Here is a 144,179-nt window from a genome sequence, read left to right as displayed (position 1 = left end):
TCGATAGTGGCGCCAGATTAGAAAACGCTTCTGTGTAGTTCTGGAGTCACATGATCAAACCACAGATCTGGAGTTTCATTTGGAGGACTTGTTTTCAATTTAAGGACTAGTGCCCAGTTTATTTATGTTTGTATCTTTCGGTAGTCTGTCATAGCCTCAAGTGTTTCCACAGCAACGAGTGAGAAACGCTGACGTCTATTTAGCTTTGCAGCGTCATGGCCTCGTAACTTGACCTGATGATGGCGAGCACAACACAGTACGAACCAACTGGATTCAGCTGATATTGAGTGACAAAACACCCAAATATGAACTGCTTTTCACAAAAAGTCTCAAAATCAAGACACACACTGTCGCTCAATAAGCCAGATATCAGGAGGCTCTGTGGCGCAATGGACAGCGCGTTGGACTTCTAGTTAACAAGAGGAGGCATTCAAAGGTTGTGGGTTCGAGTCCCACCAGAGTCGATCTTTACATCCTGCAGAGGAAAGTCTGAACCACACCTTAAAAATACTCACAATAAGTATGACGGTGTGTCACAGTTATCATACATGTTTAAATCACGTACCTGGAGCTTCGTGTGGAGGACTTGTTGGGTTAACATGTTCTCCATAGCTGTGGTAGATTGCGATCTCGTGTTTATGCTGACAATGTCAAAATTTGTTCAGAAAAGCGACGAGGACCTTGTAGTGAATGACTTGTGCAGGCACTCGTCAATAAACGCATGTCTGCACAGTGGTCCAGAGTAGGCCTGGAGGAGGTGGTGGGAAATAGAGGCCATCTCTGCCCAACACAGAGAGTGAGACTAAGATGACTAAGCCTTTGGTTGACATCTATGGTGGCAACTAGCAGAAGGCTGCCCTGAATGTCCTCCAGCTGTACACCAACTGGCCACACACACATGGCGTCTCCATACAGGCATCCAGTCAGTGGCATCATTGCAACATGTGGCCTGATGAACCGCACCACATTAAAGGCCATGTACAATCGAGCCCTGACATAAATGGACCATATGGACGATCTAGAATAAAAGTTGGTGGAGCCACTGGTGTGTCAGATTGAACAGGTTCTGCTCCTTGACATAACCAAAGGCTGCCACAGGACATATTGCCAGAGAACCTGTTCAATGCCACAGCAATCACCAGTCTGTTGGAGAACAGAGCGATGTTGGTGCCGTTTCTCAACCACCCAAATGTTATTGGAATTCTGACAGTGGTCCAGGAAACTATGCACTATTTGAATGCCACATTAAGGGCTAGCTTTGACAGCAACAAAGGGCGGGGGAGATATGATCCATCATGGGAGTCCTTCCAGTGTGAGCTGGCACTGGAGGAATTCTTTAAGGCCACCATCTCTCCCCTGAAGATGCACATGTCACAGTTAGTTTGGGCACTTCGGCCAGCAGCAGCAGCAGTGTGACCAGAAACCAGGCATTTTTGGGTTTGACTCCCCCATAGCTCTGTCACATCTGGTGTGTCTCCTCCACCACTGACAAACTGGACATGAGAGGAGACAAAAAGCCTCTGTATTCAGAGAATCTTCACACTATAAAACATGATGGGACCTTCATCATTCATGATTGGAGTGGAGATGATCAAGAGTCCTGCTGGGGGATGTGTACCGCAGGAGCTCTGACATCCCAATAACAAAGCTGAAACACACCAGCTGTCCTCACTGAGTGGCAGGGCTAATGACCATCAAGTCCTTTATAGACTGTGGTCAAACAGAGTTCTTCTGCGTACCCAAACACATTTGACAGGGCAAAAACCCTTGTCACCAGAGCTGGACTGGACCCCAAACAGTGTATGGAGTCTGGGATGACAGCGTTCCAACTGCGGTGGTTCCCTGCCATCAAGTTCTGGGATGGCAGAACCCCCAAATTCTGGTGGAACAAAACCCCTTACGTTGAGTTGCACCAGAAGTGAGAGTCTCCCTCGCTGATCTCCACAGCAGCAGCAATCAAGGGTGACATATGCACTGAGGTGTGCTATGCACAAAACCTTGACCAGTACAAGGAGCATGGCTTGCCATGGCTCACAAAGTGCATCTTCAGGACACCAGCTCACCTCAAGAGAAACTGACCTGACATTCTTCTCATTTGCCGTCCTCGAACATGGGGACTCTTTGAGGCATTTAAGTCTCTGGGAGAAGAAATGCCACTCAGTCAGGATAAACTGCAAGAACTGCAACTGCAGTGCAGACTCCTGCAGCCAAAGGTGTGGACTTTCCAGATTTGGAGGCTGCATGAAACCATCCAGTTCAAGCTGGTTGTTCCAAACCTGCAGCAACTATGGAACAACCCCCAGCCAAGAAGCCCGAGGAGGAGGAGGAGGAGGAACTACAGCCAGAGGATGTCCAAGCAGTGGACCCTGAGCCACAAGTGGCCAATGTCAAGAGAGTGCAGGTGCAGAATGTACCTGCTGGCCCAACCTGCCATGGTCATCCATGGAAACGTCCTTAGTTCCCCTCATTCCAGACATCACTCACAAGAAGGCTTGCAAAAAATACGTGAATGATTTCTATGCAGAACTGCCTCCAGCCGGGGCACATTCTCGCCAGGATTTTAGACAGCGCCATCCCATTGGTCCGAAGGCCCATTATTCCAAAACTCCAATAGAAAAACTCCCCATTGGATCAAAAGCTCATAGTCCGACAGCCCATTATCCCGAAAACAAAAGCCCAAAGCTCCGAAAATACATACTGTCCCTTGACGTGCAAGGGATCATTTTAACCCAAACCGTGATGTTTCCCTAAACCTAACCAGGTGGGTTTTGTGCCTAAACTTAACCAGACGTTAGGTTAATAAATCGGCAGTTATAAAAAAGTGTAAACTGTGTGATTTAGACAGACGAGCATCATCTGGGAAACATCACGTTTATTCACTTTTATATGGAGCTAAAATTAATACTGAATTATGTTAAATGTTCGCTGAATGAGTTAGTGTCTGTTTATGAGCCGTAAGAATCATAAATGACCTTTTAGAAGGAGTAGATGTTTACCCATGAGCTCAGCTTGGTTATTCAGTATTTAACAATGTTATCGGAAGTTCTTTACTAAAGTCTCTGACCTAGACATGTCTGAGGAAATCTTTTTTTCAGGGTTATATGCATGTAAAAGACTCCATTAATATCTTGCATTAATATAATTAAACTAAAGATTGTGCTGTGAGTAGCTGAGAGCTTTATCTGCATTTTTTTTGTAATTAACAACACTGAAATACGGACTCAATAAACACAAAGAAACAACATCTGAGTTTAAACCTGTAATGTGCAAATGGTTTTATTAAATCAGTTGATGCAGATTGAGGCTGCAGCACGTCTGCACTGCAACGTCTCCTAAATCTGGGTAAATCTGAGTTTGTTAAAGTGTCCATCAAAGTGAAAAAGTCTTTTCTGTGATGTTCTTTCATTTCTCAGATATTTGTTACAGGCTGAATTTGTGCCAGAAATGCATTTTCATGTATTTTTCTTGTACATAAACACCTCTTTCCTCTTCATACACTATGTCTGAGTTGAAATCTGTCTCACAGGGTGTAACTTGTATAAGATTTCCCTCCAATAAAATGTGATGACAGATTTTGAGTTCACCAGCGCCTCCATCATATGAAACGTGAAGCTGTGCTTTCTGACAGGCAGCCAGAGTTTTCATGTATTAAACATCAAACATCCAACTGTTTCCTGTCTGTTTGAACTGCAAGCAAAAAGCTTTTCTTTGTACTAAAAGTTAACTTTTTGACTTACTGAAGTATTGTCCTTTACAGCACTTGTACCTTCTTCCATTAATGCCTTCGTTTCAGAGGTTGAAGAAACATTTTTGTGTACATGTTTTTAGTTTTTAAGAAAAATGTATCCGTCACTTTACCTTTACTTGAATGTCTTTTATTCAAAGAATGGTACTTTCTCACGGAATAAAAAAAAAGTTGCATGAAAAAGCCATCAGTATGGTGGCAAAAAAGGCCCAAAAATAAATAAATGTAAATGTTGCCATAATCATATGAATTAAATTTTCAATTTGTATGCAGTCGTTTGTGTTTTATTTTGATGTTTATGTTTTATTCTATTCTTTATTTCGACATTTATTTCCTTATTTACGTAGCTCTACATGTAATTCTACATTTTCTTTGTTTTTTTTCATACTGATAACTTTTTCATTCATTTTTACTCTGTAATAAATCCTTGTAACAAAAAAACACTCAAGTACTCTACACTCAAAAATGACTGTTACAGTAACAACTGTACATGTAATGAAATGAAGGCATTGTTGGAGTAAAAGTAAAGGTAAAAGTGCTGTAAAAGACACTCTTTCTACATTTAATACGTTTATTTCTACATTTCTGTCAACATGTCTAACTCTGTGATTGGTGTTTCTTGCTGAAATGCACCTTGGGAGTTGTAGTTAACTCATACCCTTCAGTTTTTCTGTCAACAGGCTTGTAGCTTTGACTTTGTAGTAAAGAACCAGATATTTTCTAACACAGTTGTTCATCTTTTGCTCTGCTGATTCAACCAGGAGAGTTTCATGTGGATCCAAACTGTAGAAGAGCTTTAACTCCAGGAGACGGTGAAACATGATCATATGTAATGATTTGTGGCCCTCTGGTGGCTTAAAGGTGAATTGCATGAAGTTGGAACTGATACAGAATACTGTTTTCACTTACAGAATCATATTTATTTCCAAAACAACCATTTGAGGTACAAAAGATTTTAAAATGAATATAATAAATGTTATCAACATGTTCACTATAAGGATTTACAATCAAGAAACTGGCACCTTGTCACAATTCAATAAATTACAATGATCAAATATCCACAAACAAAGCTTTAAATGGAGAATAATGAAATAAATCAACAGTTAATATAGTTCAATAAACATGATTGTAGTTTGAAAAGCAAACAAAACCCTGTAAAAAAATATTCATCATAAAAGAAGAAACTTACTGAAGGAAAATTACTTCAAATACAGAATGATATTATGTCAAATAACGATCAAAACAATCAAAATTAGAAACAGACTATTGATTGATGTTTTAATTGATTGAGTCTAAATCAGTAATGAACAAGTGGTGATATTGAACAGGGCAGGAGTAAAAACACCATGAACACACACACTAGCCGTGTTTCCATTAACCTATTTTTATGCGCATTTTGAAGTATTGCATTAAAAAAGCTTAATGGAAACGCCAAAATTTGAAATAACTTTTCTCAAAAAAGTTTCTCAAAAAAGTTTTTACGCTCACTTGAGGTGGACTTTGGAAATGTTGAAAAGTTTATGAGAGTTTATGGGCAAAATGTGTGATGGAAATGCATTTGTCGAATAAATGTAGTGAACATTTAGGTCACATGACTGATCAGCTGTTTCTGCTCTTGGCGTATTCCAGTGTCTTCAAATAGCATGAAGCATGGCCAGAACTAGCTGACATGAAAGAACAATGACAACTTGCCCAATTGAAACAAATTCCTGAGGACTTCTCTCTGTTTTTCGATATCACTATTTGTTTTGTTTCCTATTGGCGACCTCTACTTCTTCTACTCTGTTTATTTATGCCTATGCCACCACATTCTGATGAAACTATTACTTTTTGCAACATTTCAAAAGTTTCCTTAAAATTCTCTTGTGAATCTGATGGAAACACGGCTACTGTAGTTTATTTTGACTCAATCCCACAGACACCATCCTGCTGCCAGAAATACTAACTAGACTCTAGCAAAGGATTCACCACCACAACAATAACAACAGTCCTAGTCTGCTTCGTTCACCCCGACTCTTCTGTGGCTGGAGAGAAAGAAAGAAAAATACAGGATTATTTGAGGAAACATATAAAACACTGCAACACATCTGAGATTTGGATAACAGAGGGAAGACAGTCATGGATATTATTTGGTTTTATTTATGTTTCTAAGTGCTGAGGCCGGATATCACCCCTTATGTCCACCAGAGTGTCTCACCTCTAGACACAAGAGAGGTATCAATCTGAACATCTAACTCTCCCATAATGTTGAACTATTCCCTTAAAAGCGGTAAAGTACAGACATAAGGTATCTGTTACCACATCAGTCAGAAACAAGCTGCAAACGTCTGTGTGTACCTGCTGAAGAACTGAGTGTTTCTGAAACTTTTCCAGAGGAAACTTGAACCGTAACGGAGATGTTGCAAACCAGAACATGAGCTGCTGTGTGTCTATCAAGTGGTAGTAAATACATTTATGCTTCAATATCCTCCCAAAATATTAGGCTGTGTGCTAAATACAGCTGATATTTTATAAAATCAATTTATTTCATTTGCTTACTGTGATAATTGTGTTGATGCTACATGTGTATGATTTTTTTTTTTACAGTAAATAAAGAAAAACAGTGACTCATATTTGTATCTTGACAAAATAAGAAATGACCTGCAGAGAATAAAACAAAACAATTATTAACAGGCACTAAAGTAGTCTTAACTATTGTATCTACCAAACTGCAGCAGAGAGTATCTCCAAAGTCGTCTGACAGTCAAGTATCCACAGGCTAACAAGCTAACATGCTAACAAACTGTGTCTGACTCTGGTACATGAACAGGATTAGATCAGCATGTACAGGATGTGTTGGGGGCAGCGAGTCTGTACGAGCTGGTATCAGTCTCAGCAGTGGAGTCGAGTCTAATATACTGACTATACGTAATAAACGGTCTCAGTAGTCAAGTCTAGTATACAGGTTTATACATACTGAACAGTCTCAGAAACAGTTACAGCTACTGTATGGTAGCCCGGAGGGGAAAATGTGTCAGTCACCTGCAGGGTCTAACAACAAAACTGTTTCTCACACTTTTCAAGTGAGAATTGAATTTAATGTTGTAATGCTTCCAGTTTGATCACTGGCAGTTAGTTTGGTAACATAAAATAAGCAGAATATGCTGGAGAAGGTGAGGGCTTTTGTTTCGATCACATGTCTGCTAGTACTTCCTGGATACAGTAGGTGCGTTATGTAGCGACCTTTCAACTTTACCTGACAGGATATCAACAGTTGTGGTTGTGTGCAACACAGATGACACCGATGACACAGATGACACAGATGATGACCGCGAAGATGACCGCAATTCCCAGACTAATGAGGAAATCTGAAAGAGAGGAAGAAAGATGAAGATCAGACAGTGTGATCTATGAAAGACAATGAACAGTCAGGACTCTTTCTATTTGAGGGGGAAATTATAAATATCACCTTGTTAGATCAATTGTCATCCTCGTTTCCATCCTTCTTGTATTAACGATGTAATAATGATACTTTACATTGTTTAAATCAAAATCATAATTCATAGTGCTACATGTATTTGAGACTCATTGTATAAAACACTATAATATGATGTGTCCACATACTTTTGGCCTCTAATCTTGACCCTCAGGAATAATGATTTGTAAATTGTATATAAAGAAAGATAAACATGTAAGTGAAGTGTATCAATAGTAAAGATAATACCTGTAATGATTCCAGGAGGAAAAATATGTGCTAAAAATTAACAATGTAACAATACAAGTAAAGATAATGTTCAGTAAATATAATTACTTTTCTTCTCTGTAATGTTAATTATAATTGTAATTTCAGAGTTGATGAGATAGTTATAAAATTAAGACAATGCAGGAAACAAGTTTATTACCTGTAGTCACAGCAGGTCGTCTGGTTGTAGTAGCTGGTTTTAAAAATTAATTATTATTAATTAGCATTGACCAGTTGATGAAATACAAGTAAAGATAATGTTCAGTAATTATAATTACCTGTCTTCTCTGTAATGTTAATTACAATTGTAATTTCAGAGTTGATGAGATAGTTAAAAAATTAAGACAATGGAGGAAACAAGTTTATTACCTGTAGTCACAGCAGGTCGTCTGGTTGTAGTAGCTGGTTTTAAAAATGAATGATATCAATTAGTGTTGTACAGTTGATGAAATACAAGTAAAGATAATGTTCAGCAAATATAATTATGTCTTCTCTGTAATGTTAATTATAATTGTTAATTTCAGAGTTGATGAGATAGTTATAGAATAAAGACAATGTAGGAAACAAGTTTATTACCTGTAGTCACAGCAGGTCGGCTTGTTGTAGTAGCTGATATGATATGATATGATATATATATGTTAAGATATAATACATATTTAACCCTTACGCACTGTTCATATTCTGACTCATAATTAGTCTCTACACCAAACTTCTGAGCCACAAATCTATTTTACATTCATAAATACCTCATCAGTCATCAATAAATATGTGATTAATCCTTAATGAAGTTGTCAGAGAACGGAGTGTTTTCTATTTGCTTATAGAGAAAAAAACATTCACAATCTCACTATATTATGGGCCAGGAGACCATTTTATAGAATTTTTTATAGATTTTTTGAATAAATATGAATCAAATTTGTACATTTGTTTGTAGAAAAATGTGTATCAGCTGCACAAAGATTAATTCATTTGTATATTCTGGTTTGCTTTAGGAAAAGTCAGACGAAAAGAGATGCCTTTAGGATGTTTTACTGCTGTCAAATGTAAATATGGGTCAAATTTGTACATTTGTATATATTGCAACAATTAACACGAATTCTAGAAATTGCAAGAGCTTGCAATTTTGCCAAATTACCACAACTTTTCTGAATGAAATGGCCAATTCAACAGTCCACTTGTGATTTGGACCAATTGTGGCATTTGGTGTCGTAGTAACTGACGTCATCGCAGCGTATTCAGCAAAGAGCAGAAGAAACTAAAAACCAAAACCTTCAAGCCTTTCTGGTTTTCTTGTAGTAAAACCAACAACTCCACAGTGGAGCAGACAGTAAAGATGGACATAATCTGCCTCAAACATAAAAATGGGCACTTTGGAAATGAAATTATATTTTTATGTTGATGGATTTATTTATCAATACATGTGACTCTTCATTGGAAGTAGTTTTAAAAAACTGCATTATTTTCCTTTGCTTGCAATTTTTCCCAATTTTGCAATTTTACCACAAAAACAGCTCATAAAACATAGCAAATTTTTTGATAAAAGCTGCTGCAAAATAAAAAAATTTTTGGCTGCAATAATCACAAAAAAACTCTCGGAGGGATCTTATAGTCACATAATCTTATTTAGCTGACTAGCATTTAATGTTAGCGTTAAGTTGGATCTTACTGTTTTTTTCACACCTTGCCAACATGTTAAAATGCTAATGTTAGCTACAAACATCTGTCTAAAAGACTGGAGATAAAGTTATATTAGCCTATTGATAACTGAACATTTCAACTTGTAGCAGATCTTCCACACAAACAAAGCTATTACCTTCTTAGAGGGATTTAAATTAACCACAAAAGTAGTAGCCTATTTGCTTTTATACTTGGCTGTCAGATAATCAGTAATAATGTTGAGTATTTATAAAAATGCAAAAGTGTCCATTTATGTAAGAAAAAGCTTGAACTGCAAGTACATGATAAATAAATACAGTGAAGTCGCCCCTGAACCGATCTGGTTAAAGTAATACACCAACAAGAATCTATGTGATTATTACTACAAGGTAAAAGTAATAATTTAAGGTGGACTTACCTTTAATGTGACCACAGAGGTTCTCACACTCTTCCTCAGTCTGAAAGATGTTCCCGTTGGACCCGTAGCCGCTGAAGTTAAATCTCTCACAGCTCTGGCTCTTCATGTTGTAGAAGAACATGGAAATGTTTGAGCTGCCTGCTCCATACTGCATGGGCCGATAACAACGAACTGATGCAGGAAAAGGATGGAGGAAATAAATTCATTAGCAGACAGAAAAGGCTCCATGATGGAGTCACACGTAGGGCTGGGTACCGAACTTTGATAATTTTATGGCACTGACCGAATTGCTTCGATACTATTGAATATCGCAAAATGCCTTATTATTCAGTAAGAACTACTCTCCAGAGACTGAAAACGTGATCGCTGTTATTAGTCTTTAGAGCCGTTTCTAAACAAACTAACGTGACCAAACTCTTCATGATGAAGGAACATGTCACCCAGTGCAGCGGTGTGGCTCACTGGCATGTTTCTAAGTTCTCAGATCTATCTGATGATGCTCCACGTGGAAATATTTAAGAGGTTTCTTACACTTTTTATTGCAGAGGGCTTCACACCCTTCCTGGGTTTCAAATGAGTTTCTATTGGACCCACAGCCAGCGTGGAAGCGCTCACACCTGTAACTGGTCCTGTTGTAGAAGAATCTGGGAATCCCCGGTTGGCAGCTGCTACAATTCATGAACTCTGAACAATGAACTGGTGGGAGGAGACATGACATCAATTATTTTCTCATGCCTAATTAACTAAGCAAACATTTCTTTTTTGGCTTACCTTCATTTGCAGATATTTTGCATTAATAAAGTCAGTTTGGGGGGAAATGTAATTGACCATTTGCTGTAATTACTGTTGCTAACCTGTCCAGTTGTCACACAGCACATATACACCACATTAACAGTGGTGAGTTTAGCATCAAAATGTAATTTTACAAACACTGTGTCCTTGATTTTAGACATAACTAAGCAGCTTCATTACTAACTAAAAATTGCTGATTTTACTGAAATGACAACAGTCAGCAGTTAGCTGTGGTTAGCTTGATAATTAAGCTAATATTAGCATCATGTGTTGACTGAAATCACAGTCTCCAGCTCACTTTTAATGCTTCCTGCTGATTTGTTTCACAACAAGATTCTTGGGGTATTAAATTTGCATTTGATGGCTACATATATAATATCATGCTACTGGACTGAGGCTATAGCTAACAGGTCTAACAACAATCATCATCATCAACAGTTAATGTAGATGTAACTTTTACAAAAAAAGAAAGACTTTCAGGGTTAGGACCAATGTGTTTGGTGAATGCAACAATATCTTAGATAACAAGTTTAGCTGGAGTTTAAATTCAGTGAAGGACAGCTGTTAACGTTAGCCTGAACTCTGATAGCATCCAGCCAGGACTGGCTTTCACACAGTGGATGTTCAAGTCCAGGATGAGCCTTTTTTATGTAACCCGTAACCACACAAACTAATGTTGATAACTATCGATGTTCTCCTTGGACTTGGAATTAACACTGGGTTACTACTGTAGACAGTTAGCTCATTAGCTGAACATGCTAGCATCAGCCGCTAACGTTACAGCAGATAAACACTGTTTACAATAGAAACACTGACACACCTGCTTTGACTTGTTATTGTTGGTATGCTACAAATGTTTGGGGAGGGTTTTAGCTAAAGGTCAATTCTGCCCAGAAGACAATTTTTCATCATATCATACAGGATGGTACATACTGAGCTCAGCAGGTGTATTAAGAGGAAGAATAATTTGTGCACAATAATAGTACATAACATAAAACGATATTTAATATCAAAGGTGATAATTTTGTTTAATGGTAAAAATCTGAAGTATATCCACGTATCTCAGACCAGATACATGGTCAATCCGTTTGTATTTATTGCAGTATAGTTTTGATCCATGGATGCACTTTGGGATTTGCTTGTTTGTGATATCTTTGACATCCCTTAAACATGTTAAAATATTGATTGGCATGATGTTCTGTTAAGTTGTGTGCACAATTCAACGAGTGATCAATTTGTAATTTTTAGGCACAAATAAGTTTTTGGTGCTTCAGGAAAAGCAGGAAAGGCAACAAGTACCAGCTGGTTTATAATGTTAATATGTGAATGAAAGCAGCTTTGTACTTACGTGTCTCATCAGCTAGTCTATATGCATCTGTCATGAAATAGTATCTTTGATCTGTGGAATAGAGATATTTAATAGCAGGTAAGTTTAATCTTTGTCAGAAACATTGAAGGAGGATGTTCTCAAGAATTCAGGTCAAAATATATTCAAATATTTCATAGACAGTATTTGAGATAGCTTGCTTAATAATAATAAGAGACTCAAGTTTGACTCTGACAGATGATTTGTTTAGTCAGTTTTTTGGTGCAGCCCTGACCAGAATAAAGCAGAAAATATGAATCCATCCTACCGTCGTCAATGGTGCTCTTGGGGTAAACCCTGATCTCTGTGCTGGGATGTCGGGTGTACCAGTATCTGGTCTGGTTCAGACAGTTGACCAGCAGGCACTGCTTTTTGTCATGGAGTGGTATGACTATCAATGCCATGTGGCAGTTGGGCACTGCATCGCAATCCCTCCAGCACTGCCCCTCATCCTCACTTTCCACCGGAGGCTGGGTCAGGTTGTAGATCCCGGAGATGAGGCACTGTGCTGGCTCAGGGACCTGGGCCTGACCAAGCCAGACCAGGAAACACAGCAGACAGAACAAATGCTTCTGGTTCATGTTTCTTCCAAAACGCTTCACCTCAGAGGAAACCGTAAGCAGTTGTGGCACGTTGATCCTGATGAATTGTACCAGGACAGATAGAAAACACTTACTTTTGAAAGTTACCTGGCCCTACCCACACACCTCTATCAACACACATTCCTGTTACATAACTCCAACCCAGGCAGCCTCAGATGTTAGAGGTGTGGCCACAGAAACATGATTCCATTTCACTACTTTTTCCTGAAGTAGATGAAACGAAACTGAGTTCCCCATACATGAAGTTCCTCAGCCATTAAAACCTATTGGTCATGTTAGATTAATGAATGGCCGTCCAGCCAATCACAGCAATTTGACCAACCCACTAGGCCAGGGAAGTTTAGGTGCGCCCCTTTTCCTACACCTGGGACACAATCTGGCGAAAAGGGATGACAAGCGACGAGGGAGGGGTATTTGTTGGAACATTGGGTGGAATAGGGACCAAAGGCAGAGGGTTGCGGTGCTCATGTCCCACCACTAGGATCTTGATTAAACTCCTGTCGTGTTACATCAGCATTCCCATAAAGGTCGACCAGCTTGTATTTGAATACTCATTCAATGAAAGAAGTTTCCACCACTATGTCTACAGTGGCTTTACATTTAAAAACACACCTTCTCTCTTTCTTCTTTTGTTTTGGCCTAAATAATCCTGGGTCCAGACCTCTAAATCACTGCTCAAATTCTCCTATTTTTAGTGGTTTCAGTAATCTGTAAACATGAAAATTTGCCTTTTTACGGGAGGTCATTAGCTGGACTATTTCTCTGAGGGGTTGCAATTTTTCGACGGAGCCAGGCCAGCTGTTTACACCTGTTTCCAGTCTTCATGCTAAATTACCCAGTTTCTAGCAATGACTTCATACTTAAGGTCAATTCATGCTAATCACATCTGTGTGGCATGACCCCTCTGCGGACATCTGCACACAGCCCAAAATTTGTGACCATGCAGACTATACATGTAGCAAATGTGCCATCTGCATGTGCTAGAAACTTCTCACTTTCACTTCTCAACAAGTTGAAGTGGAAGGGGAAATGTGGCCAAGCAGTGCTCTTATAATTCCTCTTGATGACATCATCCAATTTTGATAACATGCCAGGTGAGTAATGATGCGCCAAATGCTCACTTGCATGCACATCAAAGAATGTGACTGTACCTGTAGTTCAAGTTTTAAGTCTACTAGTGTAAACTGTGAGTTTGATATGTGACGACTGAATAATCAGCAGATATCTGATTTTCTGGAATCGCTGTTGTAAACACTTGTATATTTCTAACACAAATCTTAGAAATATACAATTCCATATGAAACCGATGCGAAGATGTATTATTGTTGCCATGACGATGAAGGTGACCTAACTTTAAGGAAGTAGTAACTTTAACCCACCACTTTTCTCTAACTTTAACTAAGTGATCATTTTAACTCAAACCATCATCTTTCCCTAAACCTAAACAGACCTTAACCACAGCGACGTCACACCATAAAACATCATTATTGTTTAACAGTGATGTGTTTAAAGGTTTTACAAAGCACAGACAGATTATGTCATCCTGCTGATTACTGTCGATAGTGGCGCCAGATTAGAAAACGCTCCTATGCATCGTTCTGGAGTCACATGATCAAACCACAGATCTAGAGTTTTATTTGGAGGACTTGTTTTCAATTTAAGAACTAGTGCCCAGTTTATGTTTGTATCTTTCGGTAGTCTGTCGTAGTCTCAAGCGTTTCCACAGCAACGAGTGAGAAAGGCTGACGTCTATTGAGCTTTGTAGCATCATTGTCTCGCAACTTGATGTGATGATGGTGAGCACAACACAGTACGTACCGACTGGATTCGACCAATATTTAGTATAAAACACCCAAATATGAACTGCTTTACACCAAAAGTCTCAATAAAATCAGGACACACACTGTCGCTCAATACACCAGATACCAGGGGGCTCTGTGGCGCAATGAACAGCGTGTTGGACTTCTAGTTAACAAGAGGAGGCATTCAAATGTTGTGGGATCGAGTCCCACCAGAATTGATCTTTACATCCTGCAGAGGTAAATCTGAACCACACCTTAAAAATACTCACAATTAGTATGACGGTGTGTCACAGTTATGATACATGTTCAAACCACGTATCTGGGGCTTCATTTTTCATTTTTCCCGTACACACTACAACACCAAGCTGGTGTTTCCTCATTTACACACTCACACACTTTGGAAAAGCTGTTTTCAGGGGAGAGAAACACCGTTTAAGTCTGGACGGAGGAATAAAACGGAGAGAAGATGAATTTAGCAGACTTTGTGTGGACATGGTCTTTGCAAGCATGCAAATTAAAAATAGATAAATGTAAATGTTGCCATAACCATATTGAATAAATATTTGATTTGTATGCATTTGTTTGTGTTTCATTTAATGATAAATGTGTTTCCACATTTATTTACTTAGCTCCACATTTAATTCTACATGTATTTTTTTTTTCATACTTTTTCATTCATTTTTACTCTGTAACAAAGTGCAATCCTTGTAATACATAAACACTTAAGTAAAAGTAAAGTGGCAGATTTTTTTGACTTTTACAGTAACAACTGTAAATGTAATTTGTTTCTTCAGCTTCTGAAATGAAGGCATTGATGGAGTAAAAGTAAAGGTAAAGTGCTGTAAAAGACAGTCTTTCTACATTTAATACATGTTTATTTCTACATTTCTGTTAACATGTCTAGCTCTGTGATTGGTGTTTCTTGCTGAAATGCACCTTGGGAGTTGTAGTTAACTCATACCCTTCAGTTTTTCTGTCAACAGGCTTGTAGCTTTGACTTTGTAGCAAAGAACCAGATATTTTCTAACACAGTTGTTCATCTTTTGCTTTGCTGATTCAACCAGGAGAGTTTCATGTGGATCCAAACTATAGAAGAGCTTTAACTTCAGGAGACGGTGAAACATGATCATATGTAATGATTTGTGGCCCTCTGGTGGCTTGAAGGTGAATTGCATGATGTTGGAACTGATACAGAATACTGTTTTCACTTACAGAATCATATTTATTTCCAAAACAACCATTTGAGGTTCAAAATTTTTTAAAATGAATATAATAAATGTTATCAACATGTTCACTATAAGGATTTACAATCAAGAAACTGGCACCTTGTCACAATTCAAAAAATTACAATGATCAAATATCCACAAACAAAGCTTTAAATGGAGAATAATGAAATAAATCAACAGTTAATATAGTTCAATAAACACAACTGTAGTTTGAAAAGCAAACAAAACCCTGTGAAAAAATATTCATCATAAAACAAGAAACTTCCTGAAGGAAATTAACTTAAAATACAGGATCATATTATGTCAAATGACGACCAAAACAATCAAAATTAGAAATAGACTATTGATTGATGTTTTAATTGATAGAGTCTAAATCAGTAACGAACAAGCAGTGATATCGAACAGAGCAGGAGTAAAAACACCATGAACACACATACAAGCCGTGTTTCCACTGAGTAAGTAAAGTATCGCATTAAAAATGCTTAACAGAAACATCAAAATTCGGAAAAACTTCCCCAGTTTCGCAAAAAACGTTTACACTCGCTTGAGGTGGACTTTGGAAATGTCGAAAAAGAGTTTATGCACAAAATGGGTAATGGAAACGCATTTGTTGGATAAATAATGACCTAGCAAACGTTTAACTCACATGACTGATCAGCTGTTTCCGTTCTAGACATCTCCAAATAGCATGAAGCACGGCCAATACTAGCTTACATGAAACAACAATTACAACCTGCCCAATTGAAACAAATTCCTAAAGACATCTCTCCATTTTGTTCTTGTTAAGGCGATATAACTATCATAGACTGTAAAAAAAATATGGACATGGTCACCGTGACGTCACCAATTGGTTTTTGAAGAGCGGTTTTAAAGCTCAAAGAGGCGGGCTGAATGGCTGAAACAAGCCACCTAGCGGCTGGCGGACCTGTCACTCAAAGCAGCCATGTCCTTCATTATGCATAACTTTACAGCTTAATGATATTTAAATGGGTGAGTTATAAAAAAATTCACCCCCCGTACAGTTGTCATGAAAGAGGAAATTAGCTACAGAGACCAAAACCGTTTTTTGTACCAGACTGTAAACATGTTTATTTCTGCTGTAAAGTTGGACATTTTAACATGGAGGTCTATGGGGATTGACTCACTTTTGGAGCCTCAAGTGGCCATTCAAGGAACTGCAGTTTTTGGCACTTCCGCGTTAGCGTCATTTTTCGGCCCCGGAGGTTACCGCTTGCTAACTTTTTGTTTTGTTTTCGGTTGGCGTCCTCTACTTCCTCTACTTTGTTTATTTAAGCCTATACTGGCATCTTCTGATGAAAATCTGCGTTGCACAATATTGGATTCACCACCACCACCAGAACAGTCCTCGTCTGCTTCGATGATCACCCCGACAGACTCTGACTCCGTGGAGGATTCACTATCAAGATCTGATAATTTTCTGTAGCTGGAGAGAAAAAAAGAAAAATACAGGATTATTTGTGTAAACGTGTAGAACACTGCAACACATCTGAGATTTGGATAACAGAGAGAAGACAGTCATGGATTTTATTTGTTTCTATTTATGTTTGTCAGCACTGAGGCCGGATATCACCCCTTATGTCCACCAGAGTGTCTCACCTCTAGACACAAGAGAGGTATCAATCTGAACATCTAACTCTCCCATAATGTTGAACTACTCCCTTAAAAGCGGTAAAGTAAAGACACAGCGTACAGCGTCTTAACAGTAAAGGTATCTGTTACCACATCAGTCAGAAACAAGCTGCAAACGTCTGTGTCTACCTGCTGAAGACATATATAAGTTTCAGAAACACATATGAGTGTTTCTGAAACTTTTCCAAAGGAAACTTGAACCATCATGGAGATGTTAGTCTTAGTACACCTGAGGACAGGCTTCTAAATATATTGAGTATTTCAAGTTTTCTAGTACTGGGTGTTGCACACCTGTTAGGCCACTATAATACAGGACACTCTAACCAGATGTGTATGTATTAAGTGGTAGTAAATACTTTTATACTTCAATATCCTCCTAAATTATTAGGCTGTATGCTAAATTTTAGCATACCAGTTTTTTTTTTTGTTTGTTTTTTTTTTTTTACAGTAAATAAAGAAAAATAGTGACTCATATTTGTATCCTGACAAAATAAGAAATGACCTGCAGAGAATAAAACACTAAAGTAGTCTTAACTGTTGTATCTACCAAACTACCAAAGTTTGGTAACATAAAGGTGAGGGCTTTTGTTTCGATCACATGGCTGCTAATACTTCGTGGATACAGTATGTACCAGTACAGGTCCGTTATGTAGCGACCATTCAACTTTACCTGACAGAAGATGGACGCTTGTGGTTGCATATACAATGGACAGCAGCGATGATGGCGAACACAGACAAGATGACTGGAATAACCACCAGACTAATGAGGAAACCTGAAAGAGAGGAAGACAGAAGAAGATCGGGGGTGTGATTTATGAAAGACAATGAACAGTCAGGGCTCTTTCCATTTTAGAAGGAAATTATAAATATCACCTCGTTAGATCAATTGTCAACTCGTTTCCATGCTTCTTGTATTAATTATGCAACTTTACATCGTTTAAATCAAAATCATAATTTGTAGTGGCTATATGTATTTGAGACTTGTGTGAATCACTATACGTACTATACGCACTATATGCGTGTCCACATACTTTTGGCCTCTAACCTTGACCCTCAGGAATAATGATCTGTAAATTGTATATAAAGAAAGATAAACATGTAAGTTTAGTGTAAAGATAGTAAAGATAATACCTGTAGTGACACTGGTTACAGGAGGACGAATACCTGCTAAAAATGAACAATGTGACAATACAAGTAAAGATAATGTTCAGTAAATATGTAATGTGTAATCTGTAATGTTAATTATAATTGTAATTTCACAGTTCAGGAGATAGTTATAAAATAAAGAGAATGCAGGAAACAAGTTTATTACCTGTAGTCACAGCAGGTCGTCTGGTTGTAGTAGCTGGTTTTAAAAAATTAATTACATCACTTAATTTTGACCGGATGATGAAATGCAAGTAAAAATAATGTTCAGTAAATATAATTACCTGTGTTTTCTGTAGGAACAGCAACTGTAGTATCTGTTAAAGAGTTAAATATGTTCATTTTAATTGTAGACTTTATTAAATAGTTATAAAGATGACGCTAATGCAGGAAACACTTTGGGCCCTATCTTACACCAGGCGTAAAGCTGCAACATAAGTGTCTTTGTTAGTTTAAGACCGACACAGTTGTCATTTTCCCATCCAGCACCCACATTGTTAAAATAGCAAATGCACTTGCGTCCATCAGTGCTCCCATGGGCCTGTTGGTCTAAAAGTAAGGTGTGGTCAGGCGCATTGTTGGTTCATTGCTATGTTGAGGCAGCAGAGAGTGATTGTGCTATTGACCAACAAAAACCTGGTCTGAAGTCAATGGCGCAATGTCTCACAGTTATTTTACGGAGCATTATCAAGTCAGTAATATGAACCTACACAGGCAGGTGCACAACATACACTCTGCTTGTTACACACACCAACATGCAGCAGCGCACAACATGCAAAAGATTACAGATAAAAGGATTACAATGTGAAAGATTGTTATTGTGTATATTAATATATTTTAAAAATGCATGTCATAATGTTGAATCATAATATTTATCAGAATTTACTAATCACAGTAATGACGAATAAAATTGTCTAATTATTTGACCAAATCGTGGCAAAACATGGAGGTATTTAAACAGACGGACAACAAACATCATGACATGAGGAAATAAATGAGATGAAAACAATGATTAAACTAACAAAGGAAATAAATCTGCACAGCTTCTAGCTGCTGCCAGCAGCAGGATCAGAACCTTGGAGAGCTGATCAAGTCCTGATAACTGTGTTAATGATTCTTTACGTGATCTTGAATATTTAACAAATATTCTTTAACATTTTTGAGATTACAGTGATCAGGTTTCCACACTTTCAGCAATTAAAACCCCGCTGATTTAACCTGTTACTCCATGCCTGAACAAAATGATTTTAAAGAAAGCAAAGCTGTAATTAAAAAAATAAAGCTTTTCAAAAACCAAACCAAAATACATTCTCAACCAATTAATGAACAGGATCTTAAACTGGTGGTCTGGGGCCACGGGAGGGTCCAGGAGCAGCAGTGTGCTTGTTATGGATCATGTGCTTTCACTTTGAGCGCGAGCAGATCCGTTTCCTCAGCAGAGAAGTGTCCCTTCTGGCAAATGTGCCATTATAATAGCAATCCGCCAAGGTGCAAGCGCACCTGGCTGTTAAAGTGAATGGGAGATGACACTGTGATTGGTTTATTGCATGTTACACTGAAAACACACCCATGATTAATTAGGAAACCCCTTTGAACCATGCGCCTGGCGCATCGACCATTTTTACACCGTTAGAATGGTAAAAGTGGATTTGGACACACCCTGAATGCACTTGCGCCAGGCACTTCAGACTGTGCACTTTAGATCGTTAAAATAGGGCCCTTTGATTACCTGTATTCACAGCAGGTCGACTCATTGTAACAGCTGGTTTTAATTAAAATTAATGATATCAATTATTAAACAAAGAGGCAAATATCAGCATGTCAGAAATATAAGAAATGTAAATTCATGCCTACACACACACATATATATAAACACATATGAGCAACAATATTAAGGAAAGTTTAGAGTCACATTAGTAAAGTCTGCCAAATCAGTCAATTTGTAAATTGTAAATAAAGAATGGTGAACATGGAAGTGAAGTGTAAAGATAGTAAAGTTAATACCTGCAGTGACACTGGTTACAGGAGGTGAAATACCTGCTAAAAATGTTGAAAAATAAACAAGTAGTATCTGTTAAAGAGTTAATAATGTTAATTGTGATTTCAGAGTTGATGAGATAGTCATAGAATAAAGACAATTTAGGAAACAAGTTTATTACCTTTAGTCACAGCAGGTCGGCTTGTTGTAGTAGCTAGTTTTAAAAGTGAATGATATCAATTAGTATTGTACAGTTGATGAAATACAAGTAAAGATAATGTCCAGTAACACTGATGTGTACATTACAGTATATATTTTAAGATATAATACATATTTAACCCTTACGCACTGTTCATATTCTGACTCATAATTAGTCTCTACACCAAACTTCTGAGCCACAAATCTATTTTACATTCATAAATACCTCATCAGTCATCAATAAATATGTGATTAATCCTTAATGAAGTTGTCAGAGAACGGAGTGTTTTCTATTTGCTTATAGAGAAAAAAACATTCACAATCTCACTATATTATGGGCCAGGAGACCATTTTATAGAATTTTTTATAGATTTTTTGAATAAATATGAATCAAATTTGTACATTTGTTTGTAGAAAAATGTGTATCAGCTGCACAAAGATTAATTCATTTGTATATTCTGGTTTGCTTTAGGAAAAGTCAGACTAAAAGAGATGCCTTTAGGGTGTTTTACTGCTCTCAAATGTAAATATGGGTCAAATTTGTACATTTGTATATATTGCAATAATTAACACAAATTCTAGAAATTGCAAGAGCTTGCAATTTTGCTAAATTACCACAACTTCTCTGCATGAAATGGCCAATTCAACAGTCAACTTGTGATTTGGACCAATTGTGGCATTTGGTGTCGTAGTAACTGACGTCATCGCAGCGTATTCAGCAAAGAGCAGAAGCAACTAAAAACCAAAACCTTCGAGCCTTTCTGGTTTTATTGTAGTAAAACCAACAACTCCACAGTGGAGCAGACAGCAAAGATGGACATAATCTGCCTCAAACATAAAAATGGGCACTTTGGAAATGAAATTATACTTTTATGTTGATGGATTTATTTATCAATACATGTGACTCTTCATTGGAAGTAGTTTTAAAAAATTACATTATTTTCCTTTGCTTGCAATTTTTCCCAATTTTGCAATTTTACCGCAAAAAGAGCTCATAAAACATAGCAAATTTTTGATAAAAGCTGCTGCAAAATAAAGAATTTTTGGCTGCAATAATCACAAAAAATTCCTAGAGGGATCTTATAGTCACATAATCTTATAGCACATTAGCTGACTAGCGTTTAATGTTAGCGTTAAGTTGGATCTTATTGTTTTTTCCACCTTGCTAACCCGTTAAAATGCTAATGTTAGCTACAAACATCTGTCTAAAAGACTGGAGATAAAGTTATATTAGCCCATTGATAACTGAACATTTCACCTTTTGTGTGGCTCTCTTGGATTTTGATTTAACTTATAGCAGATCTTCTACACAAACAAAGCTATTACCTTCTTAGAGGGATTTAAATTAACCACAAAAGTAGTAGCCTATTTGCTTTTATACTTGGCTGTCAGATAATCAGTAATAAATGCAAAAATGTCCATATATGTAAGAAAAAGCTTGAACTGCAAGTACATGATAAATAAATACAGTGAAGTCGCCCCTGAACCGATCTGGTTAAAGTAATACACCAACAAGAATCTATGTGATTATTACTACAAGGTAAAAATAATAATTTAAGGTGGACTTACCTTTAATGTGACCACAGAGGTTCTCACACTCTTCCTCAGTCTGAAAGATGTTCCCGTTGGACCCGTAGCCGCTGAAGTTAAATCTCTCACAGCTCTGGCTCTTCATGTTGTAGAAGAACATGGAAATGTTTGAGCTGCCTGCTCCATACTGCATGGGCCGATAACAACGAACTGATGCAGGAAAAGGATGGAAGAAATAAATTCATTAGCAGACAGAAAGGGCTGCAGTTTCCCTCCATGATGGAGTCACACGTAGGGCTGGGTACCGAACTTTGATACTTTTATGGCACTGACCGAATTGCTTTGATACTATTGAATATTGCAAAATGCCTTGTTATTCGGTACAAAATTTCAATATCTAGCAGGAGCATAGCTGTCCGGAACATCTAAGCTAAGCCCCTCAACATAAACAACAATGACAGAAGCAGCAGCAGCAGCGTCTACAGCAGCTTCATCAGTAACGGGAGGTTGGACCAAAACACATAACCTGCAGATAAGACAAGACAAAGCTGTATTAAGTTATCAAAGATGATGATATTGACTATCGTTTGACATCAAAACAGTGGTGGTGCGGTGTCTGGTGAATGGTTGACATCAGCGTCTTGTCAGGCTCGGCTAACGCTTCTGTGTTGTTATGTTCAGTGTTGTGGTCACAGAGAGACTGCTTGTCAAATGATAGGCAACATCATCATCTTTGATATTTTAAGACAGCTTTGTCTTGTCTTGCCGGCAGGTTACGTGTTTGGTCCAACCTAATGTTCCTGATGGAGCTGCTGTACACGCTGTGAGTTAATAGTTCCACCACAAAACTCCCAAACTGTTTTTGTATCCGGATAGGGCTGGTGATTTTCTTCTTGTCAACAAATCTCATGTTTAGATCCAAACCAACAATGAACTGATCTACTAACAAGTATTGTGTGTGTACCCAAAGCCTGATATATGTTATTGCTCTATAAACTATTAAAAACACGTCAGTGAGCCACACCGCTGCACTGAGTGAAATGTTCCTTCATCATGAAGAGTTTGGTCTTGTTAGTTTGTTTAGAAACGGCTCCAAAGACTAATAACAGCATCACGTTTTCAGTCTCCAGAGAGTAGTTCTGTGTAAGGCAGATGCCACTGAGCATGTGCAGGAACGCAGTTCTGTTCTCAGCTTCACAAGCTTGTTGGTACTTAAGTTCTTTGAGAAATTGACAATGTAGTATAAATTCAAGAGGTTGTGATACTTACACGGAACTACTCTCCAGAGACTGAAAACGTGATGCTGTTATTAGTCTTTAGAGCCATTTACAAACAAACTAATGTGACCAAAGTCTTCATAACGAAGGAACATGTCATCCAGTGATCCAATTATTCCCCCAAAACGTTAACATTGAATTCGACTCTTGTCAAGTTTCAATTGTTTTGAAGTAAAACTTGCACTAAAGTCAGTTAACTGCATGACGCTCAGATCTATCTGATGGTGCTCCACGTGGACATATTTAAGAGGTTTCTTACACTTTTTACTGCAGAGGGCTTCACACCCTTCCTGGGTTTCAAATGAGTTTCTATTGGACCCACAGCCAGCGTGGAAGCGCTCACACCTGTAACTGGTCCTGTTGTAGAAGAATCTGAGAATCCCCGACTGGCAGCTGCTACAATTCATGAACTCTGAACAATGAACTGGTGGGAGGAGACATGACATCAATTATTTTCTCATGCCTAATTAACTAAGCAAACGTTTCTCTTTTGGCTTACCTTCATTTGCAGATATTTTGCATTAATAAAGTCAGTTTGGGGGGAAATGTAATTGACCATTTGCTGTAATTACTGTTGCTAACCTGTCCAGTTGTCACACAGCACATATACACCACATTAACAGTGGTGAGTTTAGCATCAAAATGTAATTTTACAAACACTGTGTCCTTGATTTTAGACATAAGTGAACAAAGGCAGCTTCATTTCTAGCTAACAGCCGATGATTTTACTGAAATGACAACTGCCGTCAGCAGTTAGCTGTAATTAGCTTGGTAATTAAGCTAACATTAGCATCATGTGTTGGCTGAAATTACTGTTTCCAGCCAGTTAGTCCCGGTGCAAACTTGATAAGGTAAACAGTAAGATCAGACTGTTATCTCATTCTAACATGACTTTGTTTGGCTACTTCATTTACATACCTGTTTGTATTTTCAGACAGTAACTTCTACAGGAGAAAAAGAGGGTGAGGACCAATGTGTTTGGTGAACGCAACACTATCTAAGATAACAAGTTTAGCTGGAGTTTAAATTCAGTGAAGGACAGCTGTTAACTTTAGCCTAAATTCTGATAGCATCCAGCCAGGACCGGCTTTCACACAGTGGATGTTGGAGTCCAGAATGGGCCTTTATGTAACCTGTAACCACACAAACTAATGTTGATAACTATCGATGCACTCCTTGGACTTGGAAGTAACACTGGGTTACTACTGTAGGCAGTTAGCTCGTTAGCTGAACATGCTAGCATCAGCTGCTAATGTTACAGAAGATAAACACTGTTTAATCCATTCCTTACACTTTTCCTCTTGTGTTTTTGGGTTTTGGAAGAACTTAAAACAGGACACAACCCACTAAACACTTTGTATACAGTTATCTCTCTTGTACACCACAAATAGAAACACTGACACGCCTGCTGTGACTCGTTATTGTTGGTATGCTACGAATGTTTGGGCAGGGTTAGCTAAAGGTCAGTTCTGCCCAGAAGACGTTTTTTCATCATATCATGCAGGATGGAAAAAATAATTTGTGCACAAGAATAGTAATTAACAGAAAACAATATTTAATATTAAAGGTAATAATTTTATTTAATGGGAAAAATCTGAAGTATATTCACGTACCTCAGACCAGATACATGGTCAATCCAGTCTCAGAAAGCTGTTTGTATTTATAGCAGTATAGTTTTGATCCATGGATGCACTTTGGGATTTGCTTGTTTGTGATATCTTTGACATCCCTTAAACATGTTAAAATATTGATTGACATGATGTTCTGTTAAGTTGTGTGCACAATTCTCAATTTGTACTTTAAGGCACAAATAAGTTTTTGCTCCTTCAGGAAAAGCTGGAAAGGCAACAAGTACCAGCTGGTTTATAATGTTAATATGTGAATGAAAGCAGCTTTGTACTTACGCGTCTCATCAGCTAGTCCATATTCATCTGTCATTAAATAGTATCTTTGGTCTGTGGAACAGAGATATTTAATAGCAGGTAAGTTTCATCTCTGTCAGAAACATTGAAGGAGGATGTTCTCAAGAATTCAGGCCCTGGGTTTTCAAAATATATTATACATAACATATTATATATATTAAATATTTCATAGAAGTCTGTTTGACAGTATTTGAGATAGCTTTTCTTTTTCATTTATTGTTTATTTTTTACAAGGACAATGCACAATTAAAAGTAATTGCACCAGAGTTAGCTAGTAGCTAATTTACATGTGTTGTCCCTGGGCAGGTAGACAAAAAACAACCACAGAACAACAATTACACTACATAAAGCTTCCAGAGTCTCTAATATTCGTGGGTATAGAAGTCATTTGATTTTGCTCTTTCATGTTATTTGAGCTGTTTCTTGGAAAGACTATTAGATTATTAGTTAGCTTGTAGTTCTGTGTTCCGAGGATCCTAGCACAGGAGTGAAGAACACACAAGCGAAACAACCCAGCATAAACCTAAACTGTCTCTGAACAAATGAACCTAGGAACACAGAACTACAAGCTAACCAATAATCTAATAGTTTTTCTGAGAAACAACTCAAATAACATGACAGAGAAAAATCAAATGATCAAAAGGACTGAACAGAAGTGCAACACAGGAAAAAAAAAAAGAACAGAGTCCCAAAAAACAAAAAAGTCAGTTTTTTGGTGCAGCCCTAACCAGAATAAAGCAGAAAAGATGAATCCATCCTACCATCATCAATGGTGCTCTTGGGGTAAACCCTGATCTCTGTGCTGGGATGTCGGGTGTACGAGTATCTGGTCTGGTTCAGACAGTTGACCAGCAGGCACTGCTTTTTGTCACGGAGTGGTATGACTATCAATGCCATGTGGCAGTCGGGTTCTGCATCGCAATCCCTCCAGCACTTCCCCTCATCCTCACCCTCCACCGGAGGCCGGGTCAGGTTGTAGATCCCAGAGACGAGGCACTGTGCTGGCTCAGGGACCTGGGCCTGACCGCACCAGACCAGGAAACACACGGACAGCAGACAGAACCAGAGCTCAAACAAACTCTGCTGGTTCATGTTCCTTCCAAAAATCTTCACCTCAGAGGAAACTGTAAGCAGTTGTGGCACGTTGATCCTTATGAATTGTACCAGGACAGATAGAAAACACTTACTTTTGAAAGTTACCTGGCCCTACCCACACACCTCTATCAGCACACATTCCTGTTACATAACTCCAACCCAGGCAGCCTCAGATATTAGAGGTGTGGCCACAGAAACATGATTCCATCTCACTACTTTTTCCTGAAGTAGATGAAACGAAACTGAGTTCCCCATACATGAAGTTCCTCAGCCATTAAACCTATTGGTCATGTTAGATTAATGAATGGCCGTCCAGCCAATCACAGCAATTTGACCAACCCACTAGGCCAGTGAAGTTTAGGTGCACTCCTTTTCCTACACCTGGGGCACAATCTGGTAATAAGGGATGACGAGCAACGAGGGAAGGGTATTTCCTGGAACATTGGCCGGAAAAGGAACCAAAGGCAGAGGGTTGCGGTGCCCATGTCCCACCCCTAATATTAAACTCCTGCAGTGTTACATCAGCATTCCCATAAAGGTCAACTAGCTTGTATTTGAATACTCATTCAATGAAAGATGTTTCCAACACTATGTCTACAGTGGCTTTACATTTAAAAACACACCTTCTCTCTTTCTTATTTTGTTTTGGCCTAAATAATCCTGGGTCCAGACCTCTAAATCACCTCTCAAATTCTCCTATTTTTAGTGGTTTCAGTAATCTGTAAACATGAAAATTTGCCTTTTTATTGGAGGTCATTTGCTGCATTATTTCTCTGAGCAGCTGCAAATTTTTATGTTCGCACTTCAGTTTTTGTACAGACAAGATATGACGTGTTACTTAGTGAGTTTTAGAGGTTCTTTAGACGGAGCCAGGCCAGCTGTTTACACCTGTTTCCAGTCTTTATGCTAAGTTACCCAGTTGCTAGCAGTAACTTCATATTTAAGGTCAATTCATGCTTTCTGCATCCATGTAGCATGACCCCTCTGCGACGTCTGCGCACAGCCCGAAATTTGTGACAATGCAGACTATATGTGTAGCAAATGTGCCATCTGCATGTGCTAGAAACTTCTCACTTTCACTTCTCAAGAAGTTGATCACTTCTTGAAAAGTGAAAGAGGAAATGTGGCCAAGCAGTGCTCTAATAATTCTTCCTAACTTAATTACATAATCACATTTTGATACTGTGCCAGGTGAGTAATGATGAGCCTAATTCTCACCTGCATGCACATCAAAGAATGTGACTGTACCTGTAGTTCAAGTTTTATGTCTACTAGTGTAAACTGTGAGTTTGATATGTGACGACTGAATAACTCTCTATAAGAAGAAACATCAGGAAAACAGATATCTGACTTTCTGGAATCGCTGTTGTAAACACTGGTGTTACTGACTGAAAGTGAAGCAAATTTTAGAAATTTACAATTCCATATGAAACCAATGCGAAGATGTAAGTGGTGTCGAATGGGTTCAAATTTGCACTTGACTGTGTAAAATGAGGTGAAAGGAAACTTTGCTTCACTTTCAGTCTGAACTCACATTAGTGTTGTTGATTTTGTTCTATTGTATTTTACTTCAGCGACTCTGTGAGTTCATATAAATCAAATACAACTTTAATGTGTTGCAGTTTTAGAAGTAAAAATATGAATTAATATTAAAGACGACCACCTTGTGAAAATTACATCATAAGTAGTGACATCTATTGGTTGGACATTGGTATTGAACACTCACACAGATTCAGGGAGCATTTTTTTCACAACAAAATGAAACTTTTCACATACAGATAATCCTCAGGTAAGTACTAGATGTCCTTATTAGATAATGACACCATTAATACAAAATAATTAGGCATAAATCAAAGAATGAGCACCCCTCAATAAAATTTCTTTAGTTTAAAAAACTCATCAGCACACTCTAAATTTTGTGCTTAGAAAAAAATATTTTTGGTAGAAAATTCACAAGATTCATAAAAAATCCAACACAATTCTGAGTCAGATAGTGCTGAGTTCAGCCTTCTGTGTATCAGCAGTAATCTGCGCAGGTGTTCGGGAGGTTTAGACGTAGGCTTTGGAGCTGCTGTTGTCTGAAGCCGGAGCTGCTCTGTAGATGCTCTGTCCTCGACTGTTTGAGTAGTTGTATGAAAACTGCCTGCAGAGAGAAACTCAGTACAATCAGGTGTCTGACTGTTGTGACAGTTGTTGATCTTTTGTTCTGATGATTCGACCAGAAGAGACCATGTTCAAAAGTTTGGACCCATGAAGACCTCCTGACATAAATGGACCATATGGACGATCAAGAATATAAGATGGTCAAGCCACTGGTGTGTTGGATTGAACAAGTTCTGCTCCTTGACATAACCAGAGGCTGCCACAGGTCATATTGCCAGAGAACCTGTTCAGTGCCACAGCAATCACCAGTCTGTTGGAGAACAGAGCGATGCTGGTGCCCTTCCTCGACCACCTAAATGTTATGGGAATTCTGACAGTGGTCCAGGAAACTACACATTAAGGGCTGGCTTCGACAGCCACAAAGGGCGGGGGAGATATGATCCATCATGAAAGTCCTTCCAGTGTGAGCTGGCACTGGAGGAATTCCTGTAAGGCCACCATCTCTCCCCTGAAGATGCACATGTCACAGTTAGTTTGGGCACTTCGGCCAGCAGCAGCAGCAGTGTGACCAGAAACCAGGCATTTTTGGGTTTGACTCCCCCATAGCTCTGTCACATCTGATGTGTCTCCTCCACCACTGACAAACTGGACATGAGAGGAGACACAAAGCCTCTGTATTCAGAGAATCTTCACACTATAAAACATGATGGGACCTTCATCATCCATGATTGGAGTGGAGATGATCAAGAGTCCTGCTGGGGGATGTGTACCGCAGGAGCTCTGACATCCCAATAACTACGCTGTAACACACCAGCTTTCCTCACTGAGTGATGGGGCTAATGACCATCAAGTCCTTTATAGACTGTGGTCAAACAGAGTTCTTTTGCGTACCCAAACACATTTGATAGGGCAAAAACCCTTGTCACCAGAGCTGGACTGGACCCCAAACAGTGTATGGAGTCTGGGATGACAGAGTTCCAACTGCGGTGGTTCCCTGCCATCAAGTTCTGGGATGGCAGAACCCCCAAATTCTGGTGGAACAAAACCCCTTATGTTGAGTTGCACCAGAAGTGAGAGTCTCCCTCGCTGATCTCCACAGCAGCAGCAATCAAGGGTGACATATGCACTGAGATGTGCTATGCACAAAACCTTGACCAGTATATGGAGCATGGCTTGCCATGGCTCACAAAGTGCATCTTCAGGACACCAGCTCACCTCAAGAGAAACTGACCTGGCATTCTTCTCATTTGCCGTCCTCGAACATGGGGACTCTTTGAGGCATTTAAGTCTCTGGGAGAAGAAATGTCACACAGTCACGATAAACTGCAAGAACTGCAACTGCAGTGCAGACTCCTGCAGCCAAAGGTGTGGACTTTCCAGATTTGGAGGCTGCTTGAAACCATCCAGTTCAAGCTGGTCGTTCCAAACCTGCAGCAAAGACGGAACAACCCCCAGCCAAGAAGCCCGAGGAGGAGGAGGAGGAACTACAGCCAGAGGATGTCCAAGCAGTGGACCCTGAGCCACAAGTGGCCGATGTCAAGAGAGTGCAGGTGCAGAATGTACTTGCTGGCACAAACCTGCCATGGTCATCCATGGAAACGTCCTTAGTTCCCCTCATTCCAGACATCACTCACAGTGCCATTCCATTGGTCTGAAGGCCCATTATTATTTTTTATTTTGTAACTAACAACACTGAAATACGGACTCAATAAACACAAAGAAACCAAACCTGAGCTTAAACCTGTAATGTGCAAATGGTTTTATTAAATCAGTTGATGCAGATTGAGGCTGCAGCACGTCTGCACTGCAACGTCTCCTAAATCTGGGTAAATCTGAGTTTGTTAAAGTGTCCATCAAAGTAAAAAAAGTCTTTTCTGTGATGTTCTTTCATTTCTCAGATATTTGTTACAGGCTGAATTTGTGCCAGAAATGCATTTTCATGTATTTTTCTTGTATATAAACGCCTCTTTCCTCTTCATACACTATGTCAGAGTTGAAATCTGTCTCACAGGGTGTAACTTGTATAAGATTTCCCTCCAATAAAATGTGATGACAGATTTTGAGTTCACCAGCGCCTCCATCATATGAAATGTGAAGCTGTGCTTTCTGACAGAGTTTTCATGTATTAAACATCAAACATCCAACTGTTTCCTGTCTGTTTGAACTGCAAGCAAAAAGCTTTTCTTTGTACTAAAAGTTAACTTTTCGACTTACTGAAGTATTGTCCTTTACAGCACTTGTACCTTCTTCCATTAATGCCTTCATTTCAGAGGTTGAAGAAACATTTTTGGCAATTTTGTGTACATGTTTGTAGTTTTTAAGAAAAATGAACCCGTCACTTTGCTTTTACTTGAATGTTTTTTATTCAAAGAATGGTATTTTCTTACAAAATAAAGAAGTTGCATGAAAAAAGCCATCAGTATGGTGGTCCAAAAGGGACATGGGGGGATATTTACATGTACATTAAATAAATGTAAATGTTGCCACAATCATGTTAAATAAATATTCGATTTGCATGCATTTGTTTGTTTTATGTAATGACAAATTTGTTTCCACATTTGTTTCCCTATTTACTTAGGTCCACGTTTAATTTTACATGTTTTTTTTTTCATACTGGTGACTTTTTCATTATTTTTTCTGCTGCCTTCACCCCGACTCTTCTGTAGCTGGAGAGAAAGAAAGAAAAATACAGGATTATTTGAGTAAACATATAAAACACTGCAACACATCTGTGATTTTGTTTGTTTTTATTTATGTTAGTCAGCGCTGAGGCCAGATATCACCCCTAATGTCCTCTCCCAAAATGTTGAACTGTTCCCTTGAAACCAGTCAAGTAAAGACATAAGGTATAAGGTGTTTCTGAAACTTTTCCAGAGGAAACTTTAACTGTAATGGAGATGTTGCAAACCAGAACATGAGCGGCTGAATCCAGTGGACACGAGGGGTTAATACTGCTAATGCTAAGAGGTTTGAGGTGTCTTAGTACACCTGAGGACGGGCTTCTAAATATATTGAGTATTTTAAGTTTTCTAGTACAGGGTGTTGCACACCTGTTAGGCCACTATAATACAGGACACTCTAACCAGATGTGTATGTATTAAGTGGTAGTAAATACATTTATGCTTCAATATCCTCTCAAATTATTAGGCTGTATGCTAAATTTTAGCATACTAGATTTTTTTTTTTTTTTTACAGTAAATAAAGAAAAACAGTGACTCGTATTTGTATCCTGACAAAATAATAAATGACCTGCAGAGAATAAAACAAAACAATTATTAACAGGCACTAAAGTAGTCTTAACTATTGTATCTACCAAACTGCAGCAGAGAGTATCTCCAAAGTCCTCTGACAGTCAAGTATCCACAGGCTAACAAGCTAACATGCTAAGAAACTGTGTCTGACTCTGGTACATGAACAGGATTAGATCATGTACAGGATGTGTTGGGGGCAGCGAGTCTGTACGAGCTGGTATCAGTCTCAGCAGTGGAGTCGAGTCTAATATACTGACTATACGTAATGAACGGTCTCAGTAGTCAAGTCTAGTATACAGGTTTATACATACTGAACGGTCTCAGAAACAGTTACAGCTACTGTATGGTAGCCCAGAGGGGAAAATGTCAGTCACCTGCAGGGTCTAACAACAAAACAGTTTCACACAGTTCTCAGGTGAGAATTGAATTTAATGTTGTAATGCTTCCAGTTTGATCACTGGCAGTTAGTTTGGTAACATAAAATAAGCAGAATATGCTGGAGAAGGTGAGGGCTTTTGTTTGCGATCACATGGCTGCTAATACTTCCTGGATATGATACATATCAGTACAGGTCCGTTATGTAACGACCTTTCAACTTTACCTGCCAGAAGATGGATGCTTGTGGTTGCAATACATCTGGCAACTGAACACAATAACTGCCAGAATAACCACCACAACAAAGAAGAAACCTGAAAGAGAGGAAGAAGATGAAGATCAGGCAGTGTGATCTATGAAAGACAATGAACAGTCAGGGCTCTTTCCATTTGAGGTGGAAATAATAAATATCACTTTGTTTGATCAATTGTCATCCTCGTTTCCATCCTTCTTGTATTAATGATTTAATAATGATACTTTACATTGTTTAAATCAAAATCATAATTTATAGTGCTGCATGTATGTGAGACTCGTGTGAAACACTATATGTATGATGTATCCACATACTTTTAGCCTCTAACCTTGATCCTCAGGAATAATGATTTTTAAATTGTATATAAAGAAAGATAAAAATTTAAGTGAAGTGTAAAGAGAGTAAAGATCATATCTGTAATTACACTGATTACAGGAGGACGAATACCTGCTAAAAATGAACAATGTTTAATAATATTTTAATATTATATTGTATGTTATTTTAATGAATGCAAATACAAGTAATATTATGTATATTATAATATAATATTAAATAATGTTCAGTAAATATAATTACCGTCCTTGTCTTCAGTTTTCACAGTAGGTTGTCTGGTTGTAGTAGCTGGTTTTAAAAATTAATTATTATTAATTAGCATTGACCAGTTGATGAAATACAAGTAAAGATAATGTTCAGTAAATATAATTACTTTTCTTCTCTGTAACGTTAATTATAATTGTAATTTCAGAGTTGATGAGATAGTTATAAAATGAAGACAATGCAGGAAACACTTTTATTACCTTTAGTCACAGCAGGTCGTCTGGTTGTAGTAGCTGGTTTAAAAAATTAATTATATTACTTAATTTTGACCAGATGATGAAATGCAAGTAATGTTCAGTAAATAAATAATGTTCAGTAAATATAATTACCTGTTTTCTCTGTAGGAACAGCAGCTGTAGTGTCTGTTAAAGAGTTAAAAATGTTAATTTTCATTGTAGAATTAATTAAATAGTTATTCATATAGTTCATTAATAGTTACTCATTGTAGCAGCTGGCTTAAATCAAAATTAATGATTTCAATTATTAAAGAAAGAAGCAAATATCAGCAGGTTATCATATAAAAATGTAAATTCATGCTTACACACACACACACACACACACACACACACATATATATATATATATATATATATATATATATATACAAAGATACTGAGGAAAGTTTAGAGTCACATTAGTAAAGTCTGCCAAATCAATCAATAATGAATACCAAGAAATACAAATTTGTAAATTGTATATAAAGAATGGTGAACATGGAAGTGAAGTGCAAACATAGTAAATATAATACCTGCAGTGATGCTGGTTACAGGAGGTGAAATACCTGCTAAAAAATGTTGAAATATGAAAAATGTTTATTAATCTTTTACAGTTAATGCGAAAACAAGATAAGTAGTATCTGACTGTAGTATCTTTTAAAGAGTTAATAATGTTAATTGTTAATTTCAGAGTTGATGAGATAGTTATAGAATAAAGACAATGTAGGAAACAAGTTTATTACCTGTAGTCACAGCAGGTCGGGTTGTTGTAGTAGCTGGTTTTAAAAGTGAATGATATCAATTAGTATTGTACAGTTGATGAAATACAAGTCAAGATAATGTCCGGTAACATTGATGTGCACGGTATATAAACATAGCACAAAAAGTAAGGAAATTTGTGTTTGGTAGATTATTTCTTTGTTGTAACGATGCTTCTTGGCAATAAATCTTATACCGTTGGAAAACCTGTTTGTTTCCCTTTAAAATGGTGCCGCATTTGTAAGGAACATGCATTTGTGGGATGAGCAGGAGAGCTGAGTATGTGGGTTGTGCCCATGAAAAATATGCCAAACCTTCTCTGCCAATGCCAAACAGCTTATTCTGCCATTGACTCTTTGCTGCGGGATGGCATCCCATTCGTCAACCAGCATTTGTCAGTTTGTGGGGTTTATCAGAGACTACCTCTAGAATTTGGGAGTGGAGAGGATGGAATGGCCTGCCAGCAGTCCTGACCTCAACTCCATTGAACACTTGTGGGATCAGCTTGGGCGTGCTGTTCGAGTGACCAACACAACCACGTTGGCTGACTTGCAACAAATGCTGGTTGAAGAATGGGACGCCATCCCACAGCAGAGTGTGACCAGGCTGGTGACCAGCATGAGGAGGAGGTGCCAGGCTGTTGTGGCTGTGTATGGTTCTTCCACACACTACTGAGGCTCCTGTTTGTTAAATAAATAAATTGTTAAATTGCCAATATGTCTTTTTTCTTCGATCTTCAATCATCCAATCAACCAAACACCAAACAAGAGTCAATGGCAGAATAAGCTGTTTGGCATTGGCAGAGAAGATTTGGCAAATTTTCATGGGCACAACCCACATACTCAGCTCTCCTGCTCATCCCACAAATGCATGTTCCTTACAAATGTGGCTCCATTTAAAAGGGAAATAAAAAGGCTTTCCAACAGTATAAGATTTATTGCCAAGAATCATTGTTACAACAAAGAAATAATCTACCAAACACAAATTTCCTTGCTTTTTGTGCTATGTTTAGCACAAAGCAGAATACATGTTTTAATGGTGATTTTTGAATAAATATGCATCAAATTTGCACATTTGTTTGTAGAAAAATGTGTATCAGCTGCACAAAGATTAAAAAATTCATACATTTGTATATTCTGGTTCACTTTAGGAAAAGTCAGACTAAAAGAAATGCCTTTAGGGTGTTTTTACTGCTTTCAAATGTAAAGATGGGTCAAACTTGTACATTTGTATATATTGCAATAATTAACACAAATTCAAGAAATCCTCACTATTTGCAAGAGCTTGCATTTTTGCTAATTCGCTAAATTAGCTGTTTAATGTTAGCGTTAAGTTGGAGCTTACTGTTTTTTCCACACTTTGCTAACACATTAAAATTCTAATGTTAGATACAAAGGTCTGTTACAAAAGCTGTTACCTTCTCATTCTGAGTAAAAAGGATATCAATTAACTATTAATTAATTAATTAGTTGTTTTTATACTTGGCTGTCAAATAATCAGTAATAATGTTGAGTATTTATAAAAATGCAAAAGTGTCCATTTATGTAAGAAAAAGCTTGAACTGCAAGCATATGATAAATAAATACAAAGAAGTCGCCCCCGAACCGATCTGGTTAAAGTAATACACCAACAAGAATCTATGTGATTATTACTACAAGGTAAAAGTAATAATTTAAGGTGGACTTACCTTTAATGTCACCACAGAGGTTCTCACACTCTTCCTCAGTCTGAAAGATGTTCCCTTTGGACCCGTAGCCGCTGAAGTTAAATCTCTCACAGCTCTGGCTCTTCATGTTGTAGAAGAACATGGAAATGTTTGAGCTGCCTGCTCCATACTGCATGGGCCGATAACAACGAACTGATGCAGGAAAAGGATGGAGGAAATAAATTCATTAGCAGACAGAAAGGGCTGCAGTTTCCCTCCATGATGGAGTCACGCGTAGGGCTGGGTACCGAACTTTGATACTTTTATGGCACTGACTATTGAGTATCAAAAAATGCCTTATTATTCGGTTCCAAATTTCAATATCTAGCAGGAGTGTAGCTGTCCGGAACATCTAAGCTAAGCTTCTCAACATAAACAGCAATGGTGGAGGCGGCAGCAGCGTCTACAGCAGCTTCATCAGTAACGGAAGGTTGGACCAAAACAAGTAATCTGCAGATAAGACAAGACGAAGCTGTATTAAGATATGAAAGATGATGATATTGACTATGATTTGACATCAAAACAGCGGTGGTGCGGTGTCTGGTGAATGGTTGACATCAGCGTCTTGTCAGGCTCGGCTAACGTTAGTTAACATTAACTGTGGACTTCTGTGTTGTTATGTTCAGTGTTGTGGTTACATAGAGACTGCTTGTCAAATGATAGGCGACATCATCATCTTTGATATTTTAAGACAGCTTTGTCTTACCAGCAGGTTACGTGTTTTGGTCCAACCTCCTGTTCCTGATGAAGCTGCTGTACTCGCTGTGATATTCAGATCGACACCCATCTCATGTCTGTGGGTTAATAGTTCTGTAACTCCCAAACTGTTTTTGTATTTTTTTTGTTTCTAAACAAACTAACATGACCAAACTCTTCATGATGAAGGAACATGACACCCAGTGCAGCGATGTGGTTCACTGACATGTTTTTAATAGTTTTTGGACAACAACGGAGGAAGCAGCTATATCAGGCTTTGGATACACACACAATACTTGTTACTGTGTTAGTAGCCAGAATTATCCTTTAAACAAACAACATACAACATGTTAATTATTGAGCTTTAGTTAATTTTGAACTTTGGACCGAGCCAGGCTAGCAGTTTCCCCTCCCCCTAGTCTTTATGCTAAACTAAGCCACTCATGTCCTTACTCCAACTTCGTACTTACGCCACATTCATGTCAAATGGGAGTCACTGTAGTGACCAGTTTCTGACTAGTAATTAACGTTAACAGGAAACTGCAATTTTTCTGAAAGCTCTGATATTTCCGACTACAGATAAAAAATACTGAAGTGTCTGAAAAAGCAAACAGACATGGATGCCTCATGTCAGCCAAAGTCTTTCATGCAAGGTAAATAAACATCAAACTCATCGTCCAATCTCTCCTACTGTCCATACCATTTACATTGACAGAGCATTAACACACAGACAGGAGATGATATTGATCCTCTCATCTCACTCAGAAAAGAAAGACAATTATTTCCCCTAAACGTTAACGTTATCCTTTAATTGAATTCGACTCTTGTCAAGTTTCAATTATTTTGAACTAAAACTCGCACTGAAGTCAGTTAACTGCATGACGCTCAGATCTATCTGATGATGCTCCATGTGGAAATATTTAAGAGGTTTCTTACACTTTTTATTGCAGAGGGCTTCACAACCTTCCTGGGTTTCAAATGAGTTTCTATTGGACCCACAGCCAGCGTGGAAGCGCTCACACCTGTAACTGGTCCTGTTGTAGAAGAATCTGGGAATCCCCGACTGGCAGCTGCTACAATTCATGAACTCTGAACAATGAACTGGTGGGAGGAGACATGACATCAATTATTTTCTCGTGCCTAATTAACTAAGCAAACATTTCTTTTTTGGCTTACATTCATTTGCAGATATGCATTCATATAGTCAGTTTGGGGGGGAAATGTAATTGACCATTTGCTGTAATTACTGTTGCTAACCCTTCCAGTTGTCATACAGCACATATACACCACATTAACAGTGGTGAGTTTAGCATCAAATGTATAGTAATTTTACAAACACTGTGTCCTTGATTTTAGACATAAGTAAACAAAAGCAGCCTCATTTCTAGCTAACAATCGCTGATTTTACTGAAATGACAACAGTCAACAGTTAGCTGTAGTTAGCTTGGTAATTAAGCGAACATTAGCTTCACGTGTTAGCCGTCTCCAGCTCACTGTCAATGTGTCCTGCTGATTTGTTTCACAACAAGAGCTTGGGGTATTAAATTTGCATTTGATGGCTACCTACATAATATCATGCTACAAGACTGAGGCTATAGCTAACAAGTCTAACAACAATCATCATCATCAACAGTTAATGTAGATGTAACTTTTACAGGAGAAAAAGAGGGTGAGGACCAATGTGTTTGGTGAACACAACAATATCTTAGAAAACAAGTTTAGCTGGAGTTTAAATTCAGTGAATGACAGCTGTTAACGTTAGCCTGAACTCTGATAGTATCCAGCCAGGACCGGCTTTCACACAGTGGATGTTCAAGTCCAGAATGAGCCTTTTTTATGTAACCCGTAATCACACAAACTAATGTTGATAACTATCGATGTTCTCCTTGGACTTGGAAGTAACACTGGGTTACTACTGTAGACAGTTAGCTCGTTAGCTGAACATGCTAGCATCAGCTGCTAATGTTACAGAAGATAAACACTGTTTTAATCCATTCCTTACACTTTTTGTTTTTGGAAAAACTTGGACACAATGACAATAAACCCTTTGTATACAGTTATCTCTCTTGTACACCACAAATAAAAACACTGACACACCTGCTGTGACTTGTTATTGTTTGGGGAGGGTTTTAGCTAAAGGTCAATTCTGCCCAGAAGACATTTTTTCATCATTTCATACAGGACGGTACATTCTGAGCTCAGCAGGTGTATTGAGAGAAAAAATAATTTGCGCACAATAATAGTACATAACGTAAAACAATATTTAATATCAAAGGTGATAATTTTGTTTAATGGGAAAAATCTGAAGTATATTCACGTATCTCAGACCAGATTCGTGGTCAATCCAGTCTCAGCAAGCTGTTTGTATTTATAGCAGTATAGTTTTGATCCATGGATGCACTTTGGGATTTGCTTGTTTGTGATATCTTTGACATCCCTTAAACATGTTAAAATATTGATTGACATGATGTTCTGTTAAGTTGTGTGCACAATTCTCAATTTGTACTTTTAGGTACAAATAAGTTTTTGGTCCTTCAGGAAAAGCTGGAAAGGCAACAAGTACCAGCTGGTTTATAATGTTAATATGTGAATGAAAGCAGCTTTGTACTTACGCGTCTCATCAGCTCGTCCATATGCATCTGTCATTAAATAGTATCTTTGATCTGTGGAACAGAGATATTTAATAGCAGGTAAGTTTCATCTCTGTCAGAAACATTGAAGGAGGATGTTCTCAAAAATTCAGGTCCTGAATTTTCAAAATATATTCAAATATTTCATAGAAGTCTGTTTGACAGTATGTGAGATAGCTTCTTTTTTTAAATTATTGTTTATTTTTACAGGGACAATGCACAATTAAAAGTAATTGCACCAGAGTTAGCTAGTAGCTAATTTACATCTGTTGTCCCTAGGCAGTTAGACAAAAAACAACCACAGAACAACAATTACACTACATAAAACAACACAAAACATAAGACGCCATCAGTATACAATAATAAATATAATCAGCATGACAAATACAATAAATACAAGGTAAGGATTGGTGGTGATACTTTTGTGCTAACTTAGCCAAAGCTTGAGGCTGGTTTTAAACCCCTGCAAAGCTTCCAGAGTCTCTAATATCATCCTGAGACCTGGAAGAAAAAAGGCTTTTATATTTTGATGTCTTTTGCATCATTCAAGTAATTGAGACGTAAGAAACATGTCACAAAGATTTCTCATATTTCTCAAAAATATTATTTTTTTATTTTTTATCACATGTCCCTTGTAGGGGACATCAGGTCTCCTTTGAAGCAAAAAATACATTCAAAGCCATCGGTTTGGTATTGGTAAGATCTCATTTGATATCCATTTCTATTACACTCTTTCTCATTTAAAACAATATAAAACCAATATAAATGTGTCTGTGTGCATGCGTGTGTACAAGATAAATAGCCTGTTTTCCCCCCCTTGACCCTGTATTAATGAACTGACTAAACTTCAGAGCCCTAGCTTATTTGTCACTTTTGATCCAAAATGGCCGTTGGGTATCATCATTTTCTCTCTCCTCATCAGCTGATGAGTCCTCCTCTGAGCTTTCAATATCCTGTTCTACTGCCTGGCGACCTTCCTCCTCATCTCCTGACAGCTCAATGTCCGACTCTCCCTCAATGATTGTCATCAGAATCCTTTCTGCCTCACTCAGTGCTCTGTTTCCTTAAATATGCAAAATGGCTGAAGCAAGTCCCAGTCCCCTACAAAGGACATGGACTAAAAAGTGTATTTTAAAAGGCTTAAAATTAACATACACCTCTGAAATCTTAGGAATAATATAGTTAAGGCTTTCATACATAAAAAACAAAAGCATTATCAACAATACAAATGTGATATTTGTATAAATTTGATCATTTACCTCCCTTACAACCATAGAAGGTGCTTGCTGTGATTCCCGCCATTTTTCAGTGGCAGACAATGTGACCTGGTGGCCACACCCCCTTTTGTGTTACATCACTGGAAAGCCCAGGATGTACTCTTCACAGTACATTGGGACTCAAACAGGCTATATGCATGGTATTTAAAATAGGCCTCAGTGCCATGTTCCCCACAGAGGACAAAAATGAATTGCCAGGTCTTAGGAGGATATTCGTGGGTATGGAATTCCACTTCCTCACCACTTTAAACGAGAAAGCAGATTGACCAAAAGTTGTTTTCTGAACTTTGGTACCCAGTCACCCCTAGTTAGATGCTCTAGTCCGACTGGCCAGGCCTGCCCTTGTGTGGAGCACATGAACACAGGAGTGAAGAACACACAAGGGAAACAGAGCAAACCTAAAGCCAGAAAACACCACTCAACAACCCAGCATTAACCTAAACTGTCTCTGAATAAATTAACCTAGGAACACAGAACTACAAGCTAACCAATAATCAAATAGTTTTTCCGAGAAACAACTCAAATTAACGTGAAAGAGCAAAATCAAATGACCAAAAGCGCTGAACAGAAGTGCAACACAGGAAACCAAAAGAACATAAAAACCAAAGAAAGACACACACATGCCTGTGGCTAGCTCTCTAAATAATAAGAGACTAAAGTTTGACTCTGACAGATGATTTGTTAAGTCAGTTTTTTGGTGCAGCCCTGACCAGAATAAAACAGAAAATATGAATCCATCCTACCATCATCAATGGTGCTCTTGGGGTAAACCCTGATCTCTGTGCTGGGATGTCGGGTGTACGAGTATCTGGTCTGGTTCAGACAGTTGACCAGCAGGCACTGCTTTTTGTCACGGAGTGGTATGACTATCAACGCCATGTGGCAGTTGGGCTCTGCAGCGCAATCCCTCCAGCACTGCCCCTCATCCTCACCCTCCACCTTTGGTTGGATCAGGTTGTAGATCCCGGAGACGAGGCACTGTGCTGGCTCAGGGACCTGGGCCTGACCGTGCCAGACCAGGAAACACACGGACAGCAGACAGAACCAGAGCTCAAACAAACGCTGCTGGTCCATGTTTCTTCCAAAACGCTTCACCTCAGAGGAAACTGTAAGCAGTTGTGGCACGTTGATCCTGATGAACTGTACTAGGACAGATAGCATGCACTTACTTTTGAAAGTTACCTGGCCCTATCCACACACCAGAGGTAGATAACACGAAACTGAATATATGAAAACCTGTTGGTCATGTTAGATTAATGAATGGCCATCCAGCCAATCATAGCAATTTGACCAACCCACCAGGCCAGTGAAGTTTAGGTGCGCTCCTTTTCCTACACCTGGGGCAGAATCTGGTGATAAGGGATGACGAGCAACGTGGGAGGGGTATTTCCTGGAACATTGGCTGGAAAAGGAACCAAAGGCAGAGGGTTGCGGTGCCCATGTCCCACCCCTAAGATTAAACTCCTGCAGTGTTACATAAGCATTCCCATAAAGGTCGACCAGCTTGTATTTGACTACTTATTCGATGAAAGATGTTTCCAACACTATGTCTACAGTGGCTTTACATTTAAAAACACACCTTCTCTCTCTCCTATTTTGTTTTGACTTAAATAATCCTGGGTCCAGACCTCTAAATCACCTCTCAAATTCTCCTATTTTTAGTGGTGTCAGTAATCTGTAAACATGAAAATTTGCCTTTTTATGGGAGGTCATTTGCTGGACTATTTCTCTTAGCAGCTGCAAATTTTCGTGTTCGCACTTCAGTTTTTGTACAGACAAGATATGACGTGTTACTTAGTGAGTTTTAGAGGTTCTTTAGACGGAGCCAGGCCAGCTGTTTCCACCTGTTTCCAGTCTTTATGCTAAGTTACTAAGTTGCTAGCAGTAACTTCATACTTAAGGTCAATTCATGCTTTACGCATCCGCATAGGATACACATGTAGCAAATGTGCCATCTGCATGTGCTAGAAACTTCTCACTTTCACCTCTCAACAAGTTGTTCACTTCATGAGAAGTGAAAGAGGAAATGTGGCTAAGCAGTGCTCTTATAATTCCTCTTGATAACATCATCCAATTTTGATACCTTGTCAGGTCAGTAATGATAAGCCAAATGCTCACCTGCATGCACATCAAAGAATGTGACTGTACCTGTAGTTCAAGTTTTATGTCTACTAGTGTAAACTGTGAGTTTGATATGTGACGACTGAATAACTCTCTATAAGAAGAAACATCAGGAAAACAGATATCTGACTTTCTGGAATCGCTGTTGTAAACACTGGTGTTACTGACTGAAAGTGAAGCAAATTTTAGAAATTTACAATTCCATATGAAACCAATGCGAAGATGTAAGTGGTGTCGAATGGGTTCAAATTTGCACTTGACTGTGTAAAATGAGGTGAAAGGAAACTTTGCTTCACTTTCAGTCTGAACTCACATTAGTGTTGTTGATTTTGTTCTATTGTATTTTACTTCAGTGACTCTGTGAGTTCATATAAATCAAATACAACTTTAATTTGTTGCAGTTTTAGAAGTAAAAATATGAATTAATATTAAAGACGACCACCCTGTGAAAATTACATCATAAGTAGTGACATCTACTGGCCGGACATTGGTATTGAACACTCACACAGATTCAGCGAACATTTTATTTACAACAAAATGAAACTCTTCACATACAGATAATCCTCAGGTAAGTACTAGATGTCCTTATTAGATAATGACACCATTAATACAAAATAATTAGGCATAAATCAAAGAATGAGCCCCCCTCATAATGAAATTTCTTTAGTTTAAAAAACTCATCAGCACACTCTAAATTTTGTGTTTTTTAAAAAAATGTTTTTGGTAGAAAATCCATAAGATTCCTAAAAATCCAACACAATTCTGAGTCAGATAGTGCTGAGTTCAGTCTTCTGTGTATCAGCAGTAACTTGTGCAGGTGTTCAGGAGGTTTAGACGTAGGCTTTGGAGCTGCTGTTGTCTGAAGCCGGAGCTGCTCTGTAGATGCTCTGTCCTCGACTGCTTGAGTAGTTGTATGAAAACTGCCTGCAGAGAGAAACTCAGTACAATCAAATATCTGATTTACACCCAAATACAATCACACCTGTCTCACAGGTAGAAATATGACCCCCAACAAGCTACAATCAAATCAAAAACTGTTACTGTAACAGAATCTGAAGCTCTATGATTGGATGTTTCTTGCTGACATGCACATTAGGAGTCATAGGTGACTTCTCTCCTTCAGTTTTTATGTCCACAGGTTTGTAGCATTAACTTTTTACTAAGGATATTTTCTGACACAGTTGTTCATCTTTAGTTCTGATGATTAGACCAGAAGAGTTTCATGTTGATCAGAGAACTGTGAGTCACTAACATCGTCTATGAGAAGAATAACTTAGACTTTTACTGCAGGAACCAGCAGCGTCTGAAATATCTCCTCACACTTCACACCTCTTTATATATTATGCACGTTGGCTTCAGATGGGTTTTTCATGCATCTGTTTCAGACAATGTTCAAAACTTTGGACCCATGGCCCAACGGTGAGGTTTAAACTCTAGTGAGAGTTTGAAGAGGACATATTTTGCACATTTCCAGCTCTATATTTATATTCTGGGGCTCTACTGGAATATCCTTGCATGATTTCCAGTTAAAACCTCCTTATTTATCTTATACAGGTCCTTTATGCAGCCCCTCACTTCAGCCTCTCTCTGAAACAGGCCATTTTAGCTCCTGTCTCTTTAAGGCCCACCTCCCAATGAGCCCACTCTGTTCGGATTGGTCAGCTTCTAGAAGTTGCATCATGGTCGACTTCTGGTGGTTTGGGAGGCAACGTCAACAAACCATGAAACAAACTATAGTTGTAGGATTTCACTTCATTCTTTACTCGAAATGTGAACTTGTCAGATACATCCGTACATCTCCCGTCTCAAAGATCCATCACATCAACAAGGTCTAATTGCCAAAGTCCTTCTCTGTTGTCAACCTCAGTAAACATTCTTATGCACTCTCTATTGATCTCTCCTTATTGTAATCCTGTTGTATTTATTAGGGCCTGAGCCCAAAGGGCATTAACATGCCCTTTCATGTTTTTGTTTCTTTCTTTATTATTACGGGACATCAGACCTAAATTTGACCCCCTAAACATGCTCAAAAACTCACCAAATTTGGCACGCACATAAAGTCTGGTGAAACATTTGATAAAGAATTAACCCCCAAAGTGCCAAAATGTGCTCTCTAGCGCCACCTATGTAACTAAAATGGCCGCCACGGCCTGTAGGAATATTGTAGAGAGATCAAACCGAAACTCAATTATTCGTCTCATCAAATCATTTGCTGACGCTCTTGACCTAAATCCAACAGGATGTTCGCAATTAGCGTTTCAAAATAAGACTTGCCTCAATTTTGGCCTCCGAACAAACGCTATCTCCTCTGACGGCGTTAATGGTATCAACTTCAAACTTTGATATATGACTTATGACACTGTGCTGAAAAAAACTATGTAATAACTTGAATGGTTTGGATTTTATAAGCCTCGAAAGTTGCTGTGCCACATCACCCTTACAATATAAAGCAATGGGGAGGCATGACCTTTGTGTCAAACATGGGCTTCTGACATCTAAACTATAAGTCTGACCACTTTCAAACCTGTAACAATGGATTCGCAACAAAATTTCCTACAAAAAAAAAAGATTTGGCCAAAGTAATGGGATTCATGAGGAGATCACACAAGAAGTGTACTTTAACATTCTCCTCTCCAACTGAGAGGGAGAGAGAGGGTGGAGGTGCTCAAGCTGTAAAGACTGATAATTACACCTTGAGGTGGAAGGGCAGTCCACGCCTTTACTTGAAGAGTTTACGAACTTTTATGTAAACAGTGTCATGGCTCTTGTCAATCAGATGTAATTGTTTTTTTTAATATCTTTCTCTATTTTTTGAGAGGCAAGAGGGAGATCAAAATATGAAAAACAATATTTGGTTGAAATAAACCATTACCCAATCTCAGTATTATTTACAACATATTTTTTCTCCCTTCTTTGGAAGAGACACGTAAAATGACGCCCCAAGGGAGGATGGTCTCCCTAACCAATCAACAACCAGAATGCAATATTGACATCGAGTTGGTCCAATGATAGTTTCCAGAATTCATCTTCAATTCTCTCCACTGTAAGGCAGAATAGCAGCAGTGGATAGCTCCTTGCGTTAGCCAATGCAACAGCTGGCTTGCTGTAGCAGCCTGAAGGACTCTTTATACATCCATGGAAGGACTGTTAAGGACTGTTGTTAAGCATATGGGAGAAAAGATCTGGACTGTGCAGCGCAGCAGCAGCAGGACACCGCCAGGGAGCGGCTGGAGAGAGAAGCAACCGGAGAAACAACCAGGAGAGTTAGCTTGTTTGTCATTGTTGCTAATGATATCAGACTGGTTAAGCCGCAGCCACAAAGTTCTGTTAACTAACAAACAAGATGACCAACAGCCAAAAATGGATGTTATGACATGAATACTTCATCAACATGATAGAAAGAAGAAAACATCAGATAACGTGAGTCAGATACAGCTTCTCTCTCCCTTTGGTTGCTTATTTCATCTCATCGCCCGTTCAACGCTGCTTGCAGCTTTGATTAGTTTAGTGTTTGTTTGTTTGTTTGTTTTCTTAAGTTGAGGGGAGTTCTGTTGTATCAGCCTGTAGCTTCTGAACATCTCCTCTGTTTTACTTGTTATCTGGATTTTAAGCTGTGTCTGGATCTGTGCAAAAATGAATAAAAATAAAAAATTCTGTGTGGTCATGATGCGTAACACCAGACGTTGTCGGCATCACTTCAGATGACTGACAGCGCCCCATGTGGACAGACTGTGGTACTACATGCCGCAGGTGTTGTGGGTTTACCGTGCAGGGGGGGCGGGGGAGCTCCTCCTGCAGGAGCAGCAGAGCATCGAGCCCCCCAGGATGGCCAGACAGGAAGCTCCCCAGCCCAGATACAGACCAGTGCCCAGCTCGAACCTGCAAAAAGAAAACCACACCACCACCATCATCATCACCATCATCACCTTCACCATCATCATCATCATCATCATCATCATGTTTGTTCGTGGGACTGACCGGACTCCTCCGTTCAGCGGGTTGTAGAAGTCATGGATGACTCGGGCAGCGTACCAGGACACTGCAGTCAGAGTGAACAAACCTGAGGGAGCAAACAGCAACACATCTCACACTCACACCTGTCTGCAGTCTGGAGCTCAGATACTGATGAAACATCTAGCCTGAAACATCAGTTTGCACACATGACAACACTGCAAATGCCTCATCATGCTCGTACAGACTCACTGAATGATCTTCTGTCCTTGTGGAGGAAAACAGACAGCAGTCCAATTCAAACCTGCTTCACTAAACTACAGTAAGACCCAAAAATCGTAAATGTCAGTCGCCCCAAAACCACCTATAGTTAATTTGAGTGACAGCTGCCATCTAGCGGCCATAGTAACTGTGACTCGGAGCAATGGTGCAGTTCAGATGACGTATATATATATGTGGACAGGTTTCCTCAGTAACATTTGAAGCAGGTGCTGTGAGTCCTGAAGCGTACCGGACAGGATGAACAGGATTCCTCCGCTCAGAGCGATCTGGTCTTTGGTGTGCTCCGAGGTTCTTCCGATCTTGGTGCACTTGAGTCCGAGCACGGAGACAATGATGGAAGCCAGACCGACCAGCAGGGACAGGATCATCAGAGCCCGGCAGACCTGCAGGTGAGCTGGGATCACCACAGACCAGGATGTCAAACACAAGTGGAGCTTGAGATGTTAGAGAAGTTTGAATAAAGTTTTTAGATGTTGAAAAAATGTTTTTCAGTGCTGATGACAGAAGAGTCAAACATGACACCCCCACTATGAACTGGAATATATCCAGCTGGGTTTTAATAGGTGAGAAAAACCTTAAATTCAGGAGTGACTTTGTTAACTTTCACTCCAACTTTTTAAACAATTGATGGATTCTAATATATTAAATCTGAATAAAGTCAATTAACATTTCATAAAGTACTGTACTTCAGTACAGTTTAGAGGTACTTGTACTTTACTTGAGTATTTCCATGTGATGCTACTTTCTACATTTCAGAGGGAAATATTGTACTTTCTACTCCACTACATTTATTTGACAGCTTTAGTTACTTTTCAGATGAAGATTTGACACAATGGATAATATAACAAGCTTTTAAAATACAACACATTGTTAAAGATGAAACCAGTGGTTTCCAACCTTTTTGGCTTTTGACATCTTACAAAAAGCAGTGTGTAGTCGGGGTCACATTTCACATGTCTATGAGTTGTTAACAGCTCCACCAAATAGTGATTTTTCCCACTAAACTTCTCACATGCTTTCATTTCAATAAATGTTCAAATGATCCAATATTTCAGCAAAAATCAAAGATTAGAGAAAAAGTCCAAAAACTGAAAACAGATTTGTGTATCAGAACTTTGTTTTTTCTTCTTTCCTCTCCCATTAATCATCTCACCACCCCTCAGATTTACTTTTACTCACATAAGTAAAAGATCTGAACACTTCTTCCACCACTGTCGATTAATAAATCCAGTAATCTTCTCAAAGATGCATTTAATTCCAACACTATCTGCTGCTCTAAGAGTTATTTTGCATTAATTTAACTTTATATGTGTAGAATAAAAACTAAACTGTACACATGTCCTGTGTGTGTGTGTGTGTGTGTGTGTGTTGTATAAAGCGTGCAGTGAGTCCTCACCCGGCAGTCCCAGCACCGTCTTGAACTTGCTGCACTGGAGCGATCCCAGCGATGTGGCGGCGCAGCTCATCCACAGACCTTCAAACTGCCACTGACTGCTGGTGACCGACTCCACCTGACTCCTCACCTTCCACATCTGAGAGGACGTACAGCTGGACTGCAGACACCAGGACACCACGCCCAGAACCAGACCCACAACCTGCAGACCCACCGTCATGCTGCTCTGCACACACACACACCTGGAAACACCTGGAAACACCTGGAAACACCAACAGCCAAACACACCAAACCAACAGGAACATCTCATTGAATCAAATATTTGATGTTTTGTCAACTATTTATTTTATTTCTTATCATTTGTTGTCTGATCTATTCACTTGTTCCATTTTTAAATAAAGTTGGAAGGAAATGACCTTTCAACTTGTTTGGTGGATTTTAAAACAGATCTCTGGTGATTTTCCACATCAGCGTGTTTCCAGGTGTAAATACTTCTGCATTTATGAAAAATATATAAAGCTTTTTGTAGCTGAGAACAAAAATAGTGTGCGAGGAAACAAAAGGAGGGAATTCTGTCCTAAAAAAAACATGAATACTGGAGGAAACAGCTGTGCTCACAGCCAGCGGTGTTTGCTGTCAGAGTATTTTATTTCTGTTTTTCTTATTCATTTGTTTGCACGTTAAAAAGATGATTTGATTTGCACACAAAGATATTCAAATAAACACACATTTACCTCCGTATACTTAGCTAAACATGAGTTTAAAAGCTGAAGACAAGATCAACAGAATTATAAAAAATAAAAATATTGACAGATGGAAAGACGACTACAAAAAAACAAAAAGAAAGAAGACAAAATATACACATATCGATTACTACTGATAATGCAAAATGTCACATCAGCTCTCTTTGCTATAGAAAGCCAAACAGTTCATTATTTCTCTCCTTTTCCCTGCCAGTCCATGTTTTATCCCTCTTGTAATATAGTTTTATATATCGTCATGATCATGTGACCAGGTGTGACGTTGTTTTGTTAGTAACATGTGACAGTGCTAAAAGCAGTCGAAGTGTGATACCGGAGGTGACGTCCTCTACTGGTCATAGTGTGCCGACAATAAACTTCCCTACAAACTAAATAAAGCCAGAATCAGTTAGAATCACCTTAAATTGGTCTTTGGCTCATTTGACTTGTCTGTTTTTTTTTTTTTTTTTAAGGTGATCTTATTACGGTCCAGATGTGTCAAAACCAAACATCGTACTACCTGCTTTAATGTGTGTGAAGATCGACATGAGTGACACCTTTTAATAACAGATATCACTCTGCACGTTTTGTCTTTAAGATGAGACCAAGACATTTTCTCATCAGGTGTAAAGGAGCTTAGTTTAAGGATAGACTGAATTACCAAATTATATACCAAATCAAGTTCCTCCCCAGGTTTGTGTGTAAATAAATACAATTATTAGATGCCAGACAGTCTGTAACGTTGAATCATCTGTGAATAAGGCTGCACTATGATTAGATGTTACCAGAGATACTGTAGGTCTCCTGCACTGTTTGCTTCAGGTTTCGGTCGAGTTCAATCATTAAAATCAAATCTTTTGGTCACTGAACTTGTGTCATTACTCCTCCCATCTGCCCCCGCTGACCTCCACCGTGTTCACATTATAACTACTTCCTGTTACATGTGGTCAGTCTTGTCTTTTTTAAAACACAGAAACTGGAAATAAACAGTGTTTTGAAACAAATTCTGTGTCTTTACAGTTTTAGGTTGAACAAAAGGACAAAAATGAATCCATGAAAATAACATAAGACATGTGAGATCATGTGAGAACATCACATCCTGATCATAACTTCACCAAAACACATCAGTCTTCTTACCGTCAGTCAGATTCGGAGGCTGAAGTGAAGTTGTTTTAGGTTGTAGTCGCTCGTCGTTCTTCTGTCCTGCTGTTTGTTTCTGTGATGTGAAGCTGATCTGATCCTCTGAGGTCGTTTTGTGTTTGGGGTCGATGAACTCTGCAAAGGGCCGAACCACTGCTGAACATACATCATTATTGACAGAGTTTCACCTCCAACTCTGTTTGTTAGCAGCAGATTTCAGACTTCTTAAAGCCACTAAAACCACCTGTAATACTTTACCTCATACGTTCAAAGGAAAGAAATATACATATATATTGTGGTCCATCTCTTCAGTTTCCATCTGTCCAGTTTACAGGTTTAACTTTATTACCTCTTCCACTCCCTCCTCCTACCAGAGACCCATTTTTGTCTTTTTTTATGGGGGGACAGATGATCTTTAGCAGGTCAACAGTATCTGTCACATATTTGTGGTGATGCATCATCTGAAAGCTGGGAACCTAAAGATTAATTTGAGATGCAGCTCAGCACTGTGTGTCAAGTTGTTCTAGTCATAAATCTGTAAAAAACATTGTGTTTTGGTTTGGTTCCTATTCAGATTTTGAAAGTTTAAAGTGTAAAAGGGCTTAGAACATTATGATGAAAGTATATGATGACCATTCCCAGGCTCAATTATGTCTCATAAGTTGCCTTTGGGCGTCTTTGGGGGGTTTGGAGCTACTTGCTACTTCTCAGGTAGAAACATACGATCAGCTCATGAAGTGACCCACTAATCCCAGGTTTCCTCCACATCCTTTGGGTTATTAGACCTAAATGAGCAGCAGTGAAGTCCAGTCTGAACTCTGACAGGTCCTCCATCCTCCATCTTGTGGTCCTGGTCTTGAAGAGGGACTGTAATTATTGTCTTTAATCATCTATTGATTGTTCAGTGTATAAAATGTGGATCATTATTCCCTGAAGCCCAAGTGAACATGTTCAGATGATCAACAGTCACAAACACAAACATGTTGAGTTCACTATCATTAAAAACTGGAAAACTAGTAAATATTCACATGTGAGACGCTACTGCCAGAGAATTTTTGGTATTTTCGCTTAAAAAAGCAACTTAATCATTGCCAATTAATATTCTGTCAATTCCTGAGCTGCAAAACACAACAAGAACACTGAAAACATCTCGTCAGTCAGGTTCTCTTGGTGATTTTTCAATTAAACCTGTACAGGTGTCTCTACCTTTTCTCTTCATACTAAGAAACTTTATGGTTTTTTTTATTGACAGCAGCTGGGAGGAGATTAGAAATAAGGACTCAAGCTACGTATGCAGATGATGGAGTTGTATTTTATCAAAATAATGTGAAACCAGGAGGCGCCATCATGAAACCAAAGAATTAAAAATATAAATTTCTCCCTTTTGGTTTTGTGATTAGCTTTGTTTGGTGGTTTACAGAGCAGATGTGTTGCTGTGGCAGACAGAAAAAGGCAGTTTAATTTCACTTGGACTTTATAGATGAGACATATTTTTTGAAAACACTGAGAAATGAAACAAAGCTTTTGATTATTATTTGTTCTACTCTTGTCTTTGCTGAGCAGCTGCAGTGAGAACATCACTCCAGTCTTAACTTCTCTCAATGTGTCTGTGTTGATATTTAAGTCATTGAACCAACAAACTGAGATTTACACACACTGACGGTGATTTACTGAACACACAGAGACTAAACCTGTGTGTGTTTGTCTGTGTGACGGTTTGTGGACTTCAGACTGCAGAGCGCCTCTCTGTTTGTCCAACCGAGGTTTTATTTTGCAGGATGATTGACAGCTCGTCTGATCTCAGCCAATCACAGCTTCGACTGCAACAAACACACAAACAGCTGATCCATCAGAGTTTTACAGTTTTATTTGGAAGAAAATCAACAAACATAAATAATCAGAAGGAAAGACGAGAAGAACAGAACTGAGCTCGTCATGTTTATAAAGGTTGAAATACTTTGACATTTGATTTTTCTTAGTTTAAAAAGTCGATCTGTGGCAGAAACGTTTAATTTGACTGAAATATTTTCAGTCTCCTGCTGAGTATGAGAGCACTGCTGGGAAAAAGTCACCATATTCTTATATAATATATTGTTTCAAGAGTAAAGTCATAATTTTGAAAGAAAAAGCATTTTTAATACCAATATAATACCTAATTTATAGTATTATATTGTTTTTAGATTTTGATTATGCTGCTATGGTTATAGTTGGTCTTTAGATAAAAACATTATATTACAAAATAATAAGCTATAATTTATATATACATATAATAGTGCAGTTTACTCAGAAATCATTTAACAGGTATTTAATTTAATTTAAATGTTCTCACTCGTAAGATAAGTTTGACCTGTTTACTATCACAGAGGACTGTCCCTGTAACTGTGGCCCTTATAAATGACATTCTGACTGGTCCTAAACCAGTATATAAAACTGAAACGTTATGTTTTTAGATCCAGTGCTAATTTTATTTTAAATATTTTACAAATAAATCTGCACACAGCTCTCCAAAACTGAAGGAACATCAGTGACATGATCGGTTTCAGACATGAAACGTCCCCGAGTTCATCAACAAACACAAATATGAATTAATGACAAAATAACAAAACAAACTGAGTTTCTGCAGAAAGATGATTTACAGGTTTCTCAGTTTAATATATTTGTAAATCTTGTTTTTTTGTAATAAACTAAATCAACAGTTTGGTGTTACTAAACCTTTTATAGTAGAAAAACTATGAATCCAAACACTAGAATAATAATTTCCACGTTTGTATCTTTGTGCTCAGCGTCTGTTGCGAGTAAATAAACAATCTGTTGAGTTTATTTGTTTCTGCAGGGAAACAAAATGTCAACAAATACAAACAGAAAGACACAAATCTGCATCGTATATACAGACATGAAGTGTCTGTGTGGAAACCATCGACCGTCGTGACTCCCGTCTGCTTCCTGTAAACTCGTCCTGGGGAAGCCGAATGGTGCAGGGACGCCGCAGCTTCTTCCTGTTCTCTGCACATCTGTACATTTATACATGTTTACATGTTAGGAGCGTTTTTTTTCCCCCCATCAGTCCCGTGGTTTCAGCGTCCTAGATGGAACCTCCTCGGCCGTCGTCGCCGCCGCCGCCGCCCGGCCCGCCTCGAGTCCTCAGGTCGTGCCAGAACTTAACGAAGGGCTCACGGTTCTTCCAGATCAACTCGTGACCGAACAGGATGTACCAGCTGCAGCAGAGACGGAGCAGAGGACGAATATTTATACATTGTTTCTGTATTTATATGATGTGTTTGCATGTTAAATCTCAGTTTAACAGCTGGACACACCTGCAGGATTTATGACATCACAACTAAGTTGGAGCCAATCGTGGTCCAGGATTCAGTTTACACAAGTGTGATGTGGAAACTTGAAGCCTCCAGTGAACAAACACTGAGGATGAACTTCACAGTGAAGGAGGAAACATCTGGTGTCCAGCAGGAAAACTTTAGAAACCAACAATATTTACATATTCTGGAGTTTTACATGATGGACGAGACGATGATGATGATATTTGGTAATTGGTATTTTTATGTCTGAAAACATGTCTGGAGGATCTTTAATGTAAAAGATGAGTAGAGCTGCAACTAATGATTGTTTCCATTATCAACTGAACTGCTGATTATTGTCGCTGATTAATTGTTTAATCCATAAAACATCAGAAAACAATAAAAAACGTCTTTCATAGCGTCCTACAGTCTTCAGATGTCCTGTTTTGTCCGACAATTATTTAGTTTTAGTACGATTCATTTTCATTTGATTGACTAATCGTTTCATTAACTAATTGTTGCGTATGATTCATCTATCGATGTAATTGATTTGTTCATTCCTCATTTGGCACAGCTTGTTTCACTGTTGTATCAATTGATAATTTCAGTGCTAATATCCTCTGAAGTTTGATATCATGTTTTTGTCGTTAATTAACCAGCTTCACTGGGATATGATTACTGCAGTGTTCATCATTCGGGATGTTTTTACCCGCAGAGGTCTCCTCCTCTCCAGAACAAACGTACACACAGATTAAAATCGTTAAAATACTAATTAAAGCTGTTTCACCTAAAAAATCAATATTTCTCCGATGATGTTTGGTGACCACCGGACTTCCTGGAGGGGCTGTTAGCCGAGCTGCTGCTAACGTTTGTCCAGTTTATTTCTCTGATAACTTAAGATCCAGACGTCCAATGACTAAAATCCTTCTTCCGGCTAAAAGATATAGTTAAAAACCACCTAAATTTATCATGAAAATGTGGCTTAAAACTGAATAAAAGTCCATTTATAACAGTTTGTGTGGAACAACCACAACGCCGATGTATTATCTTGTATGTGTGTAAGTTACTCTTTGGTAGACGCCATTGTAGCGGACAAACACAGCGCCGCCGTATGCATCTGGTGCGTGTTTACTCTTTGGTAGAGGAGGTATGACGCCATCGACAGGCGACCAAATGTTGGAAACATTTGGGATAATGTAAGTACACAACTCAACAACATATATAACATAGGTCTAGTTGTTTTTACACATTTTAATGTGGAATAATTACATATTATAGCTTTAATGAATCACATTTCTGTCGTTATTCACTGTAAATATAACTTACATTCCAAACATGGCTCCTCCTAAATGAGCAGCGTGATCAAAAAACTTCCATCCCAGCACCAGACCGGCTGTATCCATGGCAACGATGGCCTTCAGAGCCTGGAGAGAGACGGAGATACAGAGGATCAGTCACACAGTAGGACGACGTCTACGTTAAGCTGGCTAAATTCTAAAACGTCGTTTTCAAGCTAAACCGACCAAATCGGGTAATTCTCCTCCTACTGGGCGTGTACGGAGGACAGACGAGCAAGACAGTCACAGAAAACCAGCGAAGAAGAAACGGTGTAATGTTTCCTGACATTTAGTTTATTGCAGCAGATTCCAACAGTTTGAGCAGAGAAAGGTGGTCGACACGTTTAACTCTAAACAAGCTAAGTCGACAAGACTCGCATGAAGCCGTCCGCCATTATTAATGTGTTTCTTCTTCTTCCTCTTCCAGTGAAACGCCGTGTTACTGTCAGCGATATGACAGCGTTTCTACAAACTGTTTTAGTCTGGACGGAGGAACAAAACGGAGAGAAGAAGATGCGTTTATGGATTTAGCCGGCTTAGTGTGGACACACAGACAGACAGACAGACAGACAGACAGGTAGACCAGGTGGACCAGGTGGACCAGGTGGACCAGGTGGACCAGGTAGACCAGGTGGACCATGTGAGGTGAGTCTTACGTTGGCAGCAGTGAAGGTGAACATGGGGAGGAAGATGATGGCCAGTTTGGCTTCTGGCATTTTGGTGCAAACAGCAGCCAGGACGGTCATGATGGCTCCAGACTGAAAACACACACACACACACACACACACACACACACACACACACACACACACACACACACAGAAGATGTGCTTATTGAGCTAAAACTGACGTCATCTGGTATCTGATCTATTTATGTCAGCTGGTCAGAAACAGGAAACGATGTTTGAGCTCATTTTAAAGCCACAGAGTTTGTGAACACTGTAAAATGTCTAAAACACCAAACATCTGACTCATTATTCTATAACAACCTCATTTAGACGATCAAACGTGTTTATTTATGTATAACAGTGTATAACATCTGTATATCCAGTACTTCATGAGTAAAAATATACATTTTTTGCAACAGCATTTTGTTTTTTCTTATTTTTGACCCCAGTAATCATCTTGTGACCCCTCAGGTGCCCCGACCCTGAGGTTGAGGACCACTGCTGCACATGTCTACATATTCTGTTGTGGCAGCTGCAGAATAAAAGCTGAAGACGGTTGTTGCTTACCGCTCCCAGAGACGGGCCGAACCTCCCTGTGGCCATCTTACACACATAACTGGCAAACGTAGAAATAACACCTGGACAAACAGAACAACGTCAGTGTTTGTGCTTTTATAGAATCAGCTGCTGACGGTCAGCTGGTGCTTTAAGGTCCAGTACCTGCAGACAGGTAGACGGCCATGAACTGCTCTCTGCCCAGCATGGAGACGGCGCTGGTGGAGAAGCTCCAGAGGACGTACATGTTGGCCGCCATGTGGAAGAAGGAGAAGTGACTGAAGGTGGAGAGCAACATGGGAGAGCAGAGAGTCTCTGCAGGAACGCAGACGACAAAAAACAACAACAACACGTCAGCACCACATAAACAACAACAGGTACAGTGTTTACAGAACTTTCAGGGCTTTAAAACACCTGATTTCTCTGTCAAAACCACAACTCTGCCTCCTTTAGGACTGCAGTGATTAGTTGATTCAAATATTAGCCAATCACCAGAAAATTACCAACTATTTCCATCATCGATTAATCGATAAATCGATTAAACCTCAGTTAAGCCAGATTTAAGTTAAACTTTAGTTAAACCAGGTTTAAGTTAAACCTCAGTTAAACCGGGTTTCAGTTAAACCTCAGTTAAACCGGGTTTAAGTTAAAACTCAGTTAAACCGGGTTTAAGTTAAACCTCAGTTAAACCTGGTTTAAGTTAAACCTGGTTTAAGTTAAGCCTCAGTCTAACCAGGTTTAAGTTAAAACTCAGTTAAACCAGGTTTAAGTTAAACCTCAGTTTAACCAGGTTTAAGTTAAACCTCAGTTGAACCTGGTTTAAGTTAAGCCTCAGTTTAACCAGGTTTAAGTTAAAACTCAGTTAAACCTGGTTTAAGTTAAACCTCAGTTGAATCGGGTTTAAGTTAAACCTCAGTTTAACCAGGTTTAAGTTAAACCTCAGTTGAACCTGGTTTAAGTTAAACCTCAGTTTAACCAGGTTTAAGTTAAACCTCAGTTGAACCTGGTTTAAGTTAAACCTGGTTTAAGTTAAACCTCAGTTGAACCGGGTTTAAGTTAAAACTCAGTTAAACCAGGTTTAAGTTAAACCTCAGTTTAACCAGGTTTAAGTTAAACCTCAGTTGAACCTGGTTTAAGTTAAACCTCAGTTTAACCAGGTTTAAGTTAAACCTCAGTTGAACCTGGTTTAAGTTAAACCTCAGTTAAACCTGGTTTAAGTTAAACCTGGTTTAAGTTAAGCCTCAGTCTAACCAGGTTTAAGTTAAAACTCAGTTAAACCAGGTTTAAGTTAAACCTCAGTTTAACCAGGTTTAAGTTAAAACTCAGTTAAACCGGGTTTTAAGTTAAACCTCAGTTAAACTGGATTTAAGTTAAACCTCAGTTAAACCTGGTTTAAGTTAAACCTCAGGTAAAGGTACCTCTAGTTGTGTTCAGGTGATCTCTACCAAAGCAGCTGGTTTAAACTAAACTACAGATGCAGTTAAACTGCGGCCCCTCAGGACGCAGCAGTTTAATGAGCAGTGAGGTTTAAGAAATCGTGATGATGTTTGAAACAGAACTTTAAACCAAACTTAAACCTGAAAATGCGGCTAATTTAATCACAAAGCAACAGCTGAAGAGAATTCGCAGCCTGTGTTGTTTGTAACTGCAGCAGCAGACGGACTCACTGGAGGCGGGATTAGCAGTGAAGTATTTAATCATGAAGCGCTGCAGCGACGGGACTCTCCAACAGCAGAACACGACGGCGTTAGCAGCAATGATCCCTGGGAAAAAAAAACACAGAGAAACAGAACATTCAGGATTATCAGAATGAAACTGCAGGTCTGCTCCGGATTCTGGATGTTAAGATGTTTGTTTAGTTTTGTCAGCTGTTGGTTTCAGAGCTCCAGCTGACCGTAGAGTCAGACTGAAGCGTCATTTTTGTGTTTTGTATGAATCTAAATGTAAAATGTGTCAGATACGTTGAAAATATTCTACAGAATCTACAATTCTGATACAGTTATGAAGCTGCTGCTGCTGTCCATCACACAGAATAATCAGAACACAAACAACATACTGATCTTTAACAGTTTTTTTTTCAGTTAGTATACAGGAAATAAACATACTTAACCGTTTTATACTAACAGGAAGTGAACATTAGAAAGCTGCTGCAGACAAAATGTTTTTCTAAAAATGTATTTCTTGTTTTCTGTTGTGTTCCTGCAGCTGTTTCACCATCAACCACAACTTCCTTTGTGCAATGCATTGTGGGAGAACACTGTCCATCAACAGCAGCATCAAAAATCTGATTTTTTTTTTTTAGTCTGCATACTGTTTTGAATAATTTGTCACTTTTCCAGTGTGAACAGACTGAAAACCTGCAGAGAGTCAGTGTGGAGTCTCACCTGTGACCGTCCGCTGACCTTCACTCAAGCTGTTCCACCATTGGTTCATCTGAAACACAAACAGCCAATCAGGGCTCAGGCAAGACTGCAGGTGGAGGAGACGCTGTGATAAACTTTCAGTTCATCTTCTCACAGTTTTACGTGCTGACAGAGACCTTTAACATCTGGATTCAGACACTACAAGCTGTATGAAACATGTTTATTCCTCTGTATTGTTTGTTTAGTTTATTTACCACACAGAGCTGTTGATTCAGGTCGGCGTACGTGTGTGTCAGGTGTAAATAACACACATGTTCACTATCATGAAATCAGAATAAAGAGCTTCACTGTTGTTTGAGCTAAAAGACAAAAAGAAACATCACAACCTAAAATGATTTTAGCAGTCGAGCATTTCATGTTGAATGACAGCTGACACTCTTGAGGAGTTTGTAAGGGACTGGTCACCGCTGGTCACCGCTGGTCACCGCTGGTCAGGAGTTAGAAGTATGAGGGTAACCAATATAACAATTTAAGTTCATACAAACAGCATTTTATAAATGCACCAGGTTGTGAATACTGCTGATTTTTGTTTGTTTGTTTTTCTTTCTGTGTTTGTGTTTGCTCTCATGTCTTGTCTTAATTGTAGGTATTTATAATGTATTATGTTGTTGAAAATTAATTTTAATTAATTAAAAAAAAAACAAAAGTAAGAAATACCTTGAAATATGTTCTGTAAATGCTTTTCCATTTGTTATCATCAAGGTGCCTGTTAATGTCACCAACTTTGGTTTATTAAAAAACTATTTTCTGACACTTTTGATGAAAAATAAGAGCAGTTTGATCACAGAAGCTGAGAAGCAGCAGTTTGATGTGTCAGAACACTGAAACTAAACGCTGTTTAAAACTGGACCGAAAAAATATTTAATGTGGTTAAAATACTTTTCCAGGATGTTTTCATGTATTTGAAGTGAAATCACCTTTTAAAGGACGAGTTCACAATTTCTCAAGTGTGTCATAAAACGACAGTCAGAACCCAAATGAACAGTGAAACATGTTTTTTTTGCTGTAATCATTCCTCCTGTTCTTACATTGAAAGCACATTTGAAGAATCTTTTAAAACACCCGACTGTTGTTTTAAGACACACTGGAAAAAACAAGTCCTTTAAAATCTGTTAAAACCGTCATGCATTTAACAAATGAATCAACGAATCGACTGCAGTTATTTCAACAAACTGCTTCCATGTTTAACCTGGAGATCTTACAGCTTATAAATAAAGATTCACAGACATTCTGGAGGATTTCTGAACACCTGAACCCGACACACCGACTTTCCAACACATTTCCGGATGAAACAGAGTCTCGTGTGTCTTCGCTCACCTCTTTGCGGAAGTCTCCTCGTTTCTGAGGTCGCAGCTTCTCCAGCCAATCGGCTCTGACCTCGTCGAAGTAGCTCTGGACTCGAGACTTCAGAGACTCGTACTGCCAGATGGCCGCTGAGCCGAAGGAGCAGCCTGTAAACTGACATGAAGTTAGCACCTGTCTGTGACCTCAGGACGCTGCGGCAGGTGAAGCGGGTGTGTGTGTGTGTGCGGCGGTGGCACCTACCCCCACGGTGAAGACCAGCGGCCGGATGAGCCGACTGAACGCCCGGGGCGAGCTGGGGGGAGCCCGCTGCTCATAGTGGGGGGTGGAGGTCTTTTGGTGGACTGTGTCGTAGCGGGCGGGTCCCAGATCCTCCTCCACCTTCTTAGATTCTGGTTTCCTGGCGGCCTTCCTGAAACCACATCTCTGCTGGAAGCTGTGGTTCCACCTGCAGCAACAGAGATGAGCAGCTGAGCAGGTCTGGAGTCCCGATCAATGACTGGTCGATTAACTGGAAACTACTTTGTTAATCTGATCATCGTTTCTGTCATTTTACAAGCAGAAATGTGAGATTTTCTCTGGTTTCAGCTTCTCAAATGTGACGATTTTCTGTTTTTCTTTGTCACATGAAACAATAAATTTAAAATCTTTATGTTTTGGGCTGTTGGTCAGTAAAAACAAGCAAATTAAAGACACACACAGAAATTGTGAAGGCTACTTTTTAACTATTTTAGAAAATGATGCGTATAGACCAAAGGACTAATTGATTAATCAGGAAAATAATCAAAAGATTTAGAGCTGCAATGATTAGTTGATTAATCGTTTATTTGGCAACTATTAAATGAATACTGCTGTGAATATTTTCTGGTTTCTTTAGTCTCTATGACAGTAAACTGAATATCTTTGAGTTGTGGACAAAATAAGACATTTGAGGACGTCATGTTGGGCTTCAGGGGACACTGATCCACATTTGTCACGATTTTATGGACCAAACAACTAATCAATTAATCCAGAAAATAATCACCAGATGAAATGATGATGAGAATAATCGTTAGTTGCAGCCGTTGTATCAGCTAGGCTACTGTGTTAGCAGCTGATATTTAGTTTAGATCACCATGGTAACCTATGCTACTGACCAATCAGATCAACGGAAAAAAGTAAACTCCAGACTTTCTTTCTGGTTGATACGAGCTCTAAGTTTCCCAGTATGAAACACACATAGAACAGAGAATAAGTCTTTCTGCAATAAAATACAAATATTACATTTCTTTCTTTTAAAATATTTTGCTGATTCAAAATAGTTATTAATATTTATTCGTTTCCCAAACTCTCTCCCGACTACTGAACAGACCTTTATAATACCCCCCCATCCCGACCATTCCCCTCCTCGTGCATAAACCGTATCCAGTGGGCGTATCCTATAGTAAAGTAGGCGTGTCATACAATAAAGTGGGCGTGTCGTGTAGATGCTGTGAGTCCGCAGATGGAGCTACTTGACTGAGTCCTGAGTGCACATCAGTGTCCCTTTAACACCACAACATCCAGAAAATGAGGATTTTTATGTAAACTGCAGTTTTGTTTAAGCACAAAAAGTGTACGAACAGAAGATAATAATACACTCTAACGATGCAGAAAAACAATACAATAAGTTGGATTTTTCATGCAGGATTTTTACTTGTAATGGAGTATTTTTACGTTGCTGTATTAGTACTTTTACTGGAGTAAAGGATCTGAGTACTTCTTTCACCGCTGATCTGATCTGTGTCATTTACAGACAAACAGCAGTTAGCTCTGTTAGCCAGCTAGCTAACACTCAGTTAAATCTAACTGTCCTTGAAGCTAACGAAGCTAACTCCAGCATCGGACGTCAGTCTGTCCGTCGGCCGGAGAAGGCTGCCTCCCTCCGGCTGCGGTCACTGACCTGCCTCCCCTCACGGAGCTCCGTAAAACATCTTCTCCGGTCAGTCTGAGCAGGACGGAGCAGCTCCTCCACGCCATGTTGGAGCCCAGTGACCCCGGCACGGCGTTCATTACCGGGTCAACAGAGCGACGGAGGTCTCACACCGGAAGCGATATTTCTTTCCTAGGATGGCGAAGTCATGACCAGCTCTAGTCTGCCTCTGATTGGCTGATCCTGATATTCTTACCCACCAATCCCACTCCTCATATCTAAATCTAACCAACCCGAACAACGAAAGTAACGAGTACGAGCCAATCAGAGGCAGAGTAGGCCGGGTCATGACTTCGCCGTCCTAGGAAAAAAAAATAGCACACCGGAAGAAACGAGACAGACACCGCATACACAACTTCCGTCCATGACCTTCAACGTAAAACAAAATCAGAGCAAATCAATTCTAGGAAGAAACTGTTACTAAAAATAAAACAGGAAACACTATTAATGATCGATCAGTGTCAGCCTTCACAGTTTACAATCAATACATGTTCAGTTTTCAGTTTGAAAAGTTTGTTATTTCAAAGCACATACAAGTTAAAGTTATTTTTTACATATTTTATTCAAGTATTGCATCTAGACAAGGCAGGTTTATTACACCACATTTCAACAACAAGGCAATTCATTGCAGTGCTTTACATAAAACATAAAAGGCATCAAGACAAAATGTAAAAGAAACCCAAGACATTACAAAGAGACATTTAAATACATTTAAAAAGAGTTAAATAGAAAATAAAAATAAGCTAAAATAGAATAAGACATAAAACAGGAGAATAAGTTACAGTGCATATTATTCAAAGGCCTCAAATTTGATTTAATAAAAGGCAGCAACCATGACTCAAAATTAAAGTCCCTTTACTCAAAAACCTGTGTTTCTTCTTGTTCCTTCAGGTGGATGTTTGTTCTCTTCTCGGTGCAGAGTTTGTTTTCACCTTCATCTGCTGAAGGAGGAAAGTTTCTCTGAGCTCCATGAAAATCTGATTTTAAGTAGCGGGCCAACAGGTATGATTTGTGACATCACAACTAGTTTGGAGCCAATCGTGGTTCAATATGCAACTGACACAACTGTGATGTGCAAACTTGAAGCCTCACTTAACAGTGAAGGAGGAGACATCTGCTGTCCAGCTGTTAAACTTCTGAAATTAAATATATTTACAGATTTATAGACTTTGGAATTTTTAATGAGAGAGAAGGAAAAGATGTAATTTTAAAGATTTTAACAAGCTAATTAACTTTTTTGTGGATATCAGACACACATTATTATTAAAGTAGGTTGTTTTATATACATCTTAAAACGTGCGGAGGGAATCTTTAAATTCAAATAAAAGTTAAATAAAATTAGAAATTTAAGATTTAATTTTAGGTCGACTATATATTATATAGATAAAATAACATAGTCACCGTCAAAGAGAGTATTTTGGACAAATAGGAGTGTTTACTACTGTTCCTGCTATATAAATAAATAAATCACATATTTTATAAAAACTGATGTTGGCAGATGGAAGGAAGATGGAGGTGGATGAGTTTGAAAGAAGCAGCAGGAAGAAATTTCAAGTTACAGTGATGATCGTGAGAACAGAAGAGAAATCCACTCTGCTGGAATCAAAGTGACGGGGAGCGAGGACAGAAACATGAAGCAGTGAGATGGATTGAGGACAAACTCGTCAACTTAAATGATGTTAAAAGGAGTGGATCGATCATTGATCATTGTGTCACAGAAACAACTGAAGGTGTTGGAAATGTCTGAGTTAGATGGTTACCAGGTGTCATGTTTCCCACTTCACACAGGAGTTCCAGTAAAGAGCGTTGTTGATGGAGCACCGTATGTGGTCGAATGTAACAGAGTTATTGACAGTCACAGGATGAGCAGGATGAGTAATGGAGAGAAATGTGTGAAACCACATCTGTTATGTTGCATTTTGAATCAGAAATCTGCCTGACAAACTATTCTTAGATCATACCAGTCACCCAGTAAAGTCGTCTGTTCCTAAACCCTTTCAGTGCAGACGTTTGACATGATTTGGGGGATATGTGGTAAATGTGGAGATGAGACGTGCAGCGGCAGAAACTGTGAAAATGAACCCGAGTGCGATCAGTATGGGGGGGACTCACGAGGCATGACAAGTCATGAGGATCAGGTCCAAGAGAAGGCTGAGCCAAGATTAAGTTCTTAGCATTGAGGCAGAAAGGAAGTCTGAGAGAATAGAGATAGTTGTTGATGCAGCGAGACAGTTTTTGGATATCGTGGAAATTACTGGAGAGGAAATGCAGAGAGTGTTGAGAGAAGCTTTCAGGGCCGCTCAGAGTCTAGACTCAGAAGTTATATTAGAGAATGGGATGAGGGGTTGGGAAGGACTTTATTTTATTTTATATCTAATAATTTATGGTAGATGGTAGGAATGGGAAGATTCACTGATTTGCATCGGTGCACCAGCATTAATGTTCCCCACTGCCCCAATTAAAAAAAGTGTGCAGCGGATACAATTAGAGATGAACTTGTGATGCATCGTTTCTAACATCTGTGCATCAGTAAAATCTGATTTATTTATATTTAATTATTAGTAGAGGCTCTATTATTTAGAAATGTGACCAATAATTTGTGACCAATAATTCAGATTTATTCCTCTTCTCTAAACTGTTTCTCAAGCGTGCTAGCATGCTACAGCTAAGTGGTGCGCTGCTAAAACATTCCAAGTGGAACTTGTGCTGTAGAATTATTGTTCCACACGTAGGTGGATTATTAAACTATTTTGACAGTAATTGTTTGGGTCACAGAGCATATGTATGTAAAGTGGAGACAGAGAATATTACACCACAGAGGACTTTTGAAAAGGCTGTTAGTGAAAGTGTTTTTTTAGAGGTCAAAAAGAAGCAGAGATGATTACTGAGTGACAGTACTAGAGAAACAAATATGTAAAGTAAAAATCACACTTTTTTTAGTTAATTTATGATTTGCTGCATACTTAAGAAATAAAATCAGACTCTCTGTGCCGCATTAAATTGCAGAGCATCGTTGTTTTCCATCACATTGAATCGAATCGTATTGCATTGAATCATATTGTGTTGAATCGTATCGTCTTTAATGTATCGGATCGTTGTCAATATATCGAGATACATATCGCATCTACATCAATGATGGTGATGAACATCTCTAGCAGACAAGAGAGTTGAGTCTTATTTTAAATCCAGTAGAAGGCGGTAATGCAACATTTTGGATGCAAACAGCCTTTAAAAACCAACGAAGAAGAAGAAGACGCGCTTTTATTTTGAAGGCAAAGGGCAGCGGAAGTGCAGCAGGTGTTTCCGGTGGTTGTGTTTGGTCTGGCTCGGCTCGGCTCGGCTCGGCTCAGATCAGCCCAGCAGCAGCAGCAGCAGTAACCCTGATGGCGGCCCCTGCTCTCTCCGGTCGGGCCGGCTCGGCGGGCAGCCTCGGGAACAGCCCCACCGCGGCCGCCGGTAGGCTGCCGCACGGCGGCGGCGGCGGAGGCGGCGGAGGTAACGGGCCCGAGCTCGACTTCAGGTCGGCGGCCCGCATGGAGGACCTGAACCGGCTCATCCAGGAGTTCAGCAAGCACGACCAGCGGGAGTACGACGACCAGCGGGCTCTGGAGATCCACACGGCCAAGGACTTCATCTTCTCTATGCTGGGTGAGAGCACGCACACACCGGGCTGCGGGGGCGCACCGTGCACGGTGTTTTTCTCCGTTAGAGGAGGGACGCCACCCTGCAGACTCCACCTGCTCAGATACACACACACACACACACACACACACACACACACACACATCAATTCACTTCACTTCACCTCAGTTTAATGGGCTTTATTGCCATCAAAGTTTAAAGAACAATGTTGCTAAAGCATCAACAATAACAATAATATGAACATTAACACAACATTAAGGTTGATACATATTAATATACACAGTATGTCCTATTAGTGTGTGTGTGTGTATGTGTGTGTGTGTGTGTGTGTGTGTGCGGTTCAGGTATTCCTCACGTTTTGGGGACTCGCCTCCTTTATGGGGACAAAAAAGTCCCCTTAATGTAAATCACTGATTTCAGGGTGAAGACTTGGTTTAAATTTAAGGTTAGTTCATGGTTATGTTAATGTTAGTTTAGGGCTATGTTAAGGTTAAGATAAGTCTCTAGTAATGTCCTCTGAAACATGACTGTGTGTGTGTGTGTGTGTGTGTGTGTGTGTGTGTGTGTGTGTGTGTGTGTGTGTGGCATGTTGATACACATTGGGCAGCAGGAAATGCTCTTCTTCGTCTTCTTCTTGTAGGAGTATTTTTAATTTTGAGAGGTCATTAAACTCTTTGAAATCTGAAATTAGAGTTGAGCTTGTTAAAGTAAATATTCCTTATTTCACTGAATGTTTTACATTATTTATCTGATCTGACACGGCAGGTGTGTTCAGTCTCAGGTGTGTTCAGTCTCAGGTGTGTTCAGTCTCAGGTGCGTTCAGTCTCAGGTGTGTTTTTAAAGGCTACTTTTACAGAATAGAACAGTTATGATGAATAATGAATCATCGTTATTTCTCCTCCCGTGTTGAAGATGTGGAGGCTGATTTACCTGTAAATACTGCAGGTGAGGCTCCACCTGTCGACAGCATCACACAGGTGCAGTTCATGATGAGTTCAAGGTCCCCTGGTTAAACAGATGTTTCCTGTGAGAGCAGCAGAGTATTTCCATGTGATGCTACTTTCTACATTTCAGAGGGAAATATTGTACTTTCTACTCCACTACATTTATTTGACAGCTTTAGTTACTTTTCAGATGAAGATTTGACACAATGGATAATATAACAAGCTTTTAAAATACAACACATTGTTAAAGATGAAACCAGTGGTTTCCAACCTTTTTGTCTTTTGACGTCTTACAAAAAGCAGTGTGTAGTCGGGGTCACATTTCACATGTCTATGAGTTGTTAACAGCTCCACCAAATAGTGATTTTTCCCTCTAAACTTCTCACATGCTTTCATTTCAATAAATGTTCAAATGATCCAATATTTCAGCAAAAAATCAAAGATTAGAGAAAAAGTGAAATGTCACAGTAACCTTGATAAAGTTAAATCTTCTCTTCTGTCCGTCCAATCAGCTGCTGCATGTTATGTTTGTAACATCTCGTCTGTCTCTGTTTCTGGATATTTATCACTGTCATCAGTCTCATTATAGTCAGACAGATGTTATTTATTATAATGTGATTGGTGTGTATTTGTAACTCATGATTATCTTCACATTTGAGAAGCTGGAAACAGAATTTTTGGCAATTTTGCTTAAAATAATGAATCGATTATCAAAAGTATTTGTTACTTTTCTGCGTTGGACGTGATTGGCTGCAGACTTTTATACGTCCAGCATCTCTCCGGCTGTTTTTCGGCAGGTATACAGTCAATTTTTATAGAACTGCAACTAATAATTATTTTCGTTATGGATTATTCTCGAATCGATGAATCGTTTTGTCTACAAAATGAGAGAAAATAGTGAAAAGTCACTGTTACATTTTCCCAGAGTCAAAGGTGACGTTTTTAAATGTCTTATTTTATCTGATCAACAGTTCAAAACCCAAATATTTTCACTTTACTGTCATATATATAATAAAGAAAAGCCTTAAATAGTCACATTTTTGATGTTATTTTTACTTAAAAATGACTAAAATGATTTTCAATGATCAAAATAGTTGCAGATTAATTTTCTTATGATCAACTAATTGATGAATTGACTGACTTGCAGCTGAACAAACACACCTCTGATTATATTGAACGTGATTGTCGGCGTGGTTTGAAAAGCTCGTCTCAACACTTCCTGCAGAGTTCATGATGTTTTGAGAGAAGTGTGTCCTGACAGAGTGAGGTCAGCTCCGCCGCCTTAATAAAACTTTATTAAAAGCACTGATTGATCTGTCATCGTCACTGAAACGGTCTGAGAGGAAACATGGAGGACGAACTGAAGGAATGTGAGGTTTGATGAGTGAAAACAGAGTTTCATTATGATGCTGGAGCTCCTCCAAGATCTGGATTAAAATAGTAGCACACACACACACACTGTGAAAAAGCCTCTGACTGAACCGTTCTGTCACATTAAGTCATTAAATGTTCATTTTGTTGGCAGTTGTGCAGAGAAACATGGCTCCTCGTGTTTCAAAGCAAATCAGATTTTGCTGGAAGTCCACCCTCACTGTGTGGACAGATCTGTCTCATCCTGTCAGCTCACCACACAAAAATAACAGAAAACAGTCCACGAAACGTCCAGACAGGGAACAACAAAGTTTACTGATATTTTCACAGCTTGTGTTGATCCTCTTCATCAGTCATGTTGCAAATATTTCTGCGGAAAACTGATTAAATCCGTCAAAGAACGTCTCGAAAGCTAAAAATGATTTCTGTCAGGCTGCCTCATAAATGATCTGATGGTTTGAACGCTTAAAGGAAGCGTTCACAGTTTTTCAAGTGTCTTTAAACCAACAGTCAGGAGCCCAAATGAACATTAAACCTGTTTTTCTTGCTGTAATCATTCCTCCTGTTCATACTGACCATTAGAAGATCCCTTCATAATGACCTTACAATGGAAGTGATGGGGGACAAAAACCACAGTCCTCCTTCTGTGCAAAGTTTATCTGAAGCTAATATGAAGCTTCAGTGTCCAAATGAGTCAAATCAAGTAGATATCTTTCAACGTTACAGTCTTTTTAGTGCCAAAGTCCCTCTTTTTGTTACTATACTTCCACCTGCAGCTCAACAGGGAAACACTGTCCGATGTGTCAGATATCCACTTGATATGACTAACTCAGACTGCTGAAGCTGAATAGAAGCTTCACACAGACTTTTAAATGACTGTGTGGACACACTGTGGATTTTGGCCTCCATCACTTCCATTGAAAGCACATTTGAAGGATCTTTTAATATCCAGTATGAACAGGAAGAATGATTACAGCGAAGAAAACCTCTTTCACTGTTCATATGGACACCTGACTTCTGTTTATAGACACACTCTAAAAGCCGAACATGTCATTTTAAGATGATAAATAATTAAATTTATAAAACAACAACAACAAAAACCAGATAAAGACAGAAAATCTACTACAGATAAGGACAGAAAGAGCTACACAGCAGCAGGCAGAGTTTCTGTCAGTTCAGTTGATGTTTGAGGTCACAGCGTCTGATTGATCTCTTGATTGATCGGTGATCTGACTGTTGGACGATTGGTTGGACTTTTGGCAGGTCAGAAATTTTGTCTGCTGTTTTGAGCAGTTCTGAGATCAGATTTCCAACATGGCTGCTGTCGCTCAATACGGTGTCAACAGCACAACATACAGGCAGACGTAACATATTACACAATAATAATAATAATAATCACAATATTCCCAGAGAGTGAAGAACTCGAATTAGAGTTTAAGAGGCAGAATTGCAACAGGAAAAAAGCTGCTCTTGATGTGTTATAATCTGCAGTGAGCCTGTTTTTAATAATATTATTTAAGTATATTTGATGTGCCGTGGTTAAACTGAGATGCTGCTGAACGAGGACGAGCGAACACCCGAATTAATGAATGAAAAGGCCTGAACAGGAGTCTGTTCATGATCATCCAGTACAAACTGTTTCTGACAAACTGTTTCTGACAAACAGAGAAACAAACGGTGTTTGTCCACCTCACTACAGCACAGGAATGCTGTCATCAGCCAGGAAGTGTTTGTGTCTTTTCACTTCACTCTTAAGCTCAGTAGAGCAGAAAACCAGAGCAGACCGATCCAGTCCGACTGTTCAACACAATGATCTGTCAGAGAGTCCGAACATTAACAAAACTGACCCAAACTCGACTCGCATAAATTAGGTTTTGTTAAAAAGAGATCCGATGTGAAGGGGACCTGAGGACAGTCTGACCTTTTCCATGGTGGACCAGAGAATAATCAGTCCTGATCCAGACTCTGTTGGATCTGAACAGGCCTTAAAAGAGAGAAAACACTTAAAACAGTATCGTGATCCACCAAATAACGAGCAGCAGTAAATCCTACCTCTGCAACGTGTCAGACATGAGTCAAACCAACTTTTTTTTTCAGGATATAAACTTTAGTGTTCACTATTTTATTACTTTAGATTTTTGTTCCTAACAGGCAATGCACACCGGCTGCATCGCATAGGTTCAAGTAATTTGGTTTCTATACCACAAACCGGTCGAGCGAAAGGTGTCCGTATCACAGAGTATCAAAAACTGTTGGCATCAAATGTCTGGTCATAATCCTTTTGACTTATTCATTGATCAGATAGTTCATAAACTGTATTTTATTCAGTTCTTGTAAGGCTGATTGTGTTTAGACAACTTTGTCTCCTTTTGTTCAATTTTAAAAAGGATTATCTAGAAAAGCATGTTTATATTCCTCAAAGTAGGGTATTGAAAAAAGTTTCGTTTTGGTATCGGTATCAAAAGTCAGGTAATGTAACGGCACTCAGAGCAAAAATTTGGAAACGGTACCTGGCCTGACACACCAGACGTGTCAACAGACAGAAGTAGTCATGTTACAGTTGCCAGGATGCATCAGTGCCGGGAACGAATGTCATAAAATTCCTGCTTTTCTGCAAAGTTGACTCTGGGAATAAGGGTAGTGTCCTAAATTGACAAGGCCCCAATATTTTGCCCAGGATCCTCAGTACCTGTCCCCTCTCAAGGGCCCGGTCAGAAGTTGGCACGGCAAAACTCTTCTACACATTTTCTCGAAAATAGCTCCATCAAGACCGTTTGTTATTGGTCAAAGTTGGACTGCAAAAGGTTTACTTAACCACTTATTGGGGCGATTCCATTGAAACAAATTGACTTTGCTGTGAAATTGTTGTGTTACAAAGGGAAACTCGTTGAGGATGAGCTCTCTTTTGCACCAGTGCTGTGTTCAAAGGGTTATACAAAATAACAATAGGTGTATAGTCAGGTGTAAGACTTTCCTGGAAGACATTCATGGTGTTGCAATCGCTTTTGGGCGCAGTCCTTCGAATTCCGACATTCAGACCCTGTTCGAGGACATGCTCTTCATTTTCATTATCAAGATATACTTACATGATAAATCACAACCTTGCCTGCTCACTTGTCTCTGTGTTTGTGTATAATATGTGCTAGTTCTTCACATAGTCATGTCTGTCCTCCTCTGTCTCTCAGGAATGGTCCAGAAGTTGGACCAGAAGCTCCCGGTGGCCAATGAGTACCTCCTCCTGTCAGGAGGCGTTAGGGAAGGTGTGGTGGATATGGACCTGGATGAGCTGAGTGTCTATGCCCGCGGTACAGACTACGACATGGACTTCACCCTTCTGGTCCCAGCGCTCAAACTCCATGACCGCAACCAGCCGGTGACCCTGGACATGAGGCACTCTGCTCTGGGCCACTCCTGGCTCAGTCTTCGTCTCTTTGATGAAGGGACCATCAACAAGTGGAAGGACTGCTGCACCATCGTCGACCACATCAACGGGACCACCAACTACTTCTTCTCGCCGACGCTGGTCGCCGACTGGTTCTACCAGTCCATCTCCCTGGTGCTGCTGGAGGTGCAGAAGAAGCCGCAGAGAGGGATGCCGAAGGTGGAGAAGGTGGAGAGGAACGGGACAATCATCTCTGTCATCCTGGGAGTCGGGAGCAGCCGGATGCTGTACGACATTGTCCCTGTGGTGTCGTTTAAAGGCTGGCCGGCTGTGGCTCAGAGCTGGCTGATGGAGAACCACTTCTGGGATGGTAAGATCACTGAAGAGGAGGTGATCAGCGGCTTTTACCTCGTCCCTGCATGCTCCTACAAAGGCCGCAAGGAGAACGAGTGGCGCCTGTCATTCGCCCGCAGCGAGGTGCAGCTGAAGAAATGCATCTCTTCCAGCCTGATGCAGGCCTACCAGGCCTGTAAAGCCATCATCATCAAGCTACTGTCCCGCCCCAAAGCCATCAGCCCATACCACCTGCGCAGCATCATGCTGTGGGCCTGCGACCGCCTCCCCGCCAACTACCTGTCGCAGGACGACTACTCCGCCCACTTCCTGCTGGGTCTGATTGACGACTTGCAGCACTGCCTCGTCAACAAGATGTGTCCCAATTACTTCATCCCTCAGTGCAACATGCTTGAGCACCTGTCGGACGAGACGGCCATGCTGCACGCCCGCAAACTGTCCTCTGTGCGCTCCGATCCAGCCGAGCACCTCCGCACTACCATTGAGCACGCCAAGGCCGCCAACAGGCTGACCGTGGAACTGCAGTGGCGAGGCAGCGCCAACAACCTGCCATCACCGCAGTCCGACGCCGGCGGAGAGAACCAGCCGGACGACCGGCTGGCCAAGAAGCTGCAGCAGCTGGTGACGGAGAATCCTGGGAAATCCATCTCTGTCTTCATCAACCCGGACGACGTCACGCGGCCGCACTTCCGCATCGATGACAAGTTCTTCTGAAACTGACAAACCCAGACCTCTTCCTCCTCCTCCTCCTCTTCTTCCTCTCCTTTTTCTCTGCCTTCCTTCTCTTGCGCCTGGTGCCCCGCCTCCTCTGAAACTTTTTTATTTTTTACATTTTTTATGTTTCTCTGCCACAGAGTGAAGTGAGGTGATCGTGTAGTTGTCTGCCACGATTTTTTTATTTTTTGTTATTATTTTTCTACTTCCCTTCCCCTCTTCCCTCCTCTTTCACTGTGTGCCCTGTGTTTTTTTACCTGCTGAATGCCTTTTCAATAGACAGCTGAATAGCAGCAGGTTGTTTTTAAAACTGAAGGATGAGGCGAAAATCCACCTTAAAATGGAATTCAGCTTCCTACATTATTGGTAGTTTAATGTAATTATCAGGGATCCTGGAAATGAGACGAAAGCAACAACTCCTGAAAACATCAAGAGAAGCTTGTTCAAAGAGAGTCGTGCACAATCGTGCTAGTCGTGCTGATCAGATTTCGATGATGAGTGTTTTGGATAAATGTCAATCAGGAAACATGAAGGTAACAATTTCCACTCATTGTCCTACATCAGCTCTTCATTTGAGGAGTGATATAATCACTGGCTGCTCTGAAGAGAATAAAAACACATTTACATTACACCTTTTATTAATCACAGATGTTAAATTGTCGTCTATACAAATTGTACAATACAAAGATATTTTAGCATGAATTATTAAACATTTAAGCAAAGTTGTTTTGACATTTTGAGAACAGAAATTGTTCCAAAAAATGTGATTTTTCCAGCTGATTTCCGCCACATAATAAAATAATTATTAGATACTATCTCACAGTTATGAAAAAGTTTACAAGATACAAAAATCCACTACATATGTTGTTGTTTTCATTCATAGCTGTTTGTTTCTTAATTATGAATTAATATTTCATATTTATTGTGAGAAAGTCTCTCATACTTACTGAGATACTTTGAAGTTTCTCAAAACTATGAGAAAGAATTTATGACAAAATAATAAAAAATCATTTTTCAGAAATGAATTATGTGAAAATAATTTGAAATGGAAATCACATTTAAAAAATAATGACTTAGACACATCAGAATCAGTGGATTCGGTCATATGAAATAATATAATTATGAGAAACAAACACTTAAAAATGAAAAATTGGTATTTTTTTAATATTGTGAGATACTTAATCACAGTTATGAGATACTGTCTCATTCTTATGACGTGGTACATCATCTTTATGAGAATATTAAAAGAGATAGTCATAATTATGAGAAATTATTTTTAAAAATGATTAAAATTGAAAAACACTTTTTTTTCATTTGGCAGAAATGAGCTTCCATATGCAGCAGTTTATTTTAGTTAGTTTTTATTTTTTGTGTTTTAAAATTTAAACCTATAAAACATTTTCTCTTTGTAACGACTCGATTATCATCAACAGCAAACGCTCTGATTCACATTTTCACTGCAGGCCTGAACAGCAACAAGATTGTTGAACAAGACTTTTCTCTATTAGATTGTATACAGATTCAGGAGTTGGGGATGCCAAATGGCACGTACACAAGTCTCAAACCCAGGAGTAAAGATAACGGAGTTCTGTTTGAAGGTGGATTGTCCCTCTGAGGAATGTCTTGAGTCCCGCTGTGGGATGATGGTACTAATGTCTTAGAAACTAACTGTAAATAGAAGAAGAAATTGTGTGTAGACAGGAAGATAAATAGAGACTGATGATGTGTGGACTACTTTTCGTCTAATTTTGCACAGAATGTAAAAAAAAAAAAAACACCACTTTTCCTCTTGATTGTGGACGTCGTGTTCGTCCTGATTGAAAATGATGTATCATATCAGTAGACAGGTGACACTTTACTGCAGAACGGTGGTAAAGCACTGCTGACATTGGTATGTTAACCAGTGGAAAAGCAGCAAGTACACAGTAATACTGCAGAAATACTTCACCGGCAGCCTGTTATACTCCTTCCTTGAGAGCTGCTAAAAAAACCGTCTTTACGTCGGTGTGAACAGAAGCTGTAACATTCCCAGGTGGAGCACAGAGAGAGTTAGTGAAACACAGAAGCTTTCAGAGGATTCGTGTGAGGATTGGAGGATGCCGTTTGTTGTAAAGTGAAGCTTGAAGAATAAGCTGGTTGTCGTGTGCCACTCGAAGAAGCTGAGAAATGTTCAACTTAAGTGTGAGACGACAACCGACCAGCTGGTTTTGATTCCCAGCTGAAACAAAAGCTCCGTTATTTTCTGCTTCACTCAACTAAATGAAGAAAAAACAGAACATCAACAGATTTCCAGTTCTATCCGTTAAACTTTAACAAGCTAGCGAGACTTGAAGAAGAAAAACAATGTGTAGAAACACGTCGCTTTGAAACTAAAGTCCTCGTGCGTCTGCTTAGTGGCAACGAGAGAAAATCATCCGGAGCTCAATGCAAACGGACGTCATCTGTCTGAGTTAATGATCAGGATCCAGATGGCTGAACTCATCTGCCAAACTAGTTCCTGTCGTTGGGAAATTATCCTCAATAAATACTCAAACAGCCCTTTTTAAACGGTGGAAGCATCACGACCAGCGCACAGCGGCGGGCTGCACAGACACCTGCTGTTTTCATTCAAGACTCGCAACTTTATTGTCAACACATCCGTATACAAGGACACAGTAGGGATGCAACGTTTAACGTAGTGCAAACAAACAACACAAGGTGCCAAGAAGAGGAAGCGTTCATATATGAAACTACCACATGTGCATCCTGCACAGGTACAAACTACCAGACAGACGACAACGGCGAAGTTTGTATGTCAGGAAAACTGCAAACTGTTCATCAAGCCCAAAGACGCAGCGATACGATGCGGAGTGATGACAGAGTTCAGCTTTATGTAACGTCCTCTGACGTGCAGGAGAAACAAGCGGTAGCAGCAGAACAGCGATAAGAAAATAACTGAGCTGAGTTTATAAATGACACGTTCAACAACACCTGGAAGCTACAGATTTGCGTGAGGAGAGACTTCCTGCTCCTTCAGGGTCGTCAGGAGACGTTTCTGTCAGCATCACTGTGTACTTCATCTCCTCTCCACAGTTTAACACTCGGCTGGTTAATCCGCCGCATTACGACCGTCGTCGAGTAAAGTGTCACATGATATTCCTTTTAGACATGATATCACTGGCATCACTCTCACCTTCTTCCATTTTCTTTGTTTCGATTGCACATTTCAATAAGCTTCACTGTATCTGAATGACCTCATGTGTTTTTTGTTTTTTTTAACCTGACTGATGTTTTTTTTTCTGTTCAGCTGCTTTATTTGTGTTTTTATTTGTGTTGACGGTTCGACTCCGCTTCAACACGAACCAGCTCAGGATGTGAACGTTATCCTGTCTTGTTAGATGACTCCCAGTTTGAACTGGTCTAAGCATTAGACATGATGTCGTCCCCTCCGTAAAGCACCTTTACTGCCGTGTGGATAGTCGGTGAGACGCTGCAGCTGACAGAAAGAACGTCAGTATGGCTTTAAAGGCTTTATTCAAGATGGAAGAATCACATCATCATCGCTGAGCAAAGGATGTTTGGATCCAAACCAACAATGAACTGATCTACTAACAAATATTGTGTGTGTATCCAAAGTCTGATATATCTCATTCCTCTGGAGCCGTTTCTAAACCAATTAACGTGACCAAACTCTTCATGATGAAGGAACATGTCACCCAGTGCAGCGATGTGACTCACTGACGTGTTTTTAATAAGATATATCAGCTTTGATACAGTTTATTGTTGGTTTGGATCCAAACATGAAGAAAAATATAGAAAATCAGCAGCCTGCTCCTTTAAGGCAAAGTTATTCTGCTCTTAATAGAGAAGAAGAGATCGTTTTGTTTTTATTTACAGTTAATGTCACACTGAATATCCATGTCAGGCAGTAGTTTTAGTCCCACAACGAGGCTTAAAGCTTTGGTGCTTATATTCAAATAATAAACATCTAAACTTCAGTTTGTAGCTCAGGTAGAGTCAGTTCGGTACGGAAGTAAAGTAAATAACGTTCTTGTTCTTTTCCATGTTGGTATAAAAGATAGTTCTTTCCAAGTCTTATCTAAAGTTCAGCTGACGTTAATGTGAGGCTTCATTCAGCTCATATATTTCAAAGTTAGTCTTTTTAGTACCAAAGGGCTGATATTGATTCTTCTGTTGATTTTTTTTTTTTCTTTCTTGATTGTTTTGTCTATAAAATGTCGTAAAAAACTGAATAATGCCCATAATAACTTGGTAGAGCTCATGGCGACATCTGTTCAACAGTCAAACATCTGCTGATTTTCAGTTTACTGTCATTTATGACATAAAATCATCAAATCCTCACATTTGTGAAGCTGCAACCAGAGAATATTTGGCATTTTTGCTTAATAAATTACTAAAATGATTAATCAATTATCAGAATATTTGACGATTAATTCCCTGTCGATCGACTAATTGATTAATTTACTAATTGTTGCGGCTCTAAATTCCTGCTTTGGAATTTTTTTTACTTCCGAGCTGGTTTTGTTGAACGCGAGTCCTTTCCAGTTGTTTTGTTTTTTGTGTTGTTAACAGTCCCAAACATTTCCAGAAATAATGCCAAAAAAACCTGCAGAAATCTGACCGGCAATGTGATCTCCATATCCTCATCCTCAAGTGCAATTAGTGAAAATACACACAAGTACACATATGTACACACACACACACATACACACATACATATATGTCATGTAGCATTGAGACTAAAAGACACTAAAACTCCGGATTTAATTAAACGGACCACAGGACACTGAACCCACAAACCAACACTAACACACACACACACACACACTCCGAGGTTTTTCACACCATCCAAGTGCCACACACACACTCCTGCTCGGTGGAAATGTAATCAATCGTGTTGTTCTTCTGAGCTTCATGACCTTTGACCTTACTTCTCTCTCTGTCTGTCTGTTTGTTTGTTCAGAACCTTTGAACTGTGAGTTTTTATTTTCTCTGTATCTTGCTGCTCTGCTTTATCAAACTTCTGATGATGGATTTCTTTATGCAATGTTGACTTCAATGGGTTAACCCTTCAGATGGCAGCTCCTCCCCCGTCTGTAAAGGTTCTCCACTTTACTTCACTGTACAGTAGAGTCATGATAAAAGTCTTTTAACCAGAAGGTCTCAGTCTGTTCTTGTCAGTCTGTTAAGTTTAAGATCATTCCTCATCTTGAGTCGAGCTGTGTTTGTGGCCAAATACGATGATTTCTAACCTCTTTTTTTTTTATTCAACTGAACTGCATCCAGTTATTTACATTATACAATGAGTCTATGAGACCAGAGTCATTTTCTGACATAAGTAAATCAGGGTGTCATCTGCATAGCTGCGTATATTTTGCAAGATTTGGCCCAGAAGGAGCATTTCTAGTTAGAACAATAGAGGACCCAGAATCAAACCATGAGGAACTCCGCTCAGATTTACAGTCAACGGCCACTTTATTAGGAACACCTGTGCAATTTAATGCAATCCAATACAACAGCTCTGCCATAAATTCTACATTCATGAAGCTTATACATTTTCAGTTTTTGTTGTCAGAAAGGTGATAATTGTGCTTTATGTTTATTATTGAGGTCATAGTGGGTGGTGCTGGTGTACTGGAGTGCATTATATTGAATGGTGTTCCTAATATTTTGTCCACTCTCTTAACATACATGAACAGGGCAAAATATTAGGAACACTTTTCAATATAATGTGCTCCATCCAAGCGGCAACCTCCGGGGCTGTAAAATGAAGCCAATGTGGAAGTGCCAAAAACTGCAGCACTCAGTGTTCCCAGTAAGCTAACGTTAGCTTGGGTCCGCGGTAGCGCTTATCTGGAAAGGTCCTGGCTCCAAACAGAAAAGACGGCGCCAACCAGAAGCTGCAACTCTGGTCTTCAAATCAGCAGCAAGCGGCAACCTCCGGGGCTGAAAAACAAAGCCAATGAGGAAGTGCGAAAACTGCAGTTCCTTGAACGACCACTTGAGGCTCCAAAAGCGAGTCAATCCCCATAGACCCCCATGTTAAAATGTCCAACTTTACAGCAGAAATAAACATGTTTACAGTCTGGTACAAACAACGGTTTTGGTCTCTGTAGCTAATTTCCTCTTTCATGACAACTGTACGGGGGGTGAATTTTTTTATAACTCACCCGTTTAAATTTTATTAAACCTTAAAGTTCTGCGTAATGAAGGACATGGCTGCTTTGAGTGACAGGTCCGCCAGCCGCTAGGTGACTTCTTTCAGCCATTCGGCCCACCTCTTTGCCCATTTTTGATTGGCTGGGAGTTAGGCAGCGTCACGCACTGCCAAGCTGGCGACGGCCGGAGCGGCTCGCTTTGAGCTTCAAAACCGCTCTTCAGAAACCAACGAGTGACGTCACGGTAACTACGTCCATATTTTTATACAGTCTATGGTTCCAGCACACCACCACCACCCTGCTTGTCACAAAAGAACAGTTTTTTAAAATCTTGAAAGTTTTGCATCTGTACGATCACATAAATAGTTGTAAGATAAATAGTCTTGGTGTTTGGGTCATGCAGTAAAGGCATAATACATATATATATATATATATATATATATATATATATATATATATATATATATATATATATATATATATAATTTATTGTCATTTCCATTCAGTCACTTGAGGCTGAAAACTGAGCGTCAGGTTTGAAATGAGTTATATAATTTCAATTATCCCTGAAACATTTAGCCTAATAAATAATTTCCAGTGTTTAAAAGACACTCTGATCATATTCTGGGTTAATAAATAATCAATTCACAATTAGAGTATCAATAAATACAGACGCAACTAAAAATTAATAGACATGCTTCACTCCCTCGTCTCCTCTCCTCTCTTATATTCTCTCCTCCTCTCCTCTCTCCCTCTTTTATGTTTCTCCAGCTTCCTGTTGTCTCAGCACCTGTCCTCCACCTGCTCTCCTCTCTCTCTGTCTCCTGTGGTATTCTGCTCGCTCTCAGCTCTTCCTCGCCGTCATCAGTACAGTCGCCGTGCCAACCAGAACCCATCCATCATCACCACCCTCCAAATATAAACACAACATATGCTGCAGTTAGTCCTGCAACACTGCAGATAGTCTGGGTTTTTTGGCTGAATCACAAAAATAAAAATAAAGAACCTGAATATTAAAACAGTAACTCATCAGATTTAGATCTCAGGTTCCAGCCTGCTGGTCTGGATTTTGGTTGTGTCTCTATCCTTAATAAAGGCAGGAAACACTTTCATAAAACATGTATTATAATGTCTCACATGTTTAATTCAGTATAATGTTCATTTCCAACAACAGTGATGTCATACACCTCTCTGCTTACACTAATGTAATCCATTTACCTTATATGTGTCCTAATGCATTTGAATTTCCCTGCTGCAGGATCAATAAAGTTTATATTATCCTTAAAAGCTTTCCAGCTCCTCAGAGGATGAACAGTATTTCCTGGAAGGTCTTCGATGTGACACATGAGTGTTGCTTTCATTGACAGCAACTTCACAGCGAAGGAAGAAACGTTCAGGAAGAAGAAACTGAAGATAATTGTTGTTAAACATAAAGAAGAGCAGCGTGTTGCTTCCACCAGGACAGAAAAATATTTACTCAGTTTCTCAATATAACAAGAAAGCTTCTTGTTGTCTTATTTTTCTCATTATAATGATAAAATAACTTGTTATATTGTGCAAATTATGCAGCATTTTGCTGCTCTTTATGTGCTCAAGAACTCATTAAGAAATGATGACATGAACTGCAGCTGGAGCTCATGTTATGACAAACGACAGACGAGTAGAAACAGGATAAAAAAAGAGCAGAAGAGCTTTAATCGTAATATTCCAGAGGAGATAATTACACAGAGCTGTTTTTACTGCTTCTCTCTTTCTGATTGTTTGGGGGAAATCCATGTAACTTACATGCTGATGCACATGGGTTACCATGGTTACGTATCCTATACGCCTCGACAGTTCATGTCCAGAAGGAGGATTTAATAGTAATGATACGTTTCAAGCATTTGTTTCACACACCAGCCGTTAAACTGGATGTGTTTTTATCAGAGAAAGAACCAAGAAACCAAATGAACGGACCCCTCCTGTGGGGACGGGGGGCCGTTCTAGAGGGCGTCTGACCAGCAACCTCTGGCGGGTCAGGGAGGGGGGGGCGTAAAGCAGGAGAGAACAAAGAGAGCGAGGGAGGACAAGCATATAAATTATGAAAAGAAAAGAAAAAATAAATTACAAAAATTCTGTCCTGACTTCCTGACATCCAAACAGAGATGCCCCCCAACGACAGTGTAGCTTTGTTTTGTTGTTGTTGTTGTTGTTGTTGTCTCCTCTCTCCCCTCTTTACTCATACACACTCAACACACACACACACACGGTACAATAAGCCAAAATATATATTTTTATGTATTATTTTGTTGTTGTTTTGTTTGGGTTATTGTCTGATTCTGTTGTTGTTGTCCTGTGTTGTGTGTTTTTGTGTTAATCTCTTTTTGTACACTATCAATAAAAAAAATTTAAAAATGGAAAAAGAGAAAGAACAAGAAGAACAAGCGCATGTTTGTCACAATAGAAGCTTCTACTATTATAAGAAAACATCATTATAATGAATTCTGTAATAAGGAAAGTAACAAAAACTTCCTTGTTATTCTCATTGTAATTATTTTAACATGAAAAAGCATCTTGAGTTGTTTTTCTTTTTTATGGTGGAAAAAAATGACCTTCTTATTATATTCTTGAGAAAGTTTGATCATTATATCTTTTCTTTGTGAGGTTGGCAGCATTAAATCTGACATATCCTCTCCTCTGCCCCTCACATCACTGATATTATAATTATTATTATTATTATTATACTGATATGAAACACTGACAGGAGGAGGTTCAGGGTTCAATTCCTGCTGTGCAGCCTCCCATGATGCCTTGCTGCTACCCAACAAAACCAGATATGAAAAATTCTCCTCACACCATCATCATCATCATCATCATCATCATGTTTTATTTTAAACAAAACTTTATTCAACAATGAACAGTTCACAGCACGTCAGACACAAAACAAACCAACACAAGACTGATGATGTGAAAAAAAATATATAAATATGTTTAAAATAAGATAAAAATCAATGCAATGAGAAACAAAAATATTCAGAATAATTTGAATTTGAATAAATAAGTATAAGAATAAATACAATAACAAAATCTTAATGATAATAATTAATTTGACCTCATCATCATCATCATCATCATCATCATCATGTTTTTTAACAAAACTTTATTCAACAAATAACAAAACAATACAATAAAAATAATATGTGAGTATTTATAAAGGATAAAAACTCAATAAATAAAATAAAAGTTTAATTTAAATAAGCTAAATGATTATCAGAATAAATAAAAATAAAAATCCTTATTAATAATAATAATTATTATAATTTATTTGACCTCATCATCATCTTCTTCATCATCATCATCACCATCATCATGTCACCTTAAAAACTCCTCCGGCGTGACGTCACTCCTGTGCTTTCCTGGCTCGAGCTGCAGCAACACGGCGCGAGCAGAGAGAGAGAGAGAGAGAAAGAGAGAGAGAGAGAGCAGCAGCAGCAGCGCGCGGACACGGACAGGTGAACGCACGAGCCTCAACGTCCGCAGGAGGAAAAAAATAAACGCCGCCGCGAGGAGGCTCTTTTAGAGAAAAACAGCACGTTTAGTTTTCTGTTCTTTATCCCGGTGCCTCCCTCCTCTTCCTCCTCTTCCTCCTCCTCGTCCTCCTCCTCTTCCTCTCTCCCGCCGGTATCGATCTATCAGCGGCTGATTGATCAGATCGTCTCTGACTCGACGCTTGTTGACTGCAGCTGATTCGGGAAGGAAGGAGGAACGCAGGCAGGTGGATTTGTGACGAGAAGAGACCTCACCGAGCCGAACAGAACAGAACCGAGCCGAGCCGAGCCGAACCGAGCCGAACCGGGAGATGGAGGGCAAAGAGAAGGCACCGGCGGCAGGTAGGAGAGGCTGGAGGATGGAGGGAGGCTGGAAGTTTTTTGCTGACTGCGGGGACGGAGGGGTGGATGCTGGGTGGAGGGGCTCGGGGATGATGGGATGGAGGGAAGTTGGAGGGTGGAGACGCTGATGGGATGGATGTGGGGGAGTGATGCATGTTGGGTAGAAGTGTACTGCGGTATCCTGCCTGTCGCCCTGCCCGCCGCTCACATCCTGAATGCAGCTGCACTGGAGCTGTGAGGTGTGGTTATTATGGGATGGGGTGCAGAGTGTGTGTGGGCGTGTGTGTGTGTGTGTGTGTGTGTGTGTGTTTCTGCTGTGTTTTTAACCAAGAGAAGCCTGATGCAGCAAAACACAGAGAGACAGACAGGTGGGACGAGAAAGAGAAAGACTAGCATGTTGCAGACAGACATGTCAGAAGAAAAAACTGACCTGGACGGAGAGACAGGACACAGGACAGAGAGACAGGTGAGAGGTTAGAGAGTCAGAGAGACAGATATGAGTACTGAGAGAGAGACAGTCAAGAGGCTGAGAGGCAGACAGGAAGGCAGAGAGACAGATGTGAGGACAGAGAGAGAGAAAGAGAGACGGGAGGGTAGACAGACATGTAAGAGAGTAAAGAGACAGCGATGAGTGACAAGGGGTGGATAACAGGACAGAGAGACAGACAGGCAGCATGTTGCAGGCAGACAGGTGAGAGGACAGACAGATATTTAAGGAGACTAGAGAGACAGACGGGGCAGGAAGGGGGAGACAGACACATAGAGAGCGAAGAGAGACAGATAACAGGACAGAGAGACAGACAGGAGGGCAGACAGACAGGTGAGAGGTTAGAGAGTCAGAGAGACAGACAGAAGGACGAAGAGAGACAGATATGTGGCCTGAGTGAGAGACAGAAAGACAGTGTGTGTCCTGTACAGAGGTCCATATAGAGTGATGCATTCTGGGAGCTGCAGTTCTTTGTGTATCAGTCACCACAGAAGAAGAAAGCAGCTGTAAGTCAGTGTCAGACGGCTGTTTGCAGCTCGGATCCGTCGCTGCCATCGAGCGAAGCGCTGACCTACAGAATCTGACCTCTGACCTCTGACCCCTCTGATGAACTGTAAGCTTGTGTAAACGGGGTCAGTGAACGCCTCGTTGTTTCAGTGTTGACAGACAGCAGCTTCTGATAGAAAGCTGCGACGAATCTGCAGATTATTTACTGTCAATAAAACATCAGGAAACTGTGTGAAAAACACAAACTGATGCCAAAACACGTCTTACTTTATCTGACAATCAGTTCAAAACCCAAAAACATTCAATTCACGTTAATTTAAGACCAAAAAGCTGCACTTTCTAACATGAGAACCTAAAACTATGAAATATTTGGTGTTTTTACTTGAAAAATACGACTTAAATGATTCATTGAAGATCAAAATAGCTGCTGATTCATTTCTGACTAACAGTGATGAAAGAAGTATTCAGATACTTTACTGCAGTAAAACTATCAGTACAGCAATATAAAAATACTCCATTACTAGTAAAAGTACATAAGTATTATGAGCTTGATGTAGTTAAAGTATTGCAGTAAAAGTAGTGGTTTGGTCCCTCTGACTGATATATTATTATATATGACATCATTAGATTATTAATAGTGAAGCATCAGTGTTAGAGCAGCATGTTACTGTTGCAGCTGCTGGAGGTGGAGCTAGTTTACACTACTTTATATACAGTTAGCTAGTTTAGTCCAGTGGTTCCCAACCTAGGGGTCGGGCCCCTCCAAAGGGTCAGCAGATAAATCTGAGGGGTGGTGAGATGATTAATGGGAGAGGAAAGAAGAAAAAACAAAGTTCTGATACACAAATCTGTTTTCAGTTTTTGGACTTTTTCTCTAATCTTTGATTTTTGCTGAAATATTGGATCATTTGAACATTTATTGAAATGAAAGCATGTGAGAAGTTTAGAGGGAAAAATCACTATTTGGTGGAGCTGTTAACAACTCATAGACATGTGAAATGTGACCCCGACTACACACTGCTTTTTGTAAGACGTCAAAAGCCAAAAAGGTTGGAAACCACTGGTTTCATCTTTAACAATGTGTTGTATTTTAAAAGCTTGTTATATTATCCATTGTGCCAAATCTTCATCTGAAAAGTAACTAAAGCTGTCAAATAAATGTAGTGGAGTGGAAAGTACAATATTTCCCTCTGACATGTAGAAAGTAGCATCACATGGAAATACTCAAGTAAAGTACAAATACCTCAAAACTGTTCTTAAGTACAGTACTTGAGTAAATGTACTGAGTTATTTGTCATCACTGCCGACTAATCGATGAATTGGACTAATCGCGGCAGCTCTAACTGGAACTGTGACAGGTTGGTTTTTCATTTCATGTAAATTTAAACAGATCTGACAGCTGCTGGACTGGAAGTGTTTGGACAGGATCGTCGTCTGCAGGCTCGCGTCTGTCAGACTGAAAACTGTGCTGATGTCAGTGAAACGTCTGTGAAGGTTTATACTGAAGAGATGGGAGTGAAAAGCTTGGAGTGAGTCAGCTTTCTGCTGTGCATGATACACTAAACAGGATAAACGCTCTATAATATCATCACCAACACGCAGCCTGCTGCAGGAACACATCAGCATGTTGGGAAACACTCTTATTCTCTTTATTTCTGATACAGACACCGTTTACAGCCTGACTGATACTGGAATGTAAAGCTGGTATTGATATCTAGGTGATATTTAAAAAAAATGTATTAAAAAATCAGCTGATTGTATTTTTTAACATACACAAACAATCAGCGTACAGATCTACGGAGCGCGGGAGGGGCCACGGAGAGAAAAATGCTTTTTGTGCTCTCATCCTGCGTACTCCCTCACTGTGGATCACTTGGATTTAATAAGGTTTTATTTTGATCATGAACTCAGATATGTGGATGTACTTTATATTCTCTTAGTGTGTCCGTGGTTGTAGAGTTTCCTGGCTGCCTTGGATCCAGCTGTAGCTGACATACAGGGGAAACATCTTCATCGCTTTCTTAAAAGCTTAAATTGAGAGTTTAATCAAGAGCACAAATTAGTTTTTTTTCTCCACGGCTCCTCACAGATCCTTTTATACTGTATATATATATATATTGTTTATTGTTACCAAGATACTCTGGTGGACAAACTATATAACGGTGAAACTGTTCCTACATGATCTCAAACCTAGTTAAATATTTCTGTGTTCACTTTCCTAGTTACTTATCTGCTGACATTTACAATGATACCGATTTATCAGCAACAAGCTAATATTATCTGCAACAAGCTAATATTATCTGCATTAAGCTAATATTATCAGCAATAAGCTAATATTATCTGCAACAAGCTAATATTATCTGCAATAAGCTAATATTATCTGCATTAAGCTAATATTATCTGCAATAAGCTAATATTATCAGCAACAAGCTAATATTATCTGCATTAAGCTAATATTATCAGCAATAAGCTAATATTATCTGCAATAAGCTAATATTATCTGCATTAAGCTAATATTATCAGCAATAAGCTAATATTATCTGCAACAAGCTAATATTATCTGCATTAAGCTAATATTATCAGCAATAAGCTAATATTATCTGCAACAAGCTAATATTATCAGCAATAAGCTAATATTATCTGCAACAAGCTAATATTATCTGCATTAAGCTAATATTATCAGCAATAAGCTAATATTATCTGCAACAAGCTAATATTATCAGCAATAAGCTAATATTATCTGCAACAAGCTAATATTATCTGCAATAAGCTAATATTATCTGCATTAAGCTAATATTATCAGCAATAAGCTAATATTATCTGCAACAAGCTAACATCATCTGCAACAAGCTAACATTATCTGCAACAAGCTAATATTATCTGCAACAAGCTAACATTATCTGCAACGAGCTAATATTATCAGCAATAAGCTAACATTATCTGCAACGAGCTAATATTATCAGCAATAAGCTAACATTATCTGCAACAAGCTAATATTATCTGCAACAAGCTAACATTATCTGCAACAAGCTAATATTATCTGCAACAAGCTAATATTAGCAGCAATAAGCTAATATTAGCCACAATTTGTGTCAACTCGTCCTCCTTCTCAGAGTCATAACTCTGTCAAGTCTGAACATACAGACATTCTTATATTCAGTGTGACTTGCACTTCCAGAGGAAATCAACATATCTGATATATTTCATGAATAAACCTCCATAATCTCCGTAGAAATCAGAGACCTTTCAGAACTTTAAGTTTTCTTCAGTATCACAGTGATCAGTGATAGTTGTCTGTGCGTCATGTTACACTGCAAACAGCTGATTCACATAAATTTTAATGGCGTTAATATGCCAAAATATGAACAAATATGGGCTCAAGATGTAGCCCACGGCGTAACTCAGTGAACCTATCCTGTTCACATCCTCCAAAGCATTATGGGAACTGTTGTTCCAAAACTGAGAGAATGATTATCTTTAAATCGAAGTACGATAAGGAACAAAGAATAATAAATATCAACCTTTTTCAGTATTTTTATGACATCACTAAAGCTGTCCGGTACACTAAATATGATGCTACAGCTGGTTAGCTTAGCTTAGCATAAAGACTGGAAACGGGGGGAAGCAGCTAGCATCCTGGAGAGAGAGCTGTAATCCACATGTCTGAATGACGGCAGGTTTATCTGAGTATGTAGAAACATTTTCCATGTGGTCTTCAGGCACACGCCCAGAGAGGCGGGGCCTGATGTGACCACAGAGAGCAGCGCTCTGTGTGTGTGTGTGTGTGTGTGTGTGTGTGTGTGTGTGTGTGTGTGCGCGCAGGTGAAGTCAGGTGTCGGATTCAGTTTCCGTGTGTTTGTTTACAGCAGACAGACCAGCGTGTCGTATTGATTCTGGGATCAGATCCACAAGATTCAGGACTGTAGTGACCTGCTGGCCAGAACAGAGAAACCTGAGAGACTGAATGAACACACACACACACACACACACACACACACACACACACAGTCCCAGAGGAGGTGTGTATTTCTTGTCGATTTCTGTTTGTTTCTGCTGATCAGCTGAGAAACACCCAAACACTGTCTGAGTGAAGTTAAACTTTAGACCTTGTATACAGTCTCCTGACTCCCCCACACATCCTATGGAAAGTCTATTTTTGCAGCTTTGTTTTGTGTTATGACAATTTAAGATTTTCCAATCCAAGTTTTTTAGCCTTGATCCTGATCTGGACACCTATTGTGCATATTTCCAGCTCTATATTAATATTCTGGGGCTCTACTGGAATATCTTTGCATGATTTCCAGTTAAAAACTCCTTATTTATCTTCTACTGCTCCTTTATGCAGCCCCTCAGTTCAGCCTCTGTCTGAAACAGGCCGTTTTAGCTCCTGTCTCTTTAAGGCCCCGCCTCCCAATGAGCCCACTCTGTTCTGATTGGTCAGCTTCAGGAAGCTTCCTCCGGCTCCGGAGGCTATGTAAACAAACTATAGTAGCAGGATTTCACCTCTTTTTCTCCGTCTTTACCCCAAATGTCAACGTCTCAAATCCATCCGTGCATGTTAGCATGTCGTCCAAATGAACCTGCAGATCTGTGGTTTGATCATGTGACTCCAGAACGACACATGGCGGCGTTTTCTAATCTGGCGCCTCTATCAGCAGTAATCATCAGGATGACATCATCTGTCTGTGCTTTATTAAACCATTAAACACATCACTGTTAAACAATAATGCTGTGGTTCAGGTCTGGTTGGGTTTAGCATGACCGGAGGGAAGCACAGCCAGCTAGCCTCCGCTAGCCTCCCAGCTAACGTTAGCCCCGGCTCTCTATGTGGATCCAACCGGAGCACCGAGCCCCGGTTTGTTATTCAGGTTAAAGTGGGAAGAAGCAGCAGGTCTGATGGGCCGCTGAGTGAAGTGCAGCCTGTGGAGGAAACCACTCTGTTTGGAAAAAAAACAAAAAACTTCTTCTTTTTGGTTTATAACAGCAGTTGGTAACCAGCGTATTAGGTGCATTACCGCCACCTTCTGCTCTGTAGTCTGGACCAGAGATTAAATCCTACACATTAATCCTTCTGTCTGCTGCTCCCACTCAGCAGGTTCATTAAGGTTTTAATGCTGAGCTCCTGAACTCCAGTCTTCCTCAGTTCTTCCTTCATATATTGTCTTTCTTGATCATACTTAGTACAATCTATGCTTGCATGCATAATAGTCTCCTCAGCCAGCTGGAAAAGAATATGTGCATATATCGGTATCGGTATTGGCCACAATGAGTTGGAAATATCGGATATCGGCAAAAAATCCAATATCGTGCATCCCTACTCACAACCTTTAACCTCTTAACATCCACCGGGTCACCAGCGACCAGCGAGGTTTCGGAGAGGTTTAGGGACACCAGTGGTCTCTCATAAGGTTAGTCCTTGAGGTCTGGAGTTTTACACATGTGTGCTTGACAGGATGTAGAAGGTGTGAGGTGATTTGCGTCGTTCTGGCATAAAGCATGTTCTAGTTATTGTTATTCAAATATGACTCATCATAGACGAGGACCTGATGTAGCTTTAGTTGTGTTTTAGCTTCATGCTAAACAAACACATCTACAGAGACCAGTAGATGAAGACTCATACGAGCGTTTTAGAAGTCTGGACTGGTTTCAGATCATATCTGCAGATAAAAGAGGAAGTCAGATTGGTGCAGCACTAATGATGACGATGATGATGATGATGATGATGATGATGCAGATCTTCTGTTGTTCTTGTTTTGACCTAAAAATTCAGATGTTTCATGAAGTTTCCCCCCAACGAGAGATTTTATGTTTTTAGTTCCATGTGTGAACTCCTCTCAGACCTTCATCTGGTGATGAAGATGTCGGTCTCATCAGCTGAAGTCTGTCAGATGAACATCAAGACTCAAACACACGGGAAGCGTCTGATGTGTGTTTTGAAGTACAGCTGTGGTTTTTAAATGGCCGAACGGGCATCAAAAGCGTCATGAGGCGTCGACTCGGCCCTTGTTTTGATTTTGGAGCATCAAATGAGGATCCAGAGACCAGAGCTGTGTTTTCTGCAGCAGAAGAAGAAGATGAAGAAGAGAGGAGAGAAGGAGCGGCGGTGGAGTGAATGAGAGAATTGTTTACTCTCTAAAGCATAAAAATAAATAACTGCAGAGACATTTCATTCATGCAGCAGTAAATACAGAGAACATCAGGACACATCTGGTTGGTTTTAAATCTGATGCTGCAGTTTCACCACAGCAGCGTCGAACGAGGAGCATCACTGATCACAGTCAGCATGTTTCAATCTTCATCTCTGACGCTCAGAAATAAAATATAATCATTTAAATAAACTATGAAACACTGAAAGACATTCTACTCATATCAGATGAGCTTCATCTTCCTCCTCTTCATCAGCTGACTGTAAACATCTGACGGATGACACACACAGACTCCCCTCCTCCACCCGGAGCATCATCACCAGCAGGAGGTGCTGAGCTCAGCACAAACAGGCTGATGAGTGTGTGTGTGTGTGTGTGTGTGTGTGTGTGTGCCCCTCCCTGTTTTATGGCCTTTTGTTCTCTTTACTGGTTTCCAGTCTCTGTCTCCATCTTTCCCAGCAGCTCCTCCTAGTTTATAAATATTATATATGCATATATTTTATTTCACCTTATTATTATTATTATTATTATTATTATTATTATTATTATTATATTTTTTATTTAAACCCTCAGTGGAAAAAAATCAACATACAACATATATAATGAGTTTATGGATCAGTTTCTGATCACTTTATGGATCTGTGATCAGTTTATCATGTGACCTGCAGCCCTCAGATGACATCACAGCTGATAGCGTGTGACATCACTTAAAGAGGCGGCTGCTTCAGAGTTCAGGAAATCAAAGTTTTATTAACAATAATAATAAAAGTATTGTTTTTTTTTTGTCTTGAAGAATTAAATTTGATCAGAAAGACGTTTCTATCAGAGGAATGTTTGTTTGTTTGTTTGTTTGTTTGTTTGTGAATCCAGAGAACGAGATGATTCATATTTATTTATTTATTGACAACGTTTCCCAAAACTCACAGCTGATGTGTTTTACTGTGATGTGAAACTGTCTTAATCTCCTGATGCCATTAAGGTTCTAACTATTGATTATTTCATCATCATATATATAATCAATATTGATAAATCTGCAGATTATTTTCTCGATTAATCGATTAGTCGATGAAATGTTCAAAAATTGTGAAAAAAAATCACATGTTGACAAAGAAAAACAAACAATCGTCACATCTGAGAAGCTGAAACCAGAGACTCAAACAGGATGATCAATCAATCAATCGATCGATTATCAGAATAGTTGCAGATTCATTTCCTTTCATTGGAAATCTGATTGATTAACTGACGAGTTGTTGCAGCTCCGGTCACAATACATGTAAAGACATATAAACAATAAGTGTGATAACTCATTATTATTTGAATTATTGATTACTAGATAATAGACTCAAGTGCTCAGAGACCCAGCTGTTATTGATTAGTTCAGCTGATAACGACAGCTGCAAATCATCACAGCCAATAAATAAATAAATAAATAAATAAATAGTCTTTTTATTTGATAGATCACTCAAAACAATCAACTGATTCATATTTAAATATATAAAACAATTAATATTAATATTTATAGTTTGTCTGGAGCTGCAAGTTTTATGAAGCAGCGACGCTGAACTCAAGAAAAAAAATACAAAAGTAAAAGATACAAAATATCTGAAAAACAGCAACTAATGATTATTATCATTATAGACTCTTCTTTATTGATTAATCGATCAGTCGTTTGGTTTATAAAATGTCAGAAAATGTTGAAAAATGTTTCCTAAAGTCCAACATGACGTCATCAAATATTCAGTTTACTGTCATAGAAACCAGAAAATATTCACATTTAAGAAGCTGAATCAGAGAATTTTGACTTTTTGTGTTTAAGAAATGAGGTGGAGATTAATTTACTGTTGATTAATTAATGGATTAACGATTGTAGCTCCAAAATAAAGTAAATCTGATCGTTAGTATGTAGAGCATCACCTCTGTGTTGACAAATGGGACGATCCAAAAAAAAAAGGGGTGGTGTATTCCTTTAAGAGTATCGCCATGGAGACAGTGTGGAGGGGCGAGAGACAGCGAATGAGAGAGAGAGAGAGAGAGAGAGAGAGAGAGAGAGAGAGGGTGGGGGGAGTATAACCTTAAAGTGTATCGTCATGTAGAGAGAGAGAGTCAGAGCTTTCAATTCTTTATGAGGTTCTTCATCAAATGCTCTCTGCAACACACACACACACACACACACACACACTGACACACACACACACACACTGACACACACACACACACTGACACACACACACACACACACACTGACACACACTGACACACACACACACACACTGACACACACACACACACTGACACACACACACTGACACACACTGATACACACTGATACACACACACACACTGACACACACACACACACACACACATTCACACACTGACACACACACACTGACACACACTGATACACACTGATACACACACACACACTGACACACACTGACACACACACACTGACACACACTGATACACACTGATACACACACACACACACACACACACATTCACACACTGACACACACACACTGACACACACTGATACACACTGATACACACACACACACTGACACACACACACACACACACACACACTGATACACACTGACACACACACACACACGCTGACACACACACACACACATTCACACACACACACACACACACACACACACTGACACACACACACACACACACACACACACTGATACACACTGACACTCACACACACACACTGACACACACACACACACACACACACACACACATTCACACACACACACACTCACACACACACACTGACACACACACACACACACACACACACACACACTCACAGGGTTGATGAACAGTCTGGTGTGTCGGTCGGTGCAGCTGCAGCAGATGAACAGGATGGATCTGCATTAAATCTCCCATCAGCCTCGGCTTCACCTGCAGCTTCGGCTCCGTTTCTACACGACAGGAAGTCTCAAACCAACGACACCTTCAGAGCTGCAACCGTTTATCGGTTCATCAACGTTAATTTATCATTTTTTTAGGAAAAAATGTCCAAATTCTCTGATTCCAGCTTCTTAAATGTGAATATTTTCTGGTTTCTCTGACAGTAAACTGAAGATCTTTGACATTTAAGGACATTGATCCACATTTTTCACCATTTTCTGACATTTTATAGACCAAAAACTTGACTTTTATATAAATATATATATATATATTTTGAGTTCAGCGTAACTGCATCACAAAGCTTTTAGCTCCAGACATAATTAGAGGATTTGTCAATCAACTAAATATTAATCAGTCAAATAAAAAGACTATGTATTTATTTATTTATTTATTTACTGGCTGTGATGATTTGCAGCTTTTTCTCAGTCTGACGTCATTATCAGCTGATCAACTAATAAATAACTGTTACTTAAAACAGCTGATCCATTAATCGATAAATATAATCGTTAGCCGCAGCCTTAAATGTGTCTCTTAATACTTTCCTCCTTCCTGGTTCCTTAAAAACACTTAAACACAAATATACAGTTTCATTATAAACTAGACTGAAACACAGATAAACCAAGCTGCCTGATATCTCAAATATCTCAAATATAATATAAATATCATAATAAATATGTATAAAAAGTGTTTTGATAGCTGGTCTGTGGTGCCTGCAGGTGTTTAAGTGTCTGCTGGTCTCTGCATGCCCCCCCCCCTCACTGTTCCTCTGGATCAGGATCTTCTAATGATTAACAGCTTCACCCTGAGCCTGAAGCTGCAGGCAGTAAAACATCCTGAATGTGGACTGTGTGTGTGTGCTGAGCCAGAGGTTAAAGTGTCGACGGTGTAAACCTCCTCCTGTCATTCCTCTACTGTCTGCTTCATCATTAAGACGTAAAAAATCCCAGAAAATTAAGAAAAATCTGGAATATTTATCTCAAAAGCCTGTAGTGGAATAACTGCACTTTCCTTCCATCGGAGCCGTTAGAGGCACTTTTGAAGCTCTTGAACGTGACGCAGCGGTCTCAGTCAGAGGAGTCACAGATGTGGACTCTCGCTTTAAAACAAACATCTTACAAGTGGAGCTGCAGGGATGAGAGCGCGTGTCAAGTGTTTTCAGTTTGTTGGACAGCAGCTCTGGTATAAATAGTTGTGTTCAACCCTCCGGTCTCAGAATAACTCCTCTCCTCTTACTGCAGGATCACATTCGTTCTCAGAGACGTCGTCGTGGGGCCTCGTTTATAACTGTCGCACAAAACGGGACCTGAAAGAGTCGAACGTCACTTCCTGTTGAAACAGTCGAGCTCTATAAACACACGTGTGTACGAACGTTTCAGAGACGAGAAACTGGCGACGCAGACGGTGAGGAGGATTGTATAATGATTCCTCTCATACATTTAATATCACTTCATATCAAACGTTAATCAACCAGCAGTGTTATTTGTGCTACTGAGCACCTCGCAGTTTTAAAAGATATAAGCAACTCACATCTTAACATGTTACATCTGTGATTTATTATTGAACTATTAATGAAATATTGAGCACAATGTGCTGTCTCACCATCAGGTTCCTAAACCCCAGAGCCCAGAGGAGACCAGGCTGTACGCTGCTCACACTGCTGGTCAGCGGAGCACAGCTGCTGAAATACCAGGATGATGTCAGCATGATGTCAGCATGATGTCAGCATGATGTCATGATGATGTCAGCATGATGTCATGATGATGCAGAACAGTGATACTGTGCATATATCACCAAGTATGGTTTTAGTTTTCATGTAGTTTTGTTGTGTGTAACATGCATGCATACATGAATGCAGCAGCCCCTCCTGTTTTTGCCCCCCCCCCCCCCCCCCCCACCGTTATTTCACCATAGACTGTATATAAATATGGACGTAGTTACCGTGACGTCACCCGTCGCCATCTTGGCAGTGCGTGACGCTGCCTAACTCCCAGCCAATCAAAAATGGGCAAAGAGGCGGGGCCTAATGGCTGAAACAAGCCACCTAGTGGCTGGCGGACCTGTCACTCAAAGCAGCCATGTCCTTCATTATGCAGAACTTTACGGCTTAATAAAATTTAAACGGGTGAGTTATAAAAAAATTCACCCCCCGTACAGTTGTCATGAAAGAGGAAATTAGCTACAGAGACCAAAACCGTTGTTTGTACCAGGCTGTAAACATGTTTATTTCTGCTGTAAAGTTGGACATTTTAACATGGAGGTCTATGGGGATTGACTCGCTTTTGGAGCCTCAAGTGGCCATTCAAGGAACTGCAGTTTTTCATTTTACAGCCCCGGAGGTTGCTGCTTGGGATTAATCCATTATTCCCTGCGGCGGGAGGGACAGACTAACAAATTACAACTTTGAACTCGCCCAACCTGATGGAGCCTGCTGGGTCTAACTGTACTCAACGTTTACTGAATGTTTACTGAATCAGTGTTTCTCCTTTAATTATAACAACGAGAACTCCCGCCAGGCCAAAAACATTTATTTTTTATTGCAAAAAATAACACCAAATATCCGTTCATTCGTAAATCAATAGCGTTTGGGAGTCTCTGTGCAGCGCTGTTCCGGTACGTGAGTCAACCTCTGTGTCGTTGCCATGGAAACTATTGGTGGCGTAACTCCGTTAAGGAATACGTCATTGCGTAATATGTCTGCGTAGCAGGCAGCAGAGAGGTGACGGTGGATGCGAGCGGGGCAGAGGAAAAGGTTAGTAGTAAGTTGTCAGTCTGGCAGTAAATGTACAGCACAGACTACAGTGTAACAGTTAATAAATGCTAAAAAGTCACGTCTGTTGTTTCCCAAAATGCTGGAAAAGTGAAGGAGGTTAGCTCCAAAGTTAGCAACAATGGGTTAGCCTAGCCTGAAGATGCTAAACAGAGAAATACAGAACAGAGAGATGAGTGCCCCCCCCGATTAATCAATTAGTTGAACATTATGTACGATTTCAGTCAACCAAGATTTACTTTAGTTGACTACAGTCATAATAAAATCACTGTAGTGAACATGACTGTGCGTCACCTCATCTTCACCACCTGCACTCATATACAGACTGTGTAAATATGCTGCATTATGGAGTAAATATAAATGAATGTTTTAGATATTGAGTGTGTGATGTCATCAGTCATGTGTGTCCTTCGTGCCTCCACTGATCCAAACATCTTCCTCCATGTCCGACCACTTAGTTTAATTGTCTTGTTTGTTGCATCGACTGCATTAACATCGCAATGTTTATTAGGGCTGCAAGTCACTTTATTTATTTCCATTATCAATTAATCTGTCATCTGTTCATTTTCTCAATTAATTGATGAGTCATTTGGTTCATAAAATGTCAGAAAATGGTGAAAAATGTCGATCAGTGTTTCCTAAAGTCCAACATGACGTCTAATGTCTCGTTTTGTCCACAAACATATTCAGTTTACTGTCAAAGAGACTAAAGAAACCAGAAAATACCAGAATATTTAATTTTTTTTTCTTAAAAAATGATTCAAAACAATAAATCAATTATCAAAATAGTTGAGGATTAATTTTCTGTTGATTGATTAATTGACTGATCGTCTTCAGTCTAAATGTGTGAAAATGTTTTCAGAAAGAATGAACGCAGCTCATAAATGTGCAGAAACAGCATCAGGGGTCAGTGAGTTTTCCCAGTGTGTTTGAACACATCATGAACCCTGTGAGGAGATTATTTAACAATATAAAAATATACTGTATTAATTAACCTGATGAACCTTTTCCAGCAGCTCGTTAAAGATAAACACACTCTGACACTCGTCCTGTTGAGACACTTTTGATCCGAGCAGTGAAGAGTCCTCATGTTCCCATCAAAGCTCCGTCTGCCGTCACTGATCATTGTTTGTGTCTGAGCTCCTCATCCTCACTGACAGCACTGATTCTTCTTCTGCTGTTTGACAGCTGATTCAGTCCTCGCTGTGTTTCTGCAGTAAAAAAACGTCGTTTTCACTCCTCGTCAATTTAAAAAACACATCACAGGAGCCTTCAGAAGCTGCTGCAGGTTAAACTGAGGCGACAAACACTTTTAGCACTGGAAGAAAGTAGCTAGCCTAGCAACATTAATGCTACAAACAACCCAGAATGCAACAGTCTCTGTAGGAGCTGCTTCTCTCTGCATTCAAATAGAAGATCACGTAATTGTCTCGTCCTCAAATAGAAGACAAACCTAACTTTTATCAATGTAATTTCCAGTTTAAATATCATATTTGGGCCAATAATGTAAATAAACATGTTTTCTGTCTTCTTTAGGATAAAACACAGCAGTCACCTGATTGGCATTTATACCAACTGGGACAAATATTTATATTAAATCGTTATTTACAGTTATTTTTTTACATTTTAGATGAATTATAGCCCCTACCCTGTTTTTTAGCAGGTTGTGTTTCCATCTGAAAATGTGAGGAAATATCCGTTAAACCTGTTTCCTGTCTGAGGTGTAACAGCAGCTGTGTGGAGCGATGATGATGAGGAGACTGTAACCTTCCTCACATCGATACATGAAACTAACAGAAACGTCATATTTCCATCATGTTTTCCATCATGTTTGAGCTTCGACTGAATCAGCTGATTGTCTGCTGGGAGTCGATGGAAACAAACATTCACATTTTCTTTTGATAATTTACTGTAAATTCAGTTAAAATTTGCACCATATTCAGATGGAAACCTGGCTTAACGTCTCTTTACTTGCTTGTTCTCTGTGTGTTTTTTTTTACATAACAGAAAGCTCTAAAACAAACCAGCAAACTGAGCAACCGAGCAGGAAAACACACTGACATTATCAGCATGACTCACATCGGCCTCCTATGATTTATATCAGCCTGGAGAAGAAGTAGGACATACAATAATATCTGGGATATCATCCGTGGTAATGACAGGATGCTCTCGGCCAAGTGCGGATCAAATTTTGCTGCTGCGACAAAAGACAAACTGACTCCTTAATGAAAAGAAGTTAATTTTAACACGGCGGGACAGGAAGGAGCTCGGTATTTGATTTATTACAGTGAGACATTAAGACTTCATGTGACAGATTCAGATTTGTATGTTTTTGAAGACAGCTGCACTCAGAGAGGAAACACCAGCGAGTCGGTGTAACAAAAGCTGAGCGGTGTGTGTGTGTGTGTGTGTCGTCACGTGGAGGCGTGAGCTGTCAGAGGTATGTGAACAAGAAAACACTGGACAGAGTAACAGACCGGATCAACTCAGTAGACTGTAATGAGTCCTGAGATCCTCTGAGTGTGTTTAAAGCTGAAGACTCATTGATTGATGTCCGGACTGATTGACTGACTCTCGCTGATTGACTCCCTGTGAGCTCCGGTGTTGTGCAGCTGAATCAGGGGTTTTTTGTGCGATGACCCGTTACTGCAGCCTGTTCCGTCGTCTGCTGTCCGGTGAGAGTAAAGGCGAGGAGGCAGACGAGGAAGAGAGCAGCGTTCGCAAAGAGAGCAGCCAGCAGGGTGAGTCCTCTCTCAAAAATACACTCCTTCAATTACTTTTGTGTCAGTTGTCTCTCGCAGGGACCTGCAGACAGCAGCCTGCTGTTTCTCTGATCACTGGTGAACTCAGGTGGACTCAGGTACACCACGTCCTGATTGGTTGTGTCCTAAACTTCATTTAATCAGGTAGTTTCGAGTCGTGATAATGTTTTAAAACCTCCGAGGAGAGTGAAAGAGTCTCGTTTGAGGGCAGTTTGCAGTCTGGTTGTGTATTTTATTGTTGTGTGTGGAGCAAAATAAATCTCTACAGGGATCATAACGATGTAAAGTGATTATTTTTTCTCTGCACTTATAAAATTAAAGTTTTTAGAGAATCAGAATCAGATTTATTTGGATAAATCTGTCGACACAGAAGGAAATATGACTCCAGTTGAGTTTTTATAGCAGCTTTCATACATTAAAGTGTTTTACATGAAATAATACTGTGGTTAAAAGGTTCTTAAAGGAATTAACAGATTTTGCATTTGCTTTTAAAATGTTTTTTTTTTTTTTGCAAGATACAACTAAGCAAAGACAACAAAGTTATGTTTGAGGATGATGACGGCTGGATGTACTGCAGGTTTTATGTTAACATGCATGATGAGTTTTAGCATGTTACAGTATTTTATTTAGATTGTATGAACTGTATCTCATGCCAAAGACAAACACAATGAAGGTAAAGCTAAAAAAAAGTATATAAATATTATATAACATGTATGAAAGTATCAAACACAGTATTTACAGGATAAATCTCTACATAAAACTGGACGTGCCGATTTGTAGTCTGGATGTTTCTGTGCTGTAACACGAGATCAAGGAACATGCAAATAACATCCAGCAACATGCAAATACACATGAATAGTTTATCTTTGTATACACTCAGTGTAGACTGATGTGTGTGTGTGTGTGTGTGTGTGTGTGTGTGTGTGTGTGTGTGGTGAATGTAACCAGTGTTTCAGTTGATATAAATGTAAAGTAATAACATGCAGACTTATGAAGAATGATATGAAATAGGAACATACAGGCAACAGTGATGTATAAATGAGCTGAACAGCTCTGCAGTTGTAAATAAAGTTACATACAGAGTGAAGTGATCTATACAGAGACAACAGAATGGTTTATAAAGTTACATTGACTGTATAATAGTATATAAGGCTATGCAGAGAATAAATGTATGTTTAAAGTATAGGTTAGTGTGTATATAAACAATTGGTGTATGAAGAGTTGTATAAAGGCACTATTAAGTTGTATTTATTAAAATACTGTAGCTACTTAAATACTAACTCACAGTTTGTACTATGGAGTGTTATCGTATACACAAAGTGTTGTACAGATATATATACACATACAGAAGGTAGGAATGAAAAGTAACAAGTGATAAACAAAGGTTTATACAGACAAGAGAGTGTATGTGAAGCTACTGAACGGTACATAAAATACTGACAATACAGTGGTACCTGAAGGTATTTATATGTAGGGATATACACACAATATGTTGTAAAATATGCACATGTATATAGATGTACTATACTACTGAATATCACATACAGGTCTATACAGACTATCACATGTCTATGAAGGTAAATACACACCATCTAATGTCAATAAATGTACATACAGACTAGCAAATGTCTATAAAGGTATACACGGACCGTCAAATGAATATAAATGCAGGTATATACAGATGAGTGAAAGGTATATATATACATACAGACAGGATCGGTATAGGTGTACACACAGAGATTTATATATATATATATATATATATATAAAGTTAGAGTGTTAAGTATACAGTATATACATACTGTGGGTGCACACACAGAGGTAAACATTGCATACATTACTACAGAGTTGCATAAAGGTACATACAAACAATACAGTGAAGATGTAGATGTAGAGTATATTATATAAGATATTTGTATGGGTATATACAGACAATAGAGACGCAGGTCAACATGTACCCAGACTGTACAATATGTAGTAAAATATTTACATGTATAGGGGTAAGGTATATACAGACTATCAAATGTATATAAAGGTATATACAGACAATCAAATGTATATAAAGGTATATACAGACAATCAAATGTATATAAAGGTATATACAGACTATCAAATGTATATAAAGGTATATACAGACTATCAAATGTATATAAAGGTATATACAGACTAGAGTGATACAGTAAATGCAGGTATATACAGAAAGGGAAAAGGTATATAAATGTATATACAGACTAATGAGTGATATACACATACAGAGAATAAAGGCATAAACATATTATCTACTGCTGTGTATAAAGGTATACACAGGCGATGCTTTGTATTTGTGGGTATATGTAGACTGTTAGTTCTTAAGTAGTTTTTGAATATGACAGCCATTATAATCATGAAAATTATATAATAAAAACTGCTCCTCCTCCTCCTCCTCCTCCTCCTCCTCTTCCTGTTGTATCAGATGTGAGTAGTAGATTATAAATATCAGTGTTAACATCTCTGATCAGCTCAATGTCTCACACCTTCATCTGTTCACAGGCGACTGCTTCTCACCTCACAAATATACCTTTATATATATACACACACACATAAACACATATATAAACGCACATACAGACTCGCATATCTCTGCATGTGTTGGTCTATAAAATATAAACAGACGACACTGATGTCCTTTTATTTATTTAAACTACCAACCATCTGCCTGACAACTGGGGACTGGTTCAGTTCGGACTTCAGATCTCACAAGGAAACTATTTATATTCTTATTACTGCAGTGACCTCTGACAGCAAACAGGAAGGCGACAAAGCAGTGATCACAGTAGTTTATGTTGTTTGATGCAAACTTACCACTTAAAACTGCAGACATTGATTTTCTTTGTGTACCAGGAGGCAGAAAACAAGCTAACAGACACAACATCTGACTTATTATCAACTTATAAAGAAGTAAAAATAAAACTGAACCCCTTCATATTTTACCTTAAAATTCCATTAATTTACACTTTTTGTTAATTTATTTATAATGATGTAATTAAGGTATTTTTAATGAGAGTTTAAGGAGGTACTTATGGAAACAGTTATTAATGTATTGTATTCACTCAGTGCAATGCATACAGTAGGCAATGGAAAAACAGCAGCACATAAATATATATATATATATATATATATATATATATATATATATATATATATATATAAATATATATATATATGTCCAGAGTTTTCCATGGAGCTCTGCTATTGACGACACAATTAAATAGAACAACATTTTTAGCTTTGTAACCTGTGACAGAAGCAGAACACAGAGGAAGCAAGACTAAAAATACCCTCTTTTTTTGTGTGTGTGTGTGTGTGTGTGTGTGTGTGTGTGTGTGTGTGTTGTGGGGACACATATTTTCACAGTCACACTGTGGGGACTTGCCTCAAAAAGCAGGTCCCCGTAATGTAAATCATTACATTTTATGGTGGAGACTTGATTTGAAGTCCAACTGAAATGAAACTGCCTTTTTTGTATGTAACAGCAACATATTTGCTTCGTAAATCAATTCATGTGTTCTCCTTTGAGAAAAAAAAACAGAAACCAATTCTTTGATTTCATGATGGCGCTCCCTAGTTTTACATTATTTTGATTAAATACCGTTCTGTCATCTGCTTATGTAGTTGGAGTCTTATTTCCTCATTACCTTATTTCCATACAGCAAATCAAATCTTTTTATAAAGCGTTAACATGTCGTTGTATCTTCGGCAGAACAGACGGTCACACTGAGCCTGATTGCATCCTGCTACACAACACAAGAGCCACAGACTCTGAACAACAACACATATTAGCTTTCCTGCTAAAGTCTTATCTATCTAACTTACAGACATGAACACACGTCTTTAGGGCTGCAACTAACAGTCATTTTCATCATTGATTAATCTTCAAACTATTGTCTCAATCAATTATTCATTAAGAATACAAAATGTCAGAAAATAGTGAAAAATGCCCTTTATAATTTCTAAGATGCCATGGTGACATCTTCAAATGTTTTGTTTTGTCTGATAAACAGTTAAATCCAAAGATGTTCAGTTTACTGACACGTATGACACAGAAAAGCTTGAAATCCTCACATTTGAGAAGCTGGAACCAGCAAATATTTGGCATTTTTGCTTAACAAATATGACAAAAACAATTATTTGATTATCAAAATAGTTGCCAGTTAATTTTCTGTCCATCAACTAATCTATTAATCAACTAATCATTGAAGCTCTACACATCTTGTACTGCACCTTAGCTTGTTGAACAAGTCACCAAACACGTCAGTTAGCAGCTAGATCGCTAATTAGCTGCTCAGCTGCATGTCACATCCATCCATGACTTTTAGCTACAGCGGTTACTTTATTTTTTTTGCATTCATACGGTGTAACACTGGCAGCCTCCCAGCTGCTGTCAATCAAACACAGACACTGACATGTCTCCCAGCTGCTGTCAATCAAACACAGACACCGACACGCCCCTTCAGCTGCTGTCAATCAAACACAGACACCGACACGCCCCTCCAGCTGCTGTCAATCAAATACAGACACCGACACGCCCCTCCAGCTGCTATCAATGAAACACAGACACGACATGCCCCTCCAGCTGCTGTCAATCAAACACAGACACCGACACGCCCCTCCAGCTGCTGTCAATCAAATACAGACACCGACACGCCCCCCAGCTGCTGTCAATCAAACACAGACACCGACATGTCTCCCAGCTGCTGTCAATCAAACATAGACACCGACACGCCCCTTCAGCTGCTGTCAATCAAAAACAGACACCGACACGCCCCCCAGCTGCTGTCAATCAAACACAGACACCGACATGTCTCCCAGCTGCTGTCAATCAAATACAGACACCGACACGCCCCTCCAGCTGCTGTCAATCAAACACAGACACCAACATGCCCCCTAGCTGCTGTCAATCAAACACAGACACCGACATTTCTCCCAGCTGCTGTCAATCAAATACAGACACAGACACGCCCCTCCAGCTGCTATCAATGAAACACAGACACCGACACGCCCCCCAGCTGCTGTCAATCAAACACAGATACCGACACGCCCCTTCAGCTGCTGTCAATCAAACACAGACACTGACACGCCCCCCAGCTGCTGTCAACACTATATTATTTTTATATACTATTATATTCATTCCAATGATACAAAACTATTAAAAATACATTTAAAAAACATGTTGAGATTGTTTGGGATGATTAAATGTGATTTTATTTGGTTAACGTAAGGTTGGGGTGAGGCAAGTAGTGGTTACGGTTACCTCATGGTCCTCTGTAGTGATGGAAACATGACTGTGTGTGAGTGTGTGTGTGTGACCTTGACATTGATGTCTCAGTTATATTTACAGTATCATGTATTTCTGTCTGACCAGCTGTGTGTTTCCTACAGTCTTTCAGCACCTCATATTTCTGCAACTTCTGTATACATGAATTTTAGGAGGATGGTAAGAGTCAAGCATCTCTGAGCGGAAACAAACTGTAAATCATATAAATAATAAGTCATACTCATGTTTTAATATCAGTCCATCCGGTCTATTTTCAGCATGTGGGATTAAAGTTGTCGTCATGTAGATAAATTTAAACCTAGAGGCTGAAAACAAGATTGTTCCTGAGTCAAATGTGCCTGACTTGGAGCTGGTATCAGATATGTTATGTAGAGCTGAAACAATTAATTGATTAATTGATAAACAGAAAATTAACCAGCAACAAGTTAGATTTTTTGAATATATTAAACCAATCAACAATTCTCTGGTTCCAGCTTCTTCAATGGAAATGTTTTCTGTTTTTATTCCTTCTACTATGATAGAAATCACTTTGGGGTTTGAACTTTCAGCTCAACAAAATTCAAAAAGCTCAAAAGATGCTAACATATATATATATATTTAACTATTTTCTGATCATTTAGAAAAGAAGCAATTAATCAGTCAATCAAGAGTGCAAATAAACTGATAAAGAAAATGAATTTCAGTTGCAGGAATGTAGGAATATGGAGCTGAACTCACTGATCTGAACCTTCAGGTCATCGTGATTCTCTCTCTGGTGTCCCACAACTACCAGAATGTATAAAATGTGATGGTAGAGCTTTGACCTTTGACCTGCTGGTTGCTTTTAATGTTGTAGAACTGATTTTATTTTGTGTTTCTGCATGTTCATGTTTTATGTTCATGGTTTGAATCTGTGTGCTTCTGTTTATAAGTATATATAATAATATAATATGTGGGGAACTGGTCATAAAACAACCTGCACACAACACGAAGCATTTTGATAGTTTATTTGCCCAAATAACCACATAAAAATCATACTGCATTGAGTGAGAATAATAGATTGTACTGTCCAATAAGATTTAAAATGACATTTCATCAGAGAAGAAAAATAATGTTGTTGACACACCTTGTAAAGTCTCTCTGTCTCCCTCTGCTGGTCACAGTCAGCATCTCTCCTCCATCAGAATCACATTTATTTACCAAGAAGCAAATAAAAGGAACTCAGTGTGTCAATAGAAAGCACATTAAACATGAACATTAAAAATAACAGAGTAAGAAAGAGACAGTTAACATGATTAACATGATAGAACCATGTGAAACAGAATATAAATATAAATTTGAGTGTAAATAAACTATGTGTGTGTGTTAACAGGATATACAGAATATGTACAGTTAACATTAAAAATAACATCTATATCTGCACAGATTATATATTAAATGCAGAATGTAAATCTACTACGTGTATTTAAGTGACAAGAAAAAGAAAATTGTATTAATAAATATCATCAATCTTTATGTCAAAATCATCATTATCCATTATTCACATCAACATATCATCACATCAAGTCAGTTTTATGTAAGTATCTTAAATTCATAAATCACTAAGTTGTTTTAAAAAAGAGTTTTACAATTTAAATTAACTCCAGTTTAACTTTATTGTCATTATATTTGTGTTCTGTGTGTTCACAATGTACAACTGGATAAAAACAAACATAATAAAAGTATAAAATAAACAGCATATTACATCTTATCAGCTTTTTAAAATGATTTAATTGCTTATAATTTATAAAACAATAACCATACTCTGCACTTTTATTCATGTTTTGCATCATCATTTGTAATTTACATGTATTTTTATAATTTTACTATTTAAATTTAGGCATATTTATCTGTATAGCATTTTCATGCAGTGGTGTGGGTGTTTGTGTGTGTGTGTGTGTGTGTGTGTGTGTGTGTGTGATCACATTCAGTCTGATCCTGTTTAAAACTCCTTTTAGAAGCTGCTTGTTGTTTTTCCAGAATCATGAATTTTGCAGCAGCAGATTCTCCTGAAGTAGTGATTCATCATCAAACATTTAACACACACACACGCCTGCTGCTGTACTCTGTGTGTGTGTGCGTGTGTGTGCGTGTGTGTGTGTGTGCGTGTGTGTGTGTGCGTGTGTGTGTGTGTGTGTGTGTGTGCGTGTGTGTGTGTGCGTGTGTGTGTGTCATTATGATTATAAAACATGCCAATCATCGCCTGCGGTCCAAATCATTCAGACATTTGCTGATGTTGATTTTGTTAATGCTTCCTCATTATTAATGAGCTCTTTGTAATAATGTCACAAAGACACAAAGACGATGAAGAAGACCAAACTGAAAAGCAGAAATCACAGGAACAGAACGAACAGCAGTGTTTGAACTGAAATTGATTATAGATGATACTAATTTTCAACTCTTGTCCCTGGTTGTGTTTTATATGTACTGTGGACATGCAGCTTTCATTATTATAAAACCACATTACAGATATAGAAGTACAATAAAATACACATAATAAAAATCTTAGAGTACAATTAGCTAGAATGGGTGCAGCTCTGGTTTGCTTTTAGCAGCACTTTGTGATAAGTGAGTAGTACTAATAGTAGTACTACTAGTAGTATTTGCAGTTCCTGGCCTGCAGTTGTCCTGCTGTCCAGCAGATGGCGACGTGTCTCCGGTCTTGACTCTGATCAGACTCTGAGCTGCTCAGTCTGACTGTTCTGTGAGTCTAATAAGAAGCTGCAGCTGATTGGCCCCAGCACTCATTCAAACTTTATTCGTCACTCTCAGGAAAACACTGACAGTGTGAAGAAACAGCAGTCGACTGTGTCACCGACTCAACAACTACACTGTTCTCAGAAACTGATCCCCAAAAAGCTCTTTGTGTTTCCTCGGACAGTGTTTCCCTGTTGAGCTGCAGGTGGAAGTATAGTAACAAAAAGAGGAACTTTGGCACTAAAAAGACTGTAACGTTGAAAGATATCTACTTGATTTGACTCATTTGGCTTCAGATAAACCTTTAAATACATTTTTTTTGCACAGAAGGAGGACTGTGGATTTTGTCCTCCATCACTTCCATTGTAAGGTCATTATGAAGGGATCTTCTGATGGTCAGTATGAACAGGAGGAATGATTACAGCAAGAAAAACAGCTTTAATGTTCATTTGGGCTCCTGACTGATGGTTTAAGATACACCAGTTAAATTGTACACCCGTCCCTTAAGAACACAACTTTCTGTCTCTGTCAACCTGTTTGGTTGTTCAACGATAGAAAGAGCAGGAAGAAGAAGAGATTTAACTGTTTCCATGTTGTTCAGAGGTACATTTTTCATGTTAATAGATGGTTTGACTGACCTGCTGCATCATCTGACATCAATCAGATCATAATCAGCATTTGGGACGGAGTCAAGTGTGTAAAGAGTGAGGTTCAGCCTAAATCAAACAGACTAGGAGTTGTCAGAAATGTGATTTTTTTTTTCTTTTTTAATGCTAAGCTAACAGTCTTTGTGCTAAGCTAAAGCTTTGTGAAACTGATCTCCATCTTCTCGTAGAAAACGTTGGATTGTTCCTTTAACGGGGGAGCTGCAGGCTTACAGATTTAGGGACAGAATTTATATATTTCTTACATGAGATGAGTCATCAGGAGAAAAACTGAAGGATTTTTGCTATGAAAATGTATTTTGGACATATGTTTGTGGTACAACAATAGAAAGTGGAACAATGCAGAGTTCTTCCAGCTCGCGCTGTCGTTAACATGCAGCGAGTGTCTTTGTTTGGTTTGAACATCCAGCTGCTGTCCTCTCTGCCGCCTACACTGCTGTTTGTTCCTTTTTTCTTCTTTTTTTGGGTTTAGCTGCAGCGTGTGAATGTGTGAATGTGTGAATGTGTGTGTGTGTGTGTGTGGGGGGGGGTTTATAGAGGCTGAATAGATAGATGAGGGAATCAGTCACATAACAATTCACCTCCGTACATGATGAACAGCGTCTGTGTTTAGATTACAAGATCATTTTTGAAAAGAGGTTTCTTCACCTTCACTGTTTCTGAGGCGACCAGTACCACCAGTATAATGTGTACTGTGTGTACTCTGAGTTTACTGAGTTCTTCGTCTCTGGTGGTTTAAGTGTCCCACTGACATTCTGCTGCCCTCTGATGAGGCAGTTTGTCTATTGATCAGGAAACATACCTGCACGACACACACACACACACTGGGACTGAAGGACAGGAAATCCTCTGTGGCAGCACTGGGATCGATCCCACGGCTCATTAACACCCAGCAGGTGTGTGTGTGTGTGTGTGTGTGTGTGTGTGTGTGTCATTATTCAGCAGATAAAGACTGCACTGTGGGACGATCACACCTGGATGGGTCAGTGATGTCATACAGATGTTCAGATCAACGAGAGCAGCTAATCTGAGGCTTCAACAGTCTCAGTTACACAAATAAAGTGGAAATCAGCCAAAGTTACAGTTAATTTAGAACAAGATTTCGATCCCATCCAATCAGCAGCCGCCTCGTCTTGAGGCTGAAGTTCCTTAAAGTTCCTCCGACGGCCGCCAGCTGCTCCAACTGACTCCCATTCGAAGAGCTTCAACTTCTCTCTAGAAATACTGAGTCAATCATTGTTTCCAATGAGTCATTCTGGTCTCAATCTGTAAATTCAGACCCTCTAATAAGTGTGCTGGTGGTCATTTTGGAAATTATTGCTCCGTTAATAAGATTTGAAGACTTATAGTAGCTTTAATGTCTGCTGTGTATGGAGCTTTTCCCCTGTCTTTATCCAAGAGCGTGGTGTATCAATTTGAGAGCATAATTTATTGATTTCACGTTCAAATTTTGTAATTTGTCCCTCAAAACTCTACCCTCGCACTCAAACAGCCTCTGCTTTTGCTTAGATTTGCTCTGTTTCTGCTCAAACTGTGTGCTTGCACTCAAATATAATGTTGCTTGCACAGATTTGCTGCTCCAGCTTCAGCTCTTCCTCTCGCACTCAGGCTGCTTCTGCACGCTCGTGCAACTTCTGCTCTCAGATTTCTCCTCTGCTCTTGGACTTTTTGTGCAACAACCCAAATCCCCCAACCAATAGAAGGCCAGGTTTAGTGTCGACCAATGAAATGATCCCTGCCTCCTTGCGAGCTTATTTGCTTTACTTCGTCCTGTAGGGGCGGGTACTCTTTAACTGGGTTCATCCACTCCCGCCCTCAGGGCTTTATAAAATGTACTTCCCTCGCTTTATTTACGACTTTTGGAATAAAAGGATGGTTCATTTAATATATTTTTACTATAGTAGCTGCATATAGTATTATAGTAGCCGAATGGTACAGCGCCCGCCTGTTGGTGTGCTGGAGGAGAAAACGATGTCACCTTCATCATAAACGTTTCTATGGTTACGCCCGTGTGAGAAGGCGAGATGGTCGCTTGAACTTCATTTTTTATATGAAAAATTGAAGTGATAAGTGTTACAAGGACCCACAGTAGTAGTTTCCTCAGGCTGGTTAGCAGCTCCTCCATCTGCTGCTGCTAGTGCAAAAACCACTGACACAGTTAGCTTAGCCTGTTAGCACCTGCTCCATAAATAGCTCCGTACTGTGTGGGTGTTGATTGACAGTCGGCACACTGAGTCAAACTATTGTCTCAATATTTCACTCAGTTTAATGTTATTTGATTATGATACCTGCCCTGTTAGCACAATGTAGCTAAAGTAGCTAACGTTAGCCCAAGTGTGCAGCTCTCAGTGTTCACAGTAAGCTAACGTTAGCTTGGTGTTTCCAGAGCAGGAACATCAACAGCTCCTGACTCTAAAAGGACAAGATGGCGCCGACCAATTATCAAAATAGTTGCTGATTAATTTTGTTGATTGACTAATCAATTAATCTTTGCAGATTCATTCAGATTTATGTCTTGTTAAGATGGTAGAATTCATTCTTTTTATATAAAATCACAAGTTAAAGGACTGTTTTTAATCACAAGTGCAGTGATTCTGATTATAACTTCCATCATTAACAGTGTTTGATTATTAGAAGAGAAAATTTAATCCAGTGACTGTTGATTTTGGCTAAAATGACAACGTTCATGGAACAAAAGAACAACAAAAAAAGTTTGTCGTTATTATCATAAATAGCCAAATCAATAAAAAATAACAACTTTTGACTGTCAAGTTTACTTAAAAGTTTCTTTTTTATACTCACCAACAATAACTTTATTATTTTTTTGTGAATCTATTCATGTAGAAACAAGATAAATTGTTGATATCTTGTTTGATTTAACAGGCTTGTAGTTGAATTTGTTAAAAATAATCACAATTTAAATTGCTTTTGTAATATTGGTCAGAAAAATTACAGTTTGATATATTTTGAGCCCTAAAATTTACAACACAGACTCTCCTGTCAAACCTTTTCCAGTTAAATAAAACTTATTTGCTTTATTTATTCCATCACAACTCTGTAGAACCGTCTTGTCTTTAAATATTAAACCTGCAGACAGAAACTCCACTAAAATAATCTGGATCATCCTCTGGGTCATTCTGGACGTTCTCACGTTTGTGCTGATCAGACTGAATGAATGAGTGAAGGATGAAGGTGACGAAGACGAAGATGTCCGTCCTCCTCCTCGCCGTCTCTCAGCTCTCAGTCCCAGTGTGCAGGTACGGAGGACGCAAATACACGACGGTAATTAAAGACGCTGACCTAGTTTGCGGGTGATGGGGAGCGTAGGCCTACATACCGACAGTCTGTTCTCAGATCAGTTCAGTCTGTCAGCGGGATCCATGAAAACCTGCCGGACACGTCGGCCTCGGGCCCGGAAACAAACTGATTAGATGTGGAGGATTAGTTTTTAATAGCATCAAAGTGTTCGCTGCGCAGCACACGCAGCACATGACACCAAAGCTAAAATATTCACAGAACTGATAATGTTTCAGGCTTTTCATCAGGTCACAGTGACGCAGGAAACGTTAGTGATGGTGGAGCTTCTCACTGTTAACACTGTGTTTCCCCTTAAACAGGATGAGTTGGTTTTAGAAACGGAGACTTCGGAGTCCAAAATGTAAAACCGGGACAGAAAAACCTTATTTCTGACATATTATTGGATTATAAAGTGTGTTGTTGTAGTTGGGACGGTGAGAATCACTGGTAAATGTGCTTCTGTTCACGTTTACACAAGCACAAAGAGGGCCTATAAACTTTATCCACAGTGGATCAATACAACATACTGATATAATTAATCTCAAAGACAATAATTGGACTGCCGACATACAGCTCAGAGAGTTTTAACTTATCAGTTCTGCAACTACAGCAGATTTTCATGCTGGGAATAAACAATAAGACACAACATGTATATTAATGTACAATTACAATCAAACTAACATGTTCCAAATATGAGAAACAGCAGTTAAATGAACCTGACAGTCTGTTCAATCATATATTACCATCCAGTCCAGCAGGTGATGAAGTTACACATATTAAAATAATATTATATTTACAATAAAGACACAAATATAAAGCAACACAGCAGAGTGAACAAGCAGCCAAACTAAACGAGCCAATATATCAATTAACGACTCAAACGAGCTGATTGGCTCCTGCCGTGCAAGCCAGCCAATGAGCAGAGAGCATCTGAGGGGGGGCCGTCACATCTTGAAGGACGTTTGGCTATTGAAAGTTTAATACAGAGAAATGATTATATACCTTACCTCACTATTAATAACTTTATTTATATAGCAACTGTTTACAAAGTGTTTAACAGTCACTCCAGGATTTAAAACACAAACATTTTGAGGTAAAATTGATCCATTTCAGTGGAATCTCTGCAATCAGAGTTCAATCTTAAGCTGCAGATCTTTTCACCTGATGCCTTTTGTTTGCCTGAACTTTCCAGTAAAGCTGAACTCACTAACTCACTCTTAATTGATTGATCAATTAAGTGTTGCAGCTCTGAATCCCACTTCCTTGTGTGATTGTGGTCCAAGTATTAAGAAGACGGAGTTCAACCAGTGTCTCGATCCGACCTGCAGAGCAGCTTCATGGAGATCGTATGAACACGTCCAACAACACGGATCAAAACAACATAAACTAACTCACCTGTAACTGCATCTTTAATGAGCTCAGGTCAGATTCATAAAGAAGCTCCTGTAGAATAACAAACCAGTCGAAGCATTTGCTTTGACTGGTTTATTCTTTTTCTACGTCAAAACAGGAGAACGTCGTTGTTGGTTAATAAACTTAACGAGTATAAATAATTATCCAGAAATCTGTTTAAAGTCAGACTTTATTTATGGCGTCAAATCTCAGTTTTACCAGGAATGTTCATTCAATGTAATTCATATTAATTAATTAATTATCTCTAATCGCAGGTTGTCACATGTCAAATTGTCTTTTAGCAACACTGACGTCAGACCAGCTGCATCACAGTGTGAATGAGCAGCACTTTGAATAAAAGTGATATATAAATGCATCCATTCACCTTCCACGATGACAATATTTAACTAATGTCTCGTATTAATTAAATGTAGACTTTTTAAAACGATGAAGATGTGGCAGCGTTACGTTTTTAAAGTCTTAATTCATTCAGTTAAATATCTTTACTTTGGTTTTAAAGGATTTCAAACTGTCAGGTTTGCAGAGTTTCCACCTCTGAGAAGCAGACAAGCCGCTACGAGTGGACGACCAATTAGCTGTGAAGAGCTCGTTACACAATCCAATTATCAGCAGGAGAAACCATGAGTCACACACAACAAACTTGGATTCATCATCATCATTCTCATCCTCATCATCATCATCATGCAGAGTGATGAACAGAGATTTGAGTGACCACATTTTATCAGAGAAGACTGAAAGAAAACTGCATTATTTTTATTGATCCATTGATCTCTTGGATATGATTCAACCCTTCGATCCAGCTGACGTTCATGTCAGATTTACATTTACTGTCACAGTCAGTCACACAAACCCCGACGACCTTAAAACACACCAAACACACCAAACACGTCCAGAGTTTTAGTTTCTGATCGTCTCAGTCAGACGAGATGCAGTCTGTGTCTGTTTGATATCAGTAAACTCAACATCTGTCAGAGAACAAACAAACACATTTATTAATTGATCAAATACTCGTCTTTGCATCTGCACGTGATGTGTATCTGGATGATGACATCTGATCGGTGGGTCGTTGCATTTTACACCTGCTGTTAAAATAAGTTCTTGTTTCCTCAGTTGTTCCCACATCGTGATCAGATCTCATTATGCAAATGAGGTGGGCGGAGCTCATCAAATATGTCACATCTCAGGTCAGAGAAGCTGCGACATTCAGCAGACACTTACACCCACCGACATCTGATCACCTTCTGAGTGCGTTTACAGATAAAATCATCTTCGGTTGGACGAAACAAAACATTTAAAAATGTCTTGAACTGTTTTTAAACGTCTTTTCTGCCGTGAACCAAATGAAGAATTAAAATAATCAGCAGATGAATTGATCATGAGAAGAATCATTATATTCATGTTTAGACAGTTTAACTGTTATAACTGCAGTCGAGTTTGTCCTCAGTCGTGTCTCCAGATGTGGATCAGATTTTGTTCACAGTGAAGCAGCAGCAGAGAGGACAGACAGCAGACATGTTCACGTCTAATGTCGAGAGAATTTTAAGCAAATTTTGAAATGTTGCAAAAAAGGAGAAAAAAAAGAAAATGCAAGTTAGGAGCATTTCCATCAGACTGGTTTGGACCAAACAAAGCGTCGTTTCATCAGAAGACTATGTTACACATGACTGTAATAAACCAGGAGAAGAAGAAGAAGTTCGCCTCGGCCTCTACGAGAAAACAATGGAGAGACGTCTCCAGGAAGTTGTTTCTATTGGCTGCATTACGTACCTGTTGTTGCTACCAGCAGCCATGTTTTTGTGCATTATGAGAACATCTGGCAGCAGAAACAGCTGATCAGTCATCTGAGTTAAATGTTTGCTACTTATTCAGCAAAGATGTTTCATCTTCCATTTAGTACATTTACTCTTTTTAGAAAAAGGCACAAACCAGTTCAAGCAAGTGTAAAAACAAGAAGTCGTTGTTTCCATCAACCTTTTTCTAATGTGATGCTTCAGAATGTGCTTCAGTGTTGATACCTGCAGGCTGCATCACTCCGGGCAGATGTGATGAGATGTTCATGAGGCTCCGCTGCAGCGTTAAAGATGCAGCAGGCATGAAGATGGTTTTATGTAACGCTGCAGGCGTCGTCCTCAGTGTCTGTGCAGCAGAGCTTTAACACAGTTGTTCTACGGAAACATGAGAGGAGATTGCACCTAAGAATCCAACTTCTTCTTCTTCTTCTTCTTCCAAAGTGTTTTTAAACAGGATCAATAAATGAGCGTCCTGTTACTACGACGCCATCACAGCTGAGCATGAAAACACTGTAACTGAAAGAGCTTGATTATATGAACTCACATTAACTTTGGGATCAACTGTTTCACAGAATGAAGATGGTTGATTTCCTCCTTCGTCTCTTTTGTTAGAAGCGTCTTTGAACGCAGCAAATTCCTCCAGTTTACAGACTAACAACTACAAACAACTACAAACTTTATAAGTGAAATGAGAAATGATGATTTGTGTTTGTAATTTGGATCCTTGGACACAAAGTCGTCATATTTAAGTGCAGCCACGAAGCATCTAAACGAGTTTTGTTCAAAATGCTGTAATGATGAATTTGAAATACATTATGAAGAACAGAAGCTCTGAAACAGCTGCGACGATTATCAGTCGATCAACAACATTAATCCTCAACTATTCTGATAATTGATTCGTCATTTTCAAGCAAAAATGTCGAATATTTAACAGTTTAAGCTTCTTAAACGAGAGAATTTGCTGCTTCTTCTCATCTTATTGAAGTAAATTGAGTATTTTTAGTTACTGCAGCTTTAGAAACAGCTGCAGTCACATCCTGTGGTCATAAAGATACACCTGAATCTCTGAGTGAACTGTGCAGCGGCCGCCGAGTTGCATTATGGGTAATGTAGGCACCAAGAAAGAAGAACGTGTGGAATAAAAAAAAAAAGACGATATCTCTGTTTCTGCTGCATCAATTTTCACCCTTTTTTTTTTTTTTTTGTTAAAACAACCTGTCATCATGAGTCTGAGGATGTTAGCGGAGCGAGATGACGACTCTTTTAAAGCTGAACGGATATTTTTAATCAGCGTGAACTGGATCCATCGTGTTTTTGTGGACGAGGACGATGAAGTGAAGGTCTGATGTGGGAGCAACATGAAACATCAGGCGGAATATTTTTAGGAGCTTCTTCCACACCTCCACCTCCCGTCTCTCCATCACTCCCTCTCTCTCTCCCTCTCTCTCTCCCTCTCTCTCTCTCTGGCTGAGTGCTGCTCTCTCTCTCTCTCTCAGCCTCTCATCACATTCAGCAGCTCTCAGCTCTGTGAGGAGGACGAGGAGGAAGAAGAGGAGGAGGAGGAAAGTAAAATAGAGCAGCAGAGAGTCGAGGATGAGGGCGATGTGTAATCTGCAGGATTCTCTCTCTCGCCGACACTTTGGGATTATTTTGAACTTGGTTTGTTGAATCGCCGTCGTCTTCCTCTTCCTTCAGCTCTGTCTGTGATTTCTGTCTTTCTCTACTGCTGCTGATGATGATGATGATGATGATGATTCTCTGAAGACTTTATAAAAAAGATGTCTGAAAGTTGTTGACGGAGCGATGTTGAAGATGCAGTCGTGAGCGAGAAGAAAACATCCAGACGTTGGTTCTGGCAGCTGTGGATGCATCGTTGGTGCATTAAACTCCAGCGACTCGCAGCAGCTCCTGCAGCCGTCGGAGGGTCTGAAAAAGCCTGAAAACCAACGGATGAATTACCCAGCATGCATTGTTTGTCGTCTTTAAAATGGAAGATCGCTGCTGTTCGGATCGTCAAACAAAACAGATCGATCTTCATTCATAAATAAATGTTTCGCTGCCTGGTTGTGTATCTCAGAGCTTCAGCGAGGTGTGAACGATCTCAACTTAAGGTCGACTTACGCGTTTGTTCGGCCGAGCTTTCGACCGTATCACACAGTCGTCGTTAAACTTCACTGATGATCATCATGAAACCAGCATGACGTAGAAATATCACTTTTCATGTTTATTGTTTGTCGGCTGAAGATGTTTTACGGAGACGAAGTTTCTTGAGATTAGTCGTCATGACGGCAGCGTCGTCGCCTCCTTGTGGAGGGAAGGAGACCTGCAGGATGTAAATGTTTACTGACATGTTGAATATACACGTTGTTTTCATTTAAAGCTGTGAGAAGAAGAATGTCTCATCATCATCATCAGTTCTAGAGGACGTCTGTGATGAAACCAGACAAACATGTTGGATGTAATTTAACTTCTTAACATTAAGTTGAAGGATTCTGGAAGCAAACATCAAGCAGCTGCTTCTCAAAGTGGATCTGAAGTGTTTTGAAGTGGTTTGATATCATGGAGCAACAATAAGCAAGAACACCTTGATCAAAAAAACACATTTTTAGACTCTCGGTGGATTCCACCAATCAGACATGACGTCCGTTTCGGACTAAGAAGCTTCATCCTCACCGTCAGACTCAGAGTCGGAGCAGATATTTTGTCCTCGGTGGCTCCGGCCACCTCTCGGGGAGATGGCGGCGGCCATCGCCAGCTCCCTGATCCGACAGAAGCGGCAAGCCCGGGAGTCCAACAGCGACAAGGTCGCCACCAACAAGAGGCGCTCGAGTCCCAGCAAAGACCCGCGGTCTCTGTGTGAGAGACACATCTTCAGCGTCTTCAGCAAAGTTCGCTTCTGTAGCGGCAAGAAAAGACCCGTCAGACGGAAACCAGGTGAGTTCCAGACGGTTGACAAACGAGTCCTGACAGGTGATTATTGATGTGACCTCGTTAAGTGTTTTTCAGGTGACAGTCTGGCATCTTTGGTACCTCGGGCGTCTTTATTTGATGACCTGAGATGAGAAGGTGTTGATTAGACACCTAAAACACAGTGACTGTTGGATCTTTAATATGGTTTTGCTGCTCTTGTTGGTATATTTGAGCTGCTGTATTCATATAAACTCTCCACATTATTTCCAAACTGTCACTAACGTTTAATTCACCAAAATCTTCCAACCAGCAGCTTCAGGATCATCAGTTTGTTTCATATCTGCAGAAGCTGAAACTGCAGCCAGTTTTGTTCTCACAGTATCTTAAACATCTGTTTTATTTTCATCCATGAGTTTAAATATTTAACGCCGTTATTAAAAAACATGAGATGAGTTTGGTTATTGATGATGTCAGCAGGCATATAAGAGAATAAAGAGGACGTGTATTAAGGAGACCTGAAGTGAGACGCGGAGAGTCGGACCGCTGGACGCGTTTCAGCATTTATACATTTATGAGCTGCGAGTCTCATTAGCCGCCTCCCTGCTGCTGGGACCAAGCTTCATGTTTTCTTGGCAATACAACAAACAGCTTGTTAAAGGAGCTATTATACGACGCTTCTGCTTGATCAGCTCCTTCACAGTTTTTACAGTCCAGAAACTCTAAACTTCTCCAAAACTTGCTCAGGTTTGTAAGAAGAGAACAGAGGCGGCTCGAGATCTCCGCAGCTGCTGAAGTAATCGCTGAGTCACCGGCTGAGATTAGTTCCACATCAGCACTTTGTCGTCCTTTGATGTTTTTTGATCACATTTCTTACGAACAACAAGTTAATCCTCTGAATTCTCAGTGTGATGCTGCAAAAAGTTGTTTTTTTTTATGAGTTCAGCACATATTTCTTCTGTAACATTTATATTTTTCATTTATAAATTCAATGTTAGCAGTGTATTAAATATTTATAACCAAACAGTGAGTGAGTGGTGTAAAAGCTTCCAGAAAAAGACAGATTTTGTGTTTTAAACCAGAGAGTTTTTTTGTCTGATTTGGTTTTTACAGGATGTGTCATTTTCCTCACGTCTCTGCTTCAGGAAGCAGCATGTGATGAGGTGTTTTTTCCCTCCTCATCAGACTCATCGACGTGTTAAAACTCACAGCTCCTCCTAAAACACTTGTAAATATAGTTTAGTGCAGAAGAAATTCCTCTGGATTAGTGACGAACTCACAGATGTTTGTCCAGTGAGTCACGGTGAACATCATCGCTCTCAAACATGAAGTCATGATGATTCATGATATTTAAAAGACTTCTTCATCAGTATTCTGGTATTTAGTAGGTTTAACCAAAAAAAACAAGTTGCTCATCAACCAAAACTATGGATCGTTTCATACAGCTGTGGTTCTCACGACAAATACGTGAAATTAGGAGTTTTTCACTGCTTCTGTTGTTCTGTAATTAATAAAAGTATCGTCCAACCACCCTTTTATTTTTATTATGTGTGAATCAAAGGACATTTTAAGTCATTTAAAAATCATTTACTATCATAGCAACAAGAAAAAAACTAGTTTTCACCCTGATTATTGGTCAATAATGTTTTCAATATGACTTTTAGCTCATAAGACACAAGAAAAGCTCCATGAAATATGAAATAAATGTGCAAATCTGCCCAAACGTGTCCAGAAAACGATTCTCTGGTTATTTATTTACTGCAGTCATCAATTTAAAGTATTAAATGCCAAAATATTAGATGTGTAAAACCAGCCAATCAGAGGAGTTTGACTTGATTGACGAGCACCCGATAGATCATTGATATGTTATATCTGATAGATGGTTTGTTCTCTGCAAACTAGACTGCAGGGAAGAGCAGTGATGCACAGCAGTTATTCATGATTTTAAGTGTTTTATTTTCTTGCATTTTTTATCTTTTTGTTCATCGATAAGTGCGGCAAAGAAATGTTTGTCTCAGTCAAAGGTGTTTGAGGAGAGACAAGACGCCTCCTGGACGTGCAGATGTAAAGATGTCTCATGATATTCTGTCAGTTTTAAGGGTTTTTTTTTAATTCCTTTGAAAGCTTCTCATTAAAATATTAGAAAAATCACTTGGTTTGGAAACGATGATGATCTTGGTTACTGTTGCTAAGAGACGGGATGCTGACATCTCTTCATCTGCAGAGTCGGGTTCTGTGTGTCCAGTAGAGAGACAGGTTAGCGTAGCTTAGCACAAAGACTGGGAGCAGAGGGGAAACTGTTAGCTCCTTTCTTTTCCTTTTAAAGGAGCTAACAGCTTCCTCCTGAGCGTGGATGATGAACAGGTGAAGAGAGGAAAAAAAAACGATGTGACGGTTTGATTCAGTTGTAAACGTGTCTCTTGTTGTTGTGGTTGAGACTCTTCTGTCTGTCTGTCTGTCGATCTGAACGTTAAGTAGCACAGCAGCCTGCTCCACATTAGCTTCACCGTATTTTGGTCTATTTCTGCCAGTGATGAGTCCTTCTGGCCCACATTGTCATCTGGAGCATCACCTCGTCTCCTCAGCTTTCATTTACATCCTCAGCTGAATCCATCACGCAGGCTTCTTGCTCAAGGGACGTTCGCTGTGTGGCCGACGTGTGTGTGAATGTGTGTGTGTGTGTGTGTGTGATGTTTTATTAGGCAACAAACTGAACAACAGCCTTATTAATTAAGCATGCAATACAATTTGTTCTGTAAAGGACTCCGTGGTTTCATTTTGCAGGAGCGGCTGCAGTTCAGAGGACGTGAATCGCCTCCACGAGGAAACAAAGAAATGACAAACGATGAAGTGAGATGAGGTGATATGACATGAGATAAAACCAGAGATAAGATGAGTCAATGAGAGGAGATAAAATAGGATATGTTTAGAAGAGACGAGGTGCGATAAAAGAGATGCGATACAAAACATTTTAGTTGAGCGAAAATATTAAAAACCCGTCAAAAAACAGGAGCTAGAGCAGAAAGTTTGCTGTCATATGAAAGAGGAGCTGAACTGACGTAAGAACAGAGAAGAGCAGTGAAACAGAAGAGAGAGAGACGTGAAGAGGTAAAGTGTCCGCAGACAGCGCAGCAGCATATGTAGCCGCTGTAACATCAAATATCATCCTGCACTTGAATTATACATGTGGTGAGAGTGTTTAGAGTGGACAGATGGGTGCAGATGTAGCACTCAGTAACACACTGATCCCAAACTACCTGCAGAGGAAATGTCCAAACTCTGTCTCCGAGTGTCTCTCTGAGCGTGGTGTGTTTGTGTGCTGTTGTGTTTCAGAGCCGCAGCTGAAGGGCATCGTCACACGTCTCTTCAGCGAGCAGGGTTTCTTCCTGCAGATGCAGCCTGATGGAACCATCAGTGGAAACAAGGACGAGAACAGCGACAACAGTGAGTCTCTTGCCTGCTGCAGGTTTAACTCCCACCTGTTCTCACGCTCCGCCCACCAAAACTCACCTGTTTCCCAAAAAGCATCTGACCGCGTCACAAAGTCCATTTCATGAACCCTCTTAAAGGATCATTCTGGTGATTTTCTATATTTTACTGATCTAAAAACACATCTGGGTGACATGTTCCTTCATCATGAAGAGTTTGGTCACGTTAGTTTGTTTAGAAACGGCTCCAAAGACTAATAACAGCATCACGTTTTCAGTCTTTTTAACAGGCAAACAACAAAACTGCATCACAGCCGACACCTGAACCAAAACATTTTTAATTATTGCAAATGTCACATGTGACTAAATTAACATAAACACAGGTTAACAACAGTAGTCTTCAGTCTCTCTCATCATTAATGTGTTTTAACGCAGCTGAATTCATGATGTAGTCGTTCTCATTTATTTATTTTTCTGTTTCCGTTATCAGACAGCGGAACGAGTATGAAATAGTGTTTTAATTTCAGCTCATAAACTCTGTTAACCAGAAGTCATCATCATGCTGCGCTGCTGGTAAAATTATTATTCTATAATTACAACGTCATCTCACCACAGTTTTACTACATTTACAGACAGAGAAACTTAAAGGAGACATAAAGTCGTTGTTAACTTCGCTGCCACGCTGAGCTTAGCTTAGATATCATTTTGCAAAGGTTTCACTTTTGATTTCTAGATTTACACTCTTGGGACCGTTGTGGAAAAACTCAGATTTTAGGTGAGAAAAAAAAACTTTTTAGTGTGGATGGACGGCTGAAACAGAGCAGAGTACTCTGATACAATCCCTAAACACTTTGGTGATTTGTACAATTTGGAAACATCCATCTTTTACTCTGAACTGCTGACATTAAAGGACGAGTTCACAGTTTTTCAAGTGTGTCTTAAACCTGTTTTTCTTGCTGTAATCATTCCTCCTGTTCATACTGACCATCAGAAGATCCCTTCATAATGACCTTACAATGGAAGTGATGGAGGACAAAATCCACAGTCCTCCTTCTGTACAAAAAAAATGTATTTAAAAGTTTATCTGAAGCTAATATGAAGCTTCAGCGTCCAAATGAGTCAAATCAAGTAGATATCTTTCAATGTTACAGTCTTTTTAGTGCCAAAGTTCCTCTTTTTGTTACTATACTTCCACCACATTTGATGCTAAAAAGACTGTAAATGTGTCAGATATTCACTTGATATGACTAACTCAGACTGCTGAAGCTGAATAGAAGCTTCACACAGACTTTTAAATGCATTTTGACCTCCATCACTTCCATTGAAAGCACATTTGAAGGATCTTTTAATATCCAGTATGAACAGGAGGAATGATTAAAACCTCTTTCACTGTTACTATGGACACCTGGATGTTTGTGAATCTGTCCTTTAAGTGAAGACCAGCACCGTTTAGTCCTGAGGTTCGACTCCCGGCTGTAGATGTGTGTTTTTCTGTCCCTTCTCTTGGACCAGCTGGATGAGCTCAGGATTACAGATCCTGCTGCTTCCTTTAAATCCTTTGGTTTGGAAAAGAGAAGCAAAAAGAGGACAAGAGAGGAGGAGGAGGAGGAGATGTTTTGAATTTCCCTCTCTCTCTCTCTCTCTCTCTCTCTCTCAGATCATCTCTGTCTCTGAGTTAAATAAAGGAGGATTAACAGCAGCCATCGCCACAGGCCTCTTCCTCCTCCACCTCCTCCTCCTCATCCTCACCCACACTGCAGCTCTCTGTCCCCGAGGATTAAATCACCTCTCATCACTTCACCCCCCCCCCCCCTCTCTCTCTCTCCACTCCCCCCCCACAATCTCTCTGTTATTCAGTGTCTTTTTCTCTGGTTTTATCAGCTGGAAGCGTCACATCCAGCTGCTACATTATTTTAACCACCGTTAAGTAAAAAAAACCTACGACACTCACAGGCCGACTGTACAGTAACGCAGTGTCACATGTTGTTGAGTGAGCAGGTACAGAACATGTCTGAGTACAGGCTGCTGCTTAACAAATATGCCTTTTGTTCAATTAATTTGTAGAAAAACACCTTCAGAGGAACATTTGACCTGTCTCTACCTCTTCAGTAATCAACTCTCTCTCTCTCTCTTTCTTTCTCTTTGTCTCTCTGTGTCTCTCGCCCCCCTCTCTCCAGCTCTGTTTAACCTGATCCCAGTAGGTTTGAGGGTTGTGGCCATCCAGGGAGTGAAGGCTGGACTCTATGTGGCCATGAACGCTGAGGGATTCCTCTACACATCAGTAAGAACATCCATTCAACCATCTGTCCAGACAGCTTTTTTTAATGTTTCTGAGTTTGCATTAAACATTTGTGAGCAAGTTGATTCAGCTTAATAAATAATATATGACACATTAGGATATTGTGATGGAGATATAACATGGGATAAAAATAAGATTTAACTGTGTGCCTCAGTGTACAGGCTGCAAGTCCAGACCCCTGAAAATCCCTGGATAATCTCTTTCGTATTAAATGTGAAGTATTTTTCAACTTTATTCAACACCAGATAAGAATATTTGCATGCTGTATATGCGATATGCATCCAGTATTTACCTGCTAACTTGGTGATAAAAAGGAACCCAGAATACTGTAAAAAATCAACATTTATCGCTGTCTCAGACACTAGCATGTGCGTCTGCTTCACACGGATGACTCATTGCCTGGCTTTGAGTTGGAGGGATTTTACTGCGAAGCAGCTGAAGTACACTACTTTTTAAAAAAAATAATAATAATTTATCATTTTTTTCCAAACACTCTGCTACTTTTTTTTGCAGATTTGAAGGGATCAGATGATCAGGTATTGATTTTGACAATTATCAGACTATTTATTGTCACTTTGCAGTTACTGTGCTGCGTTCAGGTGATGTTGAGAAAGTAAAATTGTCTGCTGAACAACATTTGCTGTTCTGTAGAAAAATCTGACCTGAGGACAAACAACCTAAACTGATCTTGAGGCTGCAGCTTGAGCTCTAAAGGAAAAGTTTATTTTCATTTTGTCTGAATCTGGAGCTCGCAGGAATCGTTACTGTTGCTAAAGGACACTTAGGCATGGAAACTGTAAAACAGATTAACAGAAAATATCCTGACCACAAGATAGAGTTACTCTTATTTCAAGATATTTCTGTCAAAATGTCACATTATCTGACAGATCAAGTTCCTCACATTTGAGGAAGATCCTGTGTTTTGGTTTTGACTCATATTGAGACACAATAATAGTAACACAAGAGTTAATAATATTAATAAAAACAGGACAGACCTGATCAGTCTGCAGTGCAGACAGAGTGCAGCTACTCGCTGTTGTATTGCTGCTTCGCCTCAGTGAGTTCATTCAGCATCCATTATTCATGTCTGCTCCTTCTATAAAACTTTAAAATGCTATTCTTCAGTTGCTGGTGCACAGCATAAGAAACGAGATGGCGTGATGGAGGAAGAGAGAGACGATAGAGATGTTAGAGATATAAAGTAGACATGTTTTCACTGCAGGAAGCCTCCTCAGGCAGATTTTCTCTGTAAGATGTTGAAGTCTGTTTAAAGGCAGTAAAATGCAACTACAGTGTCATTTCAACAAAGATATAAATACTACAAATACTTGATTTTATTTACATGTAACTTTTGTAGAATTTTTGGCACTTACTGTTTTACACTTTTGTTGTTCTCGTCACTATGTGGAAGAAATCATAGCTGTTAAAGATTTGTCGGTTACTCGGATCTCAGACTGTTTAATTACAACTAGAAGCTCATATTTATGGTCTGCATGATATGAACATGGACTTGGCATTAGTCCTGGCAGCCCTTGTTGCCGGTTTAAGTCTATTTTAAAGGCAAGTTGATTTTAATGAACCGATTAACCTATAAACATATAAAATTTTAAAAACAAAATATCTTTATATGCAGATGATATGTTGATTTATGTGTCAAAACCACAAACAACCATCCTGCTAATAGTATATCTCATCATTATTTTTATAGGATTATTTAAGATCCTCTCATGTTACGCAGGCTTATCTGGAATTATATTAATGACACAAACTGCAGCACACTGTAGGTATAGAAGTTACAGAGCAATACTCCTCATTTTCCACATTTGATCGTTAGATTTACTCTGGAAAACACCACCACTCTTTCAACAAACTGTTACAATATCAGCCCAAATATAAGACCATGATTTATTCTGGAAATTACATTCGTAAAAGTGGAGTCACTGAACAGTTACGTGGTAACAACATCAGATGTTGTTTTTGGATGTAGCATTAATGTTGCTAGGCTAGCAGGTTTCTTCCAGTGTGTTTATAGTGAGTCTGTTAGAGTCGATCAGCACTAAAAGTGTTTGTTAGCTCAGTTTAACCTGCAGGAGTTTCTGAAGGCTCGTGTGATGCGTTTTTAAATTGATGAGGAGTGAAACTGCAGAAACACAGCGAGGACTGAATCAGCTGTCAAACAGCAGAGGAAGAATCACTGCTGTCACTGAGGATGAGGAGCTCAGACAGACACAATGATCAGTGACGGCAGACAGTGAGAGTGTGATACACTAATGTGGGATTTACCTTCTGCTTTAACGGGAGGATGAAGACCCTCTTCTGTTTGGATTAATAGTATCTCAGGGAAACTTTCTCAACAGGACGAGCGTCCAAATGGGTTTATCTTCAAAAAGTCTGTTTACTAAAGCAGCTGTAGGAAAAATAATCTGGGTTGTCTTACGTTGCTCTTATATGATCACTTTCTTAGGTTGTATCACTGCACTTGGGAGCCTTAAGTAAAGATAAACATAAAGCGTGTAACATTTTCTTCTTCTCTTCCTCTGCGCAGTAAAGTAAAAATGTTACAGCATGTTTTCCTCACAGAGACAGTTGAAAGTGAAGTTATGCTGTGTGCTGGGAGGCCCTGACATCTAAACACTGTTTATTTGAATGATCACATGTCTTGATATGTGATGCGGAGTGCCTGCTGGGTAGAAGAAACTGTTTTCATCATGTATTCCCTCTGTTTCCTCAACCCCCCACCCCCCTTTTCCCTCTTCCTCCTCCTTTCCTGCTTTTTGTCGTCATCAGTAGTTCTCATGTTTAGCTGATCCTGTCTGCAGAACTAATATCTGTTAAATTACAACCCCCCACATACAGTATGATCACACTGCTTGATGCTCCAATTACCAAATTACCAAAATATATCAAGAATGTTTTGTCACTCTCTGATTCAGCAAAATAATTTAAAATACGTTTTCTGTAGGTCTGTTTTTAATTAGCAGAACAAACAAATGTTTATTAAGGAAAGAAAACGAGTTTATGTTTAGTGAAATTCATGAAACATAGACTGTATGTTTTCTTGCATTAAAAAAGGTTTTTTGTCAGCAGCTAACTTTTTAATTTCACATGTTGAATTTTCAAAGCAGTCACTGCATCATCACACGATTAAACAATTAGTTGATCAATCGATTCGTCAATCATTAGCATTGCCAACACATTTGAGTATTTAGTGATTTATCAAGTTTTTAAAATATTATCAATGAATATTTTTTGGGTTTTGGACTGTTGATCAGACAAAACAAGACATTTGAAGATGAGACTTTAGGATATTTATCGCTATTTTATAGATTAAACCGATTTTTTAAAAAAATCAACAGATCAGCAGGCAAGGCAAGTTTATTTATATATTTTTCATTAGTTTTGATATGATCATGATTTGATGCTTTTATATAATGCACTAAAAACGTTTTTTAAAAAAACTGCACGAAAACATTAAAATACAAATGAAAAGAACAGAAAGCCTTTAAAGGAAATTTTAAAGTTAAGAGCAGAGACGTGAAAACATTGTGAAAATAAACACCTTTCATAACAAAACTTTGAAAATACAACACAAAGGTGCTGAACAGTGTAGATGCAGTAGAAACTGTATGTGAGTGTTTAATATTAGAACAGCTTTCTGCATTGTGTGTGTTTGTTCTGCTCTGATTGGTCCATTCTCCTCCTTGACCACCTGTTATATCCAGAGGGCACACACACACACACACACACACACACACACACACACACACACACACCTGTTATATCTGGAGGGAACTGCAAAGTGCTAAATTTGGATTTTGTTTGGCTATAACAGTCCAGACTTAACAACATGGATCCCAGTTTCAGCCCAGTTTGTCCCCAGTTAGTCAAACATGACTGATTGTACCTTCAGCTTGTTGTTACTACGTTTCTGACACCTGTGTTAAACTAAGTATGGCCAAAAAATGTGTGATAAAATAAAATCTGCAGCTCATCTGATCTTTAAAGGGCATTTTCACAGCATATCGTTGTCCAGATTCTTGTTTTGTTGGTGTGAAAGTATCAACCAGTGGTGGAAGAAGTATTATACTATATATTCACCACTTTATCCAGCTGCATCCTAGTTGGGATGTTTCAGATTCACAGCAGAAAACTTGATGTTTCAAACACTCTATAGTCTTAAAAGACGGTTCTATAATTAAATTCCAAATATGTCTGAACGCTCTGTGATGAATAGAAGTGGGACTGTGAACTTTTTCTCCTCAAAGGCAATCAGTGTAATTATCTTTCCCTCGTTAAGGTGGTGGTGACAGTTGTCCTGAAGGTTAGTCAAAGCAAACCTTCAGAAAACCAAATACTAATATTGACAGGAAGATATAATTGTGTATCATCTGAATAGAAAATAAAACATGAAAAGACGTATAACGATGTTTGCATTCAGAATCTTAGTAATCAGTAAAAGTACAGTTGCAAAATGTACTTAAAGTATCAAAATTAAAAGTACTCATCATGCAAAATGGCTCCATTAAGTGTATTATTTATTATATCTATATACAGATATATAGCGAGTGTAAAAAGTATTCACCCAGTTTTTATGTTTTATTGTTTTACAACAATGAATCAAAGGACATTTAATTCATCTATTTTACACTGAACAACAGAAATAAGTTAAAACAGATCCTACAAATGGATTTAAATTCATTACAAATATAAAAAAATGCTGTGAAACACATTTTGTGGAGTAAACAGTACAATATTCTCCTCTGAAATGTGTTGCAGTGGAAGTAGAATAAAATGTAAACACAGTAAGTACAAGTACCTCAAGTAGCAAAGAAACACATGTAGGTACATGAGACATCAGCTCATTAATATCATCAGCACAGTCACCTGAAAACACGTCTAGTCATGTGACAAAGAGAAGTTTAACCCCCCACATCGATCAGATATATTAGATATATAAACTGTAACACACTGAAGAAGGCAGAGCATGTTTCCTTTGTGCTTGTATTGGACAAGTTAAATGAAATACAAAGGATTGATTTGTATGTATGAACTGCTCCTTGTGCTTTTGGACTCTGATACACCCCCCCAGCCCCCCCCCCCCCCCCCAGTTCCCCCCGTGTCTTTTGGTTGAAGACAATGTTTTTAACTTCTACTAAAAGGCGAGCATTTGAAATGTTAATGCTGGTGCGTCCTGGTAGCTGTACTGGTTGACATGCATGTCATATAACTGCAACGTCTGCAGGTTTCGAATCTGGCTGCAGACCTTTGATGCATGTCATCACTCTCTTCCTTCACTTCCTGTCATCTCTCCACCGTCCCTATAATAGAGGCATTAAATCCCACAAAAATAATATTTAAAAAAAAAAAAAAAGTTAATTGAGACGTGTTTTCTTTCTGTGTGTGTGTGTGTGTGTGTGTCAGGATGTCTTCACAGCAGAGTGTAAGTTTAAGGAGTCGGTGTTTGAGAACTACTACGTCATCTACTCGTCCACGCTGTACCGGCAGCACGAGTCGGGCCGAGCCTGGTTCCTGGGCCTCAACAAGGACGGAGTCGTCATGAAGGGAAACCGAGTGAAGAAAACCAAACCCTGCTCACACTTTGTCCCCAGACCCATCGAAGGTGAAACACCAACACCAGTTTCTGTCAGAGTCAGATGTTTCAGATGGATATCAGTTTCATCTCCAGTGCAGAGAGACGTCCAGGATGTCCAGGGGAAACTACTAACCCAACTTCATCTAAAGAGAAAAAAGATTCAGCTTCCAACAACTCTGAAGGAGTGTTCAGACAGAAAGCAGAGTGAATTTGTGCATAATTCACATGTACAGCAGTAGAGCTGAGTTATAAACCAGTGCACAGGAGGCGTATGTGGGAGTGTGTCTGAAGGTTTCCATCCAAACGTAGCACAAATTTTATCTTAATTTCCAGAAAATCTGCAAAAGAAAATGTGAATTAAAGCTTTAAACCGTTGCAAAAGAAGACACACGACAAGATGACACAACATTTACACCTCAGCCGAGAGGAAACACTTGCTTAAGATACTTTTAATTTTTATTTCCTGCGTTGTCACTCAGGTTCTTGAATGCGTAAATGGAAAATGTGCATAAAAATAGATGGATGGAAATGTGCTTACTGGAAGGAAGTTTCTGTTGAGCTCTGAGTTCAGTCAGCTGAACACAAACAAACAAAGTGTTTCTATCCGTCTTTTTGATGAATATTTTAACTTTGCACATAAAAACTTGAGTGGAACCGCCAGAAATTAGATCTGTGTGGAGCGATGAGGAGGAGAGTGTAACTAACAGAAATGTCATACTTCCACCATGTTTTCCATCGTTTGAGCTTTTGCTCTTTTAATGACGTCATCTCATTGTGTCTTCTTCTTCTGCAACGGTTTAACGGCACCGACTGGAGAATTAGCGCCACCAGCTGTTTATCTGCTAATATTCACTCGACAGCAGCGGATGGAAACAAACTGATTTCCTGGAAATTTGGTTTAAAATTTGTGCAACATTTGGAAACTCATGATTAGTATCTGAAAAAGCTCAGAATTTCTTTAATAATTTAGTTTCCAAGTCATGCAAATATCTCTATATGTCTCAGAATATCTGAGAGTGCATTCGCTTCTCTAAGGCCAGGAAATTTAAAAGGCTTTCAGTCATTTAATTTAACAAATTCCATTTAAAAGGAAATAAATATGTAGCTTGTAGAATAGAGAGGCTTATCAATCTTACCTTTGATCTTGATAGTTTCAGATCAGAGAGCTAAAGAAACAATCTGAGATTAGATTTGTCTTATTTTGACGTTTTGTCAGAGTGTCAACTGTGAAGTCAGCAGTTAAAGGGGCAGTTTGTTGACCAGCAGCCTTACAGCAGAGTTACCAGTTTAACGTCCTGCATGTGAATCAGATGTTTTCAAAGAGTCTGAAGGGTTCGGAGCTCAGAGGTGAACCAATCAGCAGGGAGCAGAGGTCGTCCTGCAGGAGCTTCCTCTGAGTCTGAGGACAAACTGAAGCTCTAATATCACAGATGGAGGTTTAACAGGAAACATGAAGCTCCTTCTCTGCTTTCAGCTGCTCTGTCTCCCCCCTCAACCCCCCCTCCTCCCCCCTCCTCCCCCATCACCATTTAAAAATATCAACTGTCAACTGTCACCTTCCTCTCCTCCTTTCCCTCAGTCCATCTTCTCCTCTTCCTCCCCGTCCCTCATCCCTCGTCCTTCTCCTTCACACCTCACTCCTCCTTCCTGACCCCCCCCCCCTCCCCCCCGACCCCCATCCTCACCTGTTCCATATGTTCTCCCTCCCTGTCACCTCCCTCCCTCCCTTCCTTCTTTTTCCTGTGTATTACATACAGTATATTAAATACCTTCACATACATATTTATAAATTACATACCTGTAAATACATATTTATATATAACATACCTGTAAATATATATTTATAAATTACATACCTGTAAATACATATTTATATATTACATACCTGTAAATACATATTTATATATTACATACCTGTAAATACATATATATATATTACATACCTGTAAATACATATTTATATATTACATACCTGTAAATACATATTTATATATTACATACCTGTAAATACATATTTATAAATTACATACCTGTAAATACATATTTATATATTACATACCTGTAAATGCATATTCATATATTACATACCTGTAAATGTATATTTATAAATTACATACCTGTAAATACATATTTATATATTACATACCTGTAAATACATATTTATATATAACATACCTGTAAATACATATTTATATATAACATACCTGTAAATATATATTTATAAATTACATACCTGTAAATGTATATTTATAAATTACATACCTGTAAATGCATATTTATATATATTACATACCTGTAAATACATATTTATATATTACATACCTGTAAATACATATTTATATATAACATACCTGTAAATGTATATTTATAAATTACATACCTGTAAATGCATATTTATATATATTACATACCTGTAAATACATATTTATAAATTACATACCTGTAAATGCATATTTATATATATAACATACCTGTAAATACATATTTATAAATTACATACCTGTAAATGCATATTTATATATATTACATACCTGTAAATACATATTTATAAATTACATACCTGTAAATACATATTTATATATTACATACCTGTAAATGCATATTCATATATTACATACCTGTAAATGTATATTTATAAATTACATACCTGTAAATGCATATTTATATATTACATACCTGTAAATACATATTTATAAATTACATACCTGTAAATGCATAATTCTAAATTACATACCTGTAAATACATATTTATATATTACATACCTGTAAATACATATTTATATATTACATACCTGTAAATACATATTTATAAATTACATACCTGTAAATACATATTTATATATTACATACCTGTACATACATATTTATAAATTACATACCTGTAAATACATAGTTATAAATTACATACTTGTAAATACATATTTAGATATTGCATACCCATAAATACATATTTATATATTACATACCTGTAAATACATATTTATAAATTACATACCTGTAAATACATATTTATATATTACATACCTGTAAATACATATTTATAAATTACATACCTGTAAATACATATTTATATACTATTTGAAAGTGGTCTCAGACTTTGGACCCCAGCATACCTGCACATACATGTACGTATTTATGTATTATATACTTGTAAATACTATTTGACACCTACCTCTACATACATATTTGCATATAACATACATGTAAATACCTGTAAATGTAATATTACATACTTATAAACACATATTAATGCATTTCATACCTGTAAATGCATACTGTGTATAGTTTTAATGAAGCATCTTTCCATACTGATACATCAACATACAGTTTCTGCTACAAATATCCAGCATTTTACCAGACTAGTAAAGTTTCTACTTGATGGTTTGAGTTGGTTAATACTTGTGTTTATTTGATGGATATCTGTGATGATCCTCATGCTGTTTGTTTTATGATTCTGTCTATCCCCCCCCCCCCCCTGCTCTCCCCCCTGCAGTCTGTATGTATAAGGAGCCGTCGCTGCACGAGCTTGAGGAGAAGCTGCTGAAGTCCTCGCGGAGCCCGACGATGAACAGCGAGGAGCGAGCGAGGAGTCTGGATCGAGCGGAGCAGCAGCCGGAGGACTCCACAGAGCAGGATGGGTCATAGCCTGCAGCGACCCCCCCCCCCCACAGGAGGAGGAGCAGGAGGCGAACTCCCGTTTTAACACTCCCTCTGTTCAGCAACAACAGCAACTACAACCACACCAACGACAACAACCGCCATGACGACGGCGACAACAACGAAAACAAAGAAAAAAAGAAGCTAAAAAAAAAAAAAAGGGGAAAAAATGTTCTTGCTCGTGATGAAATATTTTAAATCTATCGGGGGAGGGCGAGGGGAGAGGGGCTTATTTGAAAATGAAAAAAATTCAGGACGTTGACGATGATGATTTACATTTTATGCAAAAAGCCCTGCTGAAACGGCGCCGGGAGGCTAGCACATCTACTCTTCATCGCCACATCGTAATCATCATCATCATCATTACTGTCACAAAGATGACAAAATGTTTTCCGAGTCGAGCGAGCGCTGAGAACTCCGAAGCTTTAAGCCATGTAGAAACTTCACTTCCTTTCATTTCTTAACGAATGCAAAAACTTTCGCACTTTCGACACGCCGCGCTTCTTCTTCTTCTTCTTCTTCTTCTTCTTCGTATTGTTCTGTCCAATCAGAGAGAAGAGTTTTCTGTTCAGCTGCCACATGTCCTTGTTTTTTTTTTCTTTGTTTTTGTTCTCGGGCTGGGGACTTCCTGCGGGTTTTGTTGCGGACACTGCCGATAAAAGGTTCAGAGGGGAATGAAATGTGAAAGACTTCCTGCTCTGTCTGAACCGGACTGTTTCCCCCCTGGAGGAGGTCCATCAGGTAATCTGCTTTATGTTTGTGATCTCAACAGTCTGACAGCCGGACGGTTTGTAGAAAAACTCAGATTATTGCGGATTACTGACACTCTGTGAGGTCGCCACAGGAGCATTGTGGTGTTTTCACGTTTCTGTCTGTTTACTACAAATCACATGAGCTTCACATCTCTGCTGGTCATCATCTCAATGCTCAGATGTTAGATTGACTTCCTTGGTTTCACTTCATTTATATGAAAATTAACCTGCAGAAACTTAAACACTGCTGCAGAAAGGCAACGTTAATCCAACAGAAGAGTCCAGTGCTGTGTCTCAAATCGCTTCACTTCTGTACTTACACTTAACATTTTGAGTGCATAAGTGCGTTCACACTGAGATGTATGGGAAAATGCACTGTGAGAACCTGGATGGTGCACTCAAAACGGGCAAAAAGTTGAGTGTGGAACTATGGACACTTCTCGCCCTCAATGGTCGCCATCTTGGCTACGTAGCGGAAGGGGAGGGACCACTTTTCAAACTGGAAATGGCGGCCGTGTACGTTGTAACTACGGTGAACATCTCCACATTATACAAATGTAAGTTATACATGTGTTTTTTAGCACTAAGCACCACTATACTGTTGTCGGATATAAGCCATCAGTATGTTTTTTGGGTTCATTTAGCAGTCTGTAATGATTTGGTAGCGCGAACGATAACGCGAATGCTAACTCTAGCTAATGCTAATTTGCGATCGTTGTTTCCGGTAAGTGCACAACGGCTGTGTTTGATTTGAGACGACACTAGCCTGTCCAAATTCATGCCAGTAATTACATAATGTTCACAGTGTACTAACAGAAGTATGTGATTTGAGACACAGCTGACGTGTTGTTTTTTTTAACCCGAATAACATACAAAGACTTTTTCAGCCCTGAGCAGTGTCTGCAGGTTTCAGATGAGAAAAGACTGGAGCACACTGGTCAACGCTGAAACACTACTGTGTCTTCATCAGAGTCAAAAAGGCTTCAGCTGGTGTCTGCAGGTCGTCTTCTCAGACAGTTCTGGCAGCCTGAGAGCCTGAGAGGCAAAACCCAGGGCAAAAAAAGGGCATAAAATATCTGCAAAGCACTTAATAAGCACTGCTGCTTATAAATCTTGTTTCTGTGAGCACATGATAACTGATATTTTTATCAGCTCAGAGCTTCTCTCATCTGGATTGAAGCAGCTGCGCGGGGAGTAAACACAGCAGCTGTGTTACGTAACTTTAGACTCATCACTTGACACACATCAGATGTAGAGTTTCAGGTGGGAAACTTCAAACACTGTTTCCAAGGTGAGGGATGAACTTTCACGCTCAGATTTAAAGGGGGATAAAAACAGCATCTGACTCTGCAGAACTGTTTGGTTTCTTCAGTGTTTTTGACATGTAAAGAATCACTCGTTGAACCTGTAAACCAATCAGAAGCAAAATGTGCACAAAATAAAATATAAGATTATAGTAATTTGACTTAAAAGCTCATGAGAAAGATGACTCTGTCAAATATTATTTCTAAGGTCAAGAATTAACTTTGACACTCAGATTTAAAGTAGTTTTGATGCATCTAATAAAAGAAAAGAAGTTGCTAATAAAAGATCAAATGTGTTACTGACAGAAGAAGAAGTCAAAGTACAGAAGCTCTGGGAGGTAATGGTGATCAAATATCTAAAAAAAAAGTGAAAACTGCACACAATCCATCACGATCTGTAAAACAAATGTTGTGTCAGTTGTTGTCTTCATGTTGTGATGCAGTGATGCAGCAGAGAAGACAAACGATTCACATTCAGACAACTTTATTTATCCTGAAAGAGCAGTTCAGTCTGGCAGTGTACCCGGACCACACATAAGAAAACAACAAACAAACAAACAAATAACAGACAGATGTATGCCAGAGACAGTCAGTACACAGGTACTCACAGACATGTCAATAAATGAATAAATAGATACATAATAAATAAGTAAAATCCTAGTCCCAGAAATAACAAGCCCCAGAATGACGTCCATGAGATACATGGACGTTATGATGAGGATGAGATGAATTACCATAGTTACTGCATCATAATAAACAAAAATAATCAAGAGACTAAACAAAGACTGTTCAAGTCAGTTTTCATAGAGATGAAGTGAACCTGACGGAGGGTTTATAAACTGATCGGTGAAGATGTGAAGCTGCAGGATTTAAAAACGCTCGATATGAAACAGAACGAAGAACCGTCCTCCTGTCTCTGCCTTCGTGCTGCGTTCAGGGTCTGATCAGATGAACAAGTTTTGCTGAGGAGTTGCAGGCTGAAATATTGCATGATGTATTTTTCCAAAAGCGTTGTGACGCCCCCGCCGCGGCCGTTTTGGGGGGATTTAAATGATTTATTGAGACACTAACAGCTCTGTTGTGTAACTCTGATCCGGTCTGAACAGGACTGAGCGGATGAGTCGACTCTGTTACCTGCCGGCATGCTCACGTTAAAACCTCTTTAAGATCTGATCTGGTGTCTGATCTGATACGACAGAACATATAAATGTGTTGAAAAATGGCACCGCATGTTTTCTAGAGCATAACATTCACACGATTTGTCCTTTTTCCAAACACGATTGTATGTTTTCTTTTTGTCTTATAATGTGGTCGGGCACGCTGCGTTCTGATTGGTGCACTTTTTTTTTTTTTAAAAAGGGGGGGAGGGGGGGGGGGGGGGGGGGGGGGGGGGGGGGCGTGTCGCTTTTGAACAACATGTTAACAGCGTGTTAAAAAAAACATACTTAATAATGTTGGAAAACGACACGCCCTCCAGTTCACGGGCCAATCATGTGAAAGAGGCGGGGTTTAATGATGATGTCATCAGCTGGCGACCCCAATCAGTATTACAGCAGTCTCTCCAGCTTCATGATTGGTTCGTTTTATTAACGACTGATTATTGACTATTTGGGGGATTTAATGGTTTGACTGAACACTACAGCTGATTATCAGTTATTGATTTTAATCTCAATATAAATCCAATAATATGTTTTTTTTCCCTGCTTGGGCTGTTATGAGAATGATGAGAATGATCTTTGATTGTAGTATTTGATTATTGATTATCAGCCGTCATGCCAAAAACAGATATTTAACTCTTTTAACCATCATATCTGTATAATGTATTAATAAGACAAAACAACAACATGTATCTCCTGTTGCTGTGGTGATGACAGACAGGTGAATGTTGCATATATCAATGTAGACGTGCTGTTTGAAGGCTCCAGACTTACCTAATCGTGGTGCATTAAAGAAACCTGGGAATCCGGACGTTCTCAGCCTCTAAACTGCAGCCAGAGAGGACGGTGATGTCATGATGAAAACAGAAAATCAACACAACAGAAAATGTTGTTTTGTTGAACATCAGTGAGTAAAAAAAATCTAATAGAGGCTTCACAAATGTTATTCTCATACCTTAAAGACCAATCAAGCAGCTTGTATATCAAAATTATATAATAACAATTTAAAATGTGTGAATGAATAAACAAAAAGGGAATCATAATCAACTAATAATAATAACACATTTAGATCAATTACTGAGACAATAGTAGATGTTTCTCAAATGTTTGTTGCTTTCAAATTACAGATTTCTTGAACACATTTACAGGCGTAAAACATCATGAAACATCAGAACGCTTGTTGCAAATTGCAGCTTGTTGCAGATTTGGTGAAACAGGCGTCAGATTTTTCCGTGATCATTTTCTCCTTCTAACACGAGACGAAGCAGCTGCAGAAAGTTTATGAAAGCTTATTAACAGTCTCGAGCAACTTACTTGAAAATATTAAACTCGTTATTCAGCAGCAAAAGTAACTCGTTACTTTACTTTCGTTAGCGGTCGTCCAGATGTTGCGTCTTTTGCGCACGTAAATTCAAAAGTGAAGCCGTCGATGCAACGCGCCTGTTTTTTCGGACGAGATGAAAATAATCTCAACTATTTCAAATGGAGCAAAGACACTGCAGGTCATGTGACAAGAATTAACCAATCAGCTCCACAGGATTTGCTCCACCCTTTCTGTCCAAGGACGTCACAACATCTGTTTGAGAGGTCAGCCAAAGCTGGTTGCCAACCGCCGCTAAAAAACAAAAAGAGTCAAGTTTTGGTTGCACCCGGATAAAAGGATGAAAGCAACATCACAACATCTGTCAGCTCCGTCAGAATCCTCCACAGTCACATGTAGAAACAGAAAATGAGACGTTTGTAGTTTAACAAGCGGACAGGAAACAGTTCAGAAGGATTTACTGACCATCCAACAGCTAACGTTAGCATAGCGTCAGTGATGCACGCAGCACTGCAGAAGTCCCGACCACAGCTGAACTAAACCAGCGTCAGGTGACTCCTGAATGTAGGTTTACCTGTAGCTAACATTAATAATATCACTGTAACATATTATAAAAGTATCGCGTTACTGCCCGACGCTGCTTATTAACAACAACACTGTTTGTAAATAAATGTAAATATTCTGCAACTACGAAACAAGTCAGTTTATTTCTTGTTTTCAGAGACAGAATTATTACAATCTTGTGTCACTGCGCAGGATTTGTGGGTAATGAAGTCTTTCAGATTTACAGTTACCTCTCGCTGCTTTATGGGGGCGCCAACGTGCAACTTCAACGTTCGTACATGTAGGAGAATCAATACTTTTAGATTGACTCACTAGTTTAAAAGTGTGACATCACTGTCCTCTCCTCGTCACAGCTCCTGGTCTCTATGGTGTCATTTACCCACAATGCTCCTGTTCAGCAGCGTGTTTGGATGTGGGGCTGATGGGAGGATTCGGTGACATGTTGAACACTGCCCTGCCTCGTTTAGACGAACATCACTGCCCAGTCCAAACTTTAGTAATCTTCTTCTTGTCTTACTCAAACCCTTTATTCCTCTCAGACGTTACCGACCGAAATTTCCCAAAAAAATACCTTTTTTTTTTACACATTCCCCACTTCCTGTGTTTCATCAGACACATTTTATACTTCAAAATGGTAATAACCCTTCTGTCCTCCTCTACTAGTTCTATCACTGCCTTCATTTCTCTCAACAGGAGAAAATAATGTGTTAAAAACTGTTAATAGAGCTCATGTTGTGCAAGAGAAGCAGGGATGTACGGAGAGTCATTGGTGCCACAATTTTTACTTTTCAATCTCTGCAAGTTTTTCAAATCTCTGAAGGTTCCTCGATGCTGTTAGTTTTCACAGTGAATATCTCATCAGTCTGTAGTCTGAGCAAAAGCAGAACTTTTATTTCTGGAAATTCAGTGAAAACTCAACATTTTATAAATGCAGCTATAATGTGATTTTAGCAGTTTTGACACGTAAAAAGTGTGACAAAGTTTCTTTCAGTCTACAATTTTTTTTACACTTGAGAAAGTGAGTTATATCATAAACTCTAACTGTGAAAGAACCAAAAAATCCTGCACACTGTCGATCACTTTTACTCACTTTATTGGCAACGTTTTGGTTCTCAGATCTTTGTCAAGTAAAACTTATGAATTTTACACATAAAAAACCTCCAGTATATTCATGAATTTTACATGATGAAGGTCTGACACCAGAAATAACTTACAGTAGTAAAATAAATACAGTACAAGTGTCCGAGTGTGCAGAATGTTTTGGTTTCCTTGCTGTATTTTTGACATTCTTATGAATGTTTCTGAGTTTTCAAACGATCTCACTCGTCGAACCTGTAAACCAATCAGAAGCAAAATTGTGTACAAATTAAAATAAAATATAAAATATATAGTAATTCGACATTATAGCTTTTTGGCAGGAACTCAGCTCAAGATTAAGATAATTTTGTCAAATGTTATTTCCAAGGTCAAGAATGAACTTTTCATTGCTGGATTCTCACCGTTCATTAGAGATAAAAACAGGTTTTAGTTGCTAATTAATGTCCAGATGTTTTAATGAGCAAAATGAGCAGAAACTGCAGACAGATGATGAGTTTGGTGTTTTGACAGCAGAAGAGATTAAAATTAATGAAAAGAGGATTTTGGGGGGAAACTCGGTCACCTCCCGTCAGCCTCAGTCAGCTGACAGGAAGCTTGTGGGGTTTTTTTTGTTCGGTGACATCACACAGACGCAGAACGAAAAAAAATATTTGCATGTGAATAAAAAATAAAGATCATTATTTCTCCTGACAGCTGAATTATGATGCATGCTCTCTGCACATGCTGCCATTTAACGCTCAGTTAGAAGTGAGGAAATGACGAGGTGAGAGGGGGCGGGGTCATAGAGATTATTGGCTGACACGGCCCAGGTATTTCTAACACATTTTTTTTTTAGATTTAATAGTTTTGGTTAAATGTGGACTGATGGATGGATGGACTGATGGAGGGAAATGAACAAACCAATCACAATCCACACCGTACTGCCTCGGAGAAAGTCTTCCAGTTGAGGTTTTGGGTCGTATCACGAGGATTGTAGAGACAGAACAGAAACACTGTTTTACTGTTTTCTCTTCTGGTCCAAATGGACGTTGAATGTTTGTGACGAAGAGCGAATGCTCTTCTGTTTATGTTTCTGTTACCTTCAACACAACCAAAACACTCGACAGGAATGTTGTAACACGAGAGTCCTTTCTATCAGATCTACTTCTAGAGCTGCTTTATCAGTATCTACAAATCACTGCAAAAACAGAAATGCTTCATATGTTGGAACTGTTAGTGCCAAAAAAATAAAAAATAAAGTCCCAGTTTTGGACTTTAAATCCTCAAATTCCTTCCCAGTGAATTTGTCTGTGATCATAAAGTAATTTGTGATTTATAAAAGAAAGTTGTCATCCTCTTATTGCAACTATTTCTCAGGCTCATGAAGTGAAACTGATAAATTATTAATGTTTAAGTTTAGGCATCCTGCGACTTTAACCATTTATTCACTTTTCTTTCTATTTTTTGTATTTTAATGCATCTTTTTTCTTTTGTTTTATCCCTGCAGCTATGTTTGAAAATAGATTTTTTTGTGAATCCCTACAGACAGTAAGAATAAAATAAGCAATAAGTTCAGAAAAAGGCAACAAAAATTAAATACAATAAAATGAAGAAACTCAACTGTAAACTGTGTTGAGTTTTAAACAATGAGCAGAATAATCAAATCAGAAAGCATGACTTTAATCGAACAATTTTATGAAATAAACTATTAAAACGTGTGGTTAAAAATTTAAGCTTTGCAAAAAAAATGTGTTTTGAAAATCAAATTTTAAAAATGAATCTCAGATGACTGTCGATCACAATGCGTGAAACAAACCTGCTAGCACACATTAATAAATAAAGCAATATTTACATGACGTGATAAATTTAAATCCTTTTTTGTCAAAAACATAAATATATATATTAGCAATATATGGGCTCAAATATAAGATTTTGAACTTGTGAAAGGACAACCCAGTATCACGCCAAACCGTGTAAGGCTGCATTCACACCAAATCAGGCGGTGCAGCGTTCAGCAGCAGGGTCGAACGGAGGTGTGCTGGTGGGGTGTGGGCGTGTTTATTTGTGCTCTACAATGTAACTGCTGTGAAACAATCAGAAAATAACGTTTTATTGATCTGATTCACCGGCTTTCTCGCTACCAACGTTCCCTCTCTTCATTCACTCTCTAACTCGCTTGACTGGCTACAGTCCGGTGCAGCACCGCAGCGGCTAAAACAGCCGCAGCCAAGCCGCGCTACCCCCCATTCAAATGAATGGGACGACTGGCGCTTTCGCCGCATCGCCTGATTTTTGGTGTGAATGCAGCCTAATGCAGCCGCCGATCCACCGTGTCAGTGTCACGTTTTCACTCGCTCAGGCCTGAAAATGCATTTATACGCAATGCCAACAACTCCATCTAGTGGCCGTAGTAATTATGACCCGGAGAAGTGACACAGGTCAGATGACGTCAATATAAGGTCTTCAGAGGAGGCTGGTTGGATGGACAAAAAAGTGGACGTAGCTGCAGGAGACCGCTGTTCACTTTCCGTTTCCAACCGCGAGTTGGGACAGTTATTTAAAAACCATAACTACGATTGTTGTGGAGGTTACTGTTGTCATGATGGCGAAGGTGGCATGTTTCAAGTGATCATTTTAACCCAAACTATGATCTTTCCCAAAACCTAACCAAGTGTTTTTTGTACCTAAACCGAACCAGACCTGAACCACGGCGTCGTCACATCATCAAACATCATTATTGTTTAACAGTGATGTCGTCCGGCTGATTAGAGGCACCAGATTAGAAAACGCTCCCAACGTACATGTGTGTGCTTTTCAGGCCTAGTCGAGGTAAAACATGACACTGACACGGTGGGCCGTCGGGTGTATTACACACTTTGGCGTGATACCACACGCCACACATCCGATGTTTTTATATGAGCCTCTGTAAATATGTAAAAGTGTAGAAAAGATTTATTGTTGTAGGAAAAATTTGAGAATTCTTTCTGTACACAAAAGCACCTAATTTCTCTGTTTGTCTTTGTGAAACCTCACTCTTCATATATTTTGAGCACAAATGTTAAACATTCTCATTTTTTCTATCGAGAACTACACATCTTTTCCACACAAACTTGTCATGCAGAGTTTTTCCACAAGGTTGCAGTAACACCACTTCAAGCTTGAAATCTTATTGACCCTTATTTGACCCCGTAGAACATCACAATCCAGCTCACCTGAAGCTGCGTTCACATCCTGTAGGATAAAACATCCTGATTGGAAAGATTGAAAATATAAATTACAGCACAAACTAAAACTCCTGAATGTGTTTTTTTTTTTTGTGTGTTACTTGTATTTACGGTAATTCCAGTGTCGCCTGAAGGCAGCATCAGTATATAAACTCAGAAGTAGAAAACGTAGAAAGGACACTCTCCAGTTAATGTCTGTGATTTTTAAAGGGAACAGCTGGTTGACTTAAAGGCGTCAAAAGGCTTCAAATATTTCTCACAAATCCTGATAAGTTTCTGTAAATACTCAATAACGTCCTGACAGTATTTCCAAATATTTTCCATTAGAATCATAAAAACTCGTGAGTCTCCTCTTGACGCCTTCGTGTTGACCAGCTGAACTCTTTATTGTAACTTTATCCAAAACCTAAGAGACTCGGCCTGTAGGGAGCGCTGTCGCTGTCGCATGAGGGAACGTCGCGGCACTGCCGACGTCCACCGGCGCAAAACGATGATGTCATAACCAAGCGACAGAAGCCCTCTGGCGGTTGGTCGGCAGGAGGATGACGAACTGTCGCCATGTTGAAACGTCTTTGTCTTTGAAGCCTGAAATCTTTCTTTGTGTTTGCTGATGTTTGCACCTTTTTCTGAGACACCTTCATATAAACGCATCATATATTAGAAAAAAAAAAAATCATCGCAAATACGCAGCAGGATGAAAATGATTATTGAAAAATTAAAAAAAAGAACAATATAAAAGATTTTGTGTCTGTCGTGTTTGTTTTGATTCCTGCTTTTTTCTGCCTGGAAGGTTTTTATTTTTCTGTCAGAAACTTCACTGCTGAATCTTTAAAAAGCTGAGTGTTCAGACCAAATCACTAACGTAACTTTACTTACTTACAATTAAAAATTAATCAGCTGCGTTTGGCTGTGACATACAAGATTTTATTTCCTGGTTAAAAGCTTATTGAAAGACCAACAAAGCGCGAAACAGTCATGATGTGATAAAGGCAGCTCAGTGTGCTTTAAACTATCCAGTCTGACGGCTTTCAGGTTGATTTTCCTACTTAAATCTCTCTAAATATAAATAGAAATATATATAATAAATAAAAAGACAATGAATAAAAACAAAACAAAGACTCTAATCTGGATTGTGTAACAATTTAACTCGTACCAGGAGCTAAATTTACCCACAATCTGACCCTTTTGAGTGACCCGTCAGCTCACCTGACATCGTTCAGCCACCACAGGTATTAAGGTTGTTGTCAGATGTTGGAGCTCCGGTTGAAAAAGTAAAATGTCTTTTTCAAAAGTATCCAATACAAAAAAAAGAAAGTTTGACAGTGAAAAACATGCATTTAAAGGATGAGCAGACTGAGAAATGCGTGTTCATTTTCCTTGAAGGAAGTACGACACCATTATGCTTGATCTGCAGTGAAACTGTCAGTAATGAAGAGTGAGAACATAAAACGCCACCAAACATGTCCCAAAAACAGGAAGAAGATGTGAAGCAGCTGAAGTCGTGATGTCAAACCTCCAACAGAATAAATGTAATGAAGACTTAGAGCAACGTCAATGGCGTCACACCTTTTCTCAAGTTTAAGGTCTCAGTTACACAACAAGGGAGTCACGTCTCCCCTTAATACAGAAACGCTGCTCATGTACAGAGTTCAGTGCAGTTTTTGTACATAAATCTCATCATGTAACGCAGCCTCACTGCACCTCTGATATGGTGGAAGTTCTGTGACTTGTAATTGAGCGACTCTGCTCTTAAACCTTTCCTGAGTCGCCTTCATTACTCATTACTGTGAGCTCACAGAAACTTAAAGATCCCCCTCCAGACATGTTTTAAAATATATAAAAATACTGCTTATTATATGTTTTGTCCACAGAAAAACTTCAGTTAACAAGTTAAAATCCTGAAAGCATCACCTCCTGCTTCTCCGTCATGTAAATATCCAGAATCTATGAACGATAAGTTCCATACTGGACCACGATTGGCTCCAAACTAGCTGTGATGTCACAAATCCTGCAGGTACGTCCAGGTGTTAAACTGAGATTTGAGGTGAGTTCAGAGAAACTTTCAAAACACACAAAGAATCTCATCCACTAAACCGCTACCGTAAAGACTACAAAACCTACGGTGGCGGCAAAAAACGTGAAAACAATGTGTAGCATACCCCACCGAAATATGGTCTGACACTTGAACTGATGATTTTAGGTTTAATGACAATCCCAAAACCAATGTCACAAAACAATATATTAGCCACCTTACCATAGCTTAACATTAGCTCGCATTAAGCTAAAGCTAACTCAGTTAGTTAAACAAACAGTTATAAAATGTTACGTAAATTACTTTAAGAACTAACCACGCATTAATATTACACCAAATACTAACCTTGTGCCTCATCGGGGAGGTGCTAAAACATTGCATTTTCCCCTCTTAGTTCTTTCATCTTACTGTTTATCTTCACTGTTGCGTGCAGCAGGAACTGGGTGAGTACCAGAATGCTGCCTTCAAAATAAAAGCCCTTTTCATCAAAACAGGAAATAAGGCACTATAAACCTGAAACAGGTAAAATATGTAATGAAAGCGACAAAGTGATGTTCAACAGGGCTATCTTTTCTTTACAGCTAAAACATAAATTGGGTTATTTACACAATGAAAGGCCCTCTCTAGAGCCAGTGTTAGCTTTGTCCGCTCTGGGCTACTGTAGAAACATGGCGGTGCAATATGGCGGACTTAGATATAATCATCATTCTAGAGTAATGAAAACACAACGATTCTTATTTTCAGGTCATTACACACTAATTAAAACACACTTATGAATATTATACTATAGTTTGTTTCGCTAGACGTCACTGAATTCTACACACTGCACCTTTAAAGATGCATTCACTCACCCCTCTAGAAGTGGGAATTATGAGTGACTTTGCTGATTTTTAATTGTTTCATCCAGTTAAGTAAGTCAAGATGTTTAAAGGCTCAGATTATGAGGCTGAATCACTGTCTTTGGTTCTTTAGTGCATTTTACTCGCCACACTGACAAAGGCGAGAAAACGTTTGGTGGATGAAGCAGAGAGCTGGACTGGAGAAGAGTTGTGTGATGTGTTTTCATGTTGGTGGAGTTGCACTACAGGTCACCCCGTCTTCACTTCCCTGTGTGCAACAACAAAGCAGAAAAGAATGAAAGTTGTTGTCCTCTATTTTTAGTTTACTGTCAGTATGAATTTCAGATGTGAACTTTAAAAATACCCTCTACTACTCAGGCCCGAATACGTATGAAACACTGATATGTTAAATATTTTAGACGATGCTCATCATGATCTCGTGTTAAACTCACTGACAGAAGAAGTTAAGAGTTTGTGGTCTGAAGTGTGTGTGTGTGTGTGTGTGTGTAGTTTAAAAGCTGGCTGTTATTCCTGAAACACAGTGACGGACTAAAAGCTTGCAGAGCGTCTCTCCACTCTGCCGGAGTATAAATACACTCAGCAGCTGGTTTCCACTCAACAGACGAGTCCGTCTAATGTTCTGATGTCTTAAGAGCTGCGCGGCCTCATCCAGTTTTTATGAGAAGACACAAAAACACAACTCTGCTGCTGCCGAACAACACGGAGCTACATCACACTCTATCTATCTATCTATCTATCTATCTATCTATCTATCTATCTATCTATCTATCTGTCTATCTATCTATCTGTCTTTAACTGATGTCATATTTTCATACTTTATTGCAGAGAGAAACTGGTTTGCAGCATGTGCACAACATTTAACATACACAATAAAAACTTTCACTCTAAGAAAGAAAGAGAAAACAATCAGCAGCAGTTGATTATTTTTCTATTTATTGATTAGTTGTTGGGTCCATAAAATGTCCATAAAGGGTGAAAATTGTCGATCAGTGTTTCTAAAGTCCAAGATGACGTCCTCCAATGTCTTGTTTGAACACAAAGATGTTCAATTTACTGTCATAGAGACTCAAGAAACCAGAAAATATTCAGATTTAAGAAGCTGGAATCAGAGAATTTTGACTTTTTTTTTTCTTTAAAAAATGAGTCAAAGTGATCAAAATAGTTGGTCATTAATAATCTGTCAATCAACTAAGTGTTGCATCCTTACACTAGGGGTGTGCCCGAATACAAATATGTGTCAAATACCAGCGTGCAGGTCGGTTACATCACTATCTCAGTGTCTCTCCTCTGCTCCGCTGTTACGTCTATCAGCAGGTCTCAACGAGGGGAGTCACATCCACCTGCTACATGACGCACATTTCCATATTTGGACATCAGAGTTGGGGGTGTTCCCCAGAGATAAAGCTGAACTACTGACACAGACTCTCCATAACCTGTTGTTCCCCTTCTCCTTTCCACAAAGTTAGGTTGTAAAAATTAGGCAATGAATAAAAAGTGCAAAGCAAGAATCACCTTTGAAGTTCTTCCCTACACGTTACAGACTGTGCTGTCTCTGTGTTATGGGTGTATAAATAGGTAGAGGTCTGTCTGCAATCAGCGCAGTCGTCTATGATCTGGGAGACTCCAGTTTGA

The 144,179-nt window shown here is 39.1% G+C and overlaps 6 protein-coding genes, 1 long non-coding RNA gene and 1 other non-coding gene across 15 annotated transcripts; 4 read left to right on the top strand and 4 right to left on the bottom strand.

Moving 5' to 3' along the window:
* The first annotated feature begins 375 nt into the window (after nt 1-375).
* trnar-ucu (transfer RNA arginine (anticodon UCU)) lies at nt 376-464 on the top strand. Its single transcript is given in 2 exon segments — nt 376-412; nt 429-464. It is a non-coding gene; the product is annotated as a tRNA-Arg (tRNA).
* A 4,185-nt stretch (nt 465-4,649) lies between these two features.
* LOC137186587 (uncharacterized) lies at nt 4,650-26,352 on the bottom strand. 4 transcript variants are annotated; one of them, XM_067595626.1, is made up of 10 exons: nt 25,791-26,352; nt 25,012-25,062; nt 23,367-23,531; nt 21,870-22,040; nt 20,284-20,316; nt 8,043-8,075; nt 7,836-7,868; nt 7,627-7,659; nt 6,981-7,092; nt 4,650-5,769 (listed from the first exon to the last, which is right to left on the bottom strand). In XM_067595626.1, exons 1-9 carry the CDS (start codon nt 26,119-26,121, stop codon nt 6,992-6,994), a joined length of 951 nt encoding a protein of 316 aa, XP_067451727.1. In that variant the 5' UTR covers nt 26,122-26,352; the 3' UTR covers nt 4,650-5,769; nt 6,981-6,991. The 4 variants fall into 4 exon arrangements, 3 of the variants coding, with proteins under 3 accessions (XP_067451727.1, XP_067451730.1, XP_067451728.1); XR_010929048.1 differs by lacking the exons at nt 4,650-5,769; nt 6,981-7,092; nt 7,627-7,659; nt 7,836-7,868; nt 8,043-8,075 and adding exons at nt 15,011-16,772; nt 17,649-18,323; nt 18,409-18,441; nt 20,129-20,164; XM_067595629.1 differs by lacking the exons at nt 4,650-5,769; nt 6,981-7,092; nt 7,627-7,659; nt 7,836-7,868; nt 8,043-8,075 and adding exons at nt 18,240-18,441; nt 20,129-20,164.
* Nucleotides 26,353-30,469: 4,117 nt separating this feature from the next.
* LOC137186588 (fused toxin protein-like) lies at nt 30,470-39,171 on the bottom strand. 2 transcript variants are annotated; one of them, XM_067595631.1, is made up of 10 exons: nt 38,691-39,171; nt 37,015-37,179; nt 35,365-35,535; nt 33,662-33,694; nt 33,452-33,484; nt 33,033-33,065; nt 32,904-32,936; nt 32,683-32,727; nt 32,080-32,167; nt 30,470-30,893 (listed from the first exon to the last, which is right to left on the bottom strand). In XM_067595631.1, exons 1-10 carry the CDS (start codon nt 38,722-38,724, stop codon nt 30,836-30,838), a joined length of 693 nt encoding a protein of 230 aa, XP_067451732.1. In that variant the 5' UTR covers nt 38,725-39,171; the 3' UTR covers nt 30,470-30,835. The 2 variants fall into 2 exon arrangements, with proteins under 2 accessions (XP_067451732.1, XP_067451731.1); XM_067595630.1 differs by having other exon boundaries at nt 33,452-33,487; nt 38,691-39,169.
* Nucleotides 39,172-42,616: 3,445 nt separating this feature from the next.
* On the bottom strand, nt 42,617-49,732 carry LOC137186586 (claudin-4-like). The gene is made up of 6 exons (XM_067595625.1): nt 49,610-49,732; nt 47,736-47,994; nt 46,569-46,733; nt 46,085-46,166; nt 45,872-45,985; nt 42,617-43,030 (listed from the first exon to the last, which is right to left on the bottom strand). Exons 2-6 carry the CDS (start codon nt 47,950-47,952, stop codon nt 42,937-42,939), a joined length of 672 nt encoding a protein of 223 aa, XP_067451726.1. The 5' UTR covers nt 47,953-47,994; nt 49,610-49,732; the 3' UTR covers nt 42,617-42,936.
* A 1,729-nt stretch (nt 49,733-51,461) lies between these two features.
* parlb (presenilin associated, rhomboid-like b) lies at nt 51,462-61,257 on the bottom strand. Its single transcript, XM_067595624.1, has 10 exons — nt 61,112-61,257; nt 59,434-59,638; nt 59,206-59,346; nt 57,850-57,898; nt 57,133-57,228; nt 55,631-55,780; nt 55,478-55,548; nt 54,899-55,000; nt 54,232-54,329; nt 51,462-52,827 (listed from the first exon to the last, which is right to left on the bottom strand). The coding sequence occupies exons 1-10, from the start codon at nt 61,219-61,221 to the stop codon at nt 52,695-52,697; spliced, it is 1,155 nt and encodes a 384-aa protein (XP_067451725.1). The 5' UTR covers nt 61,222-61,257; the 3' UTR covers nt 51,462-52,694.
* A 3,020-nt stretch (nt 61,258-64,277) lies between these two features.
* Nucleotides 64,278-76,707, top strand: LOC137186582 (nucleotidyltransferase MB21D2). Its single transcript, XM_067595623.1, has 2 exons — nt 64,278-64,789; nt 70,284-76,707. Exons 1-2 carry the CDS (start codon nt 64,357-64,359, stop codon nt 71,546-71,548), a joined length of 1,698 nt encoding a protein of 565 aa, XP_067451724.1. The 5' UTR covers nt 64,278-64,356; the 3' UTR covers nt 71,549-76,707.
* A 4,315-nt stretch (nt 76,708-81,022) lies between these two features.
* LOC137186581 (fibroblast growth factor 12-like) lies at nt 81,023-133,661 on the top strand. Of its 4 annotated transcripts, XM_067595620.1 has the most exons (5): nt 110,707-115,306; nt 118,613-118,723; nt 120,885-120,988; nt 126,428-126,626; nt 130,093-133,661. In XM_067595620.1, exons 1-5 carry the CDS (start codon nt 115,108-115,110, stop codon nt 130,242-130,244), a joined length of 765 nt encoding a protein of 254 aa, XP_067451721.1. In that variant the 5' UTR covers nt 110,707-115,107; the 3' UTR covers nt 130,245-133,661. The 4 variants fall into 4 exon arrangements, with proteins under 4 accessions (XP_067451723.1, XP_067451722.1, XP_067451720.1 ...); XM_067595622.1 differs by lacking the exons at nt 110,707-115,306; nt 130,093-133,661 and adding an exon at nt 81,023-81,575 and having other exon boundaries at nt 126,428-128,067; XM_067595621.1 differs by lacking the exons at nt 110,707-115,306; nt 130,093-133,661 and adding an exon at nt 95,277-97,157 and having other exon boundaries at nt 126,428-128,067.
* Nucleotides 133,662-133,701: 40 nt separating this feature from the next.
* On the top strand, nt 133,702-137,765 carry LOC137186580 (uncharacterized). Its single transcript, XR_010929047.1, has 2 exons — nt 133,702-134,845; nt 134,888-137,765. It is a non-coding gene; the product is annotated as an uncharacterized lncRNA (long non-coding RNA).
* The last annotated feature ends 6,414 nt before the right edge of the window (nt 137,766-144,179 follow it).

This window comes from Thunnus thynnus, chromosome 7 (assembly GCF_963924715.1).
Source record: "Thunnus thynnus chromosome 7, fThuThy2.1, whole genome shotgun sequence".
Taxonomy (NCBI): Eukaryota; Metazoa; Chordata; class Actinopteri; order Scombriformes; family Scombridae; genus Thunnus; species Thunnus thynnus.
This window is presented reverse-complemented; position numbering and strand designations above follow the sequence as displayed.

What these genes read in the sequence shown, in the direction of transcription:
- LOC137186588 (XM_067595630.1), bottom strand. Translation starts at nt 38,724, where the DNA reads ATGACAGATGCATATGGACGAGCTGATGAGACGC. An exon ending in TGGACGAGCTGATGAGACGC is followed by an intron (nt 37,180 to 38,690) that starts GTAAGTACAAAG and finishes TCCTCCCACCAG; the next exon opens with TTCATTGTTCAGAGTTCATG. An exon ending in GAAAACTGAAGACAAGGACG is followed by an intron (nt 32,168 to 32,682) that starts GTAATTATATTT and finishes CCTCTCTTTCAG; the next exon opens with GTTTCTTCTTTGTTGTGGTG.
- parlb (XM_067595624.1), bottom strand. Translation starts at nt 61,221, where the DNA reads ATGAACGCCGTGCCGGGGTCACTGGGCTCCAACATGGCGTGGAGGAGC. An exon ending in AGGTCAGCGGACGGTCACAG is followed by an intron (nt 57,229 to 57,849) that starts GTGAGACTCCAC and finishes TTTTTTTCCCAG; the next exon opens with GGATCATTGCTGCTAACGCC. An exon ending in GGAGGAGCCATGTTTGGAAT is followed by an intron (nt 52,828 to 54,231) that starts GTAAGTTATATT and finishes TCTCTGCTGCAG; the next exon opens with CTGGTACATCCTGTTCGGTC.
- LOC137186581 (XM_067595619.1), top strand. Translation starts at nt 115,108, where the DNA reads ATGGCGGCGGCCATCGCCAGCTCCCTGATCCGACAGAAGCGGCAAGCC. An exon ending in ACCCGTCAGACGGAAACCAG is followed by an intron (nt 115,307 to 118,612) that starts GTGAGTTCCAGA and finishes GTTGTGTTTCAG; the next exon opens with AGCCGCAGCTGAAGGGCATC. An exon ending in AGGGATTCCTCTACACATCA is followed by an intron (nt 120,989 to 126,427) that starts GTAAGAACATCC and finishes TGTGTGTGTCAG; the next exon opens with GATGTCTTCACAGCAGAGTG.
- LOC137186587 (XM_067595626.1), bottom strand. Translation starts at nt 26,121, where the DNA reads ATGAACCAGCAGAGTTTGTTTGAGCTCTGGTTCTGTCTGCTGTCCGTG. An exon ending in TGGACTAGCTGATGAGACGC is followed by an intron (nt 23,532 to 25,011) that starts GTAAGTACAAAG and finishes TCCTCCCACCAG; the next exon opens with TTCATTGTTCAGAGTTCATG. An exon ending in ACGACCTGCTGTGACTACAG is followed by an intron (nt 7,093 to 7,626) that starts GTAATAAACTTG and finishes CCTCTCTTTCAG; the next exon opens with ATTTCCTCATTAGTCTGGGA.
- LOC137186586 (XM_067595625.1), bottom strand. Translation starts at nt 47,952, where the DNA reads ATGACGGTGGGTCTGCAGGTTGTGGGTCTGGTTCTGGGCGTGGTGTCC. An exon ending in GACGGTGCTGGGACTGCCGG is followed by an intron (nt 46,734 to 47,735) that starts GTGAGGACTCAC and finishes TGGTGATCCCAG; the next exon opens with CTCACCTGCAGGTCTGCCGG. An exon ending in AATCCTGTTCATCCTGTCCG is followed by an intron (nt 46,167 to 46,568) that starts GTACGCTTCAGG and finishes TTGCTCCCTCAG; the next exon opens with GTTTGTTCACTCTGACTGCA.
- LOC137186582 (XM_067595623.1), top strand. Translation starts at nt 64,357, where the DNA reads ATGCAAACAGCCTTTAAAAACCAACGAAGAAGAAGAAGACGCGCTTTT. An exon ending in CTTCATCTTCTCTATGCTGG is followed by an intron (nt 64,790 to 70,283) that starts GTGAGAGCACGC and finishes TCTGTCTCTCAG; the next exon opens with GAATGGTCCAGAAGTTGGAC.